At 36.6% G+C, this 144,179-nt stretch overlaps 1 protein-coding gene across 2 annotated transcripts; it reads left to right on the top strand.

The window, feature by feature from the left end:
• Positions 1–49,474: 49,474 nt before the first annotated feature.
• On the top strand, positions 49,475–115,600 carry ETAA1 (ETAA1 activator of ATR kinase). 2 transcript variants are annotated; one of them, XM_089923080.1, is made up of 6 exons: positions 49,475–49,797; positions 50,955–51,083; positions 51,355–51,431; positions 54,518–54,630; positions 54,891–56,938; positions 62,406–115,600. In XM_089923080.1, exons 1-6 carry the CDS (start codon positions 49,575–49,577, stop codon positions 62,531–62,533), a joined length of 2,718 nt encoding a protein of 905 aa, XP_089779206.1. In that variant the 5' UTR covers positions 49,475–49,574; the 3' UTR covers positions 62,534–115,600. The 2 variants fall into 2 exon arrangements, with proteins under 2 accessions (XP_089779206.1, XP_022452961.1); XM_022597253.2 differs by having other exon boundaries at positions 49,475–49,881.
• Positions 115,601–144,179: the final 28,579 nt, after the last annotated feature.

Here is a 144,179-nt window from a genome sequence, read left to right as displayed (position 1 = left end):
CAAGCTAAGAATTTTACATTTGTAAAGTATCATGCAAAAAAGAAAACAATAACATAAAAGAAAATGGTGTGTGGCCCCATAAGTCTAAAATATTTACTACATGACCCTTTAAGGAAAATGGGTCAGAAAATAGGAATATACAGTGCTGCTTCTCTGTGGTTACTTGAACTTCTCCAGCTGTGTTCAACAGCCTGCAGCCCACAAGTTACAGGGATTGATTAACCCACATGGGAGCTAAAGGTTTAAGAGGCAAGGAAAAATTAATTGTTGTGTTGGATTGTGGGGTCAGAAAAAGAAGCACAGACAGAAAAGAGCTGGTATATTTATTTGAGGAAGTGGTGGAATAAGTGTATTAGAGCTTTGAAATATTGGTATGATGAGAGGAAGAGAGAAATGAGCTGAGAATATTGTAGTTTGAACTCAGGGTAGGGGATTTAGGTCTAATATTTCAGAGACAAATTGGTTCCAAATTATGTCAAAGAGAATACGATGTTGGGAGTGAACGGCAGAAATGGAATGCAAGAAGATGGCTGGAACTGGAGAGGTTAAGTAGGTTTAGGTGAAGATTCTGGATGAAAATTATCCATATGATTATATATATGGGTATGAAATTTTAAACATAATAAGCTAGTGTGCTTTATTCCCTCTGCAAAGCAGCCACCATGGCTGAAGTCACTGAAGCTGGGAAGAAATACATCATCTCTTCTCAGGAGGCAGTGAGAGCAGCCAACAATACACCCCTGAGAGAGAGAGTGAATAATATCTCAAGAATAAAGAGGATGTGATGTTCAAGAGGGTTAACCAAACAGAAAAAATAATAAGAATATCCTTCTAGTTCTGGGACCATAAAAACAAGAAATGGAAACTAAAGAAGAGGTCAGAATCTATGTTATATACCAAACATTAGCCCTTATTCAGAAAGACTCTTAAATGATGATTTATAGGCCAAGGAGCTCTTTTGGATAGTGGATACTTCTTCATTTTCTTAGGAAGATATGGAGTTGATCAGTATTATCAGGATTGTTTCTGAAGCTTGGAGCTAGTACTTTAATTTCCAAACCAAGTATGAGAAGACTCTGACCATTCCAGAAATGGTTTAATATTTTTTTAGAGGAAACCTCCTTCTCAGTCCCTGAAATAACAACAAGTCCTCTTGGGAGAGGACTAGAAATAGCAGACGACCCAAGAGGCTGGCATTTAGGGCACAGCTAAGGCCAACTGAAAAAAGGTATAATGGGATGGCATCATTGTTAATTTTTTTGTTTCAATAAGGTTCCCATTTGAGGCAGGTAATAGAAAACCGTAGCTACAAAAGGAAAACTCTTCTCTTTGTATGCTCCTTTATCTTGAAGAACTTAAATGTGCTTGGATGTTCAAAAATTGGGAAACATACACACAAACACAAACTCACCAGCTTAGACCATCTTGGAGAAAAAATAAAGGATCTTACAGATAAAATGTGTTGTTTGAGGGGCACTGGGCTGGGGAGAAGGGTAATCTCTGTTTCTTAATACATCCATCAGTACATGCTAAATTGTGCTGAGAGAATCAACAACCAGAAAATATAAGCTGCTTAAAACCATAGTCTATTGCCCATTTCCATCATATCTTCGCAACCACAGAAGCAGGAAAAACGTAGTGAGCCACTCGTTGGTTTTTAAAGCTTTTAAATGGAATTAACACGATTGGTCCATTCATGTCTCATTGGCCAGAGAAAGTTTCTTGGCCACTTCTCAATTCAAAGGAGTGGAGTGGTTCATTCTCCTGCAGGGCCTGAATATTTGTAAAAAAAATTATATAGACTACCATTTTTAGTATGTTGAAAATTTTATTTCACTGCTTTTTAAAAAGTCAGTGCATTTTGGCCTAACATGGTTATATCTCCCGATGGTTCAAAGGGACTCCAAAGTAGACCTGAAAGACCAAAAGTAGTTGTGAGACTTAGGGGGAAAAAATGACTGAGCCAGGGTCAGTATTATTGGTGAACGTGGATATATGGACCAGAGGTTCAGTTAATGACAACGACCAGGAGGGTAGATTGGTTAGCATCTGAAGAGAGTAAGGCTTAAAACAGGACTATCTGTTACAGTAAGGTAAGACTGAGTAGGCATTGGAGTTAGGTTCATTCCACCTTTCCCCCTGCTGTTCCCCTGATCATGTGAGGAGTGCTAGTGGAAGCAACAGCACATTTGGGGGAGATCTGATTTTATTTCAGAGGTGAGGGAGTCTATGGCGAGTTGAAGACTAAGGGGAGAGCTTGCTTACTATGGAGCAGGGGCTTCAGTGAGTATGCAGAGTGCACCGTGCTGGGAAGAAGCAATAACAGAAGGATGGGCAGAGAGAACACGCAGAGTCTAGGGAGAGGACTAGAAATAGCAGATGACCCAAGACGCCGGCATTTAGGGCACAGCTAAGGCCAACTGAAAAGAGCGGTTTGCAGCAATCAGTTGGTCCCAGGGGTCCAAGTGAAATCCCTCGGACAAAGTGGTTCCTAGGCCTGCATAGACTGAGATTGCAGGTGATCTCATAAGTCTGGGGGTGCTGGGAGCTGCTAAGCCCAACACAGACTAGACTTCAAGACTGATGTGGGTCACATGATGTTTTCCTACTCATGGCGCAAACTGGGGTTTCAGCCCAGCACTCACTGAACAACTGGGTAAAGCAAAGCCCTCACCAAACAAAACTGTTCCTCAATATTTTACTTTCCTTTGCCCTTTCATACTAACTCAAAGATGTACATAATCTCTGCAAAAGAATATTCTAAAAGTTCCTAAGAGATTCCTAGTAAAAGAGAATATAAGCCAAGAATTGGGCAAAAAGAAAAAGCTAGTTTGAAAAAGAAAAGCAATTTCAATGTCAGGGACCATGGCAGAGGAAGGGATAGAAATAAAGTAAGAAACAAAAATATAAAAAGGAATGGATTCATAAGTCTGGTCAGAGTTAAATAAAGGAGGGAGAAAATTTTTTAAATTGTGATCATGATAATAGTCAAAACAGTTGCACAAACTTCAGGAAAGGAACAGTGACTCATTGAAGATAAAACTGAAAATTCCTATCAAGAGCTACTTTATTTCTCTTTTTTATAATCAATGGAGAATTAAGGATATTATTCTGTGGATTGTTCCCCTTTTTCATTTAGTTTTTAAACTATGATTCCTTTGAACAAAACATCTCCCTCCCAATTGCATTGGCTGGTGAAATGCAACTAGACATTTCCTTTAGCACACTGATGAATGATATCCCTTGAATAACTCCATGGCTCTCAGTGCCATAAACCAGCAGCCCAAACAAACACTCCTTCATACCACTCCTCACCAGGATCAGTCACACTTTCCCAGAAGAAAGAAGCTCTCTTTGTATTACAGAAAACTATACTGGTGCTTGATCTCTGACTGCTAAGTCAGTTGATAGAAATTCGGGCGTCTGACTACAGTAATATAACATTAAGGAAGTAGCCTCCAAATGATAATGCTGTATAAATAGCATCTATGGGTCAAGAATTCCTTCCTAGTTGATTAAAATTCCAGAATCTAGGGGTTTTTTAAATTCTGGTTTAATTTTCTTTAGTTACAGGATTTTTGGCAAGGCATGAAATAGAGAATTAAAAGAATTTCTGAACTACACAAATAAATTAAGCTCCACTCATAAAATAGTAAAAATGTACAAACAAGATGTTTTTCTTCTGATACATTAGCAAAAAGTGAAAAAACAAAAATACATAATGCTTGTTAAGATGCAGCAAAATGGGTACTTTCACACACACACAGCTAGATTGTTCTAATTCTTTTCAAAAGCAATTTTGTAGCATCAAATATAATATATTTATAAAATGTAAAGTAAAAATAAGTATTTATAAATGCAAATATATACTCTAACTCAATAGTTATGTTTTTGGGAATTTATCACCAAAGCCTATACATAAGATATTCCACACAACATTATAATAGTGAAAATTTGAAGGTTTGAGAGGACCTAAATGTTTCCAAAGAGGGAAGTGTGTAACTTAATTATATTATAATCAGCCACTATGCAAAACATATTTGTTCACATATGTGGTTTCTGTCTATGAGAGTGTATGCAGACACAAGCTCACACAGACACATGCAAACACACATAACTCTTTTTATCATTTTGGCTGCAGGAAACAGAAAACCCAATGAAAACTGGCTTGTAAACAATAAAGACATTGTATAAGTCAAGATTCTATGAATAAAAATTAAAAATAGTTTTAATTTGATGAGGGCTTATTGGGAAAGGAATTGATTACGTAAGTGTGAATGGGGTATAAAAGAACCACAGGGGATAATGCAAGAATCTTGGTCTAGAGACAAGAAAGATGTTATCACCCATAGATCCTAACAGAAGAAAGAGCAGGTAAAGAAAATAATAGACAACTGACCAGGACACGTGATTTGAGGTTATGATAAGCAAATGTCCCAACTGAGCCCTACTTACAAAGACCTTGTGGACAATTTTTCAGTACCCAGTAGGATAGGAGTAGCAAACCAAAAGAGAATAGAAAAAGAATCCATCACGGGTTCACTTCACCAATAAAAGCTGATGTGATATAGTGCTTGAGGGGGACAGTACCATGACATCATAATAACAAAAGCTCATCATAATTTGTGGGAACAAATGGCTCTGTGAACATTCAAAACCATGCATCACAAACCTTTGAACCCCAAAGGACTTCTCTAACTTTACCAGACCAAAAATAGTAACCCTAAAAACTGAGATAGATGTGTTATATCTGGGAGGTCTCAGAGTAACTTTTGATCTACTGCTTTAAATTCACAAGGAAGAAACAGTGTGATGTAACTATTGTCAGGATGCAAGAAGCTTCATCGTTTGAAGCAAAATTTGTAAAATAAGAACAAAAGGCAACAGTGACATAGTCTGCCTTTGAAAGAAGATTAAATTATAGCTATAATACTGGTCAGGATGGTAGCAGTTACCAACATGTACAGTTTTAGAAATGCTGTGTCTAGAAGTAAATGAATAATTTCCTAGTTTTTATCATTATACTGAGGTTATCTAAGAATATGTCCTTGTTTGGGGAAATACACAGAAATATTTAGGGCTAAAGGGGCATATGTCTGCAACTTCCTTTCAAATGGTTTGGGAAAAATAATATTTGTGTATATACATATAGAATGGAAGAATGATAAAAACAAGGGTAAAATGTTAACATTTAGGGAATCTGGGTGATGGATATATGGGAATTCTTTGTACTATTTTTACTTTCCTGTAAGTTTGAAATTATTTCAAAGTAAATGCTAATGTATAACATATAAAATTTCAAGCAATACGTTCCTAGAAATTGAATACCTCTCCTCGGCCAAAAAATTAGAGCTATAGAAATGATTATTGAAAATAGCAGTGTTGAGGCAAGAGTAGATGATGGAGACTTACTTGTTTATGACCAAATATTTATTAAATATTCTGTACCCTACCAAAAACAGACATATTTTCAGTCCACTAAAAATTCATCACCATTTTATATTGTTTATTGATTGACTGACTTTTTTTAATTAAAATATAGTTGATTTACAATATTATATGAATTTTAGGTATACAACATAGTAATTCAATATTTTATAGATTATACTCCATTTAAAGCTATTATAAAATATTGGCTGTATTCCCTGTGCTGTATAGTATATCCTTGTAGCTTATTTATATTATACATAGTAGCTTGTACCTCTTAATCCCCTACTCCTCTCTTGCCCCTCCCCCTTCCTCTCCCCACTGGTAACCACTAGTTTGTTCTCTATGTCTGTGAGTCTGTTACTGTTTTGTTACGTTCATTCATTTGTTGAATTTTTCGGATTCCACATATAAGTGATAACATACAGTATATGTCTTTCTCTGTCTGACTTATTTCACTAAACATAATGCCCTCCAGGTTCATCCACCATTTTATATTGTTAAAGACACTCTCAGTACAGAATATGACACACTTTAATATAGAGCCTGAACCATCTGATGAACTGAGGCATTGAAATCAGTGATGGAAGAATAGAATTCAAATTATAATACCAGATTTGTAACTGGATGGACTCGGGTAGAACTGGCATCACATACACAAACAGAAGATTAAAAGTGAACTAAATGATTATATACTTGATATTGAAAGCAAAGCTATATTTAGTTGTTTTTATCTTCTGGTAAAACTTAATATTCAGGCAAGAAACTATACATTTATTTGTCAAATAGCATAAAGTAATTCCTTTATGATGCAGAAACAATTTTATATCTGAAAAATGTTAAAAAACTGTAGGCTTTCAATCATGTAGTCAATATTAACAGACACTTAGAAATCACCTACTATGTGTCAGACACTGTTGTGGGCACTGGAAATATAAGGTAGAGAACAAAACCCCCAACTTCTTTGTGCTTACATTGTAGTGAGGATAACAAAAAATAAACAAGATAAAAAAGTAAAATATATAGTGTTACAGATACTAGCTAAAGTAAAATTATGTTTTTACCTTAGCATCAGTAACACTATATATTTTCTTTATTTATTTAGAAATAAAGAAGGAAAGAGAGATGAGAAATGTTCAGTGAGGGGGTGAAATTTTAGATAGGGTTCCCTGGGAAGATATCATGGAGAAGATCTTTTGAATAAAGCCCTGAAGGAAATAAAAGAATAAGCCATGTTCATGTCCAAAGAAAGAGCATGCCAGAGAGGGAACAGAGAATGCAAAGCTTCTGAGTCAGGAGCTTACCTGGTGGGTTGATAAGCAGCCTCTTTGGCTGGAACAGAGACAAACGAGGGAGAGAATAGAAGATGAGGCCAGAAAAGTACCTGGGACTTAGATCTCATGAGGTCTTATAAAAGTAAGCACTGTGTCTTCTACTCTGAGTGAGATGGGAAACAATTAGCAGAAGCACACATTATCTGTCTCATGGTTTTTGGGCTCTCTCTGAGTTTTGTATTGAGAATAATCTGCAGGAGAACAAAGCCAAAAGCAAAAAACAAAAAAACCCCAAAAAACATTTAAGGGATTATAGCCATAATCTAGCAAGAGAGGATGGTGGTTCAGATCAGAGTGGCTGCAATGGTAGGGGTTGAATGATTTTATATCCAAACAGTCCTTGCTTTGAATAAACTGCAGAACTGTAAATATGTCTATGCAAAGTGAAACCATGCATCTTAGTAATCAAAAGGAAAAATTACAATTATCCCAGCAAACTTTAGAAATTTTTCTCAAAACATTAAAAACTCTCCACTGTCAGTTATAAACATATAAAAAAATTTTAATAAGCTATTATTTATTTAGGACCCTATAATTAAAAAGCAAGTAAAACATGTTTTACATTGAAATTTAGTATTTTATTTCTGTGTAAAAAACTTATCAAGAGTAATTTAAACAGAACTTGCTTTTTAATTCTTGTCGTATAATGAGTAAGCATATTTCCTATGCCTGGTGAATTGTTATTCTCCTTTCTAAGTCTGGGTCAGCTTGCAGCATTTTATCCTGTGCACTTTCAAAGTCTTGGAATACCTCTGAGAGTTCCTTTAATGTGAAGTTATTTGTTGCATTATGTCCTCTAGGGCATCTTCATCCTTTTCGTCACAACCATTTTCTTCACTTATGTTGATAAGTCTACCTTTAAGTCCCTCTGGCTACAAATCCAGAGTCTCTTGAAGTATGGCTGTGCCAACATTCCTATGAACACGTATGTCTTCTATAATTCCACTTATGTTCAATATGAATTTCACTTCCAGCCTTGTCATTTTTTCACTTTACTGTATTTTCACCTTTGTGGGTCAATTAATTCTTTTATCTATTTTTGAACAAGGTCATGTGGGTTTACCGCTAAAAGACAAGGAGGCAAACACACACTTTGCTGTCTGTGCCTGAACCAAATAACAGATGCACAGTGACCAATCACTGGCAGGCTTTAAAAGAAGCAACATAATTGACCATTGATTAGGATATGTATTTGTTATTTAGATAGGGATTTATGAACTGAAGAACTAGTTGGTACTTTATGTAATTATTCATAGTTAATATACTGTGGTAACTGAAATTTGAACCATGTTGTTGGTGAACTGTTATTATTAAACTAAATCATGGTAACTGAAACTTATGCCTATCAGAACCACAAAGTGGTTTTGAAGGCAGAGACAATAGGATACTTTTAGAAGATGGAATGTGGGCTACGAAAAAGAGTTTCTCCTTCTCAGCACCTGTCACAGGGGCAATTTTATATTTGTTAGTGATATTGATTATCTGATTACTGACTATCCCTCTTGCCATCCAGCTCCACACAGGCAAGGAACACACATGTTTTTGTTTACCATTATACAGTTGATGTTGCATTTTCTCAAATAGTATCTCTTTAAGTCTTACAACAACCCCACGAGGTAGGTATCGCTAATCGCATTCTGCAGATGAGGAAACTAAAGCTCAGAGAAATTAAGTAGTAATTTACTCTAGCTTCACACAACTAGTAACTGACAGACCAGGACTCAAATTCATGTCTTCTGAATTCAAGTCCAGTACTATCTCCTTTGAACCATCTTATCCTAACCAAACAAAAGTAGAACAGAGTCCTATATAGCCTTGCTTTGGAAACTATAGCACCATGTTTTCTCTGCCATAATGAATTACCATATGGATCTATAGAATGTAAGGGAGAGAAGAAATAAAACAAGAATATAAGGAAGAGAAGAAATAAAACAAGTGTGGTATGTTTGAATCTCCTGTCTGTATAAATATCCTACAAGTTTCCATTTAAATTCTGGTCTTAACCTCCATGATAAGGCTTTATAAAATATTTAAGGACTTCTTTGTTATCACAGCAATAAGACTAGTAGTGCCTAATTCACCTTTTCCAGACTTCTAATTACTTATGAAAATCCATAAAAAGAAAACTGGCAATTACACTGACTAAAGGCAAAAGAACATATCCTAGACTTAAGAGGAATTTCCACTATCTCTGTAAACAGCAAGGGTGAATTAAGAAATGCATTCCTGAATTGCTCAAATTCTAATCTGTGAATCAGAACATTAAGGAAAGGTACCTAGAAGATAGAAGAGGCTTCAACTCATATCGCTGACCACACCTAACTCAAAGGTAGGTTTCCAGTTGCATTTACCAGAAACCCACCTCTCTTCCCCAAAGGAATTATCTTCTAATCCAGCAACACCTTTCCCCTCCTTCACCACTTGCCAAATGTGCTCTTTTTCCATTTGCATTCAGATACCCTTCTTCTCAGGATGCAACAGGATGGGGCAATTTAAGGCAGATTTGTTGATCCCAATATAATCACCAATAAGACTACTGTCCTGGCTGTTTTAACATCTAAAGTAGTGTGTCAGAATGTAAATCTTTTTTTCTTCCTTGCATATTATTATTTTAGCAAGTAAGATGCTTAGCAGACATAACTCAACCATTCCAGTTAAGAGAGACTTTCACCTTCTACTTTTTCATTTTTGATATGACATGAATTTCTTACAAGAATGTATTACTTTTAGAACTAACAGTGATAATTTTTAAGTGTTACAACTGAGTTAGCCTCTAAGGATGTGTCAATAGCCCCTAAATCATTATTATACAAGAGCTTAAAGTTTCCAATTAAATGTACATATAATATTGAATACTAAAAGAACTGATAAAAAAATACTTGAGAATATCCTGCATAATCTGAAGCTGATAAAAGGACTACATAACGTAACATAAATACTCCTTCTCTTATAACCATTTTATAATAAATACTAAATCAAAATTAAAACTGTATGTGAAAAGAAACAAACGGATAACACCATTGACTGAAGACAAAAGATACTTTCCACTTGAGGGACATTTCCCTATTTATATCAACAGTAGTGATAAACTAAGAAATGCATTCCCGAATGTCTCAAACTCTGCATTGGGAATCAAAATCAAGAAAGCCATCGAAAGCAGAGAGTTCCTTTACATTTTCCAATGGAAAAATACGAACTATCACTAAGCTGACAAATGTATGTACATATTATTTAAAATTAAATGAGTGTGACTATAGTTATTTTGAGAGAGAAAAATGAGAGAATTTGATATGCATATCATGCAGGATACAAGTGATTTCTCAAAGAACGAGCATACATTTCGCTTAGAATAGTTCTGAAGAAAGCCTGTGATAGAGTAGACATATGGTTCTAGGTTCCATGAAGTTTTCTTCTGGACAACACCTAACACCCATTTTTATCTTCAACATGTGTACCAAGCCCAGCTCACCCCAAACCTCCCTCATCCTCAGACTTAACCTCTCCACACCTCATGACTTCCCTAGGAGTTGGCATGATCTCGTCTAGGGTAAGGATGTCTGTTCCAAACATCACTTAGCAATTTTGCTTATAAACTGAAAATGTAGTTGTTTCTTTGTTTATGCAACATTAAAAATTTTGGCAGGCAAAATATTTATGTGACTTATGTAGGTAAAAGTGGCAGATCCAATATATGCCTCTCATTTTTCTCCCTTCCATTAAAATATCAATAAAGGAATTTTACTTTACTTAAATGGAAGTATAGTTGATTTACAAATTTGTGTTAGTTTCAGATGTACAGCATAGTGATTCAGTATTTTTGCAAATATATCAATTATAGGTTATTACAAGATAATGGGTATAATTCCCTGTGCTATTACAGTATAACATTGCTGCTTATCTCTTTTATATTAATACGTAGTAGTTTGTATCTGTTAATTCCCTACCCCTAATTTGTCCCTCCCCCCCATTCCCCTCCCATTTGGAAATCCCAAGTAGGGATAGAACAGGAGAGGATACAATTTCCACAACATTTAGAAAAGGGAAAGCAGATGGAGTGTTAACTAACTTAGAAGACAAGGAGGAGTTTCAAGATGGCGGAAGAGTAGGACGCGGAGATCACCTTCCTCCCCAGAAATACAGTTACATGTGCAACTGCTCCTACAGAACACCAACTGAACGCTTGCAGAAGACCTCAGGCCTCCCAAAAGGCAAGAAACTCCCCCACGTACCTGGGTAGGGCAAAAGAAAGAAGAAAAAACAGAGACAAAAAAATAGGAACGGGACCTGCACTAGTGGGAGGCAGCTGTGAAGAAGGAAAGGCTTCCATACACTAGGAAGCCCCTTCGTGGGCGGAGACAGGGTGGCGGAAGGGGGAGCTTCAGAGCCACGGAGGCGAGTGCAGCAACAGGGGTGCAGAGGGTAAAGCACAGAGATTCCCGCACAGAGGGCCGGTGCCGGCCAGCACTCACCAGACCGAGAGGCTTGTCTGCTCACTCGCCGGGGCGGGCGGGGCTGGGAGCTGAGGCTCGGGCTTCGGAGGTGGATGCAGGGAGAGGACTGGGGTTGGCGGCGTGAACACAGCCTACAAGGGGTTACTGCACCACGGCTAGCCGGGAGGGAGTCCGGGAAAAACTCCGGAGCTGCCGAAGAGGCGAGAGACGCTTTCTTGCTTGTTTCCTAGTGCGTGAGGAGAGGGGGTTAAGAGAGCCGCTTAAAGGAGCTCCAGAGACGGGCGCGAGCCGCAGCTAAAACCGCGGGCCCCAGAGAGGGGCATGAGACGCTAAGGCTGCTGCTGCCGCCACCAAGAAGCCTGTGTGCGAGCACAGGTCACTATCCACACCCACCTTCCGGGGAGCCTGTGCAGCCCACCACTGCTAGGGCCCCGTGATCCAGGGACAACTTCCCCGAGAGAACGCACGGCGCGCCTCAGGCTCGTGCAACGTCACGCCGGCCTCTGCCGCCGCAGGCCCGCCCCGCCCTCCGTGCCCCTCCCTCCCCCCCCCCCCGCCCCCGCCCTGAATGAGCCACTGCCCCCAATGAGCTGCTCCTTTAACCCTGTCCGGTCTGAGAGAAGAACAGACGCCCTCAGGCAACCTACACGCAGATGCAGGGCCAAATCCAAAGCTGAACCCCTGGGGGCTGTGAGAACAAAGAAGAGAAAGGGAAATCTCTCCCAGCAGCCTCAGGAGCAGCGGATTAAATCTCCACAATCAACTAGATGTACCCTGCATCTGTGGAATACCTGAATAGACAACGAATCATCCCAAATTGAGGAGGTGAACTTTGGGAGCAACGATATATATTTTTCCCCCCTTTTTCTCTTTTTGTGAGTGTGCATGTGTAAGCTTCTGTGTGTGATTTTGTCTGTATAGCTTTGCTTTTACCATTTGTCATAGGGTTCTGTCTGTCCATGTTTTGATTTTGGGTTTTTTTTTAGTGTACTTTTTAGAACTTGTTATCATTGGTGGATTTGTTTTTTGGTTTGGTTGCTCTCTTCTTTCTTTCTTTCCTTCTTTTTCTTAATTAAAAAAATTTTAATACTAATTTTTTATATTTAATACATTTTTATTGTATTTTATTTACCTTCTCCTTTCTTTTTTTTTTTCTTTTTCCTTTTATTCCGAGCCGTGTGGATAACAGGCTCTTGGTACTCCAGCCAGGCATCGGGGCTGTGCCTCTGAGGTGGGAGAGCCCAGTTCAGGACATTGGTCCACAAGAGACCTCCCAGCTCCACGTAATATCAAATGGCAAAAATCTCCCAGAGATCTCCATCTCAATGCCAAGACCCAGCTCCCCTCAATGACCAGCAAGTTACAGCGCTGGACACTGTATGCCAAACAACTAGCAAGACAGGAACACAAACCCACCCATTAGCACAGAGGCTGCATAAAATCATAATAAGGCCACATATACCCCAAAACATGCCACCAGACAAAAGACCCACTTCACACCTAGGGACACATACAGAATGAAAGTGAGGGGATGGAAAAACATATTCCATGCAAATTGAAATCAAAAGAAAGCTGGGGTAGCAATTCTCATATCAGACAAAATAGACTTTAAAACAAAGACTATTACAAGGGACAAAGAAGTACACTACATAATGATCAAGGGATCAATCCAAGAAGAAGATATAACAATTGTAAATATTTATGCACCCAACATAGGAACACCTCAATACATAAGGCAAATACTAACAGCCATAAAAGGGGAAATCGACAGTAACACAATCATAGTAGGGGATTTTAACACCACACATTCACCAATGGACAGATCATCCAAAATGAAAATAATTAAGGAAACACAAGCTTTAACTGATACATTAAACAAGATGGACTTAATTGTTAGTTATAGGACATTCCATCCAAAAATAACAGAGCACACACTCTTCTCAAGTGCTCATGGAACATTCTCCAGGATAGATCATATCTTGGGTCACAAATCAAGCCTTGGTAAGTTTAAGAAAATTGAAATTGTATCAAGTATCTTTTCTGACCACAACACTATGAGACTAGATATCAATTACAGGAAAAAATCAGTAAAAAATACAAACACATGGAGGCTAAACAATACACTACTTAATAACCAAGAGATCACTGAAGAAATCAAAGAGGAAATCAAAAAATACCTAGAAACAAATGACAGTGAAAACACGACGACCCCAAACCTAAGGGATGCAGCAAAAGCAGTTTTAAGATGGAAATTTATAGCAATACAATCCTACCTTAAAAAACAAGAAACATCTCAGATAAACAACCTAACCTTACACCTAAAGCAATTAGAGACAGAAGAACAAAAATACCCCAAAGTTAGCAGAAGGAAAGAAATCGTAAAGATCAGATCAGAAATAAATGAAAAAGAAATGAAGGAAAAGATAGCAAAGATAAATAAAACTAAAAGCTGGTTCTTTGAGAAGATAAACAAAATTGATAAACCATTAGCCAGACTCATCAAGAAAAAAAGGGAGAATATTCAACTCAGTAGAATTAGAAATGAAAAAGAGAAGTAACGACTGACACTGCAGAAATACAAAGGATCATGAGAGATTACTGCAAGCAACTATATGGCAATAAATGGACAACCTGGAAGAAATGGACAAATTCTTAGAAATGCACAACCTTCCGAGCCTGAACCAGGAAGCAATAGAAAATATGAACAGACCAATCACAAGCACTGAAATTGAAACTGTGATTAAAAATCTTCCAACAAGCAAAGGCCCAGGACCAGATGGCTTCACAGGTGACTTCAATCAAACATTTAGTGAAGAGCTAACACCTACCCTTCTGAAACTCTTCCAAAATATAGCAGAGGGAGGAACACTCCCAAACTCATTTACGAGACCACCACACCCTGATACTACACCCAGACAAAGATATCGTAAAGAAAGAAAACCACAGGCCAATGACACTGATGAACATAGATGCAAAAATCCTCAACAAAATACTAGCAAAAGAATCCAACAGCACATTAAAGAATCATACACCACGATCAAGTGGGGTTTATCCCAGGAGTGCAAGGAGTCTTCAATATATGCAAATTAAACAATGTGATACACCTTATTAACAAATTGAAGGAGAAAAACCATATGATTATCTCAATAGATGCAGAGAACGCGTTCCACAAAATTCAACACCCATTTATGATAAAAACCCTCCAGAAAGTAGGCATACAGGGAATTAACCTCAACATAATAAAGGCCATATATGACAAACCCACAGCCAACATCGTCCTCAGTGCTGAAAAACTGAAACCATTTCCACTAAGATCAGGAACAAGACAAGTTTGCCCATTCTCACCACTATTATTCAACATAGTTTTGGAATTTTTAGCCACAGCAATCAGAGAAGGAAAAGAAATAAAAGGAGTCCAAGTCAGAAAAGAAGAAGTAAAGCTGTCACTGTTTGTAGATGACATGATACTATACATAGAGCATCCTAAAGATGCTACCAGAAAACTACTAGAGCTAATCAATGAATTTGGTAAAGTAGCAGGATACAAAATTAATGCACAAAAATCTCTTGCATTCCTATACACTAATGATGAAAAATCTCAAAGAGAAATTAAGGAAACACTCGCGTTTACCACTGCAACCAAAAGGATAAAATACCTAGGAATAAACCTACCTAAGGAGACAAAAGACCTGTATGCAGAAAATTATGACACTGATGAAAGAAATTAAAGATGATACAAACAGATGGAGAGATAAACCATGTTCTTGGATTTGAAAAATAAACATTGTGAAAATGACTCTACTACCCAAAGCCATCTACAGATTCAATGCAATCCCTATCAAACTACCACTGGCATTTTTCACAGAACTAGAACAAAAAATTGCACAATTTGTATGGAAACACAAAAGACCCCGAATAGCCAAAGCAATCTTGAGAAAGAAAAACGGATCTGAAAAATCAGGCTCCCTGACTTCGGACTATACTACAAAGCTACAGTAATCAAGACAGTATGGTACTGGCATGAAAACAGAAATATAGATCAACGGAACAGGATAGAAAGCCCAGAGATAAACCCATGGACATATGGTCACCTTATCTTTGATAAAGGAGGCAAGAATATACAGTGGAGAAAAGACAGCCTCTTCAATAAGTGGTGCTGGGAAAACTGGACAGATACCTGTAAAAGAATGAAATTAGACACTCCCTAACACCATACACAATAATAAACTCAAGAGGGATTTAAGACCTAAATGTAAGGCTTGACACTATCAAACTTTTAGAGTAAAACATAGGCAAAACACTCTATGACATAAATCACAGCAAGATCCTTTTTGACCCCCCTCCTAGAGAAACGGAAATAAAAAGAAAAATAAACAAATGGAACCTAATGAAACTTAAAAGTTTTTCACAGCAAAGGAAACCATGAACAAGACGAAAAGACAACCCTCAGAATGGGAGAAAATATTTGCAAACGAAGCAACTGACCAAGGATTAATCTCCAAAATTTACAAACAGCTCATGCAGCTCAATAGCAAAAACACAAACAACCCAATCCAAAAATAGGCAGAAGACCTAAATAGACCTTTCTCCAAAGAAGATATACAGATTGCCAACAAACACATGAAAGAGTGCTCAACATCATTAATCTTTAGAGAAATGCAAATCAAAACTACAATGAGATATCATCTCACACCAGTCAGAATGGCCATCATCAAAAAATGTACAAACAGTAAATGCTGGAGAGGGTGTGGAGTAAAGGGAACTCTCTTGCACTGTTGGTGGTAATGTAAATTGGTACAGCCACGATGGAGAACAGTATGGAGGTTCCTTAAAAAACTAAAAATAGAACTACCATATGCCCCAGCAATCCCACTACTGGGGATATACCCTGAGAAAACCATAATTCAAAAAGAGTCATGTACCACAATGTTCATTGGAGCTCTATTTACAATAGCCAGGTAATGGAAGCAACCTAAGTGTCCATCGACAGATGAATGGATAAAGAAGATGTGGCACATATATACAATGGAATATTACTCAGCCATAAAAAGAAACAAAGGTGAGTTGTTTGTAGTGAGGTGGATTGGACCTAGAGTTGGTCATACAGAGTGAAATATGTCAGAAAGAGAAAAACAAATACCGTACACTAACACATATATATATGGAATCTAAGAAAAAAAAAAAAGGTCATGAAGAACCTAGGGGTAGGACGGGAGTAAAGACACAGACCTACTAGAGCATGGACTTGAGGATATGGGGAGGGCAAAGGGTAAGCTGTGACAAAGTGAGAGAGTGGCATGGACATATATACACTACCAAACGTAAAATAGATAGCTAGTGGGAAGCAGCCGCATAGCACAGGGAGATCAGCTAGGTGGTTTGTAACCACCTAGAGGGGTGGGATAGGGAGGGTGGGAGGGAGGGAGATGCAAGAGGGAAGAGATATGGGAACATGTGTATATGTATAACTGATTCACTTTGTTGTAAAGGAGAAACTAACACCCCATTGTAAAGCAATTATTCTCCAATAAAGATGTTAAAATAATAAAAGAAAAGACTAGAAGAAGATGAATCCAAATCTGTCAAATGAGGGAAGCCTGAATGTATACATCGACTCCTCCAAAGGCTCAGGTATTAGAAGGGCTAAGTACTTCCAGAAATGGGGTGTTAATATAATGAAACTTGGTGAAGAGCAGCTTAAGAAGCTGGGCAAATTCTCCCCAATCACCAGACGGAAGACCAGCAATTTATTCTCTGCAGATATATCTTAGTCTTATACTCTTCAACATAAATGGGCTAAGAAGATTCCCAGACAGTTGAGGAAACCTTACAATAAGAATAATTGAGATCAAGCAAACGGAAATAAAGCACTTGGAGGAAACCTTCTATAGGGAAAAGAAAGCTTGAGAAAAACTCAATAATCCTAGAGAGAGAAGAGCAGTTAGTAACACACTATAAAAAGAAACTTTCAAGTAACAAAAGAAAGGTCATGAAATTTAAAATATGAGAGTATAATTTTTTTTTAAAAACTAAATAGATTTATTAGGAAGTTAAATTTAGGAGAACTTTAGGAAATCTCCCAGAAAGAGGAGGAAAAATAAAATAGAAAGGAGGAAAAAAATAAGAAAACTTTTGTGTTTGGTTTAAATATTGTCTTGTTTTCATCAATAAATAAATGCACAGGTTTTAAAAAGTCAAATTGTACTAAAAGGTTTATACCAACAACAAAAAAATGTATCAGTTCCCTTATCCACTTTTTCCTCCTCCCTACTTGGTGATTTCACTTTGACTCTTTCAGCTGTTTCTTGTTGGTATTTACCTAACTTTCTATGCTTAAATAATATGCATATTTTGCTGTGTTTAGATACATCAATTTGGGTCATAATCTAATTACTTTCTTATTATGGTAGTGGGGCATTTTATTCTCTTATATTCCCATCCTCTCTGCTTCTCCTGCTCCACGATTCCAATGTAATTGTATTCATTTTTTAGATTAAATCGATATCCAGTTATGTCTATGTAAATATTACTCACATTGTACTCACTGTACAATGAATATATTTCCTTTCTTATATTTTTCTGAAGTTAATTATCACCATATTTTTTTTATTGAGGTACAACTTACACACCATAATATGCATCCATCATTACAATTCAATGTACAACTCAATGAATTTTAGTAAATTTATAAGGTTGTGCAACTATCACCACAATCTAGCTTTGGAACATTTCCATCACCCCAGAAAACTCTTTCGTGTCTGTTTACAGTCAGCCCCTGCTCCCACTCCCAGCCCCAGGCATCCACTCATCTGTTTTCTGTCTCTATAAATTTGCCTTTTTTGGAAACTTCATATAAATGAAATCATGCAACATGTAGTCTTTTGTATCTGGCTTCTTTCACTTAGCGTAATATTTTGAGATTCATTATGTTGTAGCCTGTATCTGTAGTTCATTCCTTTTTATTGATGAATAGTATTCTATTTTATGCATATACAACACTTTGTTAATCCACTCACCAGCTGATGGATATTTGGATTGTTTCCACTTTTTGGCTACTATAAATAATGCTGCTGTTAACATATGCGTGCAAGCCTTGTATGGCTTGTGTTTTCATTTCCCTTGGATAAATACCTACGCGTGGATTTCTGAATTATATAGTAAGGTTACATTTAATGTTTTAAGAAACCACCAATCTGTTTTCCAAAGTAACTGTCTCATTTTACATTCACACAAGCAACGTTCCAGTTACTCCATATACTCACCTACACTCGAAATTGTCAGTCTTTTTGTTTAAAGCCATTTTAGTGGGTGTATAGCAGTATCTCATTTTAATTCATATTTCTCTAATGACTCATTATTTTGAGCCTCTTTTCCTGGGCTTATGAGCTCATGATCTTTTTGATGAAATGTCTATGCAAATCTGTTGCCTACTGTATTCGTTTTTTATTGCTGCCATAATAAATTACTGCAAATGTGGCTGCTTAAAATACTACATTTATTATCTCACAGTCTCTGTAGGTGAGAAGTCCATTCGGGCTCAGCTGGGTCTTCTGCTTAGGATCTCACAAGGCTGTAATTAGATTATCAACAGGACAACAGGATGTGTCCCTTACTGCATGCTCTAGGAAAGAATCCTCTTTCAAGCTCACTCAGCTTGTTGGCCAAATTCAGTTCTTAGTGGTTGTAAGACCAAGGTCTCTGTTTCCTTGCTAGCTGTCATCCACGGACCAGTCTTTGCTTCTAAATGCTACCTGAATTCCTTTTATTCTTTCTCTGTGGCCCCTACCAGCAACAAGGAGTTCCTTTCCCCTCATACTTCACATCTCTCTGCCTCTATCTTTCCTTTCTAGCTCATCTTTTTTTTTTTTTGAATATACCAAATGCATAAACTTTTATTCGCTAAACATTTTCAGTGCCTGAACTTTTGTCATAGTTATATTTTTTAACATCTTTATTGGAGTATAATTGCTTTACAGTGGTGTGTTAGTTTCTACTTTATGACAGAGTGAATCAGTTATACATATAAATGTGTCCCCATATCTCTACCCTCTTGCATCTCCCTCCCTCCCACCTCCCTATCTCACCCATCTAGGTGGTCACAAAACACCGAGCTGATCTCCCTGTGCTATGCAGCTGCTTACCACTAGCTAGCTATATTACGTTTGATAGTATATATATGTCCATGCGACTCTCTCACTTTCTCCAGGCTTACCCTTCCCCCTCCCCATGTCCTCAACCCCATTCTCTAGTAGGTCTGTGACTTTATTCCCGTCTTGCCCCTAGGTTCTTCATGACCTTTTTTTTTTTTGATTCCATATATATGTGTTAGCATACAGTATTTGTTTTTCTCTTTCTGACTTACTTCACTTTGTATGACAGATTCTAGATCCATCCACGTCACTACAAATAACTCAATATTGTTTCTTTTTATGGCTGAGTAATATTCCATTGTATATATGTGCCACATCTTCTTTATCCATTCATCTGTCAATGGACACTTAGGTTGCTTCCATTACCTGGCTATTGTAAATAGAGCTCCAATGAACATTGTGATACATGACTCTTTTTGAATTATGGTTTTCTCAGGGTATATGACCAGTACTGGGTTCTATGATTGTTGTATTTCTAGTTTTTTAAGGAACCTTCATACTGTTCTCCATAGTGGCTGTATCAATTTACATTGCCACCAACAGTGCAAGAGAGTTCCCTTTTCTCCTAACCCTCTCCAGCATTTATTGTTCATAGATTTTTTGATGATGGCCATTCTGACTGGTGTGAGATGATATCTCATTGTAGTTTTGATTTGCATTTCTCTAATGATTAATGATGTTGAGCACTCTTTCATGTGTTTGTTGGCAATCTGTATATCTTCTTTGGAGAAATGTCTATTTAGGTCTTCTGCCCATTTCTGGATTGGGTTGTTTGGTTTTCTGATATTGAGCTGCTTGAGCTGCTTGTAAATTTTGGACATTAATCCTTTGTCAGTTGCTTCATTTGCGAATATTTTCTCCCATTCTGAGGGTGGTCTTTTCGTCTTGTTTATAGTTTCCTTTGCTGTGCAAAAGCTTTTAAGTTTCATTATGTCCAATTTGTTTATTTTTGTTTTTATTTCCATTTCTCTAGGAGGGGGGGTCAAAAAGGATCTTGCTGTGATTTATCATCACTCTTGCTGTCATAGAGTGTTCTGCCTATGTTTTCCTCTAAGAGTTTGATAGTCTCTGGCCTTACATTTATGTCTTTAATCCATTTTGAGTTTATTTTTGTGTATGGTGTTAGGGAGTGTCTAATTTCATTCTTTTACATGTAGCTGACCAGTTTTCCCAGCACCACTTATTGAAGACGCTGTCTTTCCTCCACTGTATATTCTTGCCCCCTTTATCAAAGATAAGGTGACCATATGTGTGTGGGTTTATCTCTGGGCTTTCTATCCTGTTCCATTGATCTATATTTCTGTTTTCATGCCAGTACCATACTGTCTTGATTACTGTAGCTTTGTAGTATAGTCTGAAGTCAGGGAGCCTGATTCTTCCAGCTCCGTTTTTTTTTCGCAAGATTGCTTTGGCTATTCGGGGTCTTTTGTGTTTCCATACAAATCGTGAATTTTTTTGTTCTAGTTCTGTGAAAAATGCCAGTGGTAGTTTGATAGGGATTGCATTGAATTTGTAGATGGCTTTGGGTAGTAGAGTCATTTTCACAATGTTTATTTTTCAAATCCAAGAACATGATATATCTCTCCATCTATTTTGTATCATCTTTAATTTCTTTCATCAGTGTCTTTTAATTTTCTGCATACAGGTCTTTTGTCTCCTTAGGTAGGTTTATTCCTACGTATTTTATGCTTTTTGTTGCAATGGTAAATGGGAGTGTTTTCTTAATTTCACTTTCAGATTTTTCATCATTAGTGTAAAAGAATGCAAGAGATGTCTGTGCATTAATTTTGTATCCTGCTACTTTACCAAATTCATTAATTAGCTCTAGTAGTTTTCTGGTAGCATCTTTAGGATTCTCTATGTATAGTATGATGTCATCTGCAAACAGTGACAGCTTTACTTCTTTTCTGATTTGGATTCCTTTTATTTCTTTTCTCCTCTGATTGCTGTGACTAAAACTTCCAAAACTATGTTGAATAAGGGTGGTGAGAGTGGGCAACCTTGTCTTGTTCCTGATCTTAGTGGAAGTGGTTTCAGTTTTTCAGCACTCAGGATGATGTTGGCTGTGGGTTTGTCATATATGGCCTTTATTATGTTGAGGTTAATTCCCTGTATGCCTACTTTCTGGAGGGTTTTTATGATAAATAGGTGTTGAATTTTGTGGAAAGCTTTCTCTGCATCTATTGAGATAATCATATGGTTTTCCTCCTTCAGTTTCTTAATGTGGTGTATCACATTGTTTTATTTGTGTATATTGAAGAATCCTTGCATTCCTGGGATAAACCCCACTTGATCATGGTATATGATCCTTTTAATGTGCTGTTGGATTCTATTTGCTAGTATTTTGTTGAGGACTTTTGCATCTATGTTCATCAGTGATATTGGCCTCTAGTTTTCTTTCTTTGTGACATCTTTGTCTGGTTGTGGTATCAGGGTTATGGTGGCCTTGTAGAATGAGTTTGGGAGTGTTCCTTCCTCTGCTATATTTTGGAAGAGTTTGAGAAGGATAGGTGTCAGCTCTTCTATAAATGTTTGATAGAATTCGCCTGTGAAGCTCTCTGGTCCTGGGCTTTTGTTTGTCGGAAGATTTTTAATCACAGTTTCAATTTCAGTGCTTGTGATTGGTCTGTTCATATTTTCTATTTCTTCCTGGTTCAGGCTTGGAAGGTTGTACATTTCTAAGAATTTGTCCATTTCTTCCAGGTTGTCCATTTATTGCCATATTGTTGCTTGTAGTAATCTCTCATGATCCTTTGTATTTCTGCAGTGTCAGTCGTTACTTCTCTTTTTCATTTCTAATTCTACTGGCTTGAATATTCTCCCTTTTTTTCTTGATGAGTCTGGCTAATGGTTTATCAATTTTGTTTATCTTCTCAAAGAACAATCTTTTAGTTTTATTGATCTTTGCTATTGTTTCCTTCATTTCTTTTTCATTTATTTCTGCTCTGATGTTTACGATTTCTTTCCTTCTGCTAACTTTGAGGTATTTTTGTTCTTCTTTCTCTAATAGCTTTAGGTGTAAGGTTAGGTTGTTTATTTGAGATGTTTCTTGTTTCTTAAGGTAGGATTGTATTGCTATAAACTTCCGTCTTAGAACTGCTTTTGCTACATCCCATAGGTTTTGGTTCGTCGTCTTTTCATTGTCGTTTGTTTCTAGGTATATTTTGATTTCCTCCTTGATTTCCTCAGTGATCTCTTGGTTATTAAGTAGTGTATTGTTTAGCCTCCATGTGTTTGTATTTTTTACTGATTTTTTCCTGTAATTGATATCTAGTCTCATAGCGTTGTGATCAGAAAAGATACTTGATACGATTTCAATTTTGTTAAATTTACCAAGGCTTGATTTGTGGCCCAAGATATGGTCTACCCTGGAGAATGTTCCATGAGCACTTGAGAAGAGTGTGTATTCTGTTGTTTTTGGATGGAATGTCCTATAAATATCTGTTAAGTCCATCTTGTTTAATGTATCAGTTAAAGCTTGTGTTTCCTTAATTATTTTCATTTTGGATGATCTGTCCATTGGTGAATGTGTGGTGTTAAAATCCCCTACTATGATTGTGTTACTGTCGATTTCCCCTTTTATGGCTGTTAGTATTTGCTTTATGTATTGAGGTGTTCCTATGTTGGGTGCATAAATATTTACAATTGTTATATCTTCTTCTTGGATTCATCCCTTGATCATTATGTAGTGTCCATCTTTGTCTCTTTGTTTTAAAGTCTATTTTGTCTGATATGAGAATTGCTACTCCGGCTTCCTTTTGATTTCCATTTGCATGGAATATGTTTTTCCATCCCCTTACTTACGTTCTGTATGTGTCCCTACGTCTGAAGTGTGTCTATTGTAGACAGCATATATATGGGTATTAGTTTTGTGTTCATTCAGGCAGTCTATGTCTTTTGGTTGGAGCATTTAATCCATTTACAATTAAGGTAATTATCGATATGCATGTTCCTATTAGCATTTTGCTAATTGTTTTTGGTTTGTTATTGTATGTCTTTTCAATCTCTTGTGTTTCCTGCCTAGAGAAGTTCCTTTAGAATTTGTTGTAAAGCTGGTTTGGTGGTACTGAATTCTCTTAGCTTTTGCTTGTCTATAAACGTTTTAATTTCTCCATCAAATCTGAATGAAATCCTTGCGGGGTAGAGTAATCTTGGGTGTAGGTTTTTCTCCTTCATCACTTTAAATATGTCCTGCCACTCCCTTCTGGCTTACAGAGTTTCTGCTGAAAGATCAGCTATTAACCTTATGGGGATTCCCTTGTGTGTTGTTGTTTTTCCCTTGCTGCTTTTAATATTTTTTCTTTGTATTTAATTTTTGATAGTTTGACTAATATGTGTCTTGACATGTTTCTCCTTGGATTTATCCTGTATGGGACTCTCTGTGCTTCCTGGACTTTATTAACTATTTCCCTTCCCATATTAAGGGGGTGTTCAACTATAATCTCTTCAAATATTTTCTCAGTCCCTTTCTTTTTCTCTTCTTCTGGGACCCGTATAATTCGAATGTTGGTGTGTTTAATGTTGTTCCAGAGGTCTCCAAGACTGTCCTCAATTCTCTTCATTCATTTTTCTTTATTATGCTCTGCAGTAGTTATTTCCACTATTTTATCTTCCAGGTCACTCCTCCGTTTTTCTGCCTCAATTATTCTGCTATTGATCCCTCTAGAGAATTTTTAATTTCATTTATTGTGTTGTTCTTCACTGTTTGTTTGCTCTTTAGTTCTTCTGCGTCCTTGTTAAACGTTTTTTTTAATTTTCTCCATTCTATTTCCAAGATTTTGGATCATCTTTACTATCATAACTCTGAATTCTTTTTCAGGTAGACTGCCTATTTCCTCTTCATTTGTTAGGTCTGGTGGGTTTTCATCTTGCTCCTTCATCTACTGTGTGTTTCTCTGTCTTCTCATTTTGCTTAACTTACTGTGTTTGGTGGCTCCTTTTCTCAGGCTGCAGGTTCGTAGTTCCCATTGTTTTTGGTGTCTGTCCCCAGTGGCTAAGGTTGCTTCAGTGGGTTGTGTAGGCTTCCTGGTGGAGGAGACTAGTGCCTGTGTTCTGGTAGATGAGGCTGGATGTTGTCTTTCTGGTGGGCAGGTCCACATCTGGTGGTGTGTTTTGCGGTATCTGTGGCCTTATTATGATTTTTTGCAGCCTCTCTGCTAATGGGTGGATTTGTGTTCCTGTCTTGCTGGTTGTTTGTTTGGCATAGGGTCTCCAGCACTGTAACTTGTGGTCATTGAGTGGAGCTGGGTCTTGGCGTTGCGATGGAGATCTCTGGGAGATTTGCACCGTTTGATATTCTGTGGAGCTGAGAGGTCTCTTTTGGACCAGTGTCCTGCACTTGGCTCTCCCACTTCAGAGCACAGCCCTGACGCCTGGTTGGCGCACCAAGAGCCTGTCATCCACACGGCTCAGAATAAAAGAGAAAAAAGAAAGAAAGAAAGAAAGGAGGATAAAATAAAATAGTTATTAAAAAAACTAAAAAATAATTATTAAAAAAAGTTTAAGTAATAAAAAAATGAAAGAAATAAAGAAGAGAGCAACCAAACCAAAAAAGAAATCCACCAATGATAACAAGTGCTAAAAACTATACTAAAAAAGCAAAAAACAACAACAAAAAAAACGGACAGATAGAACCCTAGGACAAATTGTAAAAGCAAAGCTATACAGACAAAACCACACACAGAAGCATACACATACACACTCACAAAAAGAGAAAAAGGGGGGAAAAATATATATCTTTGCTCCCAAAGTCCACCTAGTAAGTTTGGAATGATTCATTGTCTATTCAGGTATTCCACAGATGCAGGGTACATCAGGTTGATTGTGGAGATTTAATCTTCTGCTCCTGAGGCTGCTGTGAGAGATTTCCCTTTCTCTTCTTTGTTCGCACAGCTCTCGGGGTTCAGCTTTGGATTTGGACCTGCCTGTTCGTGTAGGTCACCTGAGGGTGTCTGCTTTTCACTCAGACAGGTCGGGGTTAAAGGAGCAGCTGATTCGGGGGCTCTGGCTCACTCAGGCGGAGGGTAGGGAGGGGTACGGAATGCGGGGCGAGCCTGCAGTGACAGAGGCCAGCGTGACATTGCACCAGCCTGAGGTGCGCTGTGTGTTCTCCCGGGGAAGCTGTCCCTGGATCACGGGACCCTGGCAGTGGCGGGCTACACAGCCTCCTGGGAGGGGAGGTGTGGAGAGTGACCTGTGCTCGCACACAGGCTTCTTGGTAGTGGCAGCAGCAGCTTAGCGTCTCATGCCCGTCTCTGTGGTCCGTGCTGATAGCCGCAGCTCACGCCTGTCTCTGGAGCTCCTTTAAGCAGTGCTCTTAATCCCCTCTCCTCGTGCACCAGGAAACAGAGGCAGGAAAAAATCTCTTGCCTCTTCGGCAGGTCCAGACTTTTTCCCAGACCTCCTCCTGCCTAGCTGTGGCACACTAACCCCCTGCAGGCTGTGTTCACGCAGCCACCCCCAGTCTTCTCCCTGGGATCCGACCTCCGAAGCCCAAGCCTCAGCTCCCAGCCCCGGCCGACCCCAGCCGGTAAGCAGACAAGCCTCTCGGGCTGGTGAGTGCTGGTCGGCACCGGGCATCTCTCCGCTTTGCCCTCCGCACCCCTGTTGCTGCGCTCTCCTCCTTGGCTCTGAAGCTTCCCCTGTCCGCCACCCACAGTCTCTGCCCGTGAAGGGGCTTCGTAGTGTGTGGAAACCTTTCCTCCTTCACAGTTCCCTCCCACTGGTGCAGGTCCCTTCCCTATTCTTTGTCTCTGTTTTTTCTTTTTGTTTTGCCCTACCCAGTTATGTGGGGAGTTTCTTGCCTTTTGAGAGGTCTGAGGTCTTCTACCAGCCTTCAGTAAGTGTTCTGTAGGAGTTGTTCCACATGTAGATGTATTTCTAATGTATTTGTGGGGAGGAAGGTGATCTCCACTTCTTACTCTTCTGCCATCTTGAAGTTCCCCTAGCTCGTCTTTTTGATGCTAGCTTTTATGGGCTAGTATGATTAGATTGGGACCACCCAGGTAATCTAACATAATATCCCTGTATTATAGTCTGTAACCTTAATTACATCAGCAAAGTCCCTTATACCAAGTACTATAACATATTCACAAATTTCAGGGATTAGAGCATGGATATTGTGGGGAGGAGGTGTTGCCTAAAACATCCACTTTAAAACGGCTTGTTAGTTTTATTAATGAGTTGTAAAAGTGCTTATATATTCTGGATTCAAGTCTGTTAGCAGAAATTCACAAACTTTTTTTGTACATGGAAAGATAGTAAATATTTTATGTTTTGTACGTCATATAGGATCGCTTTTGCATATTCTTCTTTTTTAAACAACCCTTTAAAAATATAAAAACCATTCTTAGTTCATGGGTCTTACCAAAACAGGCTGCAGGCCATAGTTTGCCAACCCCCAAGATGTGATTTGCAAATATTTGCAAATATTTTCTCCAAGTTGGTGGCTTGTCTTTTTAAATTTTCGTACTGTTGTCTTTGGAAGAGTGTGGTAGACAGACTTAAAATGGCCCTCATAACCCCTGCCTCCTGTTATTGGTGCTTTGGTTAAATCCCTCCCCTTGAATATGGTGGGACCTGTGACTTGCTTCTCACCAATGAGATGTGGCAAAGGTGGTTCCATGTACACAATTGAAGAGTATAGCACCTATTTTGCCAGACCTTTCTTTCTCCTGCTAGAGCCCCCCACCACCACCACCTCGTTCTCTCTCTCCTTCCTGGCTTTGAAGGAGCAATATGCCATGAATGCTTTAGTCCTCAGGTACTGGATACTGTCAACAGCCCTCCAAGTTGGGAAAGAGACCTTCCCTAGTTGACTCTCAGATGCAACCTCAGCCTTGGCTGACACCTTGATCACAGTCTTGTAAGACCCTAAGCAAAAGACCCAACTGAACTGTGTCCTGATTTCTGACTTAGAGAAGTTGTGGACTAATAAGTATATGTTTTAAGCCACTAATGTTGCAGTAATTTGTTACACAGTATGGAATACTAATACAAAATCAAATGTCCTTAAGTCTACTGTATTGCTTTTTCTTCTCTTGATAGCATACCTAAGAGATCTTTGCCTAACTCAAAGTCACAAAGATTTCTTACAGTGTTTTCTTCTAGATGTTTTAGAGTTTTAGTTCCTACATTTAGATGCATCAACTATTTAGAGTTAACTTATATGTATGCTGTGAGATAAAGGTCTAAGATCATTTCTGTAAACATGTGGGTAACTAGTTCTCCAAGCATCATTTGTTGCAAAGAATCTCCTTTCCTTCATTAAACTGCTTTGGAACCTTTGCTGAAAGTCAATTAATTATAAATGTAAGGGTTTATTTCTGAACTCTCATTCTGTTTTGTTGATCCATATGTTTATCCTTACCCAAATACTCCATTGTCTTAATTACCATAGATTTATAGTGAGTTTCATAATCACTATATGGAGTTGGTATTCCAACTCCTCCAAATTTAGTCTTCCTTTTCAAAATTTCATTGGTTAGTTCTTTGTGTTTCCATATAATTTTAGAAGCACCTTGTCAATTTCTACAAAATAAATAAATAAATAAAGCCTCATGGGATTTTGATAAAGATTTTCTTGAATCTAAGAATTGCCATCTTAACAATATTGAGTCATTCAGTCTAAAACATAAAATGTCTCTCAATTTTCATTTCTGTCAGCATTTATTTCAATTTTCATTTCTGTCAGCAGCACCTTGTGATTTTCTGTGAATAAGACTTGTTCTTTGTTGCATTTATTCTAAATGTTTTATTCTTTTTGATGCTATCAGGAATGAAATATCATGTTCCAATTCTTCATTGCCAGAATATAAAAAAAAAATTCATCTTTGCATATTTATCTTGTATCCTGTGACCTTGAACTCATTTACTAGTCCTAATATTTTATTTTAATATTCCTTAGGAGTTCCTACATTCAGGATCATGTTGTCTTCAAAAAAGGCAGTTTTACTTCTTCCTTTTGCTTTTCTATATGCTTTTAATTTCTTTGTCTTGTTTTATTTTACTGGCTAGAGTCTGCAGCACAATGTTGAATAGAACAGGTGAGAGTGGATATCTTTGCCTAATCTTAGAGACAAAGCACTAAGTCTTTCACAACTTAGTATAATTTTAGCCAAAGTTTTTTGTACATGTCATTTTTCACATTGAGAATGTTCCCTGCTATTCCCAATTTGTTGAATATAGATGAAAATTTCTCAAAAAAACCCCACAAAAACCTAGCAAATGAAATCCAACAACATATAAAAAAGGGATACCATGACTAACTGGGATTTATTTATCACGGAAATAACCTTATATTTTCATCTATATTCAAGTTAGATATTGATCTGTAGTTTTCTTTTCCTGAGATATCTTTATGTGGCTTTGGTATAATGATAAAACTAGCCTCATAGCATTGGGAAGTATCCCCTTTTCCTCTACTTTCTGAATATCTATTTTCTGGCAGAATTTGTGAAGTGTTGGTATTATTTCTTATTTAAATGTTTAACACATTTCACCAGAGAAGATATCTGGGCCTGGGCTTTTCTTTGTGGATTTTTGATTACTAATTCAATTTATTTACCTGTTGTTCTGTTTAGATTTTCTATAGCTTCTTAAGTTTGTTTCAGTAGTTTGTGTCTTTCTAGGAAATTTTCTGCTTCATCTAAGTTTCTAACTTTTTGACATAATAATGTTGATAGTATTTTCTTACAATTATTTTAATTTGTGTCATCTCTCTTTATCTTGGTCAAACTGGATCAGGGGTCAACATAGTATGTATAGCTTAGTGGTCAGCCAATGACTGGCCTGATGTTTCACTCAAACACCTTGAGTCAGTCAGGCTCACACCCTGCTCAGTGACCTGTTTTTGGGTTAGGAGCAAATCCACATTTCAGGCAGTTGGAATCTTTGGTCATAACATTACACTCTGTCATTCACTTTCAGGTCTTCTCTGTATAAGCACATGGCCTCAGAGTCAGCCAGTGATGTCTGAGGGCATTTGCTAGCTTTTTTAGAGCTGTCTAATTTTTGGAATCCACCTGCTAAATTTCTGGTTAGATTATGGGTCTGCCACTCACTCCAACCAGGATTACAACCTCAGGCTTACATTGCAGGGTTGTGGCCTACATCATTCTCTTCCTATCAAGGTTACTACTATTACTGGCAATACTACTTTGTGTGAGTTTTTTTGCCCTCCCCTCCAAATCAAGTCAGCCCCTTTAGCAGTCCCTTCTGGTTTTATAGCTAGCCTCACCCTGTACAAATACCATGCCAAATGAGCTGAAGGACTGGATGGGAATAGCTCCAGGAAAGGAGGGCACAGACTTCTACTGCTCTTACCTGAAATTCAGCAATTATTTTTTACTAATAAATATTATACTTCTCAATTTATTGTTTGCCTTTGTTTGATTCCCAGAGGCCTGAATTTTTTTTTTTTGAAAAAAAAATTGTAAGTTTTATACTTATTTTGGGGAAGACAGGATTTACCAACCTAATTATTTTGCTATAATTGGAAATTCCTGCCCAGGCCACCTGGCATCCCAGATACCTCTCTGTTTTCATTTCTTTAGTTTTTCCTTATATGTATTGCTAATTGTCCATACATTGCCAATAGTTGGAATAATTTTCACCAGAAAGAAATCTCTCTCTTTCAATGTTTTATTTTTGAAGTCTTCCATTCTGAGAATTTCCATTCTACTTTTATCTACAGAAAAAATTAATTGTACCATTAATATCACTTTTTAATTATCTTAGGAATTCCCTATACTCGTCTCCTGATTTAGATTGCTTCTGAATCTTAAGACTTTCTCTTTTTTGGTTTATTCTCTTGTTTTGGTGGAGCACAATGTCCAGTAGAGGTTGTTTTTTTTTTTTTTCCTGTTAAAAATAATGCTTTCAGAAAGAATGGTGATGGCAATCCTCAACATGCCATCTTTTGTAAATGCTCTGCTCTAAGCTATGACTTCCTCAGACTGTTGTTTGGCTGGGTGGAATTTTTGTTGGTGTTTTGCTAAGTGGGCAATGCAATTTGAAATAAATAACCTAACTGTTAGTGAAAATAGAGTGAGGAGAGAGAAGAAAAAGACCCAGAAATAAAGTCTTTCTTTGTCAGTGATTTTTAAAATTAGAGTTACATTCTTTTGTATATATATATTTAAAAAATTGCTGATTCTGGCCTCAAGTCATTTCAAGGCCAAAGCACAGAGTACCCAAGGAAACACATACATTCTCATTAGAGAAATGTGAGAATTATAAGATTGAAGCAAAAATTTACAGCAGTCCATCATAACAACACATCAGCATAGATATTTGCCTAAAAAGGAAGTTCAAGATACCAAGAGTAGAACTTTGCCAAGGCTTAGATTAGTTTTAACACATCATGCTTGTCAGCAGCATTCTCCAAATTTGCCTAACTCAAATCCAGACAAAGGAAAAGAAGATTTTCATAGCTATGGAGGCCATAAATAGAGCCATGTGCCCTGAAAATGATGGGACTGGTTATGTCTTGGAGAAGGGGAAAAAGATGAGGCAGTGTCTTTGGCAAATAATTTTATCCACTCCAGAACTGCTGGAGAATGCTTCAGAATTGCTTCTAACATTTCAAAGCAGGACAGGGATGAATTGACAGTTATTCTCTTTATATTCAGGATGTAATTTAAACCTGAAATGTCTCGGCAGCCATCTCCTGGTTTTTATCCAGAATATCCACACTGATGTCACTCAAGAAAAATTCCTAGTTTATGAACATCTTTTGAAAACTCTAACAGCTACCAGCAGCTTTGAAATGGTAAAAAAGTTTATTTGCTGAACAAAACTTCAATTGGATGGACCATCTGGGTACCTAAGGTGCAGATGGAGTTCCTGCAATGATTAACCACACATTTATTTTTACTTCTACAGTGAAGATGGAAGCTGTACACAAAGTACTGAGGCTTATTATGTGCTCCACTGGACTACATGGGCACCAAGGTGCTGTCTACATCCTATATGAAGAGTGTCATCTGCAATGAAAATCATTTTATCAATGCCAGGGATAAATTTACTACCTTTTCAAGAGGTTTTGTCAAGAACTGAAGGTATAATATTAAGTTCTTAATTACACAAAATTTCATTAGACTTCACAGAAAAGTCTTAAAATGCTTTTTTTGAAGGCTGGACACATTTTTGTTGTTAATAATGGAGTATCTGTTTGCCTTTGTTTACATTTTAAAGCAAAGAACACTCTCAGAACCATCTAAAAGGAGATTTATTTTGGCCTGGCTCACTTCAAAGATAACTTGGGTCCATATAAATGAGGTAAACCATTCCCTTTAAGACAGTAGTCAGCATGTTCAGCGATGAAGTCTTAACCAACCTGCAAAGTCAACAGGGCCCATAACACCCAAATGTTTACAAAGTCTTGGACTAAGCAACAAGATAGACAATGAAGGGGCCAAGGCCTACTTGGCTTCCATGTGTAAGTCACCTTTTTCCATCTTATTCACTTTTTTAATACTATGTACCTCTTCTTCATAATACTTGCCATGATTGTAACTTTACATTTTTAATGGTCCTTTTGATGGGCCAACTTAGCTATAGTCTCCAGTTATTCAATGTCAGTGCTGTTGTGGATATATTTTGTAGATGTGATTCAAGTTCATAATCAGTTGACTTGAAGTAGGAAGATTATCCTAGATGATCTGGGTGGATCTGATTCACAGAGCTGAAAGGCCCAAAAAGCAAAGCTGAGGTTTCCCTAAAGAAGAAGAAATTTCGGGCTTCCCTGGTGGCGCAGTGGTTGAGAGTCCACCTGCCGATGTAGGGGACACGGGTTCGTGCCCCGGTCCGGGAAGATCCCACATGCCGCAGAGCGGCTAGGCCCATGAGCCATGGCCGCTGAGCCTGTGTGTCCGGAGCCTGTGCTCCGCAATGGGAGAGACCACAACAGTGAGAGGCCCGCGTACCGCAAAAAAAAAAAAGAAGAAGAAATTTCTGTGTGTGGATAGCAGCTTCAGCCCATGCCTGAGACAGTCCAGCCTGTCCTTTCTGATAGGCTGCCCTACAAATTTCAGACTCGCCTAACTAGTCCACACAATCAAGTAAGCCAACTCCTTGCAAGGAACTTCTTAATATATATCTTCTACTGGTTCTATCTCTCTGGTCAAACCCTGACTCTTATAACACTTGTGTAATTCTTTGGTAAATACATGTTTTACTTTCTGGACTGTAAAATTCAAGAAGGTAGAGAAAGTACTATTTTTATTTATGTATTTATTATTTGCCAGCTATGGTATTCCATGGTATGGAATAATGCCCAAGTTCCAAAACTCACTCAAAAAAAAATGTTTGCTGAATGAGTAATTACAGATTGATAGATTTCTGTATTTTTAACTAAACTATAACCCCTAAATAGAACTGAAAACAGGATTATATCTTTCAAATCTCTGGAGCAAATACAAATGAAAAAGTACATAGTTCATCCAGTAAAAGGTAGATAATAAGAAAAAGAACAAGAAGCATAACCTTAGAAAAATATAAAAATTTCAAGAGTAGATAAAAAAAGATTAATTCTAACAATTAATGGATATTGATTTTAAAATCCTTATTAAGAAAAAGAAAATGCTGGGACTTCCCTGGTGGCACAGTGGTTAAGAATCCTCCTGCCAATGCAGGTGACACAGGTTTGATCCTTGGTCTGGGAAGATCCCACATGCCACAGAGCAACTAAGCCCGCGAGCCACAACTACTGAGCCTGCATGCCACAACTACTGAAGCCTGCGTGCCTAGAGCCCGTGCTCCACAACAAGAGAAGCCACCGCAATGAGAAGCCTGCACAATGCAACAAAGAGTAGCCCTCACTTGCTGCAGCTAGAGAAAGCCTGTACGCAGCAACAAAGACCAAACACACCCAAAAATAAATAAATTTTTAATAAAAAGAAAAAGAAAAAAATGCTTAGATTTAGTTTTATAAAAAATCCAACTGTTGCTTGTAAGAAAAATATGTAAAACAAAAATTGTAAGAGTTTTAAGAGAATGAGATGGTCAATAATATTTCCAAAAAATGTTAAAAAAGCAGAAGCAGTGATATTAATATTGACAAGGAAATACCCAGAAAGAAAAAGAAAAGCATGTATGGGATAAAGAGGATGCATTTATAAGATATAAAAGATATATACGAATTAGGAATTATGTGTCAGTTTATAAAAATATTAAAAGTTCATATTGATAAAAATAGAAGACATGGACAGAAATATGACTTTAGTTGAGATCTTTATAAACCATTATTATAAGTTTATAAAACATCAAATAAATTTAATGATGAAAAATTAATTAAGAAAGATAGATTATATGACATATATTTTGATCTATGACAAACATACAATACTTTCTTTAAAGTGTCTGAAAAATATAATTACTTCATTTTCTAGAAATAAAGAATATCTCAGTAAACTTCAAAAAAATGGATATTTTACTGGCCTCTTTCTTTGATCATAATGAAATAAAATAAAGCATAACAAAAAACCCCCACTAAAAATTAATCGTAAAAAATCAGACAAATATTTCTAATCCTTTGGGAATTAAAATAATTTCTCCCAAATAACCACTGGCTAAAAATAAAGTCAAATGCAAAATGAAATAGCATATAAAAAGGTAAGACATTCAACCAAAATCTATATTTAAAAATAGATAGAATCAAAAGTTTGCATTAATTTTTTCAATTAGCAAAATAAATAGAGAAAATGCACTAATCATTTACCTTAAGATATTAGAAAAGGAACAACTACAATAATATTCTAAGGAAAATAGAGGGTAGAAAGTAATGATGGCTATGTTAAGATAGCAAATTAGAAAACAGGAAAAACAAGAGAGATAAAGCCATGGTCTACTTCTCTGAGAAAAACCTAATGCAATTATAATTCTTTAATAAATCTAATAAAAAGAGATTGTGTCAAATATGGAGATAATTATCATCTGTGTAATTGTGTTCAATTCTACATAAATAAAATTAACAATCTTGGGACTTCCCTGGTGGTCCAGTGGTTAAGACTCTGCACTTCCAATGCAAGGGGCCTGGGTTCAATCCCTGGTTCAATTCCTGGTTGGGGAACTAGATCCCACATGCCGCAACTAAGATTTCATATGCTGCAACTAAAGATCCCGCATGCCGCAATGAAGATCCTGCGTGCCACCGCAACTAAGACCTGATGCAGCCAAATAAATAAATAAATATATTTTTAAAAATAAATAAATAAATAAAATTAACAACCTCGATGACAAGGAAGAAATTGAAAATCTAAGCTTTAAGGAAAATTTTAAGTTAGCATTAAATAACTTCCCCCAAAGACTATAGACTCAGATAATGGAAATCTCAGTTTACTTTATGGATAAATTATTTTAATCTTCTAAGAAATTAATAATTCTCACACAATGGAAATTATTCTACAACATAACAAAATATGGATGGATTCCCCGTGTACCAAATAAATTAGGAATTAGTCTGGGGAATAAGAGGCTTAGAATTTCCTAGATAGGTGACATTTGATGACCCTCTCAAACCCAGGTTCCTATAAAATGAGAACAGTAACAGTACAAATTTCATAAAATGTCTGTGAAATTTAAATTGGATAATTCTTATAAACCACAACTTAGTAGATTCTCAGGGACACAGTATAAACTCTATAAGGTATTTTCAGCTAGAATAACCCTGATATAAAAACTTGTTAAATATAATGCTGAAGTCACCAACACACCAATTTAGTTAATGACAAGTGATGGACAAATCTAAATAAAATATACGCAATCAAATTTAATAACCTATTAGAGAATAATCAAGCATAAATGCAATGACAATTTAGTATTAGGCCATATGATCATGCAATGAGTTCGGCTACATGGATGTACCAAATAAGGAAAACATTATCACATAAAGAGCCTATGCCTGATAGCATCTTATAAGTGAGGAAGGAAAGTAAGATATCTCTCTAATACGATAAGTCAACAACTTCTTAATGATGAAACACTAGAAACATAGCCACTGAAATTACAAGGAACACACAAATGACTACCATATCTAGTTTCGTTCAGGATAAAAATGTAGCTAGTCAAAAAAAATCTACATGTCCAAATTGCTATTACAGGTAAGGGTGGCCACGTGACACAGCTCTAGCTGGTAACCTGTAAACAGAAATCCCTAGGTGAAGCTTGAGGGAAGGGGGTGAAGAGGGAGTAGTGGAGGGGAGATATAGGTGGAGCTTATTCCTCCTCCTCCCAGGCAACATGGAACAGTCACAGGAATATGAAGCCCCAATCTAAGGACTGAGGAGAAAAAAATTCAAGGAGCCTGAGTTCCCAAGGTATTACACAACCAAGGTGCCAGGCCTGGGTGGCTTAGCTCTAGACAGGCCTTCAGTTCCTTATCCATCAATATTCATCAAACCTTTACTCCTTTAAATCAGTCATTCTGAGTGTGGTTCCTAGACCAGCAGCATCAGTATCATCTGTGAACTTGTTAGAGATCCAAATTCTTGGACACTACCCCAGGCCTACTGAATCAAAAACTCGAGGAGAAGCCCAACAATCTAGGTTTTAACAAGTCCTCCAGGGGATTTAAGCCACTATCCTTCAGGGCTCTCCAAAAGCCAAATTCAATTCTACCTAAAAATATATTCCTCTGATGAACATGCTGAGAAAATTCACTAGTCTCTCAGGAAAAAAAAATTAAGTTAGATATTTACTTTATACAGAAAATTGAATTTCACATGGATTCAAGATTATATACATATGCAGATATGTGTATATACACATTGTATATATATACCTGAAGGGTAATTTTTGTGGTTCTTTTTGTCTTTGAGTTGTGGAAAGATATTATAAGCATAAAGGAAAGAAAGCAAGTCTGAATAAAAATATCAATAAATTTAACTATCTAAACTTTTAGAATAAACTTTAAAGCAAGAACACACATTCATGCACAGTTTTTGGCAGGAAAGAGCTCTGTGCAGGGGGCCCTTTTGTCTAGACACTAACCTTAAATCAGGCACCCCCATGCTCAACTCTTCTCTGCCCCAAGCACACCTCTCAAATCTTCCAATCACACAATACCTTGCCTAATGTATTGGTTCTTTCCACAGATCAAAGTAGTAGAAATGAAGAGTAAGTAATTAACAGATGACCAGATCTCTTCCCTAGCTTCCCCTTCAGTAATCTCCTGAACAAACTGTGTGAACAAGATAACATCTAAAGAAAAGTCAGAAGTCCACAAGCCTGCACATAGTGGCAGATGGCGACAACTCTGACCCCCCTATCTCAATGATTAACTGAGATTACTTCCCTTTTTCCCTTTAAAAGCTTTCATGGCTGAGCAGAATCTTCAGAGATGGCTTTATGGGGGACCCTGAGCCCACTATCTCCCCAGATTGCTGGCATTCTGATGAAAAGCAACTTTCCTTTCTACCAACATTTCCTCTCTCTCTCATTTATTTTTGAGCAGAAAGCAGTGGGACCTGAGTTCAGTAACACAAACACAGTCATCTTTAAAAGGCAACTGACACACATAATTTTTTTAGAAAATACAACAAAGGACTGCTATTCTTTCTATACAAACAATAACATAAACAAGTAAAAATTTTAAGAATAAATGAAAAGGCCCATAATATACTGTAGTATCAAATGAAAGCAATCCATATATGCTAATATATACTATGCATATATGTGAGTATATGTATTTATATCAGTATATATATTACACATACATACACCTATATCCACAAGGAAATAGTCCAATATTAACAGTAGTTATCTCTGAATTATGACATTAATTAAATTTTTAATTTTTCTATAACTTCCAAATTTTCTACAATGAACATGAATTGCCTTTAAAATCAGAAAAATATATGCATGAAACATTGTATGTCATGAATGTGAACAACAGGCTTGAGGATAGATAGCATGTTAGGATTGAAGGGCCTAATTGCTAAGAATGGGTCTCCAAGACATATAACATAAAGTTGCAGAATGGAATTTGCTATGTTTTTAATAATTACTGTACTTAAAAAATTACACCCTGAAATGGCAATTTTTTCTCCCCAATTTCCTTGAGTTGGAAGCTTACCTAACCAAATTTCACTCTTGACCTCACCAAAGCTCCTAAACTCACAGGCTCCTTCTCCACTGTGTAGCTTGGTACCTTTAGGAATGTATCCAGAATAATGAGTACTCTGGGGTCTCCTTTTCTGAGTGAAATCAGAAACAATCTCATCCCTTATCTCATTCTCTTCTGGCTGTCGAGTTTCCCATCCTGCCTTGTTCTCTGTCCCTGCCTTGTTGTCTGCCTCCTGTTTAAGTCACTGTTCACTCTACCCTCTTGTCTTTCAGTCTTCAAACTTCACTTCTCTGGCTTTAATCCCTACTGATTTGGCATTTCCATGGACTAACAGTGCAACAGTGGCCAAGCCCTGAACTTTCCATGCAAGTCGTGTTCTGGTAAATGGTTAACAACTAGCTCCCTCTGAAAAATTACTACTGATATGAAGGATACTTCATATCACATAATTTCCAAATAATAAAATATACAATACTCTTTATCATGAATTCAATATAGTTAATTAAATCTCACAGAATGCTTTTGTAGATTTTTGTTAAACTCTTGTATTCATAGCCAGCTTAAGGCTCTGATTGAGGAGCAAGAGGTAGTTCCGACATGAATGATGGTTGATATATTCCTTTAAGTTAATGAGAAAATAGAACACTGAAGATCTATGTAGGAAGTTCAGTAGTTTCTCAATGATCTGAGTGACTTATTTACTCAATCAGAGAATTTTCTTTGAATTCTGGGAGAATATTCCCTCAATTTTTTGTGCTATTCACACCTTACTTGTTATTGTCAAAGCATTCTTTGAAGTATAACCTGCGTTTTTCTCCATCACTTTCTAAGATCTACACAATCAATAAATAGTAAATCAAGCCTTGATCTGTAGTGTTTTATTAGTTTCTATGGGGTGAGTTTTCCCATCATGGCTGACTTCATGCTGCTGAGGTAGCATCACTGAATGTGGAGTTGAAAAGAGAGGAGTAATCACAGTAATGACCATGGTGTTTCCACCGTAGAGACACAATGGGTACAGATAAGCTCAAAAGCATAGATTATAGCTAAATAATTACCGATGGTGAGTTCTGAATATTTATTAACTTTGTTTTTAATATAATTTAGTAGATGTTTACATAAATTAATTTTTAATAATGGCTTTCAAAATTCCTGAAATGTTGTTTTCAACATTTCAGGGCCCCAGCTCCCCTGTGTTTCCCCAGAAAAGTGCTTTCTGTCATTTGTATATTAATAAAGGGGACTGTGGAATATATACATTCATAAGTAGCCTGAATATCTTCCATCTTGCTAACGTGTTCTTCCAAGAAGACAAATACTGCAGAGCATCAGGGAAATGTATTGGAAATTTGGATCATTGGCTGCATAAGCCCTAATCTATTCAAGCAGTAGGCTCATTTGAGAAGCTCAGGTCCTAGCCCTTATATTCAGTCTGCACATTTGCAAGAGGACAGTGCTCAGGAAGGGGGTCCATGGCAGGAGGTTACTGAAGGGTCATTGAAATTCAGGCTGGGTTGTCTTGGAAGCCCAATGGATGTGTGGAGTAAGAAGCCAAAAAGACTCCTTTCTACTTTGGCTGTGGCTGTACTGTTATTCTTACACATAGGTTTAGATTCTGGTCAAGTAGGGACAATAACAAAGAATAATAATTATTTAGAGAGTCCTTGTTCTGTGCTAAACACCGTGCTAAATGCTATACATACGTCATTTTTATAGTTCTTAAAATGACCTTGGGTTGTAAGGATTATTATTCCCACTTACAGCCAGAAAACTGAGAGAGCAATTAGGGGATTTGCCCAGGATCACCCATACAGCAAGCAATAAACTAGGATGTGAAACTGCTGGGTACCTCCAAAGCCAGTGCTTTGTTATACCACCTCCTTCTCAGTCTGGAGATGCAGGGCTTTTGAGACCCATTAATAAAAACGTGGATGGTGTCCATTCATTCTTCAACATTTGTCATTAATCCATTAACCAAATACCCTTAGTATACTCCTGTTTTCAGCTGAAATTGTTCATAGTATCCCTTTTCACTATGAGAGGTGTCCTAGTTTGAGTGTTAAATTAAACGGTCCCTCTACATTTAGAAGGACATGTTCTGTGTGTAAGCAGAAACAGAGGCAAGTTGTGTCTCTGCCCTGACTACAGTGGGTCCAAGATGGCAGCAGCACAAAACCAGCCTCTACTCTGTTCTTCTCCACCTTACTAGATCAAGTCTGCACAGCCACCTCTCCAGGGGCCCTACACTTTCATGTGCATGGGTAAAGGGGAAGAACGAAATTTTCCAACCACAATTTCAATAGTAATTAGAATGTGTGGGTATGACCTTTGACATTTGAGATTACCTTCACTGAATCCCACTACCTACTACTACATCATCCTACTACGTCATCCTGCTACTACTTCCTCAACTTGAATGAGTGATTCCCCCCACCCCACCTGACATCCTGTGGAGATCTAGTCCTAACAGTCACAAGCAACTTTCTCCATGTCACACTGGAAAAGCACAAGTTTTCCCTCCTACAAAACCCAGGGGATACCTGTAAAAGGTATATCCTCAAAAAGATCAAGATTATCTAATGCTTCTGAGATGTGAAGTCAACCATGCTCATTTTTTTTTTTTGGTGGTACACGGGCCTCTCACTGTTGTGGCCTCTCCCGTTGCCGAGCACAGGCTCCGGACGCACAGGCTCAGCGGCCATGGCTCACGGGCCCAGCCGCTGCGCGGCATGTGGGATCTTCCCGGACCGGAGCACAAACCCGTGTCCCCTGCATCGGCAGGCGGACTCTCAACCACTGCGCCACCAGGGAAGCCCAACCATGCTCATTTTCCAGTGGTATTCTTAGATTATTAAATATAACTCCAGAGAAGAGAAAAGATAAAGTAAAATTTGGAAAACTTTCCATGGAAACATGAAAAACATATATTGTGGAGAACTAGACAAAAATAAAGGTGTCTTAATTGATTATTTGTAGATTAGCTGTTAACTATTCTTAAAGCATGTGTAAATTGAAGGCTTTCTTCTTGTGATTGTATCAAGTGAACCCTAAGCTTAAAAAGATATCAACACAAATAATCCACTTTTAAATCTTGAAAATTATACAATCTCTTTCTCTGTAGATGAACATTATATTAAGAAAAATTATTTATCATATTAATAGCAAATGTTTTCACAACTTTAAATATGTTCTGTGTAGTCCTAATTAAATTAAGATCTTCAAACACAGGCTAGTTCTTTTGATTTGAATGAAAGAAACAATCTACGGGCTATATAACAGTAATATTTTTTGGCCTTTACCACCAGGAAAACATCTGATTTTCTGGTCTTAAAATAAACTTATTACTGGTTTTCTTATAAGGGTCAAAAAAAAAATCCAGAAAACATCAGCCTAAACAGAAAAACCATCTCTCCCGACATTGCCTGGAGCAGTAATGCAAGTAAGCATGCGTGTGCACGTGCGTGTGTGTAGTATATGTGTGATGTTACTGCTTTTCCTGGAATGTTTTCTCATTCCTCTCTTGCTGATACAGTTTTAATTCTTAAATATTAATGCAATCAAGGAACTAATCCCTATGGATTATACCTTAAACACAAGGGATGGCTCATAGTGATATTAAGTTGAAATCTACCACTTAGAGACTAAAGAATAATACTGTGGTCAAGTCTAACTACCATGGCATATTACATTTACTGTTTTCTGCTATTGATAGCTGCTTGTATTGGGCTGGAATAAATGACAACATTTCTTTACCCGTATGGTCTTAATGAAAAATTATAGATTATGATTATATTCTTTTGCCAAGTGAGGACTCATGGTTTACTTTTTATGTCTTGACATCAATAAGAAAAGAAAAAGTAGGTTTTTCAAATAAAAACGTTTATTTGAAATCTCCTATTCTTATTAATAGCTTCTTTCTAAAGTATGAAATATATCTTTTTATTGATATTAGGATACTTTTTCATAACTTTTCCTAAACCTTACCTCAAAATATTTTAGAACATGAGGCAGACGGGAATATGAAATAACTTTAACAAATCGTGGAATAATAGAGACTGATTGCAAAACTCTATAAGAGTTAGCAACGTACCAGGAGCCCAGGATACAATTCTGGCTCTGCCATCTAGGACTGGGGTGGGCAAGCTGCTGCCCATGGCCCAAATACAGCCTGGGTCTTGTTTTTGCTGGGCTGTCTACCTAGAATGGTTTTCAAAGAGTAAACAAGTCCCAAAAGAATATACAACTAAGATAGTATACAGCCTGCAAAGCATAAAATATTTACCATGTGACCTTTTACAGAATTTACCCTGGTCTAGAAGGTCACAGTTTTGTCAGGGAAACGAGATTTGCATATGTCCAATACTTAGTGAGAAACAGAAATTATATAGAATAAACTGAAGGTAAGGTGGGAATTCAGAGAAGAGACATTAATCATTGTGGACCAAAATGATTACTAGGGAAATTACTAGGTGCAGATAATCACCTCTCAAACTTTCTTGTGATCATGAATGACCTGGGGATCTTGTAACCATGCAGATTCTGATTCAGCAGGTCTGGGACAGATTCTGCATTTCTAACAAGCTCCCTGGTGATACCTCGGTTGCTCTTCAACACACTGCATTTTAAATAATGAGCATTTAAAGGACAGTGAGGGTTTGGAAATGCCAAAAGTAGCAGGTAAAAGGGCCTGCCTGTTGCTGCACTTAGAAGCCATGGTAACAGGCTTAAGAAAATAGTTCAACAGCAGAATAAATGTACCTGTGTTTTCCATGTGTTTCTTGCCAATGAGATGACAACCTCCAGGGCCCACTTTTCCCCAACACTATTACCCAGATTATTGATACTAGACCAAAGCCACATTCATATGAAATATACCAATCATTTTTTCCAGCAGTCTGAGAGACAGGAAAACCCCTGTTGAAAGGAAAAATTTCTTACACTGGGAACTGAATCGACATGAGTAGAGTTAGTTTTGTAATATAGACTTTGCAATTTAACTACCTTCTTGTCTGCCCATTTACATTCAAACTGATCTAAAATGTTATTTATAACTTTAATACGTTTTCAATGCTGTAATTTCATTCCTAAACAATCAAAAGCCATTTTCGGCTCTGATCAGAAGATTCTGTATAAATAACCATTCACAAAAAGAAACATTTGCATGTAGGACACTTCAAGCATCCCTAAGCATGCATTTGGCTAGGTTAACTTAAACACTATTAACAGTAGTAAAAATATTAAGAAGACTTTATTTTTACCGTGAAATAAAGAAATTTGTAATAGTCTCAGATACAGTTTAGGAGTGTTTTAAAATTATGGTGGCAGAGTGAATGATGTGAATCCTGCTGCTTGAAGAAGAGTCAAGGGCAGTCTTTAAAATCAGACCATCTTCCTGGTGACCATAACCACAGACACGTGGATGATGACTGAATTCCATTACAGCCAGGGAAAAGAAAGTTATTCACTTTGAATAAGACATTTTGGGGCTGTTCAGACTTTTCCCCCCAAGGTTTCCCTTAAAGCAGTAGAGAAAAATATCTTTTTAAATTACCTCCATGACACCCACAGACATTATTCCTGGGTAGATACAGGCCCAATGGGAGTTGGTGCCTGAAATGATCAGTGGGGTTGAATTCAGTTAGTGGCACTGCTAAGTAGTGCCTGCGGAAACCACGGTGTGCAAGATATATGCCCCACTTCAGGATTTGAGTAACTTGCTCTACTTTCTCCTAACATCCCCAGACTGAACTCCCCATTGTCACTCAGTTAGAAAGGGTCCCTTCCTCCAGCGAAGCTCCCTTTCCCAGCAACTTTCTAATTTCTCAGCTTTAGTAAGTTGCCCCAGGCTTTCTTTTCCTGTAACATTTACAGCTTGGCTTCATTTTTAAACCTGCAACCTATATATAGTGTAGGACTCTCTGAGTCCAATTCTGAGTGCAATCACTGAATTGGGAGGCTTAAAATTGATGAAAGGTTTGAAAAATAGGTAAGATGAGGAAATGCTGAAGGAAATGAGGTTACTTAAACTGGAGAAAAGAGCATGAGACATAAGAAAATCAGTGGTATGCTATAGCTAACTCATCCTAGCTATTAAATTTTTAGGAATTTTGTGAGCTGATTGTTAAGCACAACCATTAATCACAGGTAAATTATATAAACATATATTACAAACAAAAGTAATACAAAGGAGCACAGGAAATTTTGGGGGGTGATGGTTATGTTTATTATCTTGGTTGTGGTGAAGGTTTCAGGAAGTATGTTGAGTACTGTAGAGTGATTGCTAGAACGTTGTAAATCTTATTTATTCCATTGTAAAATTTGATGTAAGATTTCTCATAAGCCCATTGTTAGTAATTAAACCCTTCATTTCTCTTATGGTATCTATTCTTTCATAGAAAGAGGTAGAAATTTGGAATCTCTATTTTGGAGTGGGGAAAGATGCATTCTCCTAATCAATGAGATTTGTCACTTTATCATGTGACATTGAAAGCTCCTGGTGACCAGAGGTTCATAGTTGGGAACCTCTCCAACAAACTCAATAACTCAGGGGTAGGAGCTAAGAAAGCTAGTGGCATTACTGATCCAAAGTTTGAGGCCAGCAAGGAAAATGTACTGGCAGGTTGAGAGGTGAGGAAATTGAAGAAACATAAAACAGGTTATCCTGGAGTACGGGCTGGAAAGACAAACAAATACGGTCCATAGTTTCTAAACTTTTAGGTATTTATAAAATAGTGAGCCAAGAAAAGTTTTTTAAAAATGATTTTAAACAACAGCCGGTGCCCACTATAATTGGTCTCAGGTTCAAATGAATCACTAAAATATTTTAGCTCCCAACTCCATCTTTCAATGGGATTCTGTTACATTCTATTTTGAACTTTTTGAAATAATATTCCTTTAACTTATTATTTTAAAAAAACTGCTCAAATCATTTATAATTAAGCATGATTTTGCCAAAGTTCATAGCAACCTTCTTGTCCTTAAGAATGGTTTTGGTATCACGCCTTGCAAACAGCAATTAAAATAAAAGCATTCTGCAGCTGGTATTTCTCTGTTCCCAATTTGTGCCTTCTAATAAAAATTGAGAAACAATTAGACCATAACCCTTAAGCCAAAGCTTTGTTTTAGTTCAGCTTTTGTGCTTATAAGGAATACAGACTTAACTGGCATTAGCTAGCTCAAGGAAAGGAAGTTTACTGTAAGGGCTCTCATTGAAAAAGAAAAGGAAATGATTGGAATTACAATAGCACCTGGTCTTAGGGACCCTGGAGCTGAATGGTTGTTCAGTTTCCAGTATCTGAAATATATAAATATTCATCCCAATGATCCTGACGCTGCTTCTTTTGGTTCCACTATTAGAAGGTTTCCTCAGAGTTTCTGCCCACCCCCACCCCCCATGTTTTTGCGCAGGGCCCTCTAGCAAATTCTTACTTCAAACCTCCAAGAGGAAATATGATTGTCTCAGTGTATCTTTTTGTAACAGTCAGAGGTGGAGAGTCAACCTATGGATTGGCTCCCAAAGTCAAGAGCCCATCTCTACTCCAATCAGGGATCACCTGGGCAGTAGAGCTCTCCATGGAGTAGCTCCCCCAGAAGAGGGATAGACATGGTAGGTGATTTTAATTACAATTGCCAGCAGCAAGGAACTACTGTATAGCACAGGGAACTATATTCAATATCTTGTGATAACCTATAATGGAAAAGAATCGAAAAACTGAAAGTAACACATTGTAAATCAACTATACTTCAATGAAAAAATTAACTAGTTAGTTAATTAATTTTAAAAAAATTGCCAGTAGGTCAGGGCTGAGGAAAAATGGGCCCAGTACTTACCCAAGTGCATTCTGGGGTATATTTAAGAAACACAGTAACAACACTATTTAAAAAATTCTCTAGTCATTTTGTTGCCTATTCAGATTCTGTCAATTGTATCCTGATAGATTTGCAGCTGGGGTAGAGCTCTGTACACAAAGTGTGCTACATAATAGGACATTATGATTTTAATTATTTTTTTCTTGAAACAAAGACCTCTTACAATTGGCCATTGATCCGGAAGATAATATCATTATAATATAAGTGACAAGGCAATCACTCCACAAAAAACCTCCTTAGAAAGTCTCTCAATGTCTCAAATTTTTGCTTAATAATCACTGTTAACCTTATGGATAATTTCTGCAGGTAAAACAAGTCAGAGTTTAACTCTGGTTTATTAAAAAGTTTTTAGTTGTACTAAAAGTTACTTATATGTACATGTTATTCAAATGCCTAGAAACGTTATTTTGGCATTTTGAATCATATTGCATTCAGATGTCTACAAGACTTATCTTTTGTTTACTAAAACATTTTATCCAGAAGTTAAGTGTACCATATTCATTTCAGGAGTTATATTCAGGAAGCACATTTAATTTGAACTATGTTTAGAACTGTAACAGATTGTGTGAATTAAGTAACTTTAAAACTAAAACTTATGATAGTTTCCTACCACATAATGACTACAGATTACAGCCATCCTGGGGGTGCTAAGATAACAACACATGTCTGTTTTTTGAGCTCAAGTTGTTTCTTTTTACAAGGGTTACCTGGGCACTACAGAATTTGGACAGTTAGGGGAAATTATCCATTGCTATTTTATTTGCAATATTAATATGCTTTAAAGGATTACTACATGGTTATTACTCCTATAAGCATTATTGAATTCTTCAAACTCTTTAACTATTTTCTAAGTGTGAGTTAGACGTTTTTAGGATAAATTCGGTCTTAGATAGCTATGATGCCATTTATTTAAGAAGTGCTGTAGTATACATTTGAGTTCTTTTATTCTGCTTCTGGAATTCTTGGTCAGCTGAGAGGTAGGAGAGATCCCAGAGAAAAATTACAGTGTTCCTATTAATTTAGACAATTAGAGGCTCAAGAAGTTAATTTGAATTTTAAGAGATGTGACCTCCCAAGCAGTCATATCCAGTTATAAATGTATAAAACCAAATAATGGTTTTAAAATATGTAGATTAAAAACAATCAGACAGGAAGGAAGACAGGAAGGAAGGGGATAGGACACAACCATTAAAAGAATGACATAGGGTACTACAAAAACTGGTTAGACCCAACTAGGCCCAAGGTGGCAGAAGATTTGACTTACAGTAGACCTTGAACCTCATTGTAATATATTAGCTAAAGGACACCCCCACCAGCACCATGACAGGTGCCATGACATTTCCGAGGCTGACCATAAAAGGCCAAAAAGTGGGCTGTGGCCCAATTCCTGGAAGTCCCTGCTCCTTCCCCCAAATAGTTAGAATATTCCTCCCATTCATTAGCCTGTGAAATTACCTAGCCCATAAAAACTAACCACCTCCATAACTTGGGGCACTCTCACTTTCTGAAATGGTCTGCATTCTGCCTATGGAATGTGTGTCTCTCTAAATAAATTTGCTTTCATTTTACTTTGGCTCTTGAATGTTATCCTGCGCAAAGGACCCTCCCAGGACCTTGCTTGAGACCTGGGACATAACCTTTCTCTCCCTCCCTCTTCTGCAACAATGGCAAGAGAAATATTAGTAGAAAGTCAAGTGCTGAGGAAAAAGAAAATAATGATTTGATCACGATGTTTTACATAATTGCTAGAACCTCAAATTTAGGTCTAGGATTCCTGTCAACCAAACTAAAGAATAAAAACAGAGTAAATTTCAAAAAAGGAATATAAATCAGTTCTTCAGTAGAAACAAAGATTTTTCCTTACATTAAAATTTTAAAACATTTTTATTGATAAATATATTGATAAATATAACATGTATACAGGAAAGTAAACAAAATGACATGTTCAGCTCAATAAATTATCACAAAACCAGCAACTAAAACACAACAATGAACAAAGTCAACACATCAGATACTCCCCCTCCCTCTTGGCTCCTAATCATTGCCTCTTCAGTAACCATTATCCTGACTTTCATGGTAATCACTTTCTTGATTGTTCTTTATAATTTTATCACTTAAGCTTACATCCCTATACAATATAGTTTAATTTTGCCTATTGGAATTTATGTAAATGGAGTTATATACTATTCTTGCAGAGGAAGGAGTAGGTAGTCTGGCTTCTTTTGCTCAAGTTTAAGTTTATGAGATTTTTTTTTCCTTGTTGTTGAAAGGAGCTGTAGTTTTTCATTTTTATTACTATGTAGCATCTTGTTGAGCAAATATAGCTCAATATATTTACCCACTCTACTGCTGAATGGTATTGGGTTGGCTTCCAGTTTAGGGTAATTTTGAATTTACCTGCTAAAAGCATTTTTATAAAATGTATCTTGATGCACAAGTCCATGAATTTCCATTGGTTATAGTCCTAGGAGTGGAACTGCTAGAGCAAAACCCGTTTTCCAAATTGTTGGACCAAGTCATACCCTCACCAGCAGTTCCGTGACAGTTCCCATTGATTGGGGCCTCTGGCTCTGGCTTAGCTGTGGCTGTGGTTTCATCACTGTTTTACTTACTTGATACCCCTATTGTCAGTCTTTTTAATTTTAGCTATTCTGATGGGTGTAAAAGAGTATCATATTGTGGTTTTAATTTTCATTTTCCTCATTACAAATGAGGTTGAGCAAGTTTTGAGCAAACAAACTTTTCACAAGTTTGTTGATCACTTTGATTTTCTTTTGCAGAGACTGCTAAAGTATTATATCTGACCCATTTTTCTTAACAGTGGTGAATCATTTCCTTAGTGATCTATATCTGTTCTTCATATATTTTATATATGGGCCCTTAATTTTGCATATTGTAAATATCTTCTCCCAGTTTGTGCCTTGCCTTTCATTCTCTTTAATGTCTTTGGACAGACAGTTCTTAAGTTATGAATTTAATGTAGTCACATTTATAATTATTTTCTTTATAGTTGGTGACTTTTTGTTCCATTTAAAATTCATTTTCTGTAATGAAGACAATTTATACCATCTTATAGAATGTTATTTTATCTTTTACAATTCAATATATAATCAATTTGCATTTGATTTGAGGATATGGTTTGAGGCAGAGATTAAGTTTCTTTTTCCATGTGTATATCAAATTGACTAAGCACTATTTATTATCAAAAAGTCCTTTTCACACTGCTCAGGAGGGTCATCTTTGTTTTAATCGACTGTACATTTATGTAGACATCTGTGTCTGAGCCATTTATTCTGTTTCTTTCATCTATTTGTCTATCCTTTCACCATTGCCACACTGTCTTAACTGGTAGAGATCCAACTTTATTGTTTTTCAGGAGATCTTCAAGAGTTCCTTGGATAGTTTTAGCCTTTTGCATCTCCATGTTCATTTTAAAATAAACTTGCCATATTACACACATTGATACACACACCTACTGCCATTTTGAATGGATTTGCATTGAATCTATAGATAAATTTGGGAAGCACATCATAACAATATTGAGTCTTGCAACCTATGTGCATAGTATAATTCTCCATTTATTAGATCTTCAATTTCTTTCAAAAATATTTCATAATTCTCTCTGTAGGGGTGTTGCAATCTGGTTAAATCTATTCCTAGTTAATTGATACCTTGTATGCTACTATAAATCATATTTTTTTAAAAAGTCAATGTTACATTTATTATTAATCTATTGAAGCATGATTGATCTTCGAATATTGACTTCATATCAGCAACTCTGTTAATTTATGAATTTAATAACTTTTCCTACATGTTTTGATTTTCTATGCACATATCCTCCATGAAAGAAGTTTCATGCCTTCCTTCTTAATCTATACCTGTATTTCCTCTTCTTCGAAATATTAAACCCCACAAGAACCTGAATCCGAGTAAACTCAATACAAAGATGCCAGTGGATTCTTTCCACGTCGCATGCTCTCATTCTCAGCTATGGTGGCCAGACGGCTGTCCCTTTCAACCAGTTCCTATCCTGACGAATCCGAGCAGAGTAGAGCAGGTTCGCTGCGCGGGCTGCCGACGCGCGCCGCTTGAACCCTGGCCGCCCCGCCCCTCGTCCGGACGCAGCCAATCAGAACCCGCCTCTTACGAGCGTCCCACCGGCCAAAATGGCGGCGGCCGTTGGCGCGGGGTCCGGCTTGTAGTTCTGTAGCTCCGTTGCTCTACTCCTCCCGTTGCAAAATGTGAAAGGAGAAGCGGCTGGTGGAGGGCGTCCTACGCAATGAGTCGGCGAAGGAAATATGGTGACAGCCCGGGCCTGAAGAACACGCCGCGCAAAGCGGCGGCGACTGAGGAATGCAGCTCGGTGGTCGAAACGGGGAAGAGGCGGCTGAGGTCGGCCCGCGGTTCAGGGCCCTGTGGGGCTGGAGAGAGGCCTCCCCGGCCCCTGCCGCAGCAAGAGCAGCCGCCAATAGCCGCTTCGTGCAGTAAAAGTAACCCCGAGGGTGAGACGTGGGCAGCGGGGCCTCCCTGGGCTTCGGCGCCGCAGCTTCAGAGGCCAGCTCGTGACCAGGAAACCCCGGGTGCAGGTGGGAGTGGAGTCTGAAGTTGTGTTTTCTTTCCCTGGGCTTCTCCCTCGTGAGTCCAAAATTAACGCGACACCACCCCCCCCAGGGCTTTCATCCCCGAGTGTGAGCACTGCCCCGTTAGGCGTGACAACCGCTTGTCGCCCCTGCCACAGGAATAGATTGTGGGGTTTACCTGTTGGAGAGAGGAAGGCTAATTTGTAGGCTGCTCCTCCAGGTATCAATAGTGGCAGAGCGAGGAGAAATAGTATCTTGTGCCTTCTGCTTATTACCACGGGAATTATTTCCCCTTAAACTTTTTGCCCTGATCTGACTTAGAGAAGGGGCCGTCTGGAATATATAGCTATCTCTATCCTCAAAGCCTTGGTGATGTCTCAACTCGTTATGAATAAACCGGAAGTTCCTTTGTATAATATCCCTCATAGTAGGAAACCAAGGGCCCCTGATTATTTCATTCTGATCACTTTTTGGTGTTCAATTTTTTCTAATAAGTCCTGGTAGGAATTGAAACTCATATAAGAGCTCTTTCCTAGAGCATGTTCTTAAAATACAGCTTTTATTACCTTACTTGTTTTTAGTTTGACAGAGCAATTGCAGAATAAACAAAAGTGATACTAGACAAAACCAAGAAATGGCTCACTAAAGCTTTTTGAAGTAATTAGTGTAAGTTGGATAGAGTTGGCAAAAGGAAGCTAAACATAGACTTTTTCTGAAGTTTCTGTTGAAATGCTTTTGATTTTTGAAATGTATCTGTAAATTACAGGTGCTTCCCAAAACCTCCTAGTTCCAGGGGTAATGAATGGAATGACTAGGTTATACAGTATTGTACATTTATAGAGCTATTAGATTGTCTTAAAATACTTGCTATTTACAATGTCAAACTTATGAAGTACTACAGGGATTTTATGTGAAACATTTCAGTTGTGGCTAAAGTAATATAATCATCTCTGGGAAAGAAATTTATAATTGGACTATAAAAAAAATTTAGTCTAAGCTGGTATTTAACATTGGGGTATTATGAAGTAAAGTAATGCTTTAAAATGCAACAATTGTTATTTTAATCTTATTTTATGTAGAAATGTATGAAACACCAAAGAGAATGCTGCAAATGGATTTATTGTCATCTGCCTTCAGTTCTCCTAATGATCCAGATGGACAGAATGATATCTTTTGGGATCAGAATTCTCCAATGACGAAACAGTTAGGTAATTTGTTAAAACATTTTTATCTGGGTGAATATTTGATTAATGATTAGGATTTAACTGTAGAATTTCAGTCAGATATCCACATCAGGAACTTTTATACAGCAAATGTTTTTCGAGAATATTAAGTGATCATGTTTCTGTGATACGCGTGTAATGTCAGAATGCGTAGTGATCTAAGCCATGCTAATTAAAATTGTGTTCTAAGATGTAACCACTATTTTTAAAAATTAGTTTTTTTTTTTAATTTATAGAAATGTCTTTGTTTCTTTAGGTAAAGGAAGAAAAAAGCGGATTTACACCACAGATAGTGATGAAATCTCACATATTGTTAATCGCATTGCTCCTCAGGTAAATATCAGTATTTTATAGTTTATTTTAAAACAGTGAAAATATGCCACTAAGTTTTTTTTATAGTTCATTTATGTGAAAAATATTTTGTCTTATTCAATTCTCTTTTTTAAAAACAGAGCAGCAAAGATTATTTTTACCTTTTCTACCACTGAAATGCATGTTTTGAAAAAAGGACCATAATTTAAAATTGGTAATATATATTTTCCTAAGCATATGTATATACTTTTTTAGAATGATGATTTTTAACTAGAGCTTTGTGTTTATTTTGTTTTTAATGTTATTTAACAATATATGGTATCATTTTTCAAGTTACTAAAAGAGTAGAATCAGACAATAAAAGTTTAAACTTCTAAGTTTTTGGTGATGGGTATTTTTTTTCCTGTCTATAGCACACCTTTTCCTCATTGAAACTGCTTTTCTTAATACTTGTTGGCTTATAATATCATCAAGAAACATAAAAATGGAAAAAACATTGGATTCGGAGTTAGTTCTCAGTCTGCCTCCTATGCTGGATGACCCTAAGCAAGTCCCTTAAACTCTCAGAACTTTAGTTCATTCAGCCATTAAAATAGAATTATTACTTGTGTTGCTCTCTTTCTTGGATTATTATGATGACTGAATTGGATAAAAATTTATGTAAACTACAGAGCACTACAAATGCTAGGTTAAAGTTAATTATGATAGTTAAATTATTTGCTGTAACAGAACTGTATTTAAAAATTTATTTCAGCTCTTGTAATGCTTGAGTGTAAGGGAAGTATAAGTTTAGGTCAACCTCTGTTCTGGACCTCTTTCCTTTCTCTTTTTCTTATTTAGCAACATTTAAATCCAGAAAACACCCAATTTTTGCTTAGTATCTTTTCCATAGGAAGTTTAGTATTTTTCCTTGAAATGCCCTTTGATAGTGACTATATGTTGACCATAAACAAGAGATGACACTGGCCCAAACTGTGGTTGCAAGGATCACCATCATCCAGGTGGAGGAGACAGGAAATAAAGTTTTTCTTAGCAACTATAAAACATCCAGAATTACAGCTAACACAGTCAAAACAACTCTGTTGCTACTAGCTCTACATTCCATGTTTGGTATGTCATAGAAATGCATTTTACATACAGTTCATTAGTTAAATAGCCTTTATACCATATACTACTTGCTTCATAAGTTAACAATAGATCTTCATTAACTGTGGGTTTCACATGAAAGAAGCATAATAAAATGTGTTTGGGCTGGCCAGCCTCAATAGTGATAAAAAGATAGTTGAGTAAATTATTGGACTCTACCTAAGTGGGCTGGAAATAATAGCTCACATAAAGAAATGGCAACAGTATGCAAGTGGTAACTTGTGTATAAGAAAAAGTACAGTGAAATTAGTTGCTTTTAAATATTACCATTTTCAACTGAGCACTTTTAAAGCACGTAAATCTTTGGTAATATCAAGGTCTTTTAAAGAACTTGTCATTTTCTCAGAATGACATATTCATGTTGTTTATTTTTAGGTGAGTTACCCTCCTCAAATAATTATTTAAGTCACCTTAATAGTTCCAGAGATGACATTTTTTTTAATTTGCACTTTTAATTGGTCAGTCATTTTGCTTTCTTCAGGGATACTTTTTGTACAATGTTGTTTTTTGAAGATGGTGTATATTTTTCCATCATTTTTACAACTCTGCACAGTATACTCTAGGATATGTGCTTAGATACCTTTTACAGCACCTGGATTGTAATTATTGATGAGGAAATTTAAAAAATATAACATTTACAAATACTATAAAAAAATACTATAAAAAACACATAGGACCCATGTATGTATATAACTAGATGTATAAAGTTATTGTACTTTTATATTCTAAAAATGGAATGAATTTAAAATTACTTGGTAAATGGACCAAAAAGTATCCATAATTAAATCATTAAGAATGTTATTTTTCCCTAAATTCAAGATTGTTGAAACAAAAGGGAAAATATGTATTGCATCTAAAATCAAAATTATTGCTTTTCTTGGGTATTTTGCAAAGCTAAAATCTACTAGGTTCAACTGGACATCTAAGAAAACTGCTTGTTGATTGAGGATTTTGAAATACCGAGTTGTAGGTATCTTTTCACCTAACTTTCTAGTGAATAAACATGAACTGACATCTTTATGCTCAGCATTTTGCTAGATGCTGAACTATCAGGAATAGTCCTTGCCTTCAAGTAATCTATAAACTTGTGATAAGATTATTTTAATTTGTGTGATAGTTGCTTGTTTATGCTCATTCTAGGTACTATAAAAATAGAGTAGAAAATGATTAACTTGTTTAATTTATTGGTTTGGTTTGTAACTAATACACAAATTTATTCTCTAATTTTATGCATGATCAAGTGACTGAAGGGTATAGCAGAAAGATCCAGGACTAAAATGGCTTTTTTCTAGCCTTAATACTGGTTAAGCTTCTTTACCTGCTTTCTCTACTTACTTTTTGTTCTTATCCCTCATTCATAGCATCAGTTCTAACCTTGCACTTATCTCTAGCTTGGTCCTGATTTAATTCTAAGTTGTCTTAATTCTACCTAAGTGCTGTCAATTAAGGTCAACATGGATTGTCCCAACTTTAGATAAGCGTTATAATGGGGATAGGGAAAATTTGGAGAATCAGGTGATACAGAAAAAACTCCATATGTATCTCTCTTTATTCATAATACTAATGATTCCTGCTACATGGTTTATTTCTGATACTAATGTTTATTTTATGAATATCTTATGACAACTGAAATAAGTTGTTCAGTTTTCTTTTGATAAAAGATGTGCTCTTACTATTGAACATGCATTTCCTAATTAATTAAATTCTTAAAAACAAAATTTTTTTGAAAATAAGGAATTCCCAATTCTGAGTGTTTTCATTCCCAGAAACATAAATAGATCACTTCTTGCAGCTTGTTAGTGCTGTCCTCCATCTTCTCATTGTTTTGGAGTTTGTTTAGTAGCTATCACCTTACCAGAAATTATTGCTTTAAGAAAATAATTCAGCATAATTAAAGTGGATTTTTGTTTGGTTGGTTTTGGTACTTTTACACCTCTTTTTTTTTTCCCCTTCTGCCAAAGGATGAGAAACCAACAACAGACTCCATGCTGGGCGTGTGGATCGGTGCAACTGCTATTCCTTGCACTCCTAGTGTAGCAAAAGGAAAATCAAGAGCAAAACTCAGCTGCACAAAGTAAGTTCAAACTTCGCAGTTTTTCTAACATTCAGTGAAGTAAGTATTTTTAATATTCTGTTTTGGTTTTGTGAATATGTCAAAATGGTTATAAATTATTTTCCTTAATTTTGACATGTAAAATTTTGACTTAAAATAATTATAATATCAGTATGTGTTAAAACTTTTGAATTTTAACATTAAAATATGTTAAATAACAACTGAATATTTATGACTTAGAACTTTACTTAGTTGTAATTTTTAAAATATTTGTTTAATAGGTTAAAATCACAAAATCAGGAGGAAGAACTTATGAAATTGGCTAAGCAATTTGATAAAAATATGGAAGAGCTAGATGTGATTCAAGAGCAAAACAAGAGAAATCATGATCTTATCCAGATGATTTCAGAAGCAGAGACTTTAAATAATTACAGAGATAATGTACAGATGCAGTTACTACATGATATAGTTCCTGAAATAGATAATGCTATGATAAAGAAGCCAGTGAAAGAAAACAGGATATTTGTGGTAAATGATCAAAACAGCAGTCAGAAGCCATTTGACCAAAATGCTGAAGCAGCCTTTATCGCCATTTTTGATGGCTCTACTCAGAAATGTAGTGGACAGTTAAGCCAAGATCTGTCAGATGCTTTCTTGAACACCAGTAGTACTACCTTTGGAAAGAAAAACGCTTTGAAAGAGGAGAACATCATTACTAATGAAACTCTGGTCACTGAAAAACTACTAAATAAAACCCAAGGATCACTTTCTCATCAAGTAGATAATCCTGGAATGACAAAATCATATGTGACTTCCTGTACTAAGGAACCAGGAGCTTTTAATAAGCACAGTGATACATTTACTACCAGTGATTTTGAGGATGATTGGGAAAACTTACTAAGTAATGAACCTTTTGTTATGCAAAATATTGAAATGTCTGAACTTTTCGCTGCCCCTGAAACAGCCCAGATTACTGATCAAAAGGAAATTTGTACCTTTAACAGTAAAAATGGTAAAAGTAAGTCAGGAATGAATACAAGTCTAGATACCAGGTTAAGGGATTCAAAAATTTTACAAGATCTTCCTTCAAAGACATGGAACAGTGAATTAACAGATGCTGCAAAATACAGATTTTCACCAAAGCTGAATGATAAACCAAATAAATTATCATCCACTGGAAATAAAATGAAATTGGAGAAATCTTTTAATACAATTGTTCAAGACAAAATTCAAGACTGTGCAGTTGCGTCTAATCTGGCAAAAGTAAATGAAGATACTCATATTAAATTTACTTCTAATGTAAATGCTTCTGAAAAAAAGTTTACTTTGAACCCAGGATGTTCTAATGAACAAAAAAATAAGTCCATTTTTAATCAGTCTTTGAAGGCACCTACTAATGTCGAGCCTTTAGGCTCTGCAACTTTGGGCAATAAAACCAGTGTTTGTAACCCAAATCAGGCTAATGTATCAAAGCTTCGTTCTTTCTTTGATGATTGGAATGATACATCATTTACCGATGAAATGGTTAAAGCCTGTCATCACTTAGAGAATACCTGGGAAGCAGGTGATGTAGACGATGATTTATTATACCAAGCATGTGATGATATTGAAAGACTAACTCAGGAACAAGACGTTAGAGTGGACAGCAAGACATCGGAAAGTGTATTTGGGATCAATAATAGTTCTAAACACAGAGCCAAAAATGTGTTTACTACACCTAAACAAGGAAATCAGTTGGTGCAATCAAAGCATTTGAATCTGAACAGCGTTTCAGTGCAAACATCTTCATTGACAGATAGCTTACAAATAAATAAATCAATGAAGATGGAGAAAAGGGAAATTTGTGGAAATTCTCCGGGGTTTTTAGGTGCCACGACAAATTTGACTATATATTCTAAGAACTCAAATTGTCAGATCAATAATCTGCATGTCTCTTGGAATAACACTGATGTTCCAAAACAAGTGAATAGTTCCACATCGGTTCTTACAGGAAGTTCAAGTTTGAATGTGAGTTCAGATCATATGAGTACAGAAATTGCTGCTAATAAGAAGAAATTGAGTACTCCACATCTATCGCATGGCACCGTAACAGATGAAGCTCAGAGTGACCTTAACAGAACAGTGAGATTTTCTAAGTACATGTTTACAAAGATAAAAAATTCTCAAATTCTTTCTCAGTTTAATAACAATTGTATAACAGGAAGTATCTCTGGTACCAAAATCACACAGGGTTTGCAGAAAAATAAAACGGTCAACCCATTATGTGGGAAGGCTGTTCAACAGCAGTCTTTGGTGAAATTTTCTGAATCTTTGAAACAAACTTCAAAAGGTATGTATGAAATAATTTTCTTTGAAAAGTAACCAAACTAGTTATTTGTTTTATTGAATTTGCATAACATACATGTTAAAAACTATGATGTTTAACTAGAAGTTTTAAAGTGATTCTTAAAAATAATGATGCTGGAATATACAAATACTGGGTGATTTATGTTTTGAAAAGACTGCATCGAATTCTTTGCCAACATTTAATACAGTGACTAGTGTATAGTAGGCACACGATAAGTATGTGTTGAATGTTTTCTGAATTATTACCTGGAAAATTTTACTTATAGATTCATGTATTACTGTGTGAAGATTCCTTGTGTTCACTAAATATCTCATTGTTTTAAAATTTGAATAATCTTACCTCTGTGTTTAGCAGAATATTGAGGTGAACACTATTTGAAGATTTAGAGCATTCTAATTAAATGCCTTTGCTAGAATACCATCTGATATAAAACTGTTAGTTATGATGGTTAGAGTTGTTATTTACTTACTCAGTACATCCTGTGATCTTTGATTCTTTCCAGTTCTTCTTTTCCCCAGTTCTCGTTTCTATCAGATTCCATTGTTTCTACCTCAAAAAATATATCTGAAAACTGTCCATTTTTCTCACTGTCTCCTGCTACCACCCTTATGCAAGCCAGCGTTTCCTGACTGGACTACTGCAGTTCTTTTACCTGTTCCCTGTCAATTCTAGTCTCCAAAGAGCAGAATCATCTTTTAAAACAAGAGGAAAAAATAAAAAACAAATATGGCATTTGTCTGCTTAAAGACAACCTTCAGCCACTGTCCGTCTTATTTCAAATAAATCCAGACTTTACCCTGTGATCTACAAGGCCCTGGATTATCTCTCCTTAACCTTCCTGTCCTCTTTTTTTTGCCTTACCTATTAGGCTTCAGCTACACCAGCTGTACTTCAGTTCCTCAAACAGAATAAGTTCTTTTCTAGTTCAGGAGCTTTGACTGCTAGTCCCAGCTAATACTGCTTCCCAGCATGTGACCGCCACCCCTCCTTTGGCTGGTGCTTTTTTTAAAAAAAATTAATTAATTAATTTATTTGTGGCTGCGTTGGGTCTTCATTGTTGCACACGGTCTTTCTCCAGTTGTGGCAAGCAGGGGCTACTTTTTGTTGCGGAGCGTGGGCTTCTCATTGTGGTGGCTTCTCTTGTTGCAGAGCATGGGCTCTAGGCACGTGAGCTTCAGTAGTTGTGGTGTGTGGGCTCAGTAGTTGTGGCTTGCGGGCTCTAGAGCGCAGGCTCAGTAGTTGTGGTGCGTGGGCTTAGTTGCTCCGTGGCATGTGGGATCTTCCCGGACCAGGGCTTGAACCCGTGTCCCCTGCATTGGTAGGTGGATTCTTAACCTCTGCGCCACCAGGGAAGTCCAGTTGGTGCTTTTTTATCCTTAGGTCTCAGTTTCAGTATTGATATTACTATCTCACAGATGCCTTCCTTCAACAGTCTATAAATGCTTTCCTTGTTATTTTCAGTCATCTCTCTTATTTCCTTCATTTCTTTTATCACAGTTTGCAATCAAATATTGATAACTGTCTGTCTCATCAGTGAATACCTAGGCCTACCACGGCAGCTGCCAGTTAGATGTTTAATAAGTATTTGAATGAACATCATGCAATATAATGTGAAAAGTCTGTCATTCACTGATACTGTAGTAGTTTTTAAAAGGGAATATTTCTGGCATAACTACATGTGCTTCTTAATGCCCAGGGCACTTCACCAGAAACCTAGTGCCCCCACATGCATACGCCAAATCTGCTGGCTCTTTTCTGTTTATCCTTTAAAAGCCAGTGTGTTTCTAACCACGCAGAATGATTAAGCTTCTCTTTCTTTGGGTTTCTCCAATACCCAGTGCTAACTTCTGTTACAGCATTTACTGTGCTAGCTTGTAATTATAGATTTCCTTAATCAGTCTCCCTCACTTGGGGCTAAACATTAGGTTTCTTACCTATTATGTAGATCAATGCTTCTATGGTTAAGGGAGTTTTTAGTTTCTTTTAACATGATTGTTTTCTGTTTAGATGATGCTTTTGTTGGCATTATTGCTACAACTTCCCTATTTAAGTGATCCTTCCCTTTAAAAAAACATTGTAACAGTAATATGTAGTTTTATAAAAATAAACAAAACAGTATACATTAATTTGAAGTAAAAAGGTAAGTCCTCTATTTCTCCTTTCCTCCAACCATTCCTCAGGGAAATTATATAGTATACACTATCTGGCAACTTGGTTTTGCTTTCACTTAATACATTGTAACTGTCTTTTCCTGTTAGTACATATAGATTTGCTTTAGTCCTTTGAGTGACTACATAGTATGTCATTATATGGATGTACCATAATTTATTTAACTGTTTCTCTGTTGATGGAGGTTTAGTTTGATTGCAGTTATTTGCATTATAAACAACAGTACAGTCTTCCAGTGAATATTCTACATAAATTTACACACACTTGTGTGATTGTATGTTAATTACTGAAAATTTATGTAAGGTTCAGAATGTTTTAAATTTTGATGGATATCTCCAGATCGTCCCCCCAATCGCATCAATTTATATTCTTATCAACACTGACAATGAATACTTCTCTACATTGTCACTCAAACTAGATATTTTGAAGCTTTAAAATTGTTTTCAGTCTATAATAGTTTTAAACATTTAAGTTTATGTTTAAATAAGTATAATTAATTGAAGCATGCTTCCAACATGAATTTATTTACTTATAGTTGTAATTCCATTAAAAACTAAATCTCTCTGGAATATTTGAGTTTTTCCAAAACTCCTGTCTCCTGTCTTATCTGCATTTTTTTAATGGATGGATAATCTGCCTTTCAGTTTACTTTACAATTTTTCTGTTAAGTTTGATAGTGCCTAATATTCTAATTAATATTAACATTGTTGATATTTTCTGTTGTTTCTATTTCCTCTTACTTTGGTATAGCAAGCTGCTCTCCAGGAAATATCTTTGAAACAAAACCCTTCTGACTACCTCATTGCTTTAAGCTAGGCTTGGCTAACTGTGGCCTGTCCAAATCCAGCCTATATAGCCTGCTTTTGTACAGCCAGCATACTAAGATGAATTTCACATTTTATTTATTTATTTATTTTTGGCCACATTGGTTCTTCATTGCTGCAAGCAGGCTTTCTCTAGTTGCGGTGAGCAGGGGCTACTGTTAAGTTGCGGTGTGCGGGCTTCTCATTGCGGTTGGCTTCTGTTATTGCAGAGCACAGGCTCTAGGCATGCAGACTTCAGTAGTTGCAGGACGCAGGCCCAGTAGTTGCGGCGCACGGGCTCTAGGGCGCGTGGGCTTCAGTACTTGCGGTGCGTGGGCTCAGTAGTTGGGGCTCACGGGCTTAGTTGCTCCACAGCATGTGTAGGCTCAGTAGTTGTGGCGCACAGGCTTAGTTGCTCCACAGCATGTGGGATCTTCCCGGACCAGGGATCGAACCCATGTTCGTTGCATTGCCAAGCGGATTCTTAACCACTGCACCACCAGGGAAGTCCCACTTTCACATTTTAAGTGGTTGAAAAAAATCAAAAGAAGTATAATACTTCATTACTTTCATTACTTTTGAAAACTATATGGAATTCATACTTCATTATCCATAAACAAAGTTTTATTTGAACACAGTCACATCATTTACTTATATGTATCGTCCATTGCTGTTTTCATGCTGCAAGGGCAGAACTGAACAATTGCAACAAGAAATCACATGCTTTTTAAAGGTTAACATACTTTCTGGCCTTTTACAGAAGAAAAAAGTTTCCTGACCCCTGCTTTGGGATTAAGATTAAAAAGAGCCACTCTTGCTTTGTACCTCGCAATAGTTTGAGACCTTGCTATGTATTTTCATTGCAGATTGTGTTAAAGGAAGTGCTGATGGGAGACATGAATGACTCTTTTGAAATCAGATTTGCCTAATGAGACTTTATTAATATCACAAAACCAGCTGTAAGGCCAGTTTTAGGGAGCTATGTTCTTTTCTGCCATCATGGACTATTAACCTATTTTCCTTCCAAATTTATGGTCAGCTGAATGTAAATTGTGTGTGTGTGTATTCTGAGTTTCTTGTGTTTCTCAGCTTTCAGACTAAAATAATAGATAAATTAGTCAAGCTAATTTTAAAGTACACTTTAGTATTATTCTCTAAGAAAAAAATAGCTACAGTCTGTGAGATAATTGACTTAGAAAATAAAAGGCAACAGAATCATCCAGGGAGTTTGAGATATGTGTCCCTTACCCTGAACACCTTCTCTCATTTCTGATTATACTGAGGAAGGAAAGATGGTATATTTTGAGTAAATATCTACCTTAGTTAACAAGAGAAATGTCATAACCACTAAATTCTGAACCTCTATCTAGATGTCAGTGTAAATAATATTTCTCTGCTGACAGTGCTGCAAATTCTTATTTACTTCTCTGAAAGGTAGATTTTACAACATAAACAGTTTTACCAATACACGGTCACTTAAATATGTATTAGGATGATGGGCTTGATTTTAAAACATTATTTAAATGAAAAAATAGTTTTGCTAATTTTAAAGTTTGATTTTTATAGCATTACATAGATAATCTAATATTTTAGCCCAGAGTGACTTAACTGTGGAATTAATTTTATTAGAAGTCAGAATTTTGGTAGAGGCAGAATTGGATGTGTTATTAAAATAGAACTTTCTCATTTTCATTTATCTAATTTAAAACATTGTTTATTTTATAGTAGGCTTATCTGAAGTATACACTAAAGTGTGTTGCATAAGAATATATCAGAATGCTTCATATTTTATATATTAAAAGACATTCATATTGAAAATTTTATTCAGATCTCCTGCTTCTTGAAATAGTTTTCCAATGTTTGTAGAAAATATATCTTCTGAATAAAAATATAATATCTGACAGTGAGTTACATGTTTATTGACATAATAGATTTCAGTCTATTACTCCAAAATATTTTTCCTGGATAGCTGAAATGAAAATCTTGGAGTTCTATAGAGGAAAAAAAGTCAGAGTAGGAATATTAACATAGAATATCTTATAGTAAAAATATACTCTTTGAGGTATTGGTATCTAATTTAATCCATTATATTTTGACTCCTTTTCTATTACAATTTATATAACATTTAAAATTCCAATTTGTTTTTAAAATATATTCATTTATTGGTTATATAAATTAGATGTCATTGTTCACAAAAATTATTTGCTGGGTAGTCAAAATGTACAAGTTTTAATCAAATGGATTTTATCTCACTGTGAAAAGAGTGCATCAAACAGATTGATCAGTGCTTGATTTTATTTTGGCCTAGAGCCTTGTACTGTACTGTATCTGTACTTGTAGTCTTATATTTAGTAAAGTATAGTTTAATAACAAAACCAATGTAGCAAATCTGGGTAATAAAAAAGTAAAAATTAAAATTTATTCAGAACGACTATATAGTCTGTAAAGCTAATATCTATATTTGGTTTCATTTTTAGAGGAAGAAGAGAAAAATAGAAAGTATTCTCCTGAAGAAATTCAGAGAAAAAGACAAGAAGCGCTGGTTCGAAGAATGGCCAAAGCACAGGCATCATCTGTAAAGAAAGACAGCTCCCACTTAACTTGATTTCTTTAATGAAATGTTACTTGGGAGGTAACAAAGACAGTTGATAACTATCTATGATAGGAAATATTTTTTCTTGATTTCTCTATGAGAAATTTAATGCTGAGTTATAAAGCATGGACTTCTACTTTATTTAATAAATCAGTGTTTACAATGGTCAGTGAAACCTTTCCTTGGAGATGTATGTGAAAGTAATTGCATGTCAGTTTTGGAAATTCAGGAAAGTTAGCAATTATGTAGTAGAATCATACAGAGAAAAGTAGTTTTACTTTTAAATACTGTGATTTCAGAGGATCATCAAAAAACAGATAATCCACTTAACTCTTACTGTAATAAATCTTTTCCTAATACAAAGCTTCAACTTACTAATAGAGATTATTTCGTTATAGCTTTTTTCAATAACTGTTCCTTAAGGTTTTTATACATTTCTGAATTTTAATTAATACTTCCATATTCTTAGGAACATGATTGGTAGGAAATAAAGGACTTCATAAGAAAACTACTATTTTCAATTCCTAGTTTGTAATAGCTGTGAATTTAAAATTTTCTAAAATGTAATACATTTTGGAAACTTCCCACCATTTTTAGGGAAAATACTGATTTAAGAAGTTTAGTTTTGAAAGAAGAATGTGGATTAGCTATATAAGTAGTGTACCATCAGTAACATTTAGAACTGTCAGAAACTTTAGATATCATCTGGTCCAGCTTCTTCACTGTATAGGTGAGAAATGAATACTGTTATTCCCAAAGTCAGAAGGCAAGTTGGAGCTGTGCTAGGATTAGAATGATTTCTTTCATTCTAGTGGATACTTAGGCAAATGGTACCATTTGCTTCAGAGTATTAATTAGTACATAAAATAACTTGTGGGCGCATTAATTATTTTATAGTATAAAACTTAAAAAAAGTAACTAAAATACATCAAGCGACTGATAATAATGCTTATTGTTTCTTGTATTAAAGAATTAACCATTCCAGGATATAAAAAATGAGAATCTTTTTCAATTTTCCTATAACTATGTAATTTTCCCTTGATTAATTTACTGACTTTGCTAATTTGTTCTTCTCTGTTACTCTCTTTTTAACTTTGCTTGTTTGGAATTTGCGAAGCCAGAAGTAAAAATCTTAGCTGAGGGCATAAGGACGATAAGAATGCTTTATTTATCCCAAATGGCTTTAGGAGACCTGACGAAAGTTATAAATGTGAAACATCTATGAGGATGTTCACCACTATTCAGGTATCTTAGAGCTATGATAATATCAAAGTAATTAAATGCATTTTAAGGTACTGCTCTATAGAGATACATAACTTTGAAAATTGTATTTTCATATATACAGTGGAGTAACATATTCTAGGTAATGTTTATTTGCCTAAGAATATATAAAAAAGTATCTAAATAAATATAGGTAGTTTTTCTGTGTAAGAAAATGAAGAGCTGAGAATCTTTATCTTTTTCTAAAATGGCTTCACTGTGTTCTTACTACTCTTTGGATATCTCTACTTTTGCGTAAGCTCTCCCCTGCCTACCACTTGATTTCTCTAGAATGCCTTTAGCCTATTGTGTCCAATCATTAAGACTCAGCCCAATAAATTTCAGTTGCTTTGACAGTTGTACCCGACCATCCTTACTGGAATTGATTTCTTTTCTCTTATCATTGTGGTACTTATTTCTTGTATCTTTTGTTGGACAGTTCTATAATGCCTTATATGTTATTCAGTTGTATATGTATTCTAGTAATACTTCTAAAAGTTCTTTGTTTGAATCTCTTCCATAATTTTGTCATATTCTCAATACAGCCTATGCTACTGTTTACTTAGCAGTTTTCTTTAAAATGACCCCTCTTCTCTTTAAAGGCTGACTTATAGTAATTAGGGATGGGGGTGGAAGAGTGGCTCAGCAAATCTGAGCCTGAACATGCTCTTCACAGTTTCCTTTTCTATCCTGATTCCTCTTCTTTTTTTTTTTTTTTTTTTTTAGATTCTCAGAATTTATTCATAACTGAAAGTATGTACCTTTTGACCAACATCGGTGGGTTGATTTTAATTGACACCTAGGACAACAAGTTTTCTAATTGAGAATTCCCACAGCAAGGACAGTGAGCTCGCATTTGTTTAGAAAGGCCTCACTCTGGTTGTTCATCTATATTATCTCTGGCTTTGCTAATTTGTATAATGAACATTTAAAATGTCTTTTCAGTTGCAAAATTAGTGCTTGTTATTAGCATGTGAATGTTAAAAAATGGGCTTTCAATGGTCAGATTACTGAGGTTCAGGATATATACACCAACTGAACTATTTAGGGAAATCCCTGCACTGGCATGGATTAAACTGCAGCCAGCCTATCCTGAGTAATGGCTCAGACAGACATGTATTTGCACCTCTGTGTCATAGAGAGTACATATCCTTAATGTCATTAGATAATGCCAAGCTGTTTCCTATAAATGTGCACCTTTTACAGTTCCATCACACTTTAAAATGCTTGACAATCTGTTGGGTGTGTACTGACATCTTACTGTGGTTTTAATTGGCAATTTCCCTACTACTAGTAAAGTAGAGCCCTTTTTCATATGTTTATATACCATCTGAATTTCCTCAATTATGAGTTGCTTGTATAGACCCTTTTCTGTTGGGTTGCCCGTTTTTTCTTTTTTTCACACACACACACTGTATTTTATTTTTACAAGAGATAGATAAACTGACACCAAGCATTGTAAATGGATGACCACAACAAAAGCAACAATGATTGCAATTACCAAACACGAAACACACTCATACTATGTCATAATATTGACATTCAGTCCAGTAATCCTCCACTGTAATAACTCCTTTACTTTGCAGTGAGAATGGATTTGTATATTTTTTGCCTCTGAGTCCTTGTGGAACTGTTTTTTTTTTCTTTTATTCAAACAGAAAGTCACAAAAATTATAATCATCCTCATTAGGTCACTCAGTCCCATGTAATTAATTTTTTTTCATCTTGATCTTTTGTTAGCACTTTTATGAATTCATCAGTTTTTCATTAGAGTTCTGAAAATACTTATTCATTCAGTTCAGCAGTATAGTCAGTTACCAGAAACCTGTACTTGTCAGAGTCTTTTCTATGGATTCCTTGAAGATGAAACCCTTTTATAGGAACATTTTTGTGAAAGCATCAGAGTACACCCAGAACTGTCTGTAAATGACAAAGACTTAAAAATCACCACGGTTAAAGATTCGATGAAAGTTCATCATAATGCAATTGACAAGGAAATATAGTTATTTCTGATATACATTTTAAAGTAATAACGAATTATGACTTATAACATTATACCAGAACATATAAGATTTTTAGAAATTTCATGTCATGTCTGAAACATTTATATTAACATATTTCCATACAAATAACCGAAAGAAAGTTTAGTATTAGTTGGGTTTTTTGTTTGTGTTTTTATACTGCAGGTTCTTATTAGTCATCAGTTTTATACACATCAGTGTATACATGTCAATCCCAATCGCCCAATTCAGCACACCACTATCCCCACCCCACCACAGTTTTCCCTCCTTGGTGTCCATACATTTGTTCTCTACATCTGTGTCTCAACTTCTGCTCTGCAAACCGGTTCATCTGTACCATTTTTCTAGGTTCTACATACATGCGTTAATATATGATATTTGTTTTTCTCTTTCTGACTTACTTCACTCTGTATGACAGTCTCTAGATCCATCCTTGTCTCAACAAATGACTCAATTTCGTTCCTTTTCTTGGCTGAGTAATATTCCATTGTACATATGTACCACAACTTCTTTATCCATTCGTCTGTCGATGGGCATTTAGGTTGCTTCCATGACCTGGCTATTGTAAATAGTGCTGCAATGAACATTGGGGTGCATGTGTCTTTTTTTTTTTTTTTCTTTTTGTGGTACGGGGGCCTCTCACTGTTGTGGCCTCTCCTGTTGTGGAGCACAGGCTACAGACGCGCAGGCTTAGCGGCCATGGCTCACGGGCCTAGCCGCTCCGCGGCATGTGGGATCTTCCCGGACTGGGGCACGAACCTGTGTCCCCTGCATCAGCAGGCGGACTCTCAACCACTGCATCACCAGGGAAGCCTCTCATGTGTCTTTTTCAATTATGGTTTTCTCTGGGTATATGCCCAGTAGTGGGATTGCTAGATCATTTGTTAATTCTATTTTTAGTTTTTTAAGGAACCTCCATACTGTTCTCCATAGTGGCTGTATCAGTTTACATTCCCACCAGCAGTGCAAGAGGGTTCCCTTTTCTACACACCCTCTCCAGCAATATGTTGTTTGTAGATTTTCTGATGATGCCCATTCTAACTGGTGTGAGGTGATACCTCATTGTAGTTTTGATTTACATTTCTCTAATAATCAGTGATGTTGAGCAGCTTTTCATGTGCTTCTTGGCCATCTGTATGTCTTCTTTGGAGAAATGTCTATTTAGGTCTTCTGCCCATTTTTGGATTCAGTTGTTTGTTTCTTTAATATTGAGCTACGTGAGCTGTTTATATATTTTGGAGATTAATCCTTTGTCCGTTGATTCGTTTGCAACTATTTATCCCATTCTGAGGGTTGTCTTTTCGTCTTGTTTATGGTTTTCTTTGCTGTGCAAAAGCTTTTAAGTTTCATTAGGTCCCATTTGTTTATTTTTGTTTTTATTTCCATTACTCTACGAGGTAGATCAAAAAAGATACTGCTGTGATTTATGTCAAAGAGTGTTCTTCCTGTGTTTTCCTCTAAGAGTTTTATAGTGTCCAGTCTTACATTTAGGTCTCGAATCCATTTTGAGTTTATTTTTGTGTATGGTGTTAGGGAGTGTTCTTCTTTCACCCTTTTACATGTAGCTGTCCAGTTTTCCCAGCACCACTTATTGAAGAGACTGTCTTTTCTCCATTGTATATCTTTGCCTCCTTTGTCATAGATTAGTTGACCGTAGGTGCATGGGTTTATCTCTGGGCTTTCTATCTTGTTCCATTGATCTGTGTTTCTGTTTTTGTGCCAGTACCATATTGTCTTGATTACTGTAGCTTTGTAATATAGTGTGAAGTCAGGGAGTCTGATTCCTCCAGCTCCGTTTTTTCCCCTCAAGACTGCTCTGGCTATTCGGGGTCTTTTGTGTCTCCATACAAATTTTAAGATGATTTGTTCTAGTTCTGTAAAAAATGCCATTGGTAATTTGATAGGGATTGCATTGAATCTGTAGATTGCTTTGGGTAGTATAGTCATTTTCACAATATTCTTCTAATCCAAGAACATGGTATATCTCTCCATCTGTTGGTATCATCTTTAATTTTTTTCATCACTGTCTTACAGTTTTCTGCATACAGGTCTTTTGTCTCCCTAGGTAGGTTTATCCTAGGTATTTTATTCTTTTTGTTGCAATGGTAAATGGGAGTGTTTCCATAATTTCTCTTTCATGTTTTTCATCATTAGTGTATAGGAATGCAAGAAATTTCTGTGCATTAATTTTGTATCCTGCAACTTTACCAAATTCATTGATTAGCTCTAGTAGTTTCCTGGTGGCATTTTTAGGGTTCTCTATGTATAGTATCATGTCATCTGCAAACAGTGACAGTTTTACTTCTTTCTAATTTGTATTTTATTTCTTTTTCTTCTCTGATTGCTGTGGCTAGGACTTTGAAAACTATGTTGAATAATAGTAGTGAGAGTGGACGTCCTTGTCTCGTTCCTGATCTTAGAGGAAATGCTTTCACTTGTTCAACATTGAGAATGATGTTTGCTGTGAGTTTGTCGTATATGGCCTTTATTATGTTGAGGTAGGTTCCCTCTGTGCCCACTTTCTGGAGAGTTTTTTATCATAAATGGGTGTTGAATTTTGTTAAAAGCGTTTTCTACATCTATTGAGATGATATGGTTTCTCTTCTTCAGTTTGTTAATATGGTGTATCACATTGATTTGCGTATATTGAAGAATCCTTGCATCCCTGGGATAAATCCCACTTGATCATGGTGTGTGATCCTTTTAATGTGTTGTTGGATTCTGTTTGCTAGTATTTTGTTGAGGATTATTGTATCTATATTCATCAGTGATATTGGTCTATAATTTTCTTTTTTTTGTAGTATCTTTGTATGGTTTGGGGATCAGGGTGATGGTGGCCTCATAGAATGAGTTTTGGAGTGTTTCTTCCTCTGTAATTTTTTGGAAGAGTTTGAGAAGGATGGGTGTTAACTCTTCTCTAAATGTTTGATAGAATTCAGCTGTGAAGCCATCTGTTCCTGGAATTTTCTTTGTTGGAAGATTTTTAATCACAGTTTCAATTTCATTACTTGTGATTGGTCTGTTCATATTTTCTGTTTCTTCCTGTTTCAGTCTTGGAAGGTTATACCTTTCTAAGAATTTGTCCATTTCTTCCCGGTTGTCCATTTTATTGGCATAGAGTTGCTTGTAGTACTCTCTTAGGACACTTTGTGTTTCTGTGATGTCTGTTGTAACTTCTCCTTTTTCATTTCTAATTTTATTGAGTTCAGTCTGCTCCCTCTTTTTTTTTGATGAGTCCTGCTAATGGTTTATCAATTTTGCTTATCTTCTCAAAGAACCAGCTTTTAGTTTTATTGATCTTTGCTATTTTCTTTGTTTCTATTTCATTTATTTCTTCTCTGATCTTTTTGATTTCTTTCCTTCTGCTAAATTTGGGTTTTGTTTGTTGTTCTTTCTCTAGTTCCTTTAGGTGTAAGGTTAGATTGTTTACTTGAGATTTTTCTTGTTTCTTGAGGTAGGCTTCTATAGCTATAAACTTCCCTCTTAGAATTGCTTTTGCTGCATCCCATAGGTTTTGAATCATCGTGTTTTCATTATCATTTGTCTAGGTATTTTTGTATTTCCTCTTTGATTTCTTCAGTGATCTCTTGGTTGTTCAGTAACATATTGTTTAGCCTCCATGTGTTTGTGTTTTTTACGTTTTTTTTCCCTGTAATTCGTTTCTAATCTCATAGCGTTGTGGTCAGAAAAGATGCTTGTTATGATTTTAATTTTCTTAAGTTTACTGAGGCTTGATTTGTGACCCAAGATGTGATCTATCCTAGAGAATGTTCCATGCGCACTTGATAAGAAAGTGTAATCTGCTGTTTCTGGATGGAATGTCCTATAGATATCAATTAAATGTATCTGGTCTGTTGTGTCATTTAGAGCTTCTGTTTATTTATTTATTTTCATTTTGGATGATCTGTCCATTGGTGTAAGAGAGGTGTTAAAGTCCCCCACTATTATTGTGTTACTGTCAATTTCCTCTTTTATAGCTGTTAGCAGTTACCTTATGTATTGAGCTGCTCCTAGGTTGGGTGCATATATATTTAAAATTGTTATATCTTCTTCTTGGATTGATCCCCTGATCATTATGTAGTGTCCTTCCTTGTCTCTTGTAACATTCTTTATTTTAAAGTCTATTTTATCTCATATGAGTATAGCTACTCCAGCTTTCTTTTGATTTCCATTTGCATGGAATATCTTTTTCCATCCCCTCACTTTCAGTCTGTTTGTGTCCCTAGGTCTGAAGTGGGTCTCTTATAGACAGCATATATATGGGTCTTGATTTTGTATCCATTCAGCAAGCCTGTGTCTTTTGGTTGGAGCATTTAATCCATTCACGTTTAAGGTAATTATTGATATGTATATTCTTATGACCATTTTCCTAATTGTTTTGCGTTTGTTTTTGTAGATCCTTTTCTTCTCTTGTGTTTCCCATTCAGAGAAGTTCCTTTAGCATTTGTTGTGGAGCTGGTTTGGTGGTGCTGAATTCTCTTAGCTTTTGCTTGTCTGTAAAGCTTTTGATTTCTCCATGGAATGTGAATGATATCCTTGCCGGGTAGAGTAATCTTGGTTGTAGGTTCTTCCCTTTCATCACTTTAAGTATATCATGCCACTCCCTTCTGGCTTGTAAAGTTTCTGCTGAGAAATCAGTTGTTAACTTTTTGGGAGTTCCCTTGTATGTTATTTTTCGTTTTTCCCTTGCTGCTTTTAGTAATTTTTCTTTGTTTTTAATTTTTGCCAATTTGATTACTATGTGTCTCGGCGTGTTTCTCCTTGGGTGTATCCTGTGTGGGACTCGCTGCGCTTTCTGGACTTGGGTGGGTATTTCCTTTCACATGTTAGGGAAGTTTTCGACTATAATGTATTCAAATATTTTCTCTGGTCCTTTCTCTCTCTCTTCTCCTTCTGGAACCCCTATAATGCAAATGTTATTGCATTTAATGTTGTCCCAGAGGTCTCTTAGGCCGTCTTCATTTCTTTTCATTCTTTTTTCTTTATTCTGTTCTGCAGCAGTGGATTCCACCATTCTGTCTTCCAGGTCACTTGTCTGTTCTTCTGCCTCAGTTGTTCTGCTGTTGAGTCCTTCTCGTGTGGTTTTCATTTCAGTTATTGTATTCTTCATCTTTGTTTCTTTGTTTTTTAATTTTTCTAGATCTTTGTCAAACATTTCTTGCATCTTCTCGGCCTTTGCCTGCATTGTTTTTCTGAGTCCTGGATCATCTTCACTATCATTATTCTGAATTCTTTTTCTGGAATGTTGCCTATCTGCACTTCATTTAGTTGTTTTTCTGGGGTTTTATCTTGTTCCTTCATCTGGTACATAGCCCTCTGCCTTTTCATCTTGCCTGTCTTTCTGTGAATGTGGTTTTTGTTCCACAGACTGCAGGATTGTAGTTCTTCTTGCTTCTGCTGTCTGCCCTCTGGTAGATGAGGGTATCTGAGAGGCTTGTGTAAGTTTCTTGCTGGGAGGGACTGGTGGTGGGTAGAGCTCAGTAAAACTTTAATCACCTTGACTGTTGATGGGTGGGGCTGGGTTCCCTCTCTGTTGGTTTTGCCTGAGGCAACCCAACACTGGAGCCTACCTGGGCTCTTTGGTGGGGCTAGTGACAGACTCTGGGAGGGCTCATGCCAAGGAGTACTTCCCAGAACTTCTGCTGCCAGTCACCGTGAGACAGAGCCACCCCCTGCCTCTGCAGGAGACCCTCCAACACTAGCAGGTAGGTCTGGTTCAATCTCCCCTGGGGTCACTGCTCCTTCCCCTGGGTCCCGATGTGCACACTACTTTGTGTGTGTCCTCCAAGAGTGGAATCTCTTTTCCCCCCAGTCCTGTCAAAGTCCTGCACTCAATTCCCACTAGCCTTCAAAGTCTGATTCTCTAGGAATTCCTCCTCCCGTTGCCAGACCCCCAGGTTGGGAAGCCTGACGTGGGTCACAGAACCTTCACTCCAGTGGGTGGACTTCTGTGGTATAAGTGTTCTCCAGTCTGTGAGTCACCCACCCAGCAGTTATGGGATTTGATTTTACTGTGATTGAGCCCCTCCTACTGTCTCATTGTGGCTTCTCCTTTGTCTTTGAATGTGGGGTATCTGTTTTGGCAGGTTCGTGTCTTCCTGTTGATGATTGTCCAGGAGCTAGTTGTGATTCTGGTGTTCTCACAAGAGGGAGTGACAGCACGTTCTTCTACTCCTCCATCTTGGTTCCTCGGGTTGCCTGTCTGATTCCTCTTTTTTAGCTGTTGTTGGAAACAGTAGGTGTTGAGTAGCCCATTAATGAACACAGAGGACTGCTTAGATAGTGTGTCTAGCTTGGCTGTTTTCAATCTCTAGGGAATCTGTTTTCACACAGAGAAGGGACAGCAGCTGGTAGGTCTGGCAGTTCTATTCCATCTCAAGCTCTGCTGCTGTTCATGAATCTAAAGGTTGGCTACAGATAAACTGATGATAGTAATGCCATTATTGCAGGAAAGTCTACAGAATAGAGCCTATCATTACTCTTTCTTGCTGCAGTCAGTTCTGATCCCAGGAAAACTTGGATTGCTTATTACAGACAGTGGTATGCATGCATGTACCACACCTTGGGAAACACTGCTTATATCATTATACTCTATTACCACTAATTTTTAAGTTCCTGAGAACAGAGGCACCTTACTCATCTCTGCCTATCCAGTGCTGATATTCAGTGGTTACTTGTTAAGTGTCAGATGAATTTAAATAGATTCTGGTGGCAGAGTCTGCCTTGCCTGACTTGAAGCATTTTGACTCTGATTCCCTGAACTTTAGGGTTGGAAAATGTTTCTAGAAACAATTTAACACTGATTCTTATAAGTCATAATTTATGTAGAGTATGAGCATGGTTTTCATTTCTTGCTGGGGTGTAGTGATCAGAATCAGTTGTGGGACTCAAGAACAAAACAACAAACTTATGTTTTTATGCTTTCCCTTAGACTTCATAAATGAGAACATTAGGGGTAGATTTCTGTGTGTGTACTTTTAAAGTCCATTGGCTAAAGCCAACAGGATTGAGAAGAAATGATAATTACTAAACTTACATAACAGTTGCTAAATGTTTTATTTACCATGCATAGTTTTAAGAAATTCACATTTAACTAAAGACCATGTAAATAACACTTTTTACCACCATTTGACAAACAGGGAAACTGAAGTAAGCACATTAAGTGACTTTCTCAAGGTCATACAATTAGAAAGATGTTGGAGCTGGAGTTTGCACTCAAGCAGTGTTATTCCAAATATTATGATCTTAACCACTGTCATTCATGTAAACTATTCATAAAAACCAGTGGTTTGTGGAAATCATCTGTATGCACAGAAAGAATTGTAGCATTTCAAGCATGTGTGCCAAAAAAGTCACTACACTTCTATAGCTTAATTTTATAGCACAGAAGAATTTTTTTCCAATCTCGATTGCTATTACAGATGACTCCGGTACTTTATGTGTGTGAGAGTGGGTAGGTGGGTATTGATTATATGAATACACAGGTCACTTTTTTTTTGTCACGCAACTATTAAACAAAAGAATAGAGAAATTCATAAAATGTATAGCTATGTTAAATGTCTTCATTTTACTTCACTATTTTAGTACCTTCTGGGTGTTCTGGTTTTAAATCTACTGGGGAAAACTTAATTGCCAAGATGTAATGGCATACTCCAAGCTTCTAGTAAAACTCTGATCCAGGTAATAAAATTAAGGTTTCTGGTTAGATACACACTATATAAAATAGTGGTATTCTGCATTTAATTTGTTATAATATGTTGTTACGGTTGAATTATAAGAACAAAGTTCCATATCACACAGATACATAGTTGCGCAAAGAAGCACTGAAATAATCTTTTCATGTCATTGTAGGTATTCTCTTTTGATATTACACAAAAACTTGAGAAGTGGTAGTTTCTTAAAAGTTAGCTGTAATTTCTGTTTCTAGCCATGATGGAAAACAAGGACTGCATGTTCCTTCCTGCTGAAAGAACCAAATAAAAAACAGACAAACTACATGGAAAAGTGGACTTCAAGACATTAGGCCTCAGACAATGAGGAAAATTGGCAAACAAACAAATGGAGCCCTACAGTTTTCCCAGCTTACTGATTTGAGGGAACTTCCAGGTCATGAGGCAAGGAAGCAGAATGGAGGAAGAGCCAAGTAGACTCCTTGAGCTGAGGAAATGGAGGTAAGAGTCCAGGAAAACCAAGATAGCTAGAGGTCACTGGGCAGAGAACCAGAGAGGAGAGAACACAGAACTCCGGATATCTGTAGACGGTCCCTTTGAGAATTAAACGCAGTCCAGATCAGCATGTGTATGTGAGGAAGCAGGCTGGAGAAAGAGCCATCTGAAAGGGTTAGAGGGCTCATGTGGGTCTAGTAACAATGCCTATTCTCAGCAGCCACTGTTTACTGGGTAGTACTTGCCTCAGTCGTAGGGAATAATTAGCCCTAGACTGCACTGCTCTGGCTCCACCCCAACAAATCATAAAACTAAGATTCAAAAGGATCAAACTATTCTCAAGTAATAACTGTCCCAGAACAAAGCTCAGAAGTTTTTATAGAAATACAAAAATGTCCAACATCTATGAGATAAAATTCATAGTGGCTGTCATCTATTAAAGATCAGTAGGCATGCAAAGAAGCAAGAAAACACAACCCATAAGAAGGAGAATAATCAGTTGAAACTAGCCTAGGTCTTACACAGATGTTAGAATTAGCAGGTAAGGATATTAAAAAGTTAAAATTGTTATGTACAAAAAGTTTAGAAACTTTGGAGGGCATTAAAAAGACCGAATCAAACTTCTAGAGAGGAAAACTATAATTTCCAAGGTGAAAAATACACCCTATGGGATGAATGGCAAATTAGACATTGCAGAAGAAAAGATTAGTGAACTTGACATATCAATAGGAACTATCCAAAATGAAAGAAAAAAAAAAAAAGAGTGAATTGTGGAACAACTTCAAGTAGCCTGGTATATGGTTGATTAAAGTCCCTGCATTAGGGAGGGGTGGAGAGTATAAAAAGTATTTGAGTAAATCATGGCCTAAAAAATTTCAAACCTTTTGAAAAGTATTAACCCACAAATCTAAGAATTCAGTGAACCCCAAGCACAAGAAATATGAAGAAAACTATACCAAACTAGATAACCAGTGTAAAATCATAACAGCAGCTAAAGGAAGAAAAAGAGCAGAGGACCAAAGATGAGTCAGAATTCTCATCAGAAACAATCTGAGAACAATGGAGAAACACCTTTAAAGTACTAACATTTTTTTTAAAGTGTATATAGAATTATATAACTAGCAAAATGTCTCTCAAAAGCAAAGATGAGACTAAGTTTTCAGACATAAAAAGCCTGAAAGAATGCATCACTGCATTCACTACAAGAAATACTAAAGTCTTTCAGGCAGACAAAATGGTATTAGATGAAAATGTGGATTTACATAAAGGAATGATGAACACTGGAAGTGATAAACACATGGGTTAATATAAGAATTTTTAAAATTTAAATCTCTTTAAAAGATAATTACTTAAAAATAACAGTGTTGAGGGTTTTTTAATGTGTAAAAATTAAAATATGACAATAGTATAAAGGCCAGGAGAAAAAAAAAGATTAGGCAGCCCTAGTTTTGCACGTTTTTTGACATATATGGGGTTCAGTTAGATGACACCAATTCCCTAACAACACAGTTCAAATTTTCATGAACACAGTATATTTGCTGTGAATACTTTCATAAAAGTCCAAACTTTACAGTTAGCTTAGTCCACATATCACTACTTACGTAACAGACATGGATCATGATGTGTGACCTGTGTTTCAAAATCTGTTAGTGATTTGTCACCACACACGGGATTCGGTTCATATGCGATCAGCAATGCTTGTAGTTGTTTTGCCTCCTTGTGTCCTAGTGATAGCTCATGTGACATTTTACAAAAATGGGTAATTGAAAGAAATTAACCAACAAAGATGAAAATGCAGCAAATAATAATATTGGAAGTGAAATTCAAATCAAATGTAAATTGAGTTATAGAATAAATATCTGTTCATGGGAATGTTGGCACTACCACCTTTTAGGAGTTCCCAGATATGCAGCCAGAAACACAGAATGAAGGCAAGCTTAACATAAAAGAAATTAACATGATTAAAAGAATGAAGATGTCCCTGAGGAAGTGATGCTGGCAAAAAAAAAAAACAAAAAAAAAACCCAACTTTGTATTATGGGAACTCTCAGGGCCATTTTATAACATTAAAAGTACAAAGTTTAAAACGTCAGAAGTTAATCATTCAAATTTAGAAGCAGTAAAATAATTCACCAAGGCATAGAAAACATCCTCATAACCTATGTGAGAGGAAGAAAACAAACACATTTTCTATGCTTTTAATTATAGTGTACTAAAAAAAATTTTCTTCTTTTTAAAAAATTTTTGTAGACATTTACAACTAACACTGAGAGCTTTTAGTTTTTTAATAAACATTTTTGAAGGTCATGAGACAATTGTAAATTTTCCAATTGATTATTAAGGTTGCTTTCCATGAGTTTCAACATTCACAGTCATTGTTATGGTCCTGCATTATGTGCAAAGCATCAACTGCCTATATACTGTGGTATAGTTCTTATACCGTACGTGAAGTGGTATAATATCACATGAAGGTGAACTGTGATAAATTAAAGATATATACTATAAACCTTAAAGCAAGTATTAAAATAACAAAGTGAAGTCAACACAGAAGATTATAATGGAATAGTTAAAAAAAAAAACAACTAAAGGCAGAAAAAGTAGAAAAGACGTGGAACAATGCATAATGTAATAGCATTATGACAAACTGAAATCTAACCATATTAATAATCATGTAAAATGTAAATTTCCGTAACACTCTAATTAAAAGGCAGAGATGGTCAGGTTGGATTAAAAAAAAAAAACACACTGTATGCTCCCTACAAGAAATACATTTAAATAAATATAGAGACACAAATAGGTTAAATGTAAAAAAGATGGCACATTTTTATTATGCTAACACTAGTCAAAAGAAATCTATGTAGCTCTATGTAGAACATTACCAGTGATGGAGGTCATGTCATAATAATAAAGTGATCATTTGGAACCTATCCCAAATGTTTATGGGCCTAGTAACAGCTTTAAAACTCATGGAATAGAAACTGATAGAACTGCAAGGAGAAATGGATAAATCCACAATTACTGTCTGAGATTTGAATACCCCTTCATTAATTGATAGAATCAATAGAAAAATGGGCAAGAATAGGATAGACTTAAGCAAAACTATAACCAAGTTGACCTGATTAATGTTTATGGAACACTCCACACCCAATAACAGTAGAATATACATTCTCATGAACACATGCACAACGTATCAGGATATGACATATTCTGGACCATATAAGTCTCAGTTTAAAGTATTCTAGTCAAAGTATTAGTATCTCTGATATTAATAGAATAAGTCAATTACAAAAGGATCCCTAGAAAATCCTCAAATGTTTGGAAACAACATGTCTCTAAATCACGCAATAACTTTAAAAAGGGGGGTGGATTATAAAACATTTTGAAATGAATGAAAATGAAAACACAACATAACAATATGATATGCTGCTAAAGAAGTACTTGGGGATGCTAAACATGTTAAAAAACAAGAAAGGTTTCAAATCAGTGACCTCAGCCTCCTGCCTAAGAGACTAGAAAAAGAAAAGCAAATTAAAACCAAAATAAGCAGAATAAAGGAAATAAAGACCAAAGCAGATTCAATAAAATATAAAAAACAACTAGAAAAAATGAAATTAAAAAATCAGTTCTTTGAGAAGATCAATAAAATTGATATATTTTTAGTAAGATCAGAGAGGAGGGAGGACACAAATTACCAATATCAGGAATGAGAGGTGATGTAGCTACAGATTCTACTGATAGTAAAAGGATGATAAGGGAATATTATGAACAACTTTATGCCAATAGATTTGACAGCATAGATGAAATGGACAAATTCCTTAGAAGTCACAAATTACCAAAGCTCATTTAAGGAGAAATAGATAACCCAACAGCTCTATATTTATTAAATTGATATTGTAGTTTAAAACCTTAGAGAAAGGTTTCTTTCTTTCAGAAAACTCCAGGCCAGTTGGCTTCACTACTATATTTTACCAAACATTCAGGACAAAAGTAATACCAATTCTACACAAACTCTTCCAGAGAACTGAAGAGGATGGACTGTTTCCCAACTCGTTCTGTGAGGTGAGCATTATCCAAATATTAAAACTTGAAGAAGACAATAATAGAAAACTAAAGACCAATATATTTAATGAACATAATTACAAAAATTCTAAACAAAATTTTAGCAAAGCAAATCCAACATTATGTAAAAAGAATGATGCATCATGACCAAATGGCATTTACCCCAAGAATGCAGGGTTGGTTCAGCATTTGAAAGCAAACAATGAAATTCACTATATTAACAACTGTAAAAGAAAAATAATATGATGAATAGAGGAAGGAAATTTACTCAACCTGATTAAGGGCATCTACAAAAAAATACAAGTAACATGATAATGGTGAAAATCTGAATGTTTTTCTGCTAAGAGTGGGAATAAGAAATGTCTCCTTTTACCATGTCTATTCAGTGTTGTATTGGAGGTTCTTATTAAGGCAAGAGAAAGAAATGAAGATCACCAAGATTGAGAAGAAGATATATAACTTTTTATTTGCAGAAAATAATGATCATCTACTCAGAAAGTCAGTGTAATCTACAGAAAAAAAATGCTGCTAGAAATAATGTTAACCAAAGTTACAGGATATAACATCAATATGCAACAAATGAAATTGAAAGTTAAAAGTATTATTCACAAATGCTTTTAAAAATCTGAAGTACTTAGGGATAAATCTAACAAAAGATATGAAAGACCTGTACACTGAAAACTATACAAAAATGGCTAAAAGAAATTAAAGACCTAAATAAATGAAGAGATATACCATATTCATGATTCAGAAGACAGTTCTCCCCAAAGTAAGCTATAGATTAATCCCAATCATAATATTATAATATCAACACAATCCCAATCATAATATCAACAGCCAGGTTTTTTTTTGTAGAAACTGACTTTAAAATTCATATGGAAATGCAAAGGACCTAGAATTGCCAAAAGTGACCTTGTAAAAGAATAAAATTGGAACACTCACATTACCTGATTTCAAGATTTGTAAATAAAGCTACAGAAATCAAGACAGTGTGGTAGTGGCCTAAAGATAGACAAATAGACCAATAAAATAGAATAGATAGTTTGTAAGTAGACTCACACTTATGTGGAAAATTGAATTTTGATAAAGATACAAAAGCAACTCAGAGAAAGAATAATCTTCAATAAGCTATGCTGTAACAATTGAACATATGCCCAAAAAAACCCCACTTTCAATTCATACCTCAGGCTATACAAAAATTAGTTTAAAATGTGTCATAAACCTAAATATAAAACTTAGAACTATAAACTTCCTATAAGAAAACAGAAGAAACTGTGCGACCTTGGATTACCCAAAGTTGTGTCAGATATGACACCAAAAACAATCCATAAAAGAACAAATTGATAAATAGGAATTTATCAAAATTAAGATACTTCTGCTCTTCAAAAGACACTGTTAATATTTTCATTAAGGGGGCCAATACTATTTAATGGGGAAAGAATAATCACATGATGCTAGGACAACTGAATATTGACATGCAAAAGAATTAAATTTGACTACTACCTCACACCATATAAAAAAATTACTCAGAATGGATCACCGACCTAAATGTAAGAGCTAAAACTATAAAACTTTTAGAAGAAAACATAGGAGTAAACCTTGAGGTAATAGTTTCTTAGATATGGCACAAAAATCACATGACAAAGAAAAAATTGATAATTTACATCAAAATTTAAAAATTTTGTGCTTCAAAAAGTACCATCAAAAAAGAAAAAGAGAAAAGGACAACCCACAGACTAGGAGAAACATCTTTGCAAATCACATACTGATTAAGGACTTGTGTCCAGAATATATAAATTACTCTAAAAACTCAACCTTAAAAAAAACTACTCAATAAAAAAGGGAGGGGAGAGCAAAGATTTGAACAGCTAATTCATCAAGATATACAGATGGCATATAAGCACATGAAAAAATCATCAAGAGTCATTAGGGAAATAAAAATTAAAACTGTAGTAAGATACCACCATACACATATCAGAACGATTAAAATTAAAAACACTGACTATGTCAAGTATTGGTAACATCTGGAGAGACTGGAACTCTCATATGCTGCTGATGGCAACGTAAACTGATAAAAACCATTTAGAAAACAGTTTTATGATTTATATGAAACTCTAGTAAAAGAAAACTACCATATTGTGGCAGAAAGCAGATAGTAATTGCTTGCGGATGAGAAGATCAGAGAAGAATGGATGGAAGGGATTACAAAGGGAATTTTGGGGGATGATGAATATGTTTACTATTTGATTTTGGTGACCTTGTCATGACTGTATACGTATTATACTTCAAAGCTGATTAAATTATACAATTTAAGTATGTGCAATTTACTGTATGCCAATTATACTTCAAAGCTGTTTATTAAAAATAAAATTAGTTATATTTGTACACTCATGTTCGTAGCAGTATTATTCACAATAGCTAAAACATGGAAGTAACCCAGGTGTCCATCAGTGGGTGAATGGATAAGCAAAATGTGCTATATACATACAATGGAGTATTATCCAGCCTCAAAAAGCAAGGAAATTCTGACATATGCTTCAACATGAATGATCCTGAAGATCATTATGCTAAGTGAAACAAGTCACACAAAGACAAATACTGTATGATTCCGTTTATATGAAATACTTAGATTAGTTAAAATCATAGAGACAGCCCTGATTGCAAACTATACTATAAAGCTACAGTAATCAAAACAGTATGATACACAGAAACAGACACAAAGATTATTGGAACAGAACAGAGAACCCCAAAATAAACCCACACTTATATGGTCAATCTACAACAAAAGAGGTAAGAATAGACAATGAGGAAAAGACAATGTCTTTAATAAATGGTATTGGGAAAACTGGACAGCTACATGCAAAAGAATCAAACTGGACTACTTCCTCACGCCGTATACAAAAATGAACTCAAAATGGATTAAAGACTTAAATGTAAGGCCTGAAATAATAGAACTCCTGAAAGAAAACATAGGCAGTACACCCTTTGACATTAGTCTTAGCAATATTTTTTTTTGATGTCTCTGCAAACAAAGGAAACAAAAACAAAGTAAACAAGTGGGACTACATCAAACTAAAAAGCTTTTGCACAGTGAAGGAAGCTATCAACATAATGAAAAGTCAGCCTACTGAAGTAGAGAAGATATTTGTAAACAATATCTGATAAGGGATTAATATCCAAAATATATAAAGAACTCATACATTCAACATCAAAAAAACAAAAGACCTGATTTTAGAAATGGGTGGAGGACCTGAATAGACATTTTTCCAAAGAAGATATACAGGTGGCCAAGGGACACATGAAAAGATGCTCAACATCATTAATCATCAGAGAAGCGCAAATCAAAACCACAATGAGATATCACCTCACACCTGTCAGAATGGCAGACATCAAAAAGACCACAAATAACAAATGTTGGCAAGGATGTGGAGAAAAGGGAACCCTCATGCACTATGGGTGGGAATGTAAATTGGTGTAGCCACTATGGAAAACAGTATGGAGATTCCCTAAAAAATGAAAAATAGAACTACCACACAATTTGGCAATTTCACTCCTGGGTGTTTATTGGAAGAAAATGAAAACACTAATTCAAAAAAGTATAGGCACTCCAATGTTCATTGCAGTATTTTTTTTACAATAGTCTAGATATGGGAGCAACCTAACTGCCCATCAATGCATGAACGGGTAAAGACAATGTGGTATCTCTATAGATATAGAATATTATATATATATATATTCCACTGTGTGTATATATGTGTATACACACACACATATATATATACGCACACACACACACGATGTAATATCACTCAGCCCACAAGAAATGAAATTTTGCCATTTGGGCCAACATGTATGGATCTGTGGAATATTGTGCTAAGTAAAATAAGTCAGACAGAGAAAAATGTATTGAACTTTTCACTCGTGTGATTCCACATCCAATATAAAAACCAAAACAAACAAAAACAGACACATAGATACAGAAAGCAAACAGGTCTTTGCCAGAAGAAAGAAGGGTGAGGGGGTGGGTGAAATAGGTGAAGGGGATTAGGAGGTACAAACTTCCAGTTATGTAATAAATAAGTCACGGGGATGTAATACACAGCATAAGGAATATGGTCACTAATATTGTAGTAAGTTTGTATGGGGACACCTGGTTACTAGACTTATCATTGTGATCATAATGTATGCAGATGTCAAATCATTATGTAACTAACATAACTGAAACTAACATAATATGGTCCGTCAACTATATTTAAATTTTTAACAAAACAATAGAGACAGAAAGTAGAATGGTGGTTGCCAAGGACTGGGAGTAGGAAGGAATGGGTAGTTATTGTTTAATGGGTTTAGAGTTGCAGTTTTACAAGATGATAAAAGTTCTGGAGATGGCTGGTAGTTGTGATGGGAAAACAGCTATTTTGAGTTGTTGCCTGGTCATTTAGCGGTATGATGACTCTGCTCACATCCAGAGTCTGGATATTTAGATAAGGACCTGAGCTTAGAATTCTTACCACAAGTTCCCAGTTTGCTTTCCCCTGGGCACCTTTTAAAATAACCACTTAGAGTTGATCCAGCAAAAAGTTAGTGACCTCCACCCCCACCACCTTATAGTAATGGTGCTTGCTACCCTGCTCTCTTATCTCCTGCCCACTCATGACCGGGGACAGAGGACTTCCCTTTCCCTGGCTCTTTGCACCCTGCCGCCCTTTTTCTGGGATCTGTAAGTAATAAATCTTGTGACCTTACTTCCTTTGTGTGAATGTATTGAAACTGAGCCTTCAGTCAAAGGACCCTGGGGTTTTTACTTCCCAAAAGTGGGAGCTGGGATGCTGAGTGAGCCACCTGCTAACCCTGTGTGGGTGGCTTGTGTCTTCTTCATTCAGGTCATAATCTGCATATCCTTAATTGGCTGCACAGTGTTACGAATGCATTTTATACCACTGAACTTACCACTTAAAATGGTTAAGACGATAGATTTTAAGTTATGTGTAATTTACTGCAATAAAAAAGTGGAAATAAGTAAATAAAATTAGTTGCGATGTAGAATCTGAAGCCAAATCAGTTAATTATCTATACTCTGGTATATTAAAATCAACTGGTCTATATTGTACTTTAAAGAGATCTTTTATACATGTGTATATATCGTCACACAATGGTCACTTGGAAAACACTGGTTTACTGAGGTATGCTGATCATCAAAATGCTGACATGTCATATACAACCACCTTTCTGTACTATTGCCACTAATCTCAGGAAGTATCTTCCATGTGTCAAAAAGCTGTCAAACTCATGGTGACTGATACAAGTTTTCCAAGATCCTAAATTTTGTTTGAAAGCTTGAATTTTATCATTGACAACAAAAATAATGTCCATTGTTTTCCTTGAAGTAACAGGCTACCTTTTTCTTTTTCGAGACAGTGTCTGCTAAATACCTAAATCTGAATAACCATACTTTGTCATTCATCCAAGTGAAAATGGTATTCCTTGTAAAAAATAAACTCAGCCAGTTTGTACCACTGATTGAGGCAACATTACACACGGGTATGTGGCCACAAGGCTTCTTGTATACTTCCCATTTGGTCTCCCAGAATGTTAAAAAAGCATGCATCCAAGAGTTGAAATCTGATAAAATTGATAATTATCGCTTCATTGCAGGCATTAAGTGAAATGCCTTTTGTTTTGTCTTTAACTGCAGGTGTATGGCAGTGACAAATACAATGAGTACTAGTACATTTTGTGGCTCCTCTTTTGATATTTACTACAGTGCTAGTAGTTTTACCCACCTTTGCTTTCAAACCCCTAGTGTAAATACAAACACAGTGAAAAAGGAAATAATGTCTTACTACTATTATGAAAACAGTTTTGACTTCACATACACTCTGAAAAAATCTCTTGAGGACTCCATGGGATCTGAAGACATTTTTTTTTTAACATCTTTATTGGAGTATAATTGCTTTACAATGGTGTGTTAGTTTCTGCTTTACAACAAAATGAATCAGTTATATATATACGTATGTTCCCATATCTCCTCCCTTTTGTGTCTCCCTCCCTCCCACCCTCCCTGTCCCACCCCTCCAGGTGGTCACAAAGCACCGAGCAGATCTCCCTGGGCTATGCGGCTGCTTCCCACTAGCTATCTACCTTACGTTTGGTAGTGTATATATGTCCATGCCTCTCTCTCGCTTTGTCACACCTTCCCCTTCCCCCTCCCCATATCCTCAGGTCCATTCTCTAGTAGGTCTGTGTCTTTATTCCTGTGAAGACCACATTTTGAGAACCATTGCTACAGAGTATACCATGTCCCAAAATTAGAAGCAACAGACCAGAATTCCATTCGGCAATATGAATAAGGATTAATGGTTCTAGGAGGTGGGGGGAGTAGACAAATATCTATTATATTATACTTTATGGAAACATTAAAAATATATACACATAATATATATTTAAAGGAACATTAAAGTATACATATCAAACACATTAGAGAGGCTACTGTGGGGTTGAGAAGCATTGTTTTCAGCAACAGCAACTGCTAGGTCAGTTTTTATGTTTTTTAACGTCTCAGGCCAATTTTGGGTTTTCGCATTACTGTCTAAGGAGTATTGAAATAGTCGCAGTAGTTCCTAAATATTGATGAAAATCTGGCAATGGAAAGGAACACTTAAGAACAAAAAAAGAGGAAGAGTTAAGAAATGAGCTATGGGAATATGAGTCAAAATGCAAAATTCTAACTACATACTTATTTTCTTCCTCTCCTCTTGGGTAGTACCAGTAATGAAATCTAATGTTTTTTATTCTTTCTGTTGTTGATGTTACATGTTTTCAAATATGGGAGACATTGTGCTCAGTTCATTCTTTTGAGTACAGCCCCAGAGTCTATTGCTTTAGAGCATCCACCCAATCTTCCTTTTTGAGGAGAAATTTTTTTTGTCTATTAACAGCTTATCTGAACTGTGATTCTTTGTCACATAATGAGAGCCCGAGTGGCAGAACTCTAGAACTCTTTACTTGATAACGTAGCTTATATTTGGACCAAACTGATTGATGGTGAGTGAAGGATTATTTCTTTTTCTCACTACTGTCATCAATCTGCATTTAGAGAAAGGGAATGCTCAGAGATCCTTTAGGTTCCTAACAGCTAATACGAAGCTTTCAAAGAAGATGCTCTTTATAACTACCTGATGATTGAAGAAATCCTTACCTCTAATCCTTTCTCTAGTAAGAAGTCTTACTCCATAATTGTTACCCATACATAGTTCCATTTTCTAATATTTTTGCATCTATTTTACTTCCCTGAACCCTCTTGCAATGTTAAGTCCTTCCAGATGGAGCACACCAGGTGGAACTAGCATCAATCATAAATATTAATGTACTAGGTACAGAAGGCAGAATTAGTACACCGGCAGGAGTGGGGAACATTTGAGTAATTACTATTTTTCAGATACTTTTGCTATGTGCTTTGCAAGTTTAATGTCATTTAATTGTCACAACTGCATGGTGGTGTTATTCCCAGGTCAGAGATGAGACAATAGGGATTCAATTTTACTTCCTGAGCTATACTCAGTTTTAAGACCAGTTCAGGTTGACTCCAGATCTCATGCTCCATCCACAGTAATTATTTTCTACTTCGTATTTTCCACAGTCACCATTATTATTCTTTTAATATTCATCCATTCTTTTGCTGTGATTTGTTTATGGTGTTGGACAGGCCTTCTACTTTTTTTCAATACAACCAGACTATTATATTAAAAGGATGAAAATTTTAAATGTTTAATAGAAAACATTTCCTTCTTTGGTATGAAAAAGTTAGTAGTATATTCTAAATGCAAATACAGACAACATTGTTTAAGTGCTAAAGATATCCTGAACCATTTATTACATCTCCAAGTCTGAATACTCTCTGTCAGACAGAGTGAAACAGATGGACAAAACTCCTTGACACTGTTTAGTTACCTCAGATTTCTTTGTGGTTTAGTGTAATTTTAGCTCCCAAAAGACATGCAAGGAATAAAAAATTCTAAGGAAGGAATAATTAAAATTAGGTTTAAAATAGGCTGTTTTCATTTGACAAGACATTTTAAAATATTTAAAAATAAAACTTACTCTTAAAAATACCGCCTAATTACTTGCCTGACTCCCTAGCATTATAGTTGTTTTTGTTTTCATTAAGCAGTATTTAAAATACATTCAGGGAAAGGAAATAAGGTACCTAGTAAATATGTGAAGTATTTGAGTAAATTATATTAAATTTAGAGAAAAATATGCATTTTAATATGCATTTTACAGCTTTAAGATAATGAGACATGCAAATCATTGTCTCTATATCCCAATACTCCACAGAAGGAAATTTAAGCCCTGGGGCCACTAGTGCTTTAAACTCCTGGGAAGAGAAACTCCACATCTCTAAGCAGTAATTATTACCAAAACTGTTGAAATGTCATTTCTAGTAGTTGGCAATGGTTTGTTCAGAAAGAGAACCATAGTTCTAGGCTCTCTAGACAGTTTCAGCACTTGTGTATATATCCTTTATTGATGAGCTTGTTCAAATAATTCATCAAGCTCTTGATCCTCTGCTTTAAATTTCAATTGGCAATGATATTTTTCCACAATGTGTGGCAGTGCACTTAAAAACACAAAAGATTTATGTTAATAATTACATCTTTGAATTAGTTCTGCCATTGCACTTTTTGTGTTATCAGTGACATAGAAAAAAAATACATTTTTGAGGGGTGGAATGCTGCGGCAGTATAGCTTACTTTTATTTATAACAAGATGTTTGTAGAGAAAAAAAATTTCAGGTAGAAGCAATCGACTAGTTATTTAACTATTTCCAAGTATTTTAAAATCAAAATTAAATAGATAAAATGTTTACTGATATTTTAATGTCTTAAAATTTATTTTTGTGAATTGTCACCTATACATGAAACAAAATCTATTTTTTTTTATTATTTCTGCTTCCATTACTGACTTATTCTGTTTTCTTAGGCATACCCTTAGTATTTTCCTGCCTCAGAGTTCTGATATACACAAAGGGAATTATATTTATTATTCACTTAATTAGTACTTTCATTTGTACCTCACATTGCAGGGTCAGTTTTTAAAACAGCTAATTGCTAACACTAATTGGGCACTGGCATATGCATTTTACATGTATTATTTCATTTAATTCAGTGAAGAAGGTGTTGTCACATTTTTTAGATAAGGAAATACATAAACATAAGGAAACATGAAGTGGTTAACTAGTTCAAGATCACATAGCTTACACATGAGAGAGCCAGAATTGGAACCAGTCTGGCACAAGTGTTCACTGTCTTAACCACTACTCTATTATTTACAATGGAAAATGTGACATCCACATCTTATACATGAGAAAATTGAGACTCAAATGAGGTTAAGTGATTCAGTCAAGGTTGTATTCAAGGCTAGAATTAGTACTAGAACCCAGACCTTCCCAATATCATCCTACTTAATTTTGTACTAGATCATGCTGTTGGTCTGAACCTCTTTTCTGTTTAGAGTTAAGAAATTTAAAAATTTCTTATACATCTATAATATTCTCAAATCTTCACCTGCTCAAGAGTCTATTTTTAAATATATTTGATTAAAATATGCAATAAATAATATAAATAATTTGGCTGTATTCAAAACCTGAAATATAACTTCCATGTTCCAAAACGCTATCTAAAATATTTTATGGATTTACTTTTACTCTTGATTTTATATTTTAAATAATTATGTTACTTTTAGGGCTTCCCTGGTGGTGCAGTTGTTGAGAGTCTGCCTGCTGATGCAGTGGACACGGGCTCGTGCCCTGGTCCGGGAAGATCCCACATGCCGTGGAGTGGCTGGGCCCGTGAGCCATGGCTGCTGAGCCTGTGCGTCCGGAGCCTGTGCTCCACAATGGGAGGGGCCACAACAGTGAGAGGCCTGCGTACCACAAAAAAAAAAAAAAAATTATGTTACTTTTAGTAAACCCAGGGCTAAAATTTTTTCCTCAGTTTTTCACAGCAATTCTATTGGCATACTTTTTTCAATAAAGTTTCCTATCACTATCTAAAATTGTTCATAAATATATAATAAAAACTCAAGACAACAAAATGTTTTCAGAATTATATTTTAGCATTATTTATTTTTAAAATCAACAAACATCAAGAACTTTGTGTTCTTATTTGGGGTGTTTTGACTTTGATCTTCGGCAGTTTGACTATGATATCTCTCGGCTTGATTTTACTCATATTTTTCTTGTTTCAGATTCACTAATGTGCTTGGATAGTAAATTTTTGTCTTTCAGCAAATTTGGAAAGTTTTCGCTCATTACTTCTTTATATTTTTTTCTTCCTCATCCTCTTTCTCTCTTTTTCTTCTGGAACTCCATTTACCCTTTTGATACTGTACAAGTACTTGAGGCTTTATACTTTATTTCCACCTTTTTTCCTCTCTCTTCTTCAGATTGAATATTTTTTATTGATCTACAAGTTAACTGAATATTTTACTGTTATCTTCATGTAACTATTTAATCCATTATATAAATTTTTTAAATTGCACTTTTAGTTCCAAAATTTCCATTTGTTTCTTTTTTTTATAATTTATTTGCTAATTTTCCTATCATTTTATTCACTGCAAGCACATTTTGATTTATATATTTGAGCATGGTTTTTTTGTTTGTTTGTTTTTTGTTTTTGCAGTACGTGGGCCCCTCACAGTTGTGGCCTCTCCCGTTGCGGAGCACAGGCTCTGGACGCACAGGCTCAGTGGCCATGGCTCATGGGTGTAGCCGCTCCACGGCATGTGGGATCTTCCCGGACCAGGGCACGAGCCCGTGTCCCCTGCATCGGCAGGTGGACTCTCAACCACTGCGCCACCAGGGAAGCCCCATTGAGCATGGTTTTAATAGCCACTTTAAAATCCTTATTTGATTATGGTAACATACTAACCATCTTACAATTGGTCCCTGTGGATTATCTTTTCTCTGGAGATTAAGATACATTTCCTGGCTCTTCATATGTCAAATAATTTTGGATTGTATCCTAGAAAGTGTGTTTGTTATGTTGCAGAGACTCTGAATTTGGTTATATTCCTCTGAATAGTCTTGATGTTTTTGTTTTAGCAGGCAGTTAGTTTGGTTAGACTCAGACAGCAACCTCTGCCTTGCCTGTGGTGGGTTGCAGCTCAGGTCTGTCTCAATTTACACTCCTTCCAATCAGCTCAGCACATGTGTGTTTCCAGGGACAGCCAGAGATTTGAGCAGAGTTTATACACAGAATTTTGGATTTGCCCTATCTGGCTCCCTCCTTTCTGATATTCTCTTTCTGGCAACTATGCTTACCTTGTCTCTGTCCCTTGGTTCCTCTCTACAGGAAAATGGCAGACTTTTCTCAGGATTTTAGCCACTTTTCACTGTGCCACAACTGTGTTTGACCTCAGTGAAGTCTCAGAGAAAATTGATCTTCTGAAGATTATTGCCTCCAATTCTTAGTTTCCCTCTAAAATCTGTCTGCTTTTGTCAACTCAACTCTTTAGAACTTGTAGGTGGTTGAACTTTTAATTTTGTCCAGAGTTTTTAGTTGTTACCTAATGGGGGGTAAAGAGAGGATCTGTTTCATAAAAGCTGTCTTTATATTAGAGGAAGAACTGCCAATTTTATTTATTTTGAATAGAAAGCAATAGTATAGAGATTTTGCTCATGAGAAGCTCTCAATCTGGGCATAAGTGTGTCATATTTCACAAGACCCAAAACTACACCAAACAGCTAGATACAGAAATCCATATTTTAACATCTAAACTAGCTAGGAGACCCAAGTTCTGCTCCTATTCTTGTCATTACCTAATTGCCTAAATAAATTTCTGTGGACATCTGTTTATTCACTATGAAAACAAAGAGTTTATATTAGATATCCAAGATACGCTCAAGGTTCTATGATTCTAAAAGAAGTAGGTTCATTTGAGGCCTTATGTTTATGTGTTACTATTTCTAATATATTTTGAAAATTATAGTGCTTCAATTCAATACAAAAATTTTAATTAGAAGGTCTTAATTGTATAACTTCATATAATAGATGGTTCCTGGAAAGATTATATAAATTAATATCAAATAATATTACTAGTACATAATGGATGACTGTAATTTATAGGAATTGTATGGATTATTTTTTTGTAAAGATCATTTTTGTTAAAATAATCACTTCCTAATTTAGCTTTTGTTTAAATGTAAATTCCCACAAAAAGACTGGTTACTGACACCTGCTTTATGTTAGAAGTTTCCAAATAATTTATTGCCATGATTTGAGGTACCAGTAACCTGTAAGCTTTGTTGTCTAGAATTATTGGCTTTTACCAACAGATTATTTTTGTTGAATAAAGTACCTGTATAATATTAATTAATACATATATTAAAAATACTTTAAAATTTTAAGACAACTTTTTCAGTCTTTTACTTAGCTAAAAATAGTTTATATAGACATTCTAATCATTTAACATACATTTTAAATTAAATTATGACTTATTTCATTATTGCTTAATTTATTAATATTTTGTTATGCTCTCATTTTCAAATCTATGCTGACTTTACAATTTCTTGCTATGAGCAAAGTAGTCACTGATTTACTTCAATGTAATATAAATTCCCTCTTTATACAAATTCAATCCATTTCAATATGTAGATTTTTATTTATCTCACAGTGGAGATTTTTGTTTTTATTTTTGTTGCTCTCAACTACTCCAATATGTTATCAAATTCGGCTTCTTTTCTTTTTTCAGTGAGTAAATAAAAAGTTCTTTTAGTGTCAAGATAGTTGTAGCTGGGTATGGTAACCGTTAGAAATGTTTTTTTATGTGTCTTTTTTGTAATTTATTTGTTATATGTAATCTTGTTTGGGTTATATTCATTGTTTTAACACCACCTATGATTAGTCCCTTACTTTTTTTTTCTCATAAATCATCTAAGAAATACATGTGAAAGCTGAAGTCCTAAAAATTTAACAATCAACTTTAAAAGAGGTTTTGTTTCCAAACTTTAGAATTATCTAAACCTATTAAGATTGGCACATTCAGTTTTCCACTCAATTTTGTAAAATATGGGCACAGTATTTTAAAATATCCAATTAACTGCACAAATGCCATTTTATAAGGATGGTAATGCTAAGAAAACAGTACAGTAGGTTTTTATAAGGTGCATAAATTTAATTCTAATGAATGTGGCATACAAAAAGCGGTATAAGGACTATTGATATGTGGTATTTCAAATTTTAGGTTTATAGCTGTATTCTGCAAGTAGGTTTGTTTCCAAAATAGTTGAAAATAGTTTAATGAAATTAACCATTTTACCCTATTATGTAAACTCTCTTAGTCTTTTCATGCTTTAGGTATAGCTTGATCCAAGTGCTTAAATGATGTCTTGTGGTCAGTCTGTCACTCTATCTCTATCTCTGTGTTCCTCTCTGTGTTCCTGTCTGTTGACTTCGCCTTCAGCCAAGCTCTCTCTACATAGTAAGAAAAATGGATCCTAACATTTCTACTTTTACATGCCTTTTCATCTCAACCTCTAGGAGGAGACCCCCCCAACACAATTTCCACCTCAATCACAGAACAGGAGCTCTGGTTATCCCTGCTTGGTCACATGCAAACTTTGGGGTAGGGAAGTGGCCCCTTATTGACAACCCTACCAGAATCATGTGACATACAAGAGGGGCAATTTCCAAAATGGAGAAATGTGGGGCAGACAGAAAAGTAATTTTTTCTTGAGTTGGCCCTTGTCCATCCCCCTAAAATGTTGTTTATCATTATTGTAGACTTACTGTCCTTTGTTTTGTGAGATAGCAAGAAATAATACAGTTCCTTTCAACACTAGACAACTATATAATGTTGCAAACACATTTGCCTCTTTTTAAAATGTTGGATGTAGTATTTATATTTGAGAGAAGACAGAATACTGCTGATGAAAGGGGTGGATTACTTTAGGAAAGTACTATTGAGATCTCACATAACTCTCATATTTTTTATTCCAAGTTGGGTATATTCCACATCAAAGAGAGCCAAATACTTTAAGCAAGTTATGGGATATAACATAGGAACAGTAATATGTGTCTGGAAAAAGCTCTAAAATTGATGAGTTAAGCTTAAAATAACAATAAATAATCAATTCAAATGGTATCACATGACATACAGAAAATATTTAAATGTGCCCACAAATTTCCCAATGAATATTTACATATAGAACATATAAATTTTTCCTGCCATGTCAACCTTGGTTATCCATCTATATACCATTTTCATTTCTCTGAGGCTGGGCTCCTGATCAAGCTTCTACTCCTGCACTGTGTCTGGAACTATAAATGCATGAGTCATAATACTACTTTGTGAAACAAGTTGAAAAAGTCAATCTAAAAGCTTAACCACAGAAATCATGGGTTTGAAACATATCCATCAAGTAGGTAAAGAGGACAAACTAAATATTGTTCTTCTTTAGGTAACCATGTTAAAGAGGGAATTTGTGAGCAAAATTCTCCAAAGACCTACAGATAAGGTTTACCCAATATTGAAAATGTTTCTCCAAATAATTAAAGATTATTTAATATTAGAATCTTACATTAGAATTGTTAACTAAGTGATTTAAAATAGACTTTTAATTACTCTAGAGAGTAAAAAGCTGCCTAATCAACCCATATAGTCATGAGAGATGATAAATGTTTTTCTTTTAAGTCCATAATTTTTAGGTGTGTATTGTATACATCAGTAGATAACCAAAACAATTGATAAGTTCTTTTCATTCTTTACAAGTTTGATTTCTCTCATTTATGTATTTTTATTTGTAATGTCTAGTAACTGCAAGAGAACTGTTGAATAACTGTGGTCATTGTGGGTATCCTGTCTTGTGTTTTTTGCTGAATATGTCTCAGGGCTTTAGAATGAGCTACATATCCTGCTAATAGTTTTTATTATATTTATCCTATTATTTACCTCATTTTTTTTTAACTCAAGGATTTCTGGGTTTTTAAAAAAAGGTTTTATTATCATCATTAATGGAGATGACTATGGTGGACACTACTTGATATCCTCCAATATCTATTCTCCTTTTCTTTGTTTATTAATAAAATTTCTAATTTTAGTTACAAAATTGGGGTCCATAAACTTCCCAACACTAGGGTGCCACTATATCGTTTCTGCACTGTTTACACTCAATCTATTTCAGTAGAGAGAAGTAAAATTTTATTTTGTTTAAGCTACTGTTACTTGGAGTGTTTTTACAGCAAGTAAGCTTGTTGCCTAATTAATAAAATGACTATGTGAGTTTTGTCTCTTGTTTTTCTGGTTTCAATTTTATATTTATATTGTTAGGTTTCCTCATACTAAGCCATCCTTGCAGTACTAGAATAATCCAACCCACTCAGCCATATCCTTGTACTGTTCTTGGAATGTGCTGACAGATTCTATGTGCTAATATTTTGTTCAGGATTTTTTTAGAGACATTGGTTTTCTTTCTTTTGTATGTGACATCTATTTTATACATTGGTATCAATGACATGGCCACATTATAAAAAGGATGTAGAATACTTCCTTCTTTTACTATACTCTAGGATAATCTAAATAATATAGAATTATCTATTTCTTATAGAATTAATATTTGAAACCCTCACAGTCTGGTACTTTTGGAGGAATAGCTATTTTATTTATCCTATGGTAATTGGTCATTCAGATTTTCTATCTCTTTTCAGGTAATTTTAGGAAAATTCATGAAAAGATAATTGTCTCAAGTGAAATAGTAACAAGGTATTGTGAGGATTATGAAATATGTGGAATTAAAATATAATTCAACAATTATATAAAGTATCAAAGGGAGGAACTCTAAGTATACTGTTGTAAGTTTTTTCAATATACACAAATGAAACCAAGTTATTTAGGTAAAATGTGATGTTAAAGATATATACTGCAAAATCTAGAGTAACAACTAAAAATTAGAAAAGGAAAACTAAGAATCCCATAGTGGAGGTACATTAACATCATTTAAATATTTGGTTAATCCAAAAGAAGGCAAGTAAGAAAAAAAAAAAGAAACAAAGAATAGATGACACAAATAGTGCACAATTAGCAAGGTGTTGTCTTACCTGGTTTTATGGAAGCCATCTCGGCTCATTCTCTGTCAAAGGTGAAGCAGTTTGTGCGTTCTGTCTCCCCTTAGAGGAACTTATCACTTTTAAAAAAATTTAATCAATTTTTTAATTGAAGTACCGTTGATTTACAATGCTGTGTTAATTTCTACTGTACAGCAAAAGTGATTCAGTTATATATGTATATGCATTCTTTTTTTAATATTCTTTTCCATTATGATTTATCATAGGATATTGAATATAGTTCTCTATGCTATATAGTAGGACCTTGTTGTTTATCCATTCTGTATATAAAAGCTTACATCTGCTAAGCCCAACTTCCTACTCCATCCCTCCCCAACCCACTTCCTCTTGGCAACCACCAGTCTGTTCTCTATGTCTGTGATTCTGTTTCTATTTCATAGATAGGTTCATTTGTGTCACATTTTAGATTCCACATATAAGTGATATCATATGGCATTTGTCTTTCTGTTTCTGACTTACTCCACTTAGTATGATAACCTCTAGGTCCATCCATGTTGCTGCAAATGGCATTATTTTGTTCTTTTTTATGGCTAAGTAGTATTTTATTGCATATATGTACCATATCTTCTTTATCCATTCATTATTGATGGACATTTAGGTTGTTTACATGTCTTGGCTATTGTGAATAGTTCTACTATGAACATAGGGGGACATGAATCTTTTTGAACTATAGTTTTGTCTGGATATATGCTCAGGAGTGGGATTTCTGGATCATATGGTAATTCTATTTTTAGTTTTCTGAGGAACCTCCGTACTGTTTTTCATGGTTGCACCAACTTACATTCCCACAAACAGTGTAGGAGGAAGGAGCTTGTCACTTTTTAAAATTCAGTTCCTATGTTGCCTTGTAACCTCAGCTCTCTAATATGTTCCAGAAAACAATATATTTTTCTGTCTCTGTTTTATTTTTATTTTTTTAGATTATCCAGCTATATCTCAGTTTTAAGATGAGAAAAACGTTCTCTTGTGACTTCCTATATCTTAAACAGGTGTGGAACTCCTTTTCAATGGTTTATGTCTCTTGACTAATGTACCCAAGTTATTTGGTATACAAATTTATAACTATTATATTTTATTTTTGAATTTTACCATATGGTTTTATAAAGTAAAGTTTGTCTCATTTAGTGATTTGAAGCCTGAGTTTCATCTTGCATGATATTAAAATTGTGAATTTTGCTTTTTGTTTCTTTGTATTTGCTTGATAAACTTTTGCCCAATCTTCTATTTTCCTTTATTTCAGGTGTGTATTTTTTACACAGTATAGAGCTGGGTTTCACTTTATCTTAATGGGTGAGTTAACTTATTTATATTTACTATGATGATAAATATATTTGGTCTTAGTTGTCATACTTTATGTTTCTCTTTTTGTTTTTATACCTGTTAAAAACCTTTCAGATGTAGCCTTTTCCCCTCCCATGTGTATGTTTATTCATTTTTTTCTGTTAATTAGGAAATTTATATTTTTGTTCTCATGAATACCTTTATAATAAGAACATTTCTTAATCTTCTATTTCTCCATTTCTTTAAATATACCTAAGTTGTTATCATAAGCAATAATAAATTTACTATAGTTCCTTTTTTTTTCTTCTCCATTCCTTCACATCTAGCATTCAAATTTGTTGATTATATTATCTTTCATGTTATTATCCTCTATACATATATTAATGATTTGTTAGCTTTTAGCAATGTGCTTTGATCTGCAGCTATTAAAGAGGAGGAAGTTGGAAAACTCAAATTGCTTCTCTCTTTCTTTGCTCCTGCCCTTTCCACCTTTTATTAGTTTTATTATATCTACATTCCTAGGGCACACAGCATTTATACTCTTTTGTACCTGTAATCCTACATCTTTTTAAATTCTTCAGCATTCATAGAATCAATGCTCAACATCAGCCATTTTTTCTATAGTTTTTCTTATTCTAGTAGATTATTTAGGATGGACCCATGGGAATAATATTTTCTAAGTTCTCAGAGTTTTAGTATTTCCTGTGTTCTTATGCATTGGTTTATTTTTTAAATCATAGTTTGGCTAGGTATAAAATTCTTAGAGTCCCCTTCACCCCCACAACTTCCTTTTCTTAATGATGTTGTAGAATTCCTCTGCAATCTGTAGCATTGAATTTTTATATGGAAAAGTCTGAGACCAGCTTGATTCCACACCCACACCCCATACCTTAAAAGTAACATAAACTTTTTGCCTGGTTACCCAAATACTCTTTCCTTTTTCATTGAAATCCTATAAATTTGCTAAGATATGTCTTATTTATTATTTTGAGTACATACTGCTTTGAAGAGTGGTTCTTTCACTCTGCGAATCCAAATATTTTATTTCAGAGAAATAAACTTGAACTATGTTGTTAATTACTTGTTCTTTTTCACTTTTTTTTTCTTTTAGAACTCTATGCAGATTTGGAGTCAATCTGCCTCTATTCCATTTTACCTCTTTATTTCAATTTTATTTTTCTTACTTTTCTTATATCTGTTTTCTATTTATCTTTATTGTTTTCTGCAATCTTTTATTTATTGTGCTTCTTATTTTGCCTTTATTTTTGTGATGGTTTTGTTATTTTTTTCTTTCACTTTATATGTGAACTTATATTTTCTCTCTTCCTATTGTCTTATGATTTCTTCCTTACGCTCTTAAATATATCTTTACACTCTTTCCTCATAAAGGGTATTGCTTGATTGAGCTATTTAAATTTCTGTTGAAAAACTGGTCCCAGTTTATCTGCTACAGTAGAAAAACAAAGCATATACCTAATATGCTTTTTTTTTAAAGATATTCTGAATTGTTTCCTCTTGTTTTCTTTTTTTTTCCCTTGTAGTATATTTCTGTAACTCTGGTGAAACTTTATTTTTTCATTACTCATTACTCATCTTTAAAGCAGATGAGTTACTCCAGGATCAATTATTTTTAGGAGTTTTGTGTATGGAAAGGCTCGTGGCAATATTCCAGTTTAGTTGGAATTATTATCTTGAGGACCCAGAATTTTATATATGAGTTTGTCTAGTCTTTAATTTTCACAAGTCAATGAGGATAGCCACTATGGAGGTTTTTCACAATGGCAAATCTCTACTCTCACTTTCTGTGAGAAAGACTTCTACAAATATAGCTAATTTTTATGATTCCTTGTTTGTTGACATCCTTCTGATTCTCAAAAGTAAACCAGGTCCAGAGGAGTTCCTGCCTCCAGCACATGCATCCTATTTCCATTGTTGCACACAAGGCATTTGGATTTTGCATCTCAGAGAGTGACCCTTATTTTTTTTTTTTTAACATTTTTACTGGAGTAAAATTGCTTTACAATGGTGTGTTAGTTTCTGCTGTATAACAAAGTGAATCAGCTATATGTATACATATATCCCCATATCCCTTCCCTTTTGCATCTCCCTCCCACCCTCCCTATCCCACCCCTCTAGGTGGACAGAAAGCACTGAGCTGATCTCCCTGTGCAATGTGGCTGCTTCCCACTAGCTATCTATTTTACATTTGGTAGTGTATATATGTCCATGCCACTCTCTAACTTCGTCCCAGCTTACTCTTCCCCCTCCCCATGTCCTCAAGTCCATTCTCTACGTCTGCGTCTTTATTCCTGTCCTGCCCCTAGGTTCTTCAGAACGATTTTATTTTTTTTTTTAGATTCCATATATATGTGTTAACATACAGTATTTGTTTTAATCTTTCTGACTTACTGAGTGACCCTTATTTTTAAGAAGTGTGTTTTGCTGACTCTTTCTGAGATCTGAAGCTACAGTGTTATTTCCCTTGTTCCTTTTGCATACATCCTTGCCTGATCTCCCCTCTTATGGGATGCCTACACTTATTTTTTTAGTTTATTGTTTTAGTATTTGTTTTGCAAAAGAGAAGTTTGTATTATTATCTCTTCCTCCCTGTTGCTTTGGGTGACTTCCAGGAAGAAAATGGGGAAATTCTAACTTTAGCATCATCTTCATTTTTGATGCCATTCATTTGAGACATTGTATTCAACACCATAGAGCTTATCTCCATTGACTTGTTCCAATTTACAGAGATTATTAAAGCATATTTCAGAAAATACAGTTTTCAAACACATCTACATTTGAGTTTATGTTTGTTTTTGCCAGTTTAAGAAACTCTCAGTTATATCTCTGACTTCTCACTATTTAAGTCACAATTGTTTCATCTTAGTTTTCTTAACCAGTCAGATGTTTAGACCTAAAATATATAATAAACGAATTTAGGTAACATGGTAGCTATGTTATTGTAGCCAGTTATATTTCAGCTATTTTTTGGAAAGACCTCTTTGGAGGATGCAGATTTAAAATCTGTACTTTCATGTATTTTACATCAATATTCCTAGAACTCTATTGGCTCAGATTTCAGTTCATCAGTTCAATGGACAATTAAAGCACCTGCTTTCTGGACCTGTTTTCAGGCTACAGTTTTATTTTGACTGCATTGCCATTTTATGCGGCAATGTTTGGACCATTATATAAACAATTTAGTGCATTTTGTTCTATTTTATAAAATTTCGTGGGAAGAAAAGGAATGAAATTGCTAAACTATGATTTTAGAGGAAATATATAAAGTCCCTTTTTAGAAATTAAGCTTTCTGTAACTTGCAACCAAAAAAATCTGGCCTAACATAAGAGGAAAATGAGACCTAGTTTGACATGAAACCAGGATTAAGGTTAGGATGAAAAATGTATGTTGTAAGTCTGGTTCATTTTCAGCCAATGGGTAGAAATTTGGCTTTTAAGCTTTTTAGCATGAAGAAGATTTTCTGGATTTCTTTTTTTTATATAGTGGCAGGGGAGAAGGTTCTGGGTCAGTTCTGCTTTGGGCTGCTATTAGCGCTATTATGCCGTCTATAATTCTACATTATTTCATCTATTAATCAGGAATACCAATGATAATCAGAATTTTATTTTGTCTTCAAATGTTTTAATTTTACCCTCACTCAGTTTACTTTTAACAGTCATGTACTTTTTATTTGTTAGTCTGATCCATTTATGCTGGACATGCAGAAGAATTCCAGAAATACCCTTGTACCAAGATGTTCAGCAGGTTTAGTTCTGTCTTGATCTCTTTCAGGGCCCATCGGTGCACATTTTATATTGTAAGATGCTGATTAAGTCTGGTGTAGGTCCCTTTACATTTTACCTTACAACAAAAAATGTAAAGGATGTACACCACATTTGAGAATCATTGTCCTAAATTTTAGCCACTGACTTGAATTAGTTAACCTTTTCAGAAGAGCCTTTGCTACCACAGAAGTGTTTTATTTTTAAGAATTAAATGAGCTCACTAATTACATCTTAGGGGATAGGAATTAGAGTGGCAGAAGAACTAAGGTTAACACCATGAAATAAGCAATGGAAAACTGCTGATATTTCTAACCAGGCAGTAAAGAATCTCTTTTCCTTGTGACCTCCCAATCCACAGAAGCCATGTCTTTGAAATACTCTTTTATATCAGAAAGGCTTTTTACTCCATCCTTTTCAGGATTGTGAACTATGGTTGGGCAAAGGGGGAGGGTAGTGGGGAACCTTTGGAAGCAGAACTGGTAGGGAATTTTAAAACCTCATGGACAATGTGAAAGAGGGAAAGAGATTTTTTTTTAAATAGATCTTTATTGGAGTATAATTGCTTCACAATACTGTGTTAGTTTCTGTTGTACACCAAAGTGAATCAGCCATGTGCATACATATGTCCCCATATCCCCTCCCTCCTGAGCCTCCCTCCCATCCTCCCTATCCCACCCCTCTAGGTCACTGCAAATCACTGAGCTGATCTCCCTGCGCTATGCTGCTGCTTCCCACTAGCTAACTACTTTACATTTGGTAGTGTATATATGTCGATGCTACTGTCACTTTGCCCCAGCTTCCCCCCCAACCCCGTGTCCTCAAGTCCATTCTCTATGTCTACATCTTTATTCCTACCCTACAACTAGGTTCATCAGTACTTTTTTTTTTTTTAGATTCCGTATATATGCGTTAGCATATGGTATTTGTTTTTCTCTTTCTGACTTGCTTTGCTCTGTATGACAGACTCTAAGTCCATCCACCTCACTACAAATAACTCAGTTTCATTTCTTTTTATTTCTGTTTTTGTGCCAGTACCATACTCTCTTGATTACTGTAGCTTTGTGGTATAGTTTGAAGTTGGGGGGTCTGATTCCTCCAACTCCATTTTTTTCCATTGTATATATGTTCCACATCTTCTTTATCCATTCTTCTGTCGATGGACATTTAGGTTGGTTCCATGTCCTGGCTATTATAAATAGTGCTGCAGCGAAAATTGTGGTGCATGACTCTTTTTGAATTATGGTTTTCTCAGGGTATATGCCCAGTAGTGGGATTCCTGGGTCATATATTACTTCTATTTTTAGTTTTTTAAGGAACCCCTATACTGTTTTCCACAGTGGTTGTATCAATTTACATTCACACCAACAGTGCAGGAGGGTTCCCTTTTCACCACACCCTTTCCAGCATTTATTGTTTCTAGATTTTTTGATAATGTCCATTCTGACTGGCGTGAGGTGTTACCTCATTGTAGTTTTGATTTGCATTTCTCTAATGATTAGTGATGTTAAGCATCTTTTTATGTGCCTCTTGGCCATCTGTATGTCTTCTTTGGAGAAATGTCTATTTAGGTCCTCTGCCCATTTTTTTTTTTTTTTTTTTTTTTGCGGTACGCGGGCCTCTCACTGTTGTGGCCTCTCCCGTTGCGGAGCACAGGCTCTGGATGCACAGGCTCAGCGGCCATGGCTCACGGGCCCAGCCGCTCCACGGCATGTGGGATCTTCCCGGACCAGGGCACGAACCCCTATCCCGTGCATCAGCAGGCGGACTCTCAACCACTGCGCCACCAGGGAAGCCCTGCCCATTTTTTAATTGGATTGTTTGTTTTTCTGATATTGACATACATGGGCTGTTTGTATATTTTGGAGATTAATCCTTTGTCTGTTGTTTCATTTGCAAATATTTTCTCCCATTCTGAGGGTTGTCTTTTCGTCTTGTTTATGGTTTCCTTTGCTGTGCAAAATTTTAAAGTTTAATTAAGTCCCATTTGTTTATTTTTATTTCTGTTACTCTAGGAGGTGGGTCAAAAAAGATCTTGCTGTGGTTTATGTCAAACAGTGTTTTTCTTACGTTTTCCTCTAAGAGTTTTATAATATCTGGTCTTACATTTAGGTCTTTAATACATTTTGAGTTTATTTTTGCATATGGTGTTAGGGAGTGTTCTAATTTCCTTCTTTTACATGTAGGTGTCCAGTTTTCCCAGCACCACTTATTGAAGAGGCTGTCTTTTCTCCATTGTATGTTCTTGCCTCCTTTGTCATAAATTAGGTGACCATACGTGTGTGGGTTTATCTCTGGGCATTCTATCCTGTGCCATTGATCTATATTTCTGTTTTTGTGCCAGTACCATACTGTCTTGATTACTGTAGCTTTGTGGTATAGTTTGAAGCTGGGGAGCCTGATTCCTCCAGCTCCATTTTTTTTTTTCCTCAAGATTGCTTTGGCTATTCGGGGTCTTTTGTGTTTCCATATGAATTGTAAAATTTTTGGTTCTAATTCTGTGAAAAATGCCATTGGTAGTTTGATAGGGATTTCACTGAATCTGTAGATTGCTTTGGGTAGTACAGTCATTTTCACAATATTGATACTTCCAGTCCAAGAACATGGTATATATCTCCATCTGTTTGTATCATCTTTAATTTCTTTCATCATTGTTTTATAGTTTTCTGAGTGCAAGTCTTTCACCTCCTTAGGCAGGTTTATTCCTAGGTATTTTATTCTTTTTTGTTGCAGTGGTAAATGGGAGTGTTTCCTTAATTTTTCTGAGGGGAAGAGATTTAAGGACTTCAAATGAAATAGACGTTTCCTCTCCTGACAGATCCTAAAGAGCTGTATTGAAAGTGATCTTCAAACTATCAATTTTAATTTTGTCTATTGGATATAATTTTATAGCTTGCAGTTGTAGCCATTTCAGTTGATTTTCATGACTCTTGGGCAATTTTTATTAGTTATAGTTAGTGATTTGATCTTTCTATTAGATGGCATAATAATTGTACATTTTGGAAAAGTAATTATGCATATTTCTACTTCTGACTGAGTATGAAGTAAAAACTATATCTCTGAAAGAACTAGATTGACTAATGGGGTTTTGAATACTTAATCAGTGTCCCAGTTCTTTTAATGAAGAGAACTGAGTTAGTAATAGCAAATGAAAAAATAAAATAAAATAAATAATAGCAAATGTTTTGTTTGGCAGAATTATAGGATAATGAACAAAAAAACATCATTCAAAATAGGCCCCTCTTAATCTATTGTCCAAAGCAGGAAGTATCCTAAGCCACTGACTGCCCATTGGAATCAGCTGGGAAGCGTTTAAATAAATACCAGTGTCCATCTGAGGATATCATCTATGCATCAATATTTTTAAAAAGCTCCTCAGGCAATTTTAATCAGCATCCAGTGTTCAGAACCACTAAGTTATCCTCAGTTAGACTCATTCCAATATTTACTAAGCCAAATACTGCTAAAATTGAGATAGGAATTATGAAACAAAATATACTGAGTCTTAGTTATGGCCCTTAAAGCTTCATTGCACTGGGAGAATTATTTTAAATGAAACAAAAAGTTTCAAAAACGGCATTATTAAGAGCCAAGTATGGTAGAGAATTTGTTCTAAAGGGTTTCTGAGAAGAAAGAAATCATAAAGGAGTGGTGATTAGAGAAAACTTCTGGGAGAAGCTAAGACTCAGTCTGTAACCAAGCAGGACCCTATGGGACCTTCCCAGAACAACTCCCCCCACCCCCGCACATGTCCTCTGCCTGCCTCTTGTTTGTAGAAAAGTTTAGCCTCCTAGGCCTTCCCTGAGTTCCAAAGAACAAATTTAATCAAAGAAGTGAGAAGAGGCTGAAACAAAAGAAAGCAATCAAATAAGACAAAATAATAATAGTTTAGTCATTAAACAAAGCCAAGAACCTTTAGTTTCTCCTCAAGGCCTATGATAATATTCTGAGCCATATCCTTTGAGCTGTTTTGCAGATACTGAAACCCCTACCAGGTAGAAGAAGTTAAATGAATGCTGACCATGAGCATGTAGACTCCAGACCGGTTGGAACCAGAAGGTTGATTATGTTGATTCCCAATTACCTCACCACCAACCAATCAGAAGAATGTCTGTGAGCTGATCATGCATCCTGCAACCCTCTCCATCACCCTATCTTTAAAAAACCTTTCCCTGAAAGGTTTTTTAAAGTTCAGGGAGTTCAGGTCTTTTGAGCATTAACAGCCCAGACTCCTTGTTTTGTGCCTACAATTAACTCTGCACTTTCCTTCACCACAATCCAGTATGAGCATATCCAAATGTGGTTCAATAACAAGTCTGGGCTTCTAAGTGTGATAGCTCTGGTGGATAGCCAGCCTGCAGGATGACTCCCAACAATCCCCACTCCTGGTATTCACATCCTTGTGGCTTTCATATTATTCTCCCTTTTCCCCTCTCACAACTTTGGAGGAAGCCAGTAGTGATGACATGCAAGCAGCTTATGGAGAGGCCTATGTGGGAAGGCATGGAGGTGTTGGCTAACAGACAACAGCCATGTGAATGAGTTTGTAAGTGGATTCTTTAACACCAGCCAAGTCTTGAGATGACTGCAGCATCTGCTGACACCTGGAGGGCCACCTGGTGAGAGACCTTGAGACAGAACAGTTCAGGCCAAGAATAGAATACGAGACACTGGGAAGAACATAATGAGCAAAGGCATGAAGTGGGACTGAAATGGTATTGCTGCAATATTCTGGCTGGAGACACAGGTATGTTGCCTGTGGGCGTGTGTTGGGGGGCAAAAATTATTGAGGATATTGAAAGATTTACTAAATACTAGATGTGAGAGGGAATCAGAAGCCATTGGGCTTTTGTTTTATTTCTCCTCTCAAAATTTTGGAAACATATTTTAAAAAACATAATAATTCAAATGCAGAGGGGAAAATATTTTGTTGTTTGTAAATTAGCAAAAGAAAAATATATGTGTTTTATATAAAGAAAGATGAGAACCACTCATAAAAAATGTTTTTGTGCAAAGGGTTTGAGTAGAACAGATTTGATGTAGGAGGTGAAATGCATCAATCACTAGTAAACACTGAAACTAACAACAAATTTATATACCATAGATCAGTAGCCTGGCCTTTAATCTAAAAACATCTATGTTTTAGAGAGACAACAAAATCCTTTTCTTCACTAAGACTTGCTTTCCAATATTGATTCCAATTGACTTCAAATTTATTTACTAAAGGTCATCACATTAACAAACATTAATTGAGTGTCTTATACATTTTTCACACAGCCACTTATTTCCTACAAGCATATGCATACTAAATTGAAAGTTCAAGGGCAACAACTTTTAATTTTTTCATGATGTTATGACAGGAGCAGGAAAGAATTTTATGAATGAAAATTCACCTGGTTTAAGTACAGGCTGACAACCTTCTTTTAGCAGTTGGAATGTTTTCCTAAAGAGTTTTGCCTTAGGCAAGTCTCTGCTTTTAGAATAAATCAGATCAAGTTCAATTTTATCAGTGTTTTACTTTTGGCTCACTGTTTATTTTGCAAGTAAAACTCAAAATCAACAGTTGGGTTTAGGGTGAACATTAAGGAAATTGTGCCCACACTGCAGGGTCTGCATGAACAACCCTTGGGGAGTAATTTATTTGCTATTTTCCACATTCTTTTGGAAAAGCAGATAGAACATCTTGCCTCCTAAATTAAAAGAATTTTTTTTCCATTTTAAAACAATGTACATTTACTACATAAATTTCTGAAAATCAGAAAAATAGAAGGAATTGTTTTTAATGTACATTGTAATACCACAAGCAGAAGATATCACTATTCTATTCTTTCTTTCCTTCTGACATTGTTTTTCTTATATATATATATATTTGGATGGTATTATATAATTATGATTATTCAGGATTCACAATTTTTATCCTGTTTTTCCCCCCACTTGGAATTCATCGTTTTATTCATTCAACAAATATTCATTGAGCAATACAGCATACATTCATACTTTAATTTTATACACATAATTTTTAATAGCTGCATAAAATCCCATTAAATACTTTTACCATAGCTTATTTAACCAATTTTCTATTATTGGATGTTAAGTTTCCTATTACTTTTTGACCTGAAAATTTTCTTTTTTTCTTTTGATTCTTAGTTTCTTTTAATTGGAAAAGTAATACATACAAATCATAAATCCAAACAGTAAAAAAGGGTTTATATGACCTCCCGTCCATACCTCCAAATTCCTAGTCTTTCTTTTATTATCTGTTTCACATCTCCTTCTTTCAAAACAGTCTACATATATACAAACTGCCTTTTTTTCCTATACAAATAGAAGCATGCTATATACAATGTTTTCAATGCTTTATACCTTATTTTTCATTTTTATCTCAACTACATGGAATTAGTCCCTTATCTGCAGAAGACTCTTGATATTATAGGGAGAAATGATTAAGTATCACTTACTTAATCATTTCTCTATTGATGTATACCTAGATTATTTACGATTTTTTTCTAGGTCTCTAGCCTATTGCATTGGTTAGTTAGTATGGCTTGAACAATGTTAATTTGTTCCTCACTTTAATAGGAAAGTATCTAGTTATCCAACATTAAGCACGATCCTGGCTTTTGGGTTCAGATAGAAAATCTTGTTAAGGAATTATCCATCTATTATTATATTAATGTTATAAAAATCAAGAATGGATGTATTTTTGGTATCTATGGAAATGAATGCAAGTGTCTCCATTGATCTATTAAATGGTGGAAGTATATTAAAATTTTTCTTAGAATCAAGTCATCTCTATATTCCTAGGTATTTAGGCAATATTTAGAGTTCCAATCATACTGTATATACAATTTGAATTATTTATTTTTACCTTAGCATAACAAAATCTTTTATGATTTTATTTTAAATCCTTTATAAATATTATTTTATTGACTGCATAATTTTCTATCTAGTAGATTCATTATTATTTTCTTCTTTTTCTATTGTTGAGTATTTAATTTCCCATTTCAAGCTATTCTAAACAATAGGGAACAGATTAAACAATTTTCTGACAAATGCAGTATAACTCAGATGTATGCCTCAGTCTTCTAGCCATAAGGGTTTTAACATTTAAATTCAAATAATTTGAGTGTCCCTCACACTGTGGGAAAATCTTGTGTGTACCCCAATGTGTATCTTTGAGGATCACCTGGGACTTGCTTCTAACCATCACATCTACTTCAGATTTTTGGCTTCTGCTGAATTTTGATCTCATTTATCTCTGAATTCTTAAGGAATTTCCCTTTTCTTTCTTTTGTTGACTCAACAAAGATCAGAACCTTTTTAAAAATTCTCCAAAGCACAATCCAAACAAGGCAGTTTTCGAAGATAGTTATGTATAATAGACTTTTATTGTTGATATAGTGAGTACTTACCCTGAGTTATAGTACAATTGATGAGATTAATATTAGACATTCATGTTCTTAAAAGTTCTTTGGCCATTTGTGTAATTGAGAACTAGTCATTTTGTGACTTTTCCTTGAACGTTATTTTCCTCCTTCTCCTTTCACCTCTGTACTGTGCAGAGATGAGATGTCCCTCTCTCATGCCTGTCCTTAAAAATTGAAAATTCTTCCTATTTATTATGCAGAGCAATTCAGTGCTCTCTTTATTTACCCTTATCTCACAACCAGCCACATTCCAAGACCTATCTTCCACAACTGAAATGATCTTTCAATTTTTTTCTTTTTTCTAATCAAAAGACATTTCTCTCCTAAGAAGAATTGCCCCTCCAGATTTTAACCCACTCCCGCAGCCCCATTCCAACCCTCTCCAGGACTGCTGATCAGTTTAGAACATAGTCCTGAGTCTTTAACAGGATGAGCTGGATAATGCTGCACTAGCATTTACAGGAAGGCATTCCTTCCTGTATTTTTTAAGCCTTGTGATAATGTGGTAATTATCTGCCTTATCTGTTGATGGAAGAATTAGATTGTTGGGATCCTAACATGATGTACTGTCAGCAGCATTGATTCATCATCACTGAATGCCAAGGTTTTCTCTGATTTGAAAGACTGGAGGATTAATTAATTGGCATCTTTCACCTCCTCCCTCTCCCCAGTTTTTAATTCCCTCTGCATTCTTGCCTATGTTTCTGCTGCCTGTTTTATTCACTAAGAGACGTATCATGGTATGGGAGTTGGTGGGAGGGAGTTGGGAAGGTTGGACATAGTGCATTCATTCTTTCCTTTAGGCACTAATCTAACTTGTATTTTGTTTAGAAATCTTCTGAGCAGTGCGTAATGGGTTAGGAACTATTTTCCCCTATTTTGTCCTATAAACCCTCCAGCCAAGTTCCTCTGTGGCTTCCACTGGCCTCTCAGAACTGTCTCTGGTTAGGTTATGTTTGTCCTCTTTATATACAAGGGACTGGACTTATATTTAGTGTGTTGATATAGGAATTACGGTCCCTATGTATCCTGTGTGAGTTACATATATTCAGCTGAGCACAGAATAGTGAATGTGCTTTATCTACAAACAGTTCAGTGATCAGAATCCGAGTGTTGATTTGTCTCACAAGATGTTCCTTAAATGTCTTAACTAGGACTTTGGATCTGGCTTGCTTCCCCTTATGGCTAGAAATTGTCATGGTCGTCAGCATCCTCAATCACCTCTCTCCACTCTGCTTTCTAGAGTTGCACTCCTCCTACCCTCTCTTTCCTGCCTAGAACCAGTGGACAAGAAATGCCACACAGAGCTCTAAGAGAGGTCAAGGGCACAGAGGGTGTCAGGAATGGCCAGGTGGTGAGAAATGAAGTCACAGAAGCAGGTGACATTAGGAGTAAGTGTGAAGAAAGGAGAGTCATGAGTCAAGGGTGTGTGTATTGCTGAATGGGAGGAGGAAAGCCCTAGAAGTATCAGAAAGGAACAATCCAATTAAGCATGACTCATGGTGCTCCCAACACTAATTACTCATGGGGGAAAAACTGCACACAGAGCACTCCTCTCTGAAGTTATTCATTTAATATAGATAATTTATATATGACTAAATCTCTTATGTATATTGATCAGAGACAAAATAAAATCCAAGCATAATCCTCAAACGTTATTTACATTTATAATTCCAACACACCTGCACTACCTTTTTCCAGCACAAAAAAGGCAAATGGATGGTCAGTACTTCTCATTCTTCCAAGTCTAGGGTGAGGATACAAATTGCAGTGAATTGATCACCATTTGAGGCAACTTGAGGACAAAAGAAAAACTGGTAATAAGGATCTTAACAACTCAAATGTGGAGTGATAGGTTCCCAAAATATGATTTTTTGATGTCTCACTGAGGTGACTCTGGGTTCAGAGTCCTTGCATTTCATTTCTGATGCCACCACTTACATACAAGTCCTTGGAAGTGAGGAAGTTAACCTCACTGAGCCTTACTTTCCTCATCTCTTAGAGATGTTGAAAAGAATAAATGAGATAATACGTATAATTCACATACTTGGCCCACAGTAAGCACTGAATAAATGCAAGCCATTACTATGACCCAGACGGTGATTAAATAAATGCTAGCGACCACAGTATGCTCAGGTGCTCAAGCTCAAGACCTGGGAGGCATCCTAATCCTACCCTGTCTCACTGCCTCATCAAGTCTTTGACAAAGTCCTGCTTTCTTACTTTCAGTGTAAGTCCTAAATCCCTGCTCTTGTCCCCACTTCCACTGTGAGCACTCATGCCCAAGCCACCACCGTCACTCATGCCCAAGTCACCTCCATCCACCTCCTCATGGGTCCCGCACTTCTACCCTTGTCTTCTTCAGTTCGTTCCCCAGACTGTAACCAGAGTAGACTTGTAAAACTACAAAACCTATTGTTAGTGGGGGCACTTATAAACTGTCTGCTACTTCTCTCCATTCTTAGAATAGACCCAAACTTAGCGTCGTGGCCTATGGGGCCTGGCTGAATTTGGCTCCTGTTTCTTTTCCCAGCTGCATCTTGTTCACTGTCCTACTTACTCTCTGACGTTCAGCCAATGACCACATTTCAGTTCCTTGTCGACATCAAGCCCTTTCTCCAGCAATTGCTCTTCTCTCAGCTTGCCCTGCTCCTTCACCCTTTCTCTGAATGGTTGGCTCATTGTCATTCAGACCTCAGCTTAGGTGTTGCCTTATAGGAAAGCCTTCTCCATCAGTCCAGTCCAAGGTAGCCGCCTCCAGTAACTGTTAGCTCATCACCTGGCTTTTTTCTCCATGGCATTCATCACAACCTGGAATAATAATCTGCATTTTTTGTTGTCTTACTGAGTCTCTGTTACTTGCACTAGAATGTCAGCCCCATGAGGGCAGAGATGACTTGTTTTTTGTTGTATCTCTAGGGCTTGGCACTTAGTAGATGATCAATAAGTATTTGTTAAAATATTGAATAAATAAGTAAGTTGTGCTTCTAGGTGTGAAACACATGTGATAAACTACACCCTAAGCTTAGGATGTGAATATGCGTGCATGTCAGAGTGCGTGTGTGTGAACATGTGTGTGTTTATGTGATTGTGTGAGTGTAAGGGTGCACTATTGCAATTGAATATGCATGGGAAGGTGTGAATGTACGTGAGTGTATGCCTGTGAATACATGTATGAGTGAAGGTGTGTTACTGCCTGTGTATGTGTGTGAGAATGTATCAGTGTGTGTGAATGTGTGTTTGTATATTTGAAGAACATTAGAGAAACTTGATTTCTCTGATTTGACTTGAATTAAATACTTAACAATTAAGGTTTAATCAAGCCCTTTAATTAAAATAATCCCATGATGACAAACTAGTGTTAGAACAAAGGAATATTTTATAGTCCTCTACATTAAGAGATTGACCTCATGAAGCTAATCACTAAAATGGGATATGCTGAGTAAGAACTGTGGGATTTTTGTTAAATCCTATGGGAACACAAGGCTTTCTCTATTTATCTCCTCTTCAAGGAGACAACGCTGTGATGTGCAGGGATTTGCTGGGTAAATGCATACCTTTCCTGCCTAACACCCATTCCATTCCTGCTACCTGGCATTTTCTGGTCTCGCCTCTTTGCTTGGCTGAGGTCAACTCATCTCCTAGGTCTCAATTCAAATGTTTGATCCTCAGAGGCTCCTTCCCCAACCCACTCCCCTGATTCCACACTAGGATAGATACCCTTCTTATTTGTTCCCAAAGAACCCTGTACTTCTCTTTGGATGTAGGCACACAATCAGTTACCCTTGTGATACTTAGGAATTCACTGCCTGTCTCCTTCTGTAAGCTCCAGCAGTGCAGAGACCTCCCCTTTCTTGTTCATTATCACATCCCAGCATCTAACATAACATCTGACATAAGTAAGTGCTCAATAAAATCTTATGGAATAAATAAAAAGGAAATCCATTTCCATATATATATATGTATATAATTATATATATACATAATTAAAATATTTAAAATAAATTTACCACATAGATACATCTAACAAATGATTACCTTTCCCAGGGAAAGGCAGGACTTGCTTGGTGTGTGACACACACACAAAAGATATTCAATAAATAGATGTCAATCAATTGAACCTCAAACTCATACTACCTTGTGTCTATGAACAATGACATTTTGAGGTCAGACCACCTGATTGGAATCCAAGTTCTGTCGCTTATTAGCTATACGGACCTTGGGAAATTTACATGGCCTCTCTGAGGCTCAGTTTGCTTCTCTGTAAAATGGAGTTTCTAATGGTATCTTCCTCAAGATAATGCTGTAGGAATTAAATAAACACTTTGCACCATACCTGGCATAGAATGAGTGCTCAATAAGTATTGGAAAGAAAAACAAGACTACCAGAAATCATCATTCAAACATTTAACGTTTCAACATTTTAGCATTCCAGCCTTTAAAATGGGGTATATAAAAATATGTTTTTAACCTAATAGTGGGAAAGGGTTTCTTAAGCAAAATTTCTAAAGTGTGAAAGATGAGGCAGAAAATCAATGCATCTGATTGCATCAGAATTAAGGATTTCTGTTCAGTTAAGGTCGTCATGGAAAGAGTAAGTAGATAAATGGCAGAATATGAGAAGACACTTGTAATTTCCAACTGATAAGGGATTATTAGCTTATAAAACAAAAGGAACTCCTACAAATCAACAAGAAAAACACAACTGTGTAACTGTGGACAAGGGATATGAACCAAAAAATTTATAGACAAAAAAATCTCCCCCAAAATTATTATGAGCATAATAATTACTTAAATTAATTTTTATCAGGGAAACACAAATAAATAAACAATGAATTATGCATTTATACCAATTACTCTCACCAGAATTAGAAGCTGGAAAATGCCAAATGTTGGCAGGGATGGGGCATATAGGGAGTATAAACTGGGGCAGCCATCCTGGAGAGCTGTGTAAGTACTTAGTCAAGTTAGATGTATACATGCCAATTCTGCTCCTGAGTATCTACCCCAGGTGGATTCTCATACAGTGTCTTAGAAGATATATCTATCAGGATAAGCTCAGTTTAGCTGTGAGACATAGCATCCCAAAATCTCAGTGGTTGAAACAGTTCCAGTTCATTTCTTGTTCTTACCATATGTCCATCACACATCGGCAGAGACCTCTTTACTCACCTAGTCTCTTTGACACCCATGTTGATAAAGCCATTCTGTTTTAAACATTGCTCATCCCTGTACCAGAGGGTAAAAGCATGTTTTGTGGATTCCTGAATGGGCAATTCAATGCTCTAGCCCACAAGTGACACATGTCACTCTTCGTACAATTCATTGGCCAGAACTAGGTATATGGTCCATCTGACTACAAGGAGGTCAGGAATTACAACCTACCTTGTGCTACCATAGAGGACTAATCTGCCATCACAAGGGACATATGCAAGAGTACCCACTGGAAGGATTAGGCAATGGGAGCAACAGATTAGATACATATGTCAAAATAAAGTTGACTAAAAAAAAAAAAAAAAGAATGAGATCAACGCCATTTATGTAAAAATACATGCATATAAAATTATATACATTTCCATGGCTTCACCCTTTAGACCTAAGGCTCTGCCCTCTGAGTCATTCTTCCTTTATCTTGAAGGGTAGCACATGTTTGCACCTCAGTAGTTTTATCATTCTGTTTCTTACTTGTAGCATTTGGGAAGTCCAATTAGCCTTACTTAATTTTATTTATCCTTTCTTTGCCCCTTTTGGTCTAAACTGGCAGTGTCTGTGCAACAACTGTCAGTTTTGGTATAACACTTTCAAAACCTTTTTGAGTCTCCCATATATATTACAAAATTCACAGCATTAGACAAAATAGTCTTCCAAATACCTTTTCTGGAATCACCCCATCTCTATCCTCACTTCTACTGACATGGCTGAGGGTATCCATGAGTCACACACACCTAATCACTTCCTCAAAAGCTTCTCCAGCTATACCCTTGGCCTTATTTCCAGAGCACATTTTCCTAACAGTGAACCTCCTAATTCTGATGTTTTCGCAGTTTGGATAGGCTAAGAGTTTCCAAAATCATCAAGTCCTGGTTCCCTTTTACTTAACAGATTTTCCCTCAGTTTATCTCATTTCACTCATTTTACTACAAACAACAAGAAGAAACCAGGCTGAACTTTCAACATTTTGCTTGGAAATCTCAGCTAAGCAAGTTCTTTTTTCATACAACCTTGTAGAATACAATTCAGCTAGACTTCCTGCCTGCCACGTTATAGCAAGAATCCCCTTTCCTTTATTTTCCTTCTGAGCCCTCACCAGCAGCAACTTTAACATTCATAATTCTGCCAGCAATTTCTTTATGACACTACATGGATTCTCTAAAACAATATAGGTTTTCTCTATCATGCTCATCTCTTCCTTCTCAGCCCTCACCAGCAGCATATGTAATACCCATTTTTCTACCAACAGTTTATTTAAGGCAATCTAGGCTTTTTCTGTCATACATCTCAAAATTCTTCCAGCCTCTACTCATTCCTCAATTCCAAAGCTACTTCCACATTTTTATGCGTGTGTTAACAGCAGCATCCCATTCTTGGTACCAAAGCTATATTGGTTTCCTGTGCCTGCTGTAACAGATTACCAGAAACTTAGTGACTTAAAAAAACAGAACTTTATTCTGTACAGTTCTGGAGGCCAGAAGTCCAAAAGCATTTTCACTAGAACCGCAATCAAGATATCTACAGGCTCACGTTCCTGCGAAATCTCTAGGGGAGAATCCATTCCTTGTCTCTTCTAGCTTCTGCTGGAAGTGGCATTCCTTGGCTTTTGGCTTCATCATTCTAATCTGTCTCTATGGTCACATTGCCTGAATTTCCTTTGGGGAGACATTATTCAGTCTATAACAAACATTTATAGATACACTCATATGATCTTTCATATATAATGGAATCTTTCATATATAATTTCATATAAGAAATTATATTACTCTGTTTCCTAGTGTTTAACCATCCTTGCATTCTGGAAAAAACTACATAATAATCACTTTTGGTTTTTGAAGCCTTTACAGTATTCCATTTTATAACTCTTCCATACTTTATTTAACCAAACTTCACTGATAAACATTAAGGTTATTTCCTTTCTGTATTATTTCATTATTATAAAATCCCTACATACATACACACAATCTTTGTGTACTTGGTCAGTTATTTCATTGGAATATATTCCTAGGAATAAAACTGCTGAGGCAAAAAATGTATACATTTAAAATTTTTATTTATCTTATTAAATTGTCCCTAGAAATTTTCCAATTTAAAATCTCATCTCACTTAAGAGAGTTCACTATTTCCCCCACACCCTGCTTAGTTCAGAGTACTAACAGTTGATTATTATGAGAGGCAAAACATATTATTTTATTATTTCATTTTGCATTGCTTTGATTAGTATTTGAAAATCTGTTTTGTCTCTATCATTTTTTCATTTGCTCTCCCAATTATCAATCTTGTTGATTTGCAAGAGCTTCTATATATTAAGATAGTAGCCTTTTATATTAAGATAATAACTTTCTGTATAGGTTTAAACTGTATTTTAGCAATTTGTCATTTTTCTCTCTGTTAATATTGCCTTTGGTTATACAAAAGTTTAACATTTTTAGGAAATAGTATATGTATCCCTCTCATAAAAGTTTCTGGGTGTAATATTGTTTAAGAAAGGCCTTTCTAACTCCAAGAATATTGGCTATTTCTGTTAATGTGACCTTGCCTGCCATTGCAGAATGGCTTAGGGCATTAAGGTTTCATTTGCTATTTTCTAGATAATTCTGGGCCTTCTCGAGCGTTCTTTTTAATAGAATCCAAGTCTGCCTCTTGAATGCCAAGGCTAGTTAGTGTAGAAATATTCTGAAGAGATGCCCTGATCAACTTTTTACATCAAAAGAGTGTTTCCCAAAAACAAACAAATGGGACCTAATGAAACTTAAAAGCTTTTGCACAGCAAAGGAAACCATAAACAAGACCAAAAGACAACCCTCAGAATGGGAGCCAATATTTGCAAATGAAGCAGCTGACAAAGGATTAATCTCCAAAATTTACAAGCAGCTCATACAGTTCAGTAACAAAAAAACAAACAACCCAATCCAAAAATAGGCAGAAGACCTAAATAGACATTTCTCCAAAGAAGACATACAGACTGCCAACAAACACATGAAAGAGTGCTCAACATCATTAATCATTAGGGAAATGCAAATCAAAACTACAATGAGGGCTTCCCTGGTGGCGCAGTGGTTGAGAGTCCGCCTGCTGATGCAGGGGACATGGGTTCGTGCCCCGGTCCGGGAAGACCCCACATGCCGCGGAGCGGCTGGGCCCGGGAGCCATGGCTGCCGAACCTGCGCGTCCGGAGCCTGTGCTCCGCAACGGGAGAGGCCACAGCAGTGAGAGGCCCACGTACCGCAAAAAAAAAAAAAAAAAAAATCTAGAAAAGATAAATGTTGGAGAGGGTGTGGAGAAAAGGGAACACTCTTGCACCGTTGGTGGGAATGTAAATTGATACAGCCACTATGGAGAACAGTATGGAGGTTCCTTAGAAAACTACCATACGACCCAGCAATCCCACTACTGGGCATATACCCTGAGAAAACCATAATTCAAAAAGAGTCATGTACCACAATGTTCATTGCAGTTCTATTTACAATAGCCAGGACATGGAATCAACCTAAGTGTCCATCAACAGATGAATGGATAAAGAAGATGTGGCACATATATACAATGGAATATTACTCAACCATAAAAAGAAACGAAATTGAGTTATTTGTAGTGAGGTGGATGGACCTAGTCTGTCATACAGAGTGCAGTAAGTCAGAAAGAGAAAAACAAATACCGTATGCTAACACATATATATGGAATCTAAGAAAAAAAAAAAAAAAGGTCATGAAGAACCTAGGGGTAAGACGGGAATAAAGACACAGACCTACTAGAGCAGGGACTTGAGGATATGGAGAGGGGGAATGGTAAGCTGTGACAAAGTGAGAGAGTGGCATGGACATATATACACTACCAAATGTAAAATAGATAGCTAGTCAGAAGCAGCCGCATAGCACAGGGAGATCAGCTAGGTGGTTTGTGATCACCTAGAGGGGTGGGATAGGGAGGGTGGGAGGGAGGGAGACGTAAGAGGGAAGAGATATGGGAACATATGTATATGTATAACTGACTCACTTTGTTATAAAGCAGAAACTAACACACCATTGTAAAGCAATTATACTCTAATAAAGATGTTAAAAAAAAAGAGTATTTTGAGTCATGCATATTAGTGATATCAAATCAATATTTAAATCAAATGAATGATTATTAAAAAAATATTGCATCTAAATCCCCAAAACGGATAGTGTGAATTATATTCTACAGCTCAACTTGGAAGTCCAGCTGTCACAGTGAAACCTCTGTCATTGAAATAGCTCAGAAATAGACTGCATTCATATTTAACCCAATAGCTTTAGGCATTCAGAGATATGGATGAGATGAAATAAAAAGTACCATATCAAAATTAACATCAAGCCATGTGTTATCCTTCTGGAGTTTTACAGTCATTTTTAACATAGATAGTAACTTGGTTTGAAATTTAAGCACATACATACACACAGGTTTGCTACTTGGAGAGTTCTGTGCCTGGGGGAGGGGAGGTGACAATTGTTGCATTCAGTATATAACACATGTAATGATAATAAAGTTGATTGGTTGAACTAAAAAAAAAAAAGTGTGTTTCCTTTAGCTATTGTTCATTTTTATTCTGGATTTATAAAGTTTGAGCACTTTTTCCTCTTCTGTTCTCCTTCACCCAAAGCTGAAACCACTGTGATCCAGATGCAAGCGACTTAAATAAGAGAGGGAGCAAGCACCTGAAGGATCTCACACAGGTCTAATCTCAAAGGCTATGTTGGAGCTGATTCTGAGAGTTATAAAGTGTGGTGTATGACAGCCAAAATGCGGTGTCTGAACAGCAGCTATGACAAACTCCTTAGGTCTTGTCATTTCGTGTAATATTTTAATCCCAAGGATAAACAAAGAAAAATAACTTGCCTGATGTTAAAGTCTACTGAAAGCCTGTATTCACATGCCAGTTCCAGACAATACAGCTGTGCATTTTTTTCCCCTAAGTAGAGTGTTCATTCAGGGTCATCAGAAGTCCAGATAAAGAACAATTTTAAAAGATGTACCTTCATAAGAGTTTTTCTCCCTCTGAATTCTTAATCAGGTCCCTATTTGGACTGTTGGTGTTCATCTTAATCACTTCTCAGAACCCTTTCTTTCCAGTATTAACTAATATCAGGGAATGGATGAGAGATATCAACTAAATTTTGCTCATGCTGGGCTCTCTTGGGGATTTGATGCTTCCCTTTTTAGTTGTTAAAAATGCAGATCCCTTCAGGGAATCCACCCTTGCAAGGCCTGTCATCCTTGCTTCCCTCAATGAGGTCATCACAACACACCTAGTTTTTGTGCTTTTCTTCTATAATTAATTTCTTTGAATCACTGAATAACTTTATCTACCTTCTGCCATACACTTCTTATTTTCTCTGATATCCTTATTTGTAATAAGTCAACCAGAATTGAGCACAACATGGCTTTTCCCTTCAGTGATGCTGAAATAATTTCTGTGACTCATGCTCTGTGCACTGAGCGGTGATCGGGCAGCCTGTGATTGTTTGCTTGTTTAAGCACTTGTTCGCTAGATTATTTAACTGCTGGTTTAATTGTGCCTCACTGAGAGTTCTGCTCTTTGTTAATCCTTGTTATCATTTGAGTGCTATTCACTAAATACATCTTTCTCTTAATCTAAGTGGTTCGAGTCAAATATTTACCTTATTTCCTCGATTTTAAGATTACTTCCCCACCCTCACATTTTCACATTTCTGCAACTAGACTATGTTCTCAATTTATCATGCACATTTAATGTTGTGTTTTTCCCCCAAAAGGCTGTTACTAAATCTTCCTTTGTCCTTTGTCTTACAAAGAATAGCTTCTTAGAATCCTGGAGGTACAATAAGTCACAGGTACATGAGATTTTGTTATGAGTTTGAGACACTAATGAATACTGGAACTCCTTTCTTTTTTAAGTTTACTCCTCAGAGAGCAAAGTGTTAGGGTTAAAATATATATGTATTTGCCTTTTGTGGATTTAGGCCTGAGCTTTTATAGTTTGGTATTTTTGACTTTCTTTCCTCTTTGCCAATTATTTCTACTGGATCAGTATTGGAAAGTAACTAATCCTGGAGACCCTCTCTGCTTTGCCTACATCTGTCATCTCCTTTTCACTTACACACACATATGCTTTATCGTAAACTCCTGGCCATTTGGTTTTTTCCCTAAATTCTTTGCCCTCAAGTCTATGAACAAAGTCTTACATGTTGCACTTTATCAAAAGCTTTGTTGAGGTCAAGGGTGGATTATGTGTAAACTCTATTTTCTCTGTCTTGGCACTTCCTCATAAATTTTCATGGAATTTTAACTGCTGAATCCCTTTAACTCCAAAAAGAGAGTGGGTAAAATGCCAAGTTTGAACACTGAAGTTCTATGTTTGCTCAGCTTTCAAAAATCTAAAGACATCTTTAGTAGCTATCAGCCTTTAAATATTTTTTTAATCAGTGAGTGTACTGGATGCAAACATATTTTCAGATATCAAATGGAAGTTTCATAGGAAGATGGAAATAAGTACAAGTATACATTTGTAACTATTAAAAATATGAGTGATTTTGCTTAAAATCTAAATAATTACTAGCATATTCATTTCTATAGACACATACACAATTAGATATGTGACTACGGATTACATAAAATTGACCTCTATGATTGCATATGTGTATATAAACATGTGTAAATTTAGGCATATGTTTATAAACATACATAATGCATTTAGTGGGGTACAATAGAAACAAGGTTCAGATTCTAGCTCTACCATTTTCTTACTTTGTGAAACTAGGTCATTTAAATATTGTAATCCTCAGCTTTTACATCTGTAAAATGACTATAAAACAATAATGCCTGCCTTACATACCAAAGAGGGCTATACCAAGAATCATTCAAAAAAGCTTTTAACTACAAAATACTTTATAAATATTGATAACATTTGATGTTAGTTATACAGATATTCCTCTCTACTTACAAAAAAATCCCATCTTCTTCAAATTGTATATTTTGTCAATAATTCAGCATAGATTTTTAAATTTATAACCAATATGTAACACAAAAGAATCGAAACTTTCTCTTCTAAAAATCAGAAAATTGTTTTTAGATATATTGAATATCAATATGTAATATATATACATATAATTCATTGTATATATTTATTGTATATAGTTGTATGTGGTTTTAGAGAACATAAATTTATAGTATAAATGTACAACAGATGTTGACTTATTTTCAATATTTTAGCTCATAAAACCCATAAAAAAAGGCAAAATTTACTTTTAAAAGTGTCATTTATTCCCTAGCTTCTTAGCTTTAGCCTATCCAAAATGCGATTTGTTGAAATAATGGTATGTTTTAAGTTAATCTACAGTCAGTATGGTCTGTGAGACATTATTATACTGGAGTTTCTGGACACCAAGGCCACCCTAGAAATGTCTCAGGAGAAGGCCCTGGGTCTCACTGAGTCAAATATCTAGAACCAACCCCTATAATATATGCTTGTTGAGGCTTGCATTTATATTTTCTTTGTTACAGCTTTTAAATGTAAAGAAAATTTCACAGCAGCCATGCCCAAGAATCTTCAGGAACTTAACTGCAAAATCAACTAGGTGGAGTCAGTTTGGACAAACTATCCTGGAGGCTCCAGTCTTGTGTTAAAAGTACTTTTTCTTTTCTATCAGGGTAAAGAGGCTTCTAGTCTATGTTGGCTACTCTCAGGTAGAAGGAGTAGACAGGGACAAGCAACACCCAGTGATGTACAACTAGGCTTACACTTCCCAAGGAGATAATAGAAAGTAAACTACTGTATCTCTCTTCTCCCCACTCCCACATTCATAAACGTGCCTGTACCCATCTCCTGAATTTGCCACTCTCCTGTTAAGCGGTGGAGTATAATTCCTCTCTCCTTGAATCTGGGGAAGGCTTGAGAATTGGTTTGTAACCAACTGAATATGTCAGAAGTGACACTGCATGACGTCTGAGGCTAGGTAATGAAAGGAGACATAGCTTATGCCTTGTACACTGGGACACCAGCCTTCAGATCTCATAACTGCCATGGAAGAAATCCAATTATTCTGTCATGCTGTGAGAGAGCCTAGCCCACAAGGAGAAGCCATGTGCTGCATTCCAGCCAACAGCTCCAGCTGCAGTCCTAGTTGACAACCAACATCACTGTCAACATAAGTAAAGATGCCTTCACGTGATTTCAGTCCCTGGCATTTGTATCTTACCAACTGAGGCACCAGACATCAAGCGGCAGAGGCAAGCCAACCCTACTGTGCTGTCTCTGAACTCTTGACCCAGAGAAACTGTAAGGATAATAAAATGGTAATTTTATGTAGCTACGTTTGGGGGGTAGTTTGTTTCATAGCAATAGTAACTGGAATACCTCCCCTTTGAATCTAGCTGGCCTCTTGACTTGCTTTAGTCAAAAGAATGAAAAGAAGGTGACAGTGTGCCTGTTTTGAACATAGGATTCAAGAGGACTTTCCTGTTTCCATTTCTGTGCCTCAGCTGTCACGATGAGAACGTGTCTAGAGTCACCTGCTGGTGGATGAGAGACACGTGGAACATACTTGAGTCATCCCAGCTGAGGCCAGCCTAGATCAGCCTACAGCCATCCCAAATCCAGACGTGAAGCCAAGCCACCTACCTCACCGATCCAGACAGAGAAGCAAAAAAATGTGTTTTGTCGAATGCCACTGAGGTTGTAGGGTTGTTTGTTGAGCAGCATTATCGTGGCAGGAGATGACAGGTAGGCCACTTTAAAAAGCCAAAGCAAAAAGTATTAATGCACCCTCTCGATCTCATAGTCCTCTTTCTTAACTGCCTTATATCAGCATTTTCCTTCGAAGCAAAACTCTTTAGTCTAGTTACCTACTTACTTAATTTCCACTTCCTTACCTCCTAGTCTCTCCTCAGCCCTAATCATTCTGACTCCTGCCCCCACCACTACACTGAAATCACACTTCAACATCTGCAGTTACTCTCACGATGCCGAATCTGACGTACTTGTTGCTTCATAATCTTCCTGGACCCTTCAGCAGCATTCACCTTGTTTGACCATAGGTGCTCCTTTTTCAAACACCTTTTTTCTTTTAGCTTCTGAGACGCCTCCACATTTTCTTCCTACTTCTTTGACTGCTCCCTTTTATCTCTTTTGCTGGTTCATTCTTTTATTCATTTATTTTAAAAAAATCTATTGAACACCTACTATGTGTCAAGCATTTGGGGGTGTGTTGTGGTCACAGCAGTGAAAGCGGACAAAATGCTTGCCCTTGTAGGGCTTAGGTTTTAGTGAGAGGAGACAGAAAATGAGCAAACGAATATGTAGACATATATGTCACATGGTGATAAATTCTATGGAGAAAAATAAAGCAGAGGAAGAGGGAGAGATAGTGATAAGGATGGGATCGGTGTTAATGTTTTAGATAAGGTGGTCAGTGAAGTCCTCACCGAATGGGTGACATTTGCACAGACACCAGAAGAACACGAGGGTGTGAGCCAGATGGCTCTCTGAGGGTGGAGTGTCCCAGACCAAAGAAACGGCAACTGCAAATGCCCTCATTTGGGACTGTGGTTACCATGTCCCTAAGACTCTTTTTTTCTTCCCTTTTATTATACTTATTTTCAAATCAATTGCTTAGCTTTTTATATTGAAAGTTTAATTTAAGGAAAAAAAAAACAAGAACAAAAACCCAATCCTTCACAAATATCTCAGTTTGGCACAGTTTATTAGGGTATGAGGAAAGAAATTGACCTGTCATCTTGGATCATTTGCTCAAGTCTTCTGGAATGTGGTCTCTGACCCCTACACAGAAGGCCACTTACTGCCTATCTTCTAAATGTTGATTCTGCAAGGTTCGGGTTTAGTCCCTCTTTTCTCTTTACATTTGTGCCTAGGGTGAGCTCACCCATTTCCAAAGTTTTAAATGCCATCAATGCTCAAGTTGACATGTTTAGTCAAGACCTTACTTCTGAGCTTCGGATTTAAATATCCAACTGTACCCTTGACATCTCCACTTGGGCATCTCAAACTTACCATGTTCAATGAGAACACTTTATTACACCAACACCCCGAAAACTCAACTGTACCTCCCCATTATGTGCTATCTTTGGAAACAGCCATCCAATTTCTCAAACCATAAGTCTGGTATCCTTGATTTCTCTGTTTTACTTATATTCCAAATTTAGTTCATTAAACTTTTAGACTTGACCCCCAAAACATCTCTCAAATCCATCAACCTTTTTCCATCTCCACTTCTTCCAAGCTGTGCCAAGGCACCAGCATTGAATACTAAATTTGTGATATTCATGGCCAGTACATGATTCAAGATAGAGTGTATCTATACCATATCATCACATAAACCTTTCTAACTGAATTCAATTTAAGATAAAGCAAACCTTCTAAAAGTCTGACTATACGTATATGAATATGATGGCAAGTTTGATGTTTCCAACAGTAGTTTGGCACTTAGCTTATGGAACTGTATTTAATTTATGATAACTGGTGTATTCCTACATGAGTTTCTAAGTAAAAAGAAGCAAATTTTAGGTTGAGAAAATATTCGGAAGAGTGGAAACACTGTTTTTTCCAAAGTCACTTTCATGTCCACAATTTTATGAATTTTATGTGTTCTAAGATGAGGTTGACAACTCTGGCCTATCCTTAATCTAGACTAGTTTATTAAATTATTGGACTCCTGGTTTTTACAGTGTGAAAAGAGACTGTTTATGAACACAAATAACTATTATTTCAATAATAACTCATTGTGCCAAAATTTGGCATTTAAATTTATAAATGAGATCACAGCTGCTGACCTCTTTCAGTGAAGAAAAGAACAGAAGGAGTTAGCAACCCATTCTGAGAGTCCACCTAAATCAAGTAGGATGTTAAATCCATGCATAAAATAATGTTTTTTAATAAAAATGCTTTAAAGGGAAAATCGTCTCATTTTAAATTGAATGAATGAATACAAAAGATGACATGAGGTTCCCGGATCACTGCTATGAGGCCCTAAGACACCAGACTCAGGCATTGCTAATAGTTCAACAGTAATTGGAATATTAATAGGATGTGTCATTCTGATTATATAGAATATGCATCAAAGTACTTTACCTAACACTTCTGGATTGATTGGAGAGTGGCAGAGAATAATCTGATTGTCGCTCCTCTCCGTTTAAGAGCCCCATTTCGGAATGCTTTACTCGCAGACTCTATTTGAGGACGTATTCAAAATAAAATCAATGCATTTATAACCTAATTAGCTGATCTCTATTGATTCATGTTCTAGATATTCAGTTTGCATAGCATTACTGTTTTTACTAACTACCTGTAAATATATCCTGGGTGGCATGTTGGGTTAATGCATTAGTCTTTCTCCCTGAGGGAGCTAAACTACCAGCTACTGTAAGTCATCACTGAAGTACTATGTTTTCCAGTTTTCTCCTAGTCAATCCATGTTAATAAGACTTCATATGTTTATTTAGCACTAATCTCAGCCAAGTCCTGGGCTCTTTATGTAACATTGGATTAGAAATGGTTCTGGGGACTTCCCTGGTGGCGCAGTGGTTAAGAATCCGCCTGCCAATGCAGGGGACACAGGTTCGAGCCCTGGTCTGGGAAGATCCCACATGCCACAGAGCAACTAAGCCCATGTGCCACAACTACTGAGCCTGCGCTCTAGAGCCCACAGTGACAACTACTGAGCCCACGAGCCACAACTACTGAAGCCCACGTGCCTAGAGCCTGTGTTCCACAACAAGAGAAGCCACTGCAATGAGGAGCCCGTGCACCACAATGAAGACCCAACATAGCCAAAAATAAATAAATTTATTTTAAAAAGCAGTCAATTAAAAAAGTAAATAAATAAAATGGACTTTCCTAGGGAATTCCTCGGTGGTCCAGTGGTTAGGACTCTGCACTTCCACTGCATGGGGCACAGGTTCGATCCCTGGTCGGGGAATTACATCCTGCAAGCCACGAGGTGCCGCCAAAATAAATAAAATTAAAAAAAAAAAAAAAGAAATGGTTCTGATGTAATGGGTTTACTGTCTAAAAGTAAAGGGAACCTTGACCTTTGAACAGTTTGCTGCTTCCGCTCCAGGGTATAAGTGAGAGGTCAGGGGCTCACTGGAACTGCATCATACAAGCGTAGCCCCTTCAGGGATGTGGACCTAGTCACCTGTTCTCATCATGCTCGGCCTGAGAAAGGGCACATGACTTTCAACTTTGTTTGCCACAAATCTACCCACAAGTTGTCATATAAAAAGGAAGAAGAAGTCAGGCCGTATGTTATTTCGGCCTTCTCCTGACTTAAAAAATATTGGAGTCCATGTTATTTGTTCAAGAATGGTCAGACCTCTCTAATTACGTCAAGCGAATTGATGAATTTTGCTCGCAAGACATGCAAATATTCCTTAAACTGTGGAGAAGTGGCAAAGCTCAACTCTGGGGCACTGATGCAAACAGAGGCTTAAAGATGTTAGTGGCTTTCAGACTTGGATCTCTGGCTCTCTGGACTTGCTTAGGATGTCATTGATTTACTCCTTCCACAGAGGTGGAGAGAGAGAACCAGGGGAGATAGGTTTAATTAATCTTAAATATCTCTGCAATTTAAGAATTGTAGGCCTGGAACAGTTCCTGTACTAACATGATTAGCAAATATTGACTTTCGAATACAATAATAATGTGTCATCTGAAACCCTTGATAAGTAACTTAAGTACTTCCTTAGCTTGCATCTTATTAAATTAGATGAGGTATGGTTGAGGAGCATTACACAAAGACATTGAAATGAAAAATCAGACCTAAGTGTTTTAACATTGATTTTAAGAGAGCTAAAAGTCACAAAGAAAACATATATGCTTCAGTTCTGCAACCTATGAATGTAAGCTATTTTCTCTGGATGGATTCCTTAAAAGTGTATAATAATTTTCATGGTGCAACTGTAGTAAACATTCACAATTTGTGACCTTTTTGACAGCTGTAATCAATCATCAGATTATGTATGATGACCATATAATTTTAGTTTTATGGAAGGTTAACTTACACAGATTATGAGCTTTTGATGTTAAAATATGGAAGAAAGAGCCGGGGTGCACTAGGGTGCCCGTGAATATGGTAAGGATAATCCACCCAACTCCCTTCATAAGGTTTAACTTAAAAACGTGTACAACAAGTCAGCTAAAAATAGTTTAAAGACGTGATACTAGTCAGCTGCACCCTGAAGATTCTTACTGTATTGATTAGTTTTCAAAGGCTGCAAGGCATGTGTATTCTACTTACAATAGAATTGGAATGAGGGGAGAAAAGCCTCCAAATGTCATCAAAGCAAATGGTCTGTGAATGTCGCTTCAAAGCTCGTCGTTGTTAGTTGCTAGGGTATTTGGCCACAAAGCTTGTAAAGAGGTTTCTCTGGAGGGGAGGGGATGACAAAATGCACATCTTGGCCAGAAGACTTCTGCTCAAATAACAGGACACATTAATTCTTGCTTGATACATAAAATTAATTCACATTCCTTGTGAAATTTTGCCCACTTTTTATCCTTTTCTTTAAAAGAAAAAAACAGGAATAGACCCCAGGCCTTTTCTGTCCTCTAATGAAATTGCAAATTGACTTGTGTTCAAACGGTGCTTGAGTAAAATGAACAATTAAAAATGTATTGCTAACAATGAGATCTATCAGCCGATCTCTTTAAGGACTAATTAGTTGCAGGAAGAATCTTTCTTTTACAACATACCAAGGAGAATAGAGCCGTGGTGGGTGGACAGGGAGGTGTCAAGGAATAAGTTTTTAACACACGCATGAGCACACATGTATGTGCATATCCATATACACATGCGTAGGACAAGAATGCAGAAATATATGTAAGCATCTTTACAAGTTTAAACCATAAAAATTAGCTGCAGCTTCCTTGGAGGTATTTATTCCACCTTAGCTAGGATGATTCAACTGTTGATTAGCTATCCATTAGTTAGCTTGAAGGCAGACAACAGATTTTACTGATCATAATTTATCATTAAAGCAGAGAAATGCTTTAGGTATTTAAATAATGTATGCAGATAAATTCACTCCTATTTTTTTAATTACCCACCTGTACTAACCTTGTAAGAATCTTTGCCCCCTATCAGAAGTTTGCTCCCTGAGGAAATTTTCAAAGTTAACCAAAAAATAAAAGCCGTTCTTCCTGGTTTATCAGTTCTGCATTTCAACCCATGCCTTCACAAAATATCTGATATGTTTCAGGTTACATTTGCAGTCCTTAAAAAACCTGAAATTATCTCCATGTGCGCAATTGCAGACTGAGGGCTAACCTTGCAAAATCTGATACCTCTGTCATTTCTTTAGCAAAGATTTCAGATACAATAGCGGTAAACTGGAGCCCCCAAAGACCACTGCAAAACTCTGGAGGAAAATGGACATAGTTTTCTTCTTCAAGACCTGTTTAAATAGATGATGTTTTAGGAAATGTCATTTTTCTTAGGCTGCCCTAAAGTCAGATCTTCTCACTGCCCCACTATTGTGCCAAGGCAGCCTAAAAGGGCATATTTAGCATTGAGGCATTTGGTAAATACTGCTTACTGGTGCTTCGTCTTCCCTACAGGGCGTTCCAAGAGATGAATAAGTGTGAACAGGGAGAACAAGTTTCCAGTCCTGTCAAGTTAATCAGACTAGTGTAGAATGAAGTGAGGCTTTCGCCATTAGGTAAGTTGAAAACATGTAAAGAAAATCATTCAAGCAATCTGAAAGGGTTTTAGGAGAGCAAAACGTCCCCATGTATTTTCGTGTATTTGTGTGAGAGATATGAAGATAATTATGTAAATGTGTATCATATTTGAATGGCGAATAAGCCATGTGTTTATAGAACATATACAACATATGTAAAAAGATACATGGAAGCCCAGATGAAAAAAAAAAAGCCACAATTCAAATACCGTTGAATTAAAACAAACAGACAAACAAACAAACATGAATAGACCTGACCCTTTTACTTACAGGAGCAAACCCTGGTTCAGTACTAAGAACTGTATGAGGTGAACTTATGAGGAAATTGGGAGCGATGCAATTTGGCTGTTGTTTTACCAGATTCCAGTTGGGTGCTTTGAGCCACACACCTTATGTAGGCAAAGATGCAGGAAAGGGAGAGTTACACTTGAGGGCTAGTGGATCTTTTGGGCAAATTTTAAATGACCTTTGAAAATACATTTCCATATACTCCACTCTATTCTGGAAGATCAGTTTTGGTAACTGAAGTAATTAATTTGTATATCTTTAGAGCACTAACTTCTTTGTACCACCTCCACAAAGCAGGCTGGACAAGATTCCAGGATGCAAACCCATGTTTTCATATCGAGTTCCAAAAGGGATGGCTACAGCCACCCTATTCTTCCTAGTCAAGAGAGGTAGTTTATCCCCCACAATCAAGAGACCGACGTTCACTGCATTAGTTTAAATCTTACTAAACCAAAGTATTTCCCAAATCACATAAAGGTTGGTATGTGATTTCCTCTTCTCAAAGGACATGAGGTCCTGAAACTATGTTTTCATATATCTAACCTTTCCTCGTCCTTATTTTAAAACCTTTTCTGTCACCTCACCATCTTTAACTTCACTTTTCCTGACCTATTACTAGTTCCCTTTCCCCACAACCCAGCATTAATCAACACTGATGGACCACATTTTAGGACCTCTTCTGGCGAAAGGAAGAGAATCTATAATTGTCAATGATCTTTCTTCTCTGCTGCTTAATATCCTATCCTGCTGGCTCTTGGGTAGAACTCAACAGGCAATTCCAAGTAGGGAACTCTTCCCTACCATCAAGTTGTTTTCCCAATTGACACCCCCATTTCATTTTTTTTTTTTTTTTTTTGTCATTCACAGGGTAGAGAAAGGCAGAACTACTCTCCTTCTGAGTCAGAAGGCTGGGATTGCTTTCTCAGGTAACTGATGCAAAACGATGAAGGTAAAAGACATCTGAGTATTTGTTTTGGCAGGTGACACCAGGATAACTCCAAGGTATCTCTGCCTTTTGCATGTCAAAAGGTCTGTTTTAACCACCCACCTTTGTTTTCGGGGAGACTCAACTGTCCTTCAGCCTCCCAAATGAAAGAAATCCATGTCCATGATGAGTAACATTCCAATTAAAATTCATCACGAATAGCAGGCTTTACATCTTTCTTGGCTAACGTGAATCATTTTTGGTGCTGGGAAATGGACTTCATAAACCTCCATTGTCGTAGAACGTCTACTTCCACGCGAAACTGTTTTATATTAGTAAATAAAACATCAACTGACATTTTTGTCACTTATGTCTGGGTGCTGACGAAAATAATGGGAATGCTCAGATGTTATGGGACATTGTTTATCGAGGAATGTAGGTGACGCCACAAAATATAAGTAACGCTATACAGCGTGGAATGATTGATCCGGGCTGCATAGTTTAAAGCTCCTCTCATTGCTTATTGAAACCTTTTAGATAATGCACTCCTCTCAGATATCATTTTATGTTTGAAAAGCTTTATAATTCATAATGAAAAGTTGCTTAGTTACCCCAAGTGAATCCATAGCTTCAATTATTCTCTGTGCAAATGGTTGGACTCCATTTTGACCAATGTTTATGGTGTTTGCAAATTTCTCAGTAGCTACTTTGCTCTGGTGTGATTAATTTCTTGCATAATTCTCTGCTTTGCATGTGGAGAGCTGAAATAATCTTTGTAGGTAGAAAGGAAATGAAAGACCTGTGTGTTTCAGTTTTGGAAACATCTGAAACATAACATCACTATGGAGGAGTGCCAAAAACAATACCAGTTAGGCTAGATAAAGACAACCACAAGAGACATGAATGTGCTGATGAGACCCAGCCCTGGGACAGCCAGCCTTTGCCTTGTTCTATGGCCAGCTTGCCCTGCCTTCAGACATCGAGGCAGGAAAGAGGAGAAGCCCCAGAATTTACCAAACTGGACTCAATTGCCAGAAAAATACTGGCATTTTTTGCACTGATATCTTTTCCTAAGGTTATCGTGGGTCTCTTTCTTTGACAACATGACATAAAACAAATCACCTTGCTTATTAAGTGGCTACATATGAAGCTGCTGCCCTCGTGCAAAAGAGGAGGGACATACATAGCTGCTGAGTGAATGAATTCGTTCATTCAGGAGCCATCTGTTTGGTGACTAATTGGCCCTCCGACCTGGGGAAAGTGTTGATCTCCCCCTGTCCTTAGATGATTTCTGTCGCCTGACACTCTGGAATTCTTGTGTTCTCTGACATTTCTGATACTGTCTGTATTTCCTTCAACCCCATGCTTTCTCTCTATGGACTATTGGTGTATAGTTGTGAAATGATGCCTGTGACAGGAAACATGGGGAGATAGATGGAAAGCCCATGGCTTGAAGTCACACCAACCCAGGTTAAAATTTGGCAGATTTCTGGCTGGCAGCCTTGGGAAAATTACTTAACCTCATATAGCCTCAGCTTCCCCATCTGAAAAATGGGACTAGCGATAGAGATGATCTGTGTATACATTCTAGGAATGCTCATGTATTGTATGTAGTGCTTTGGTGACACTTTCTGCAGTATATGCCAGGTACTGCTCTAAGCGTTCACTGTACCAATAAGGTAGCTGCTATCCCCATTTTACAGCGGAAGTAACAGGTACAAAAGGGCCAGTGTCACACTGCTAGTAAGTGAAAGAGCCAGGATTAAAGCCTAGAATCTGTGCTCTCAACTACTATTCAAAGCTGCCTTCTGTCATGTAGCTGCCATTATTATTATTATTATCATTGCCATCGTTGCTATTATTATCATTATTACTACAACCCAAAGCACATGAAAGGCCTGGTGTCAAGTGAAGATAAGTGGCCCATATGGTACTAGTTAGAGCAGTATTACTGAGCAAGGCCAGCCCTTCCCTTCCAGTCTTAAAGCCTGTGGACATACATCGTCCCCATTGAGCAGCCCAAAGCTGATGCCACAGCACAGCATCCTCAGTTTTGTAAAGTGGTAAGTGTTCACGTAGCCCAAGTGCTCAAGGTGGCTGTAAGCCATCGAATTTTCTTTTCTTCATTTCAAATACACATGATGTACTCTTGATATAATGTTAAAATATCCACTCTTGTTAAGATCTTCACCATTCAATGCGTGTATAGGGCATCTTTTACTGAAAAATTAATTTTACAGAGGAAAAACATCTTTTTATTAAAAGATAGCTCTTTTTGAAGTCCTTCATTATGTAGATGGCAATAACAAATTTTCTCTCCTTTGAAAGAAAATGGAAATTGGCTGAGCTTTTCTCAAAGAAGATGGCAACTTTTTCCCTTCTTGGAAGTGAGAAGATAATGTAAAATTATCACCGAAAAAGAGAGAGAAATAGAGAGACCTGCTAGAGTCATCAGCTAAGGTTATTTGAAAGAGATCCTGGCTTTGTCAACTTTGCCTTCCCCCATGGATGTCCCTGAAATCAGTGGGAACAGGATTTCAAAGAACATGGAAGTAACTGTTTAGCTCAGTCAGATGAACAGGAGATGGAAGAGAAAAGGGAAGGCATCTCAGATCAAAGCCTGTTGTTCAACATAGAAAACAAAGACTTATACTTACAATCACAGCTGATTTTGATCTAATTCTTGGTGAAACAATGTAAACCCATACAGAATACCTCTTCATTTTCTAAAGACTGATCAGAAAGAATAATTCAGTTAAAATTTCTATGATTGTCACCATGATTAATTTCTTATCAAGAGCTACCCATATCTAGAGAATTTGGAAAATCAGTTAAAAATGGCAAAATATTCCTGAAAGTTGGACATGGATATTTTTTCCTGCCTATGTATAGTATTTATAGATGACTGCATCCACATCCAGAGTGGTTAGATGTTTTTATCCTCCAATCTGGAAGTATGTGAAAGTGAAGGCATCATGTAAACTCTGCAGAGGAATCCATCCTTTCATGGACTTACATTTGAGACTAAATAAAATGTCTCTGGCAAGTTTCATGAAATTCTTCAAACATAAGGCACACTTATGTTTGAATCTCAATGAAAGGAATGGAATGTGGTTGCATGATCAAAATTTTAATATCTCCTTTTAATAGTACTGGATTACATGAGGCAAGCAATAGCATTTGATTATCAAACAGTAAGAAAAAATTTAAGAAAGAAAGGTAGGAAAAAGATTTTTTAAAGTTGAAATCCCGAAAGGAGTCTCTGCCACATAGATTTCGGCATCAGAAAAGACCTTTCACATCTGAAATGCTGGCCACTTTCCAAATACAAGAAAGAATGCTACGTACACATATTAATAATTCCCTTCACTCGAGTTTTTCTGTTTCTCCTTCTCTATTTCTAAAATAAGCTATTTTTAAAAGCCTAATGTTGTCAGCATGGGGAAAAAAAAGACACATGTATTGATAATCTGAGATTGATGATTTTTTTTAAAGATTTGGTATGTCAAAAGCATATGCTATGCCTCATGGCCAATATGGAAATGTCAGGGGTTTAACTGGCAGCTGTGAATAGCAGCACCTGCAAACAGCTCAGGGCTTGTTCCTGTGATCTGGCAACATTCTTACTTTATGCTTTAAATAAAGGCTTACTCACTGGGACAGAAATAACTGACAATGGATGATTGATGATTGCCCATCACGCAAGGGCTGACATCTACCATTCACCAAGTCCATTTACGAATGCTTGTCCAGATTTCATTAACAGGGGCATGACATCCAGGAGCAGGCCTGCTACAGATGGCTAGTCAGTAACCTATTCAGAACACCTAGAAGAGACCTACTTTTGTTAACCTGGAAAAACAGAGCACTGGGATTTCAGTGTGCCTCGGGAAGACGGTTTTCAAAATTCCCTTTTCTTTTTTCTGCTTGCTGTGATGCTTCTGTTTTGTGAGAGTTTGTTTAGTTTCATGTCCAGTATCAGGTTGCCTTTAACATTTCTCTGATTCTTATTCTAAATTTGCTTGACATTTGAAGGATGTGCTCTGAGGAAAAGCCATCCTAAAGGAGTTATATTTCTAATTATTAATGTATAAGACTCTGACATCCGGGTTATTTAAGTTCTGAGTACAGTAATGCTTACTACTTCAATTAAGAGGGACAAAGAAAGTGCAAAGAAATCAATCCACTGTGCAAACAAATGGCTAACGTGCTTTTCCACACCAGGACATCCATCACCCACGGTGGGTGGCCTCTGGGTACAGCCAAAAACACCCCAGCGAACGCGGTATATTGGAAAGAGCACTGGTGTAGCAAACGTTTCAAAATAAACACTGCTAAATTAAAGTAGCCGTGCACTGTTCAATAAAACCCAGAGCACCTCCGGGCGGGTCTGTCCTAGCATGAGGCTAACAGTTAGCTTTCCTTTCCCCCTGTTTCTTCTGCCCAAAGCTGCTTTTGCACGTGATCATCTTTTGCACGTCTCCCTTAAGTACTGTTTCTCTCCAATTAAGGTTTGCTCTTCTCCAATGCACTTATAAATCTTTTCAATTTTTCGTGACTGGACCATGGTGGTTTTTGCTTTTTTGTTGTTGTTGTTGTTGTCTACGTTTGGGACAGTGACAATCCCAACATGTAAGTTCAGGAACGTGATGAGTCATTATACTAAGTAATTGGGTCTTCTCTTAGAATTTTTCTTAAAAGGGCTAGTATTTCTCCTGCAACCACTTACGAATTTATTTCTCCAAATAGTGGTATTATATACATTTCATTAGCCAAACAGCCAATTTGTTTTTAGCCCTTTCTGAGTCTCATCATACTCTCCTGAGGAGCAGGGGAGGCTGATGCACTGCCATTTCACAGCTGGAGAAACTGGACCAAGAGAAGTGAAGCAGCTGTTCCCACATCCCACACCTCTAGCAAGCAGAAACCTTGATGAGCATCCAAGACCCCGCTTGGCACCAGGGGATCTTTCCACAGGACTATTTGATGAGTAAGGATGCAGACTGTACCACACAAATCACCTGCTTATTCTGGTCCTTGACCCATGTGAAACAAAAACCAGAGAATGGCTACCCTGTAAACGTCCTAAAATCATTTTGTGAGCACCAGTGATCAAGGATGGAGTCCCAAGCGTGTCCCAAGCATGTGCAAAAAGGCTATGATAGTTGCCATTCAGTACATTACTGCAAAATGAGGGGGGTCTACCTTTCCTCTGACAGTGCTGAATGCACATCCATCTAGTTGGCTGTCCAAATCACTTTTTGTTGGCTATAAAATCTGGTGTCTCTCTTTTTGTTTAGGTGCATTCAGTTTTACAGTCTCTCCCAGGAAGAGCAGCTAATTATAATATATTTCAGCAGAGAGAGAAGCAGGTGTTAGCTAAGATATAAGTCCTAGTTTTAGCCTTGACAGTTCATGCAGTTCAGCCGGATCTTAGTGTAAAGTCACGAGACAAGTGCCATTTCCTCATTTTAGGTCTTCCTGGGTGTGCAGGGGACCACATGACTACAGATTTGAACCCTGAGGTTGTCAAATGACAATAATAATTGGCAATAAAGGTTGAAATGATTGAGTTGTGTTGTGTACAAAGAAACCTGGTTCATCTGTAAATCCAAATGAATCAGCCATGGAAAATGGCAAAGATCACTTGGATAAGAGGTTGAATGGTATCTATGCATTTGCTAGCTGTGCGACCTTGGGCAAGTCATTTACCTTCTCTGCTTCTGTTTCTGTAGCTGAAAACTGGAGTAATACCAGCATCAACCTGTAGGCTGTAGTGAGGATTAAATAAGACATGTAAAACACATCACTGTGCCTGTGACAGAGCTAGGTATGCATGTTCTTATTTTCAGATAATAATTGTATTGCAAAAGCCTAAGCTCTCTGGGACAACAGCAGAGATAACAAGGGCAGAAATGAGAGAAATATCCAGAAGCACATCCTCCTCTAATAAATGCTGGCATTTCAGAACATATCTGAAACAAATGCTTGCTCTTGAGATGAGTATGTTCCTTCATTAGTGAGATCACCTTAGTTTCCATGAGCATGGCATTTACCTGCCAAATGTCCAGTCATTTCTGTGAAAATACTCCTCAAATTCTAATGATGTGTTTGTGTGCACCTCTGGGTGTGTTTGTGTGTGTGTATGAGTTTCTTATAGGTTTGGAGATAGTAAGGGGCAGTGTGATACAGACCAAGCAACTACATGATTTACTGAGTTTTCCTCTTTCCAACTGGGTGTTTTGGCCAGAGCCAGTTCTGGCCCAACTCTGTTGACTGTAATTTCTGGGCTGCCTTCATGGAGCCTCCAGGGGAGTTACCAATTTTTTTTCCAGGAATCTGCCAAGTGCAGTGGTACATGATAGACCCTGACACTTCCCTATCTCTGGGATAAAGTAGACCATGCAGGCAGTGTCTGAGTATAATTTGAAAAAATTGTCATTTCTAGTGATGAATAGTTAAAAAAAAATTTAAGACTGCTGCTAACACCTGCATCTGTGTATACCACGCTTCCTTAAATGCTGCATTGGGGTTCTTTGCTAAGGGTCAAAGTTATCCATGGTTCACTCTTCCATGCTCTTCTAACTATGATTCCCTGTGTACAGATCATCTTCCTCTTGTGACCCTAGCCTGCTACTATTCATATTTTAAGATTCGGCTTAGGTTTACCTCTTCCTTGACCTCTCCAGAAAAAAATTAATCTCTCCATGCTCCGGGCTATTTTGTTGTTGTTGTTGTTGTTACTCACATCACTCTGTTATTGGTCAAATCAGTCATACAATCAACTGGGTCATTCCATCATTGGATGACTTAAATATATATATATATATATATATATATATATTTATACAGCAGGTTCTTATTAGTCATCCATTTTACACACATCAGTGTATACATGTCAATCCCAATCTCCCAATTCATCACCACCACCACCACCACCCTGCCACTTTCCCCGCTTGGTGTCCATACGTTTGTTCTCTACATTTGTGTCTAAATTTCTGCCCTGCAGACCAGTTCATCTGTACAATTTTTCTAGGTTCCACATATATGTGTTAATATACGATATTTGTTTTTCTCTTTCTGACTTACTTCACTCTGTATGACAGTCTCTAGATCCATCCACATCTCAACAAATGACCCAATTTCGTTCCTTTTGATGGCTGAGTAATATTCCATTGTATATATGTACCACTTCTTCTTTATCCATTCATCTGTCGATGGGCATTTAGGTTGCTCCCATGACCTGGCTATTGTAAATAGCGCTGCAATGAACACTGGGGTGCATGTGTCTTTTCGAATTATGGTTTTCTCTGGGTATATGCCCAGTAGTGGGATTGCTGGGTCATATGGTAATTCCATTTTTAGATTTTTAAGGAACCTCCATAGTGGCTGTATCAATTTACATTCCCACTAACAGTACAAGAGGGTTCCCTTTTCTCCACACCCTCTCCAGCATTTGTCATTTGTAGATTTTCTGATGATGCCCATTCTAACTGGCGTGAGGTGATACCTCATTGTAGTTTTGATTTGCATTTCTCTAGTGATGTTGAGCAGCTTTTCATGTGCTTCTTGGCCATCTGTATGTCTTCTTTGGAGAAATGTCTATTTAGATCTTCTGCCCATTTTTGGATTGGCTTGTTTGTTTCTTTTAATATTGAGCTGCATGAACTGTTTATATATTTTGCAACTTAATCCTTTGTCCGTTGAGTCATTGGCAAATATTTTCTCCCATTCTGAGGGTTGTCTTTTCATCTTGTTTATGGTTTCCTTTGCTGTGCAAAAGCTTTTAAGTTTCATTAGGTCCCATTTGTTTATTTTTGTTTTTATTTCCATTTCTCTAGGAGGTGGGTCAAAAAGGATCTTGCTGTGATTTATGTCATAGAGTGTTCTGCCTATGTTTTCCTCTAAGAGGATGGTAGTGTCTGGCCTTACATTTAGGTCTTTAATCCATTTTGAGTTTATTTTTGTGTATGGTGTTAGGGAGTGTTCTAGTTTCATTCTTTTACATGTAGCTGTCCAGTTTTTCCAGCACCACTTATTGAAGAGGCTGTCTTTTCTCCACTGTATATTCTTGCCTCCTTTATCAAAGATAAGGTGACCATATGTGCATAGGTTTATCTCTGGACTTTCTATTCTGTTCCATTGATCTATATTTGTCTTTTTGTGTCAGTACCATATAGTCTTGATTACTGTAGCTTTGTAGCATAGTCTGAAGTCAGGGAGTCTGATTCCTCCATTTCCGTTTTTCTTTCTCAAGATTGCTTTGGCTTTTCAGGGTCTTTTGTGTTTCCATACAAATTGTGCAATTTTTTTGTTCTAGTTCTGTGAAAAATGCCAGTGGTAGTTTGATAGGGATTGCACTGAATCTGTAGATTGCTTTGGGTAGTATAGTCATTTTCACAATGTTGATTCCAATCCAAGAACATGGTATATCTCTCCATCTATTTGTATCATCTTTAATTTCTTTCATCAGCGTCTTATAGTTTTCTGCATACAGGTCTTTTTTCTCCCTAGGTAGTTTTATTCCTAGGTATTTTATTATTTTTGTTGCAGTGGTAAATGGGAGTGTTTCCTTAATTTCTCTTTCAGATTTTTCATCATTAGTGTATAGGAATGCAAGAGATTTCTGTGCATTAATTTTGTATCCTGCTACTTTACCAGATTCATTGATTAGCTCTAGTAGTTTTCTGGTGGCATCTTTAGGATTCTCTATGTATAGTATTATGTCATCTGCAAACAGTGACTGTTTTACTTCTTCTTTTCCAGTTTGTATTCCTTTTATTTCTTTTTCTTCTCTGATTGCTGTGGCTAGGACTTCCAAAACTATGTTGAATAATAGTGGCGAGAGTGGACATCCTTTCCTTCTTCCTGATCTTAGAGGAAATACTTTCAGTTTTTCACCATTTAGAATGACGTTTGCTATGGGTTTGTCGTATATGGCCTTTATTATGTTGAGGTAGGTTCCCTCTATGCCCACTTTCTGGAGAATTTTTATCATAAATCGGTGTTGAATTTTGTCAAAAGCTTTTTCTGCATCTATTGAGATGATCGTATGGTTTTTATTCTTCAATTTGTTAATATGGTGTATCACATTGATTGATTTGCGTATATTGAAGAATTCTTGCATCCCTGGGATAAATCCCAGTTGGTCATGGTGTATGATCCTTTTAATGTGTTGTTGGATTCTGTTTGCTAGTATTTTGTTGAGGATTTTTGCACCTATATTCATCAGTGATATTGGTCTGTAATTTTCTTTGTTTGTAGTATCTTTGGTTTTGGTATCAGGGTGATGGTGACCTCATAGAATGAGTGTGGGAGTATTCCTTCCTCCGCAACTTTTTGGAAGAGTTTGAAAAGGATGGGTGTTAGCTCTTCTCTAAATGTTTGATAGAATTCACCTGTGAAGCCATCAGGTCCTGGACTTTTGTTTGTTGGAAGATTTTTAATCACAGTTTCAATTTCATTACTTGTGATTGGTCTGTTCATATTTTCTATTTCTTCCTGGTTCAGTCTTGGAAGGTTATACCTTTCTAAGAATTTGTCCATTTCTTCCAGGTTGTCCATTTTATTGGCATAGAGTTGCTTGTAGTAGTCTCTTAGGATGCTTTGTATTTCTGCGGTGTCTGTTGTAACTTCTCCTTTTTCATTTCTAATTTTATTGATTTGAGTCCTCTCCCTCTTTTTCTTGATGAGTCTGGCTAATGGCTTATCAATTTTGTTTATCTTCTGAAACAACCAGCTGTTAGTTTTATTGATCTTTGCTATTGTTTTCTTTGTTTCTATTTCATTTATTTCTGCTCTGATCTATATGATTTCTTTCCCCCTGGTAACTTTCGGGGTTTTTTGTTCTTTCTCTAGTTCCTTTTGGTGTAAGGTTAGATTGTTTACTTGAGATTTTTCTTGTTTCTTGAGGTAGGCTTGTATAGCTATAAACTTCCCTCCTAGAACTGCTTTTGCTGCATCCCATAGGTTTTGGATGATCATGTTATCATTGTTATTTGTCTCTAGGTATTTTTTATTTCCTCTTTGATTTCTTCAGTGATCTCTTGGTTATTTAGTAATGTATTGTTTAGCCTCCATGTGTTTGTGTTTTTTACGTTTTTTTCCCTGTAATTCATTTCTAATCTCATAGTGTTGTGGTCAGAAAAGATGCTTGATATGATTTCAATGTTCTTAAATTTACTGAGGCTTGATTTGTGACCCAAGATGTGATCTATCCAGGAGAATGATCTGTGCACACTTGAGAAGAAAGTGTAATCTGCTGTTTTTGGATGGAATGTCCTATAAATATCAGTTAAATCTATCTGGTCTATTGTGTCATTTAGAGCTTCTGTTTCCTTATTTATTTTCATTTTGGATGATCTGTCCATTGGTGTAAGTGAGGTGTTAAAGTCCCCCACTATTATTGTGTTACTGTCGATTTCCTCTTTTATAGCTGTTAGCAGTTACCTTATGTATTGAGCTGCTCCTATGTTGGGTGCATATATATTTAAAATTGTTATATCTTCTTCTTGGATTGATCCCCTGATCATTATGTAGTGTCCTTCCTTGTCTCTTGTAACATTCTTTATTTTAAAGTCTATTTTATCTGATATGAGTATTGCTACTCCAGCTTTCTTTTGATTTCCATTTGCATGGAATATCTTTTTCCATCCCCTCACTTTCAGGCTGAATGTGTCCCTAGGTCTGAAGTGTGTCTCTTGTAGACAGCATATATATGGGTCTTGTTTTTAATCCATTCAGCAAGCCTGTGTCTTTTGGTTGGAGCATTTAATCCATTCATGTTTAGGGTAATTATCGATATGTATGTTCCTATTACCATTTTCTTAATTGCTTTGGGTTTCTTTTTGTAGGTCGTTTTCTTCTCTTGTGTTTCCTATTCAGAGAAGTTCCTTTAGCATTTGTTGTGGAGCTGGTTTGGTGGTGCTGAATTCTCTTAACTTTTGCTTGTCTGTAAAGCTTTTGATTTCTCCATCGAATCTGAATGAGATCCTTGCCGGGTAGAGTAATCTTGGTTGTAGTTTCTTCCCTTTCATCACTTTAAGTATATCATGCCACTCCCTTCTGACTTGTAGAGTTTCTGCTGAGAAATCAACTGTTAACCTTATGGGAGTTCCCTTGTATGTTATTTGTCATTTTTCTCTTGGTGCTTTTAATAATTTTTCTTTGTCTTTAATTTTTGCCAATTTGATTACTATGTGTCTCGGTGTGTTTCTCCTTGAGTTTATCCTGTGTGGGACTCTCTGTGCTTCCTGGACTTGGGTGGCTATTTCCTTTCCCATGTTAGGGAAGTTTTCAACTATAATCTCTTCAAATATTTTCTCTGGTCCTTTCTCTCTCTCTTCTCCTTCTGGGACCCCTATAATGCGAATGTTGTTGTGTTTAATGTTGTCCCAGAGGTCTCTTAGGCTGTCTTCATTTCTTTTTATTCTTTTCTCTTTATTCTGTTCCACAGCAGTGAATTCCACTATTCTGTCTTCCAGGTCACTTGTCTGTTCTTCTGCCTCAGTTATTCTGCTATTGATTCCTTCTAGTGTAGTTTTCATTTCAGTTATTGTATTGTTCATTTCTGTTTGTTCTTTAATTCTTCTAGGGCTTTGTTAAACATTTCTTGCATCTTCTCAATCTTTGCCTCCATTCTTTTTCCGAGGTCCTGGATCATCTTCACTATCTTTATTCTGAATTCTTTTTCTGGAAGGTTGCTTATCTCCACTTCATTTAGTTGTTTTTCTGGGGTATTATCTTGTTCCTTCATCTGGTACATAGCTCTCTGCCTTTTCATCTTGTCTTTCTGTGAATGTGGTTTTTGTTCCACAGGCCGCAGGATTATAATTCTTCTTGCTTCTGCTGTCTGCCCTCTGGTGGATGAGGCTATCTAAGAGGCTTATGCAAGTTTCCTGATGGAAGGGACTGGTGGTGGGTAGGGCTTACTGTTGCTCTGGTGGGCAGAGCTCAACTTTAATCTACTTGACTGCTGATGGGTGGGGCTGGGTTCCCTCCCTGTTGGTTGTTTTCCCTGAGGCAACCCAACACTGGAGCCTACCTGGGCTCTTTGGTGGGGCTAATGGCAGACTCTGGGAGGGCTCAAGCCAAGGAGTACTTCCCAGAACTTCTGCTGCTAGTGTCCTTGTCCCCACAGTGAGCCACAGCCCACCCACCCCTGCCTCTGCAGGAGACCCTCCAACACTAGCAGGTAGGTCTGGTCCAGTCTCCCCTGGGGTCACTGCTCCATCCCGTGGGTTCTGATGTGCACACCACTTTTTGTGTGCCCTCCAAGAGTGGAGTCTCTGTTTTCCCCAGTTCTGTCAAAGTCCTGCAATCAAATCCCAGTAGGCTTCAAAGTCTGATTCTCTAGGAATTCCTCCTCCCATTGCCAGACCCCCAGGTTGGGAAGCCTGACGTAGGGTTCAGAACCTTCACTCCAGTGGGTGAACTTCTGTGGTATAAGTGTTCTCCAGTCTGTGAGTCACCCACCCAGCAGTTATGGGACTTGATTTTACTGTGATTGCACTCCTCCTACCATGTCACTGTGGCTTCTCCTTTGTCCTTGGACATGGGGTATGTTTTCTGGTGAGATCCAGTGTCCTCCTGTCAATGATTGTCCAGCAGCTAGTTGTGATCCTGGTGCTCTCACAAGAGGGAGTAAGAGCACATCCTTCTGCTCTGCCATCTTCCTCTGGGCTATTTTTGTACAGATACAAATGAGATTTTACATGTGTTATGGTGTATGGCATTTCTTTGCTTTATGTCTAGACAGAAGTCTTTTCCAGACAGAAGTCTTTGAAAGCAGGGCCATTTCATTCATCTTTGATTCTCCAGTCTTTGTCATGGACTTTAGACATAAGGAGTAGTGTGAAAAGAGATCTCAGTGGTTCCATAGTTACTCAAAGATTGATCTAAACAACTATATGTGATCAATAAAGTTGTATGGGAATAGAAGTTCTAGCTTGGACAAATGAAGCACTTCTTGAGCAGCATGCCTTAGATTGAAACAATTCTTCACCTGATGCCTCTGACAACACAACCCAAGCAATATTTGCTTACCATCCCCTCAAATTCCATAACTCATCAAATCCTGATTGAATAGCTAGAATATGGCCATTTAATTGGTATGCGTACATGCAAACTTTAAAAATGTTGATAATGACAAAGAATTATAAGCTTTGAGCTTTTCGAGTCTTAAGTGGCTCAGTCCCTAAGGTTGGAAGATCGTTATGGTCCTATTTTTTTCAACATATATTTTGTGCAAGCGACTTTCCTCTTAATTTGGAGAGAGGGAGAACACCCAAAACAATAAATAAGGACAGAATATCTAAAATAATTACGGAGCAAGCTTTGAGGACTGGAGAACAAGCCCAATCATTGCCTCTTGGGATGGATGTTGTTCTTAGGGGGAGGGGGTTTGAAGGGGGTGAGGAGGGCCTCCACACCCAATCTCCTCGAGGCTTTTAGAGCAGAAAATTCCTCACAATTTTCATTAAGGACCATTATATCAAGAAGACCATCTTTCAGCTATAACAGATTGCTCTGGGGTGTAATGTTTTTCAACTCAAGAGCAAATGTTTCTTCAATCATTTTTTTAAAGGGAGAAAGTAGTTATTTTGAATGCATGTAAAATGCAAATAGAGTGACTATGGATATTTCTGGAGCTCACACACACTAAGTCCAAAGCAGCTTTGATTTAAAAATTGAAAATTGGCAAGTGATCCTTCAACACTGGCCTCATTGCTTTTACTGTCTTCACAAAATAAAAATGCTATTTTAATGGCAGAGATGTTTTCCTTTGGCAGGTGGCTACGGAGTGTGCACAATAACTACAGTGATGTTTTCCTCTGAATACACAATCCTCATCTCCAATTCTGCATGTCTGTTATTGACAGAAGGCATTTTAATTTTAAAAAATGTTTTCCAAAATGCCTAAACACACATTTATGCATTGATAGTTATTGCATGGTATTAGATAGAAAACACACAAACTTAAAAAAAAAAAGGTTGACTCTGTGCATGGCCACACAATGCAATATAATAGAAACCAGAAAAGCAGAGGACTTGTCATTTCATAGGCAAGGCAAAAAAAAAATGAAGAAGAAGAAGGAGAAGAAGAAAGGAAAAAAAGAACAATTCAGTCATGTTAAAATTAGGAGACAATACTGACATAAGAAAACACACCTGACATTAAGGCAGTGGAGTCCTTCATCACAGCAAGTCTAGACAGCTCCCACAGCTGTGTCTGTTCTCTCCCTGAGTGATGTGCGGTGCTAGCTGGAGGGTGGCATAAGCTCAGAAGGGAATGTGAGCGCAGGGTCTTAATTTCCTTCTGCGGCCGGGGGTGTGGTTCTGTGTCACGGTGTGGTTCTGCATTTGCTGGGAGGCGGCTTAGAGGGCGAGCCTTAGGTGCACTACACCCCGGCTCACCAAACCACAGGGCAAAGCCCTCACCCTCCTGAGAGGACATGTGGTCCCTTCCTGGCAGAGTTATCCGAGGCTCTGCCTGCCCTTTGGGCCAGATTTCAGCCTCATGCGCCGCTCTTTCTGGTTCTGAGGGGGCTTCCCCGGCTTGCTTGATTATGGTGTCCTTGGTCAAGACTGCCGCTTCTGGTGTGCCTGGACGCAGCCTCAGACGGGTCTGAGGCTGAAAAGCAATGGACCGCGTTCTCCCTGCCTGCTGGCTATGAGGGTTCTTCAACGGTCAGGAACACACAAAGAATCAGCGCCCCTCCCCATGCCCCTAGGGCATGGAGGTGACAGACACCTGATGGTTCTAAATGCAGACATCAAAATGCCTGAAAAGAACCTTGCTAGTGAGATGCATAGAACATAATCCATCAAGTCAGGTACAGCTCTTCACCCATGAGCTTGTCCCCCAATTATATATGGTAAATCATGACACTGCATCTAGTCTAGTCTCTCCTTCAAAGACAAAGTCTCTTTCTTCTGAACTCCTGTGACATTGATCATCTGTCTACATCCATGGTTCCCAATTCATCTGGTAGGAGCCTGACTTTGTGATGGCCTTGGGGGAGGGTGACAGGCAGGATGCAGTGTTGCAACACTGTCATCCGCCAAAGGGAGGCGGATTTTGCTGAAAGCTTAGATGATCGATGGCAGTAACAGCCCTGAGAACCACCTTGGGGTTTGTGGGTAATAGAGTTGAAAAATGACACTTGGGTGGTAAATTGTTTAGGGCAGGACTACCGTTTACTGTAGGCTCACTGGGGGCAGGACCACTTGGTCAGAAACAACATTTTACTACATCTCCATTTGAACATCCAGGTAAAATTGTCCTCCAATTGGGTGACAAAATGGAATTATTCAAAAGAAAGCCCCTCATCCTTTCCAGGGGAGCCCTCTGGTCTGAGAGTCTGGAAAGTCAGACTCTTGTTCCAACGCTGGGCAGCTAAGGAGTTTCCAAACCTTAGTATTTCTTCCTGAAGTTGCTGCAGCATCATTTGCCCCACTGCATTGAAAGACTAACAGAGACAAGTTTTCTGAAATTATGAAACTCACCTTTACTCCAGTTTGTTCATCTGTAAAATGACGTCACCAGTGTGACAAGATGGTTTCTAAGGTTCCTTCTGCTCTAACACAGACCAAGCTGTGATTCTGATGATCATTCTCTGTAAGACTTTCTCATTGTTCTCAGATACTCGAAAGAATGTATCTTGTATATTTAGAAGCTGAACATTTAAAATCCTTTTTAGACAGATGTTTCTTTTAAGTGGTACGCCATTTGCAAATGCCATTTGGGGCAAATTTTTTTTTTTTTTTTTTATTGGATCTGAGGTGCATCACAGGGCTTTGCCTCCAAATCTCCATTGTACATACAAACAAGCCAAGGTCTGGGAGATTCATAACTTACCTAAATGCATCATTATCATCGTCATCATCTTCATTTCTTCTTCATTTTTTCCCCTCCAGATTCAATCTAGTAGGCCACGCTGACCTGGTTTAAGAATTTTCAAATATAAATGGTCTAAGTGTTACTCTACTTGGCAAAACAAAGGCAGAGTAAGTAATTTTTCCAACTATCTCTTCAGACATGCCTTATAAGAAAGGTTTTCTTTCTAGGGGGATTTGGACTCTCATTAATCTATTTCTCCTTTCAACAATAAAATGAAAAATGGAATGAGATTATCAAAATGGATAGTCTGGTGTGGACCCGATAACATGCTTTTGAAAAGTGGTTTACATTTGACATCAGTTAAGCTCCCTGGGCCGGAGCATCTCAGGTCTTCTATGTGGGGCCTGACTTCACTCCCAGCTTGGACACAAATATGCCTTATTGGTTTCAAACGCCTCTCAGGATAGTTGGAAGGATGGATGAATTCCTAGGGCAGTAAGTATTAAGTCATCTGCAGAACTATAAATATCCCCTCGCCCTATCTTATTCAGTATTTATACAAAGACATTTTTGTGCTGTATGCTTTGT

Source organism: Delphinapterus leucas, chromosome 13 (genome assembly GCF_059928025.1).
Source record: "Delphinapterus leucas isolate spDelLeu-1000000601 "Yukka" chromosome 13, BTC_Dleu_Yukka2, whole genome shotgun sequence".
Taxonomy (NCBI): domain Eukaryota; kingdom Metazoa; phylum Chordata; class Mammalia; order Artiodactyla; family Monodontidae; genus Delphinapterus; species Delphinapterus leucas.
The sequence above is the reverse complement of the archived record's forward strand: the minus strand, read 5'-3'. Positions and strand labels throughout refer to the sequence as shown.

Bases quoted from the DNA above. Each gene is read 5' to 3' on its own strand.
- ETAA1 (XM_022597253.2), top strand. From the start codon at position 49,575: ATGAGTCGGCGAAGGAAATATGGTGACAGCCCGGGCCTGAAGAACACG. The intron at 49,882-50,954 runs GTGGGAGTGGAG...TATTTTATGTAG, and splicing joins CCAGGAAACCCCGGGTGCAG to AAATGTATGAAACACCAAAG. The intron at 51,432-54,517 runs GTAAATATCAGT...CTTCTGCCAAAG, and splicing joins TTAATCGCATTGCTCCTCAG to GATGAGAAACCAACAACAGA.